The sequence below is a fragment of the Lissotriton vulgaris genome, chromosome 2_1, assembly GCF_964263255.1.
Source record: "Lissotriton vulgaris chromosome 2_1, aLisVul1.2, whole genome shotgun sequence".
NCBI classification, from domain to species: domain Eukaryota; kingdom Metazoa; phylum Chordata; class Amphibia; order Caudata; family Salamandridae; genus Lissotriton; species Lissotriton vulgaris.
The window spans coordinates 1,829,326,305-1,829,470,483 of NC_141687.1; positions in this window are offsets into that span (position 1 = coordinate 1,829,326,305).

The window sequence follows — 144,179 nt, forward strand, 5'->3', positions numbered from 1 at the left end:
TTTAACAATGCCAATAGCTTGAACCCTAGCAAAGGTGACACCTATTGCATTGCAAATGCTTGTCGTGCATGCTTCCTGGTGCACACTGGTGGCACACATTCTGATGTTCGTTTCTCACATTGCTGGTTTTTGTACGTAGATACAGGTGCATGCTCATGTCTCAGGTTACACAGCACACATTCTGGGACTAATTCCCTTACTGCCTTTGTTCGTACACGGATCCTGGTTCATGCTGGTGGCTCATGACATACATTCTGGTGCCAGCTTCCTACGTGGCAGGTTTTTGTACAGGAATTCTGGTTCACGCTCATGTCACTCACTGCACAGCACACTCTAATGCTAGTTTTCCACATAGCAGGGCAGATTTTCCTACACAAATCCTGGTGCACGCTTGTGTCGCATGCTGCACAGCACACTCTAATGCTACTTTTGCACATGTCTGGTTTTTATGCACAGTTTCTGGTGCACGCTCATGTCTCATGCTGCACAGTACACACTAATGCTGTTTTTTTACAGAGGTATTTTTCATGCACTTATCCTGGTGTACGCTTGTGTCTCACGTAGCACTGCACACACGGAACCTGGTGCACGCTTATGCCTCATTCTGCACATCACAATCTAATGCTGGTTTTCAAATCAGTTTCTCCTACTGCAGCCAGAACAGGCTTTCCTGCAACATTCACTGTGCCATAGGTGCTTTCAATTTCCAAGCAGCCCGGGACAATGGCGGCTGCTTCTTTTCAAGGACATAGGTCTAGTATTTACAAGAGTTTGAGCAATTAGCATTGTAAATGACAATGGGGCATATTAGCAAGGAATAGCGATATTTATCGCAAAATGCACTTAGCGCATTTTTTTATCGCTGCCTATCGCTGGATATGATAGCGGAGAAAACATGCTATTAGCAACGTTTTCTCCATTGTGCTAAATATCCAGCCTTAGTGGCAAAATGCTTGAATATCGCTGGAAATCCAGCGATATTCACACATTAACACCAATGGGGACTTAACCTGAAAATCCACCTCCAATTGGATAAACAGGAAAGTCATGTTTTTAGCATGCGTTAGATTATAGCGATAATCGCACTTAACGCAATTTTTTTTATCGCTATGCCTGCCTTGCTAATAGGCGATAGCTGTGTTAGCGACTGCTTTCGGTTGCTAACAGTTTGGGTACGTCCACTTTGCATGTCATTAGCGATAAATATCGCTGACATGCAATGCGGGCCCCAAACTGGTCGCTATCGCCTAAAAGCTGTCGCTAACTGCTGTTAGTGACAGCTTGCTAATAGGGCGATAAAAATATCACAGCTTTAGCGGCAAAAAGTGCTGCTAAAGCGGCAATATGGCCCTTGCTAATATGCCCCAATGTTTTTTATTTATGTGTTAATTACAAAACAGATAAATAAAAGGCATTGTAATTTACAATGCCTATAGCTTAAACTCTTGCAAATGCGAGACCTATTGCATTGCAAATGCCTATTATCACCTGTACGGAAGAAGTGAAACACACCTACACCTAGCCCTTATGCACACACGTCGACTACCACAACAGGCTGCAACAGGGCTTAGAAAATGCAATATGTGTTTAGAAAAATGACATCAACAATTTCTTTCTCTTTTCTCGCAATCATATTCTATCATTCAGTGAAGGAAATCCTTCATGGACACTGCCTTGGAGGAGAAACCTTGGAAGAGGTTTATCTAATATTTGCACATCCTTAAGAAAGAAAGACGCTTATCCCCTGGGTTTGGGCGCATTCATGATGGCAAACACCAGAAGCGACTGAGAAATAACATATCCCAGATACTCAACTTGCATTTTCAAATGAAAAAAACAGTTATTATGCTTTAATGATATGCATTTCTGCTCCTCTACAGACTGGCCGTATATTAAAAGCCGTCAGCCTCTTTACAGCCATAAAAAGCATTTGCATTTTATGTTGAAAAACTGCAGAGGACGTCGAGAACTTAAACAGCATCAAAAATCTTTCAAAGAACTAAAATCCTCTAGCTATTCCTCCCGCAGGTAAGCTGCTTTCGGATCGAAGGTGCAGAAATCTCATGAATAATTCACTTTCATCACTCACTCATAAATGTGCGTAAGTTTATGGCATTCAACTGGAGTGACCAGGTTGTATATAAAAAAAACTGGACATTCTACACACATAGAAGCAGGACTACTACTTTGCGTTGACAGAGAGACAATAAGGCACTAAGAGTAATTAAATACAACATTTCGACAGAGTATCATCGTATTAATTACATTTAATTCTGAGAGGGATGATAACTAATCCTGCACTAAAAGACATAAAAACGTGTCTGCCCCTGGGTTCAGTCTACCCTCCCTGCAAACCAGGATATGTGCTATATTTACTGACATTTGCCAAGACACAGAGTATAAAACCGCAGATAACCCAGTAACTCCAGGACGCGTGGTCTAGCGACACAAGTCAGAATTCAAACTGTGCAGGTAGACACTCATACTAAGTGTGCCCTGGCAATTACACACCCCCATCAAATTGACCGAGCTGAAACTGGTTGATTCTGAGAGGCCCAGTGTACCTGCACCTGGTAATGCTACTGGTGCCAATATAGTGCCCAGCTAATCCCCTCTTAAAGGAGCAGAAGAGTCAAGTCAAGTCAAGTCATAGGATTTATATAGCGCACTACATACCCGGAGGGTTTCAAGGCGCTTAGGAAGGGGAGAAGAATTACTTGTCAAATATCCACGTTTTAAGTTGCTTTCTGAATGCTAGGTGGTTCTGGGTAAGGCGGAGGTAAGCGGGGAGAGAGTTCCATGTTTTAGCAGCCAGGTATAAAAAGGATCTGCCTCCCATGGTGGTCTTGTTGATGCGAGGTACAGTGGCGAGGGCTTGGCTGGAAGAACGTAGTTGGCGGGAGGGGGTGTAGAAGGACAGTCGTGAGTTGAGGCATTCTGGACCGATGTCGTAGAGTGATTTGTGTGCGTGGGTAAGCAGTCGGAAAGTGATCCTCTTATTGACGGGTAGCCAGTGGAGGTCTTTAAGGTGACCAGAGATGTGATCGTTGCGTGGGATGTCTAATATGAGTCTGGCTGAGGCGTTTTGGATTCGTTGGAGTTTCTTCTGGAGTTTTGCGGTAGTACCTGCGTAGAGGGTGTTTCCGTAGTCCAGTCGGCTCGTGACCAGAGCGTGGGTGACTATTTTCCTTGTTTCGGAGGGGATCCAGCGAAATGTTTTTCTGAGCATGCGAAGAATGTTGAAGCAGGATGAGGATACGGCGCTGACTTGTCTGTTCATTGAGAGTGAAGAATCCAGGATGACGCCTAGGTTTCGTGCGTGGTCAGTCGGGGTGGGTGCTTTTCCGAGGGCTTCCGGCCACCAGGAGTCGTCCCATGCAGAGGGGGAAGTACCTAAGATGAGGACTTCTGTTTTGTCTGAGTTCAGTTTCAGACGGCTTTGTTTCATTCATTCGGCAACTTCTTTCATTCCTTCGTGTAGGTTGGTTTTGGCGGTGCTGGGGTCATTGGTGAGGGAAAGGATCAGTTGGGTGTCATCCGCGTACGAGATGATGTTGAGGTTGTGTTGGCGTGCGATGGCCGCGAGGGGGCTCATGTAAACGTTGAAGAGTGTGGGACTGAGTGAGGATCCTTGTGGTACGCCGCAGATGACTTCAGAGGCCTCGGACTTGAATGGTGGAAGGCGGACTCTCTGGGTTCTTCCGGTGAGGAACGAGGTGATCCATTTAAGTGCTTTTCCTTGGATTCCTATGTTATTGAGGCGTTGTAAAAGGGTGCTGTGGCAGACTGTGTCGAATGCTGCAGAGAGGTCGAGGAGGATGAGGGCGACTGTGTCTCCATTGTCCAGTAGAGTTCGGATTTCGTCTGTTGCTGCGATGAGGGCGGTCTCAGTGCTGTGTTTTGCTCGAAAGCCAGATTGTGAGGGGTCGAGGGATTTGTTGGCTTCGAGGAAGGCGGCGAGCTGGTTGTTGACAGCTTTCTCGATGACTTTGGCCGGGAATGGAAGAAGCGAGATGGGGCGGTAATTTTTGAGTTCGGTGGGGTCCGCTGTGGGTTTTTTCAGAAGGGCGGTGAGTTCGGCGTGTTTCCAGTCTTCCGGGAAGGTGGCGGAGTTGAAGGAGCAGTTGATGACGTCTCGGAGGTGCGGTGCTATGGCGGAGTCAGCTTTGTTGAAGATGTGGTGAGGGCATGGGTCTGTGGGGGATCCTGAGTGGATGGAATTCATCAGGCGGATGGTGTCCTCAGTGGAGATTGGGTTGAAATTAGGGGGGCGTGGCTTGCCCGGCTGCAAAATGGCCGCACTTTAGTGGGCTCTGTCGGCCAAGCTCATTTATCCGACAGAACCTGCCAGGCATCCACATATTTTCCACACTTTACGTTGATTTTCTGATTCAGTGCGACAAGGGGTTTCGCCTGCAGCGACTTTCATCTTCCTACCTGGTTCCTGGGCTCTGCTGTGCCGCTCGTGGCCGGTGCTGGGTTCACTCGTCAGATCCCAAGGGGGACGCTCCTTCTCTCCCCAGGGCTACGCGGGCCCTGAGCACCCCACGCTGCCTGCTGTTGACTCCGGGACCCTGAGCAACCATGTGCGGTAAGTGGCGCTGCCTCTGTGGGTTTTCCACTGGCGAGACTGGGGGCCGCTCGCTGTACATCTAGGCCCGGGGCGCCGCAGCCTGGCTGCCGCTTTGGTTCTGCATCCCCTCCCCTGCCCCCTACCCCCTTCCCCAGCCGTCTACGCCTAAGTCTGTTGGTGCCCGGAAATGGGATTGGCGGCCCCCGCATCTCCCTGCCGGCGTACCCCTCTGTTTGGTGCACGACAACCGCCCGCTCAGGTCTTCGCTCTGTTGGGCCTGTACTGAGAGAGCGGGCTGCCTCTGCACAGATACCCTCGGCCAGCCCACCTGCGTCTGCTTACTACCGGCGCTGGGCTCTGGGACATTGCTGCACATCGCTGTGATTGGACCACCGCGGCCCACCGGTTTGTAGCTCTCACTGCGACCTGCACCGCTGCCTGCTACTGTGAACCAGGGCCTCCGATCCCTGGGCCCCCGCAAGGAGATGCTTCCCCCTGCTGGTGGGGCCTTGTCTTCAACTTTACCGGGAAGCGCAGACGGCCCGGTGGACACAAATGATCACCCCACACTGGCCTGAGCCAGCCCCCCTGGTGTACTCTGAAGCCTGTGGTCAGGGGGAATCTCTCTGTGTCCTCCCCTCTCCCGTGCTCATGGCTCTTTCTGGCTCCTGGAGGGTCAAGTGCACGCTATCCTGAAGACGACCTCGGGGTGTAGACTCTCCCCCGCTTCCTCTCTGTGATGGTGCCCTCTTCATCGGGGTGAGACCCTCCTCTCCTTCTGGGCCCTCCACCAACCGGCCGCCTTTCTTGTGGTGATTGCTGCCCCGGTGTGGCTGGTGTCTACAGGTGCCTTGCTGACACTTGCTTGCTGCATGATCTTTTTGGGTGGTGGTGCTGGCCTGGGCCCCAGTCTATCTTCCAGAGTCGCCTGTTGTATCCGCGGGAGACGGCTGAGCAAGTGACATTGTGAGCGCACTTATTCTCCACCTCCGTTTGTCGGCCGCCTCCTCCTCTACTCAGTGGGCTCTTCCTATGGACTGTGGTGGCCTTCACTGGGGGGGCTCCTGTTTATTCCACTATTCACTTCCAGCCACCGGCTCAGATCCCGCCTTTCGCCTGTTGTCCTTCACATAACGCGGGACTCTTCCCGGCTGGCTGCGCCCTCCGTCATGGGGAAAACGGACCCAAAACAGCCTAAGATTGCCTTCAAGCTTCGCAGATCCTCCCAACAGGTTGGTACTGGATCTGAATGCGCTGACTCCGCTACCACAGCGGAGGCCCCCCCCCCGGCCGGGACGACTACCTTAAGGCAATCATGCTGGACGTCAAGTCGACAGTGACCGGAATCGCAACTCAGCTTGAGCAACTCTCAGCTTGTTTAGACTCGGTGAAGGTCCGAGTGGACTTCCACGACAATCGCTTGCTCCACGTCGAGTCCAGAGTGTCGGACGCCGAGGATGCTGCTACCCAGGACCATCAGAAATTACTTCAGATGGACAAGATCTTACCGGTCATCCGTGAGAAAAATTAGGACCTTGAGGCCCGTTCCAGTCGGAGCAACCTCTGCATTACAGGACTTCCGGAATCCACTAATATTCGTAAGATGGAGGACTTTGTCGAGCAACTAATTAAAGATTTTTTTGGGGATGTCCTCTCTCCGGTGTTCATTGTCGAGCATGCCCACTGTTCTCTTGGCCCGGGCCCCGGTCCTGGTTTGCCGCCCGGCACATTGTTGCTAAAATCTTGAACTACCGGGATCGGGACGCCATCCTTCGAGCGGCACAGGACAGGGGCACCATAAATCATCAGGGAAATACTCTCCTTTTTCTCGGACTAAACCCTCACTCCTTAGGCTGCCTGGTGAGAGTTCCTCCCGACCAAGGGCATCTACAGAAGCACAACGTCTCATATTACCTGGCCTACCCGGCGTAACTGAGGGTCCGTCAGGGCGCCAAGACACTCGTATTCTCGGGTCCAAGAGAGGCCCTGGCATTTGCCAAGAAACTTGAAAAAAAAGCTCGTCTTCCCCCCTCAAGTCTCAATCTGACTGCGCTGATGGCCTAAGCGACAATGACTGACTGTGTGGACATTGCTTCTCTCTAATGTCTTCTGTTGAACGATGCCTAATGCTCTCCTAGCTTGGCACCCTGGTTTCTGCAGGTGTGTACGCCTAGTCCTGCCATGCCCCCAAAGGTTGATTCCCAATGGCATTGCTGTTCTTTTCCTTCCCTGTTGTGGTTCCCTTCCCCTCTCCCAGTTGTGGGTTACTCGGGTGGGTGCGGGTGGTGTACTCAGCCTGTGTGGGGGGTTGGAGTGGGTGTGGGGTTCCTTTTGCTGGCATTGTGGGTTTTGGGTGGGATGGCGGGGTGTCCTGGGGGTTCTCGGCTCCACCATGGAGCTTCAGTTTTGCACCATATGTTTTTTTAGTATTGTTCTCACGAATTTTGACTGTGACACTGCATTATGGTCTCTGTTTCAAGTCAATGGTTATTTACTGTCTGTGATCATGTTGCTCTGCCGGTCCCTCTTTCCCCTCATCTGCTGTACTACCCGTGTTTGAGTATGTGGGGCACTATCTCTGCTTATAGGCGTACTCTGCTCTCAGTGCCACACCTGCCAGTTAGATGCCTGCGCGCTCCCCCTGTGCTGCTCTGTTTGTGGATGTCCCTTGCGAGCTGCTTCTATCTGCTTGCGAGGCCTCCTGCTTGTACTGCTGTTTGCCGACATTTGGATTGCTTCCTTTTCACTACCGCTGTGCCTGCCTGTGGTGTCTACCGCTTACACGGTGCAACGCTACACTCTGGACCACCCCCTAATGGCCGACATCGTCTGCTGGACCTGGAATGTCCGTGGTCTGAACGACCACCATAGGGCCCGATTGATTTATTCCCTCTTACAGCGGCGCAAGGTGGATTTATGTCTCTTACAGGAGACGCACCTGCTCCCCGCAACTACTTTGGCTAAGCTTGAAGAGGAAATTAAAGACCTGGATGCCGCTCAAGGCGGCACACCCCTGTCCCGAGACGCTGGCATTAATATGTCAAAAATATACTGAATTCTCGGAGGAAGCTGACCGCGAGGGTCGAGCTCGTCGTTTCGGTGAGGGGGACCGCCCGGGGCACACTCTTGCAAATCTTCTCCACCCTCCGCATACTGCTTCTTATATAATGGCCTTTAGTGACGGTGGCTCATGTAGGACTACCTCCCCGGAGGAAATTAAGTCTGGCTTTGTGGACTTTTATTCTCAGCTATACTCTGCCGGTGCTCCTCTGCCACAGGAGGCTTTTGATCAATATTTTGAGCCTATTGCTCTGGTTTGGCTCGAAGACTACCACCGTAAATTTCTTGATGAACCTTTCTCCAGGGAGGAAATACTCGCAGCCAATAGCAGCTTACCCGGGGACAAGGCCCCTGGCATGGATGGCTTACCAGCCTCATTTTACAAAATAAATGCCGATCTCTTAGAACCACGCTTGGCGGCGATGTATAATGACTCCTTCGACACTGGCCTCTTCCCGTTGTCATTAAGTGAGGCTATGTTAACTCTGCTCAAACCTGCCGACCGTCGTGACTCCTACCACACCCTCTCCCTAATCAACATTGATAAAAAAATGTTTGCCAAATTGATCGCTTCCTGTCTTCTATTACTAATGCCCCATATTGCCCTCCCCGACCAGTCCGGTCCGGTTTTATTCCCGTAAGGCAACTTTGCACAACCTCTGCACAATTTTCTCTATTTTGCATCAAATTAATCCTAACCTTCCGGCCGTGGCTGCCCTGCTGGATGCCAAAAAGGTGTTCGATATGCTAGAGTGGCTCTTTTTATTTTACCTCTTGCCCCGTATGGGTTTCAGCGACACCTTTATGCGCAAGGTTAAACTTCTTACACCAATCCCTCTGCATGTCTTCGTATCAATGGCCAGGTCTCCGATCCTATTAGTATTGCACATGGCACATGGTAGGGGTGCCCACTATTGCCCATGCTTTTTGCCATCGCTATGGAGCCTCTGGCCACCAAGCTCCGGCAGCACCATACTCACAGGGTATAGGCTTTTCGTCCCGCTCCCTACTAGTATCTATGTATGCGGACGATGTTGCTCTATAAGTCCGTCATCCTCAGGAAAACCTCAGCCCCCCAGGTCCGGGAAATCATACGCTTTGGCGGTCTTCATTCATGTGAACTGGAGCAAGTCTGTTCTGTTCCCTCTGACAGATGCACCCATGCCTTTCGCACCAGACATTCCGTTCATATGAGCTTCTGGCCCCACGTGATGTTTGGGCATCTGGCTGAGTAGGGATCTGGACGAACTGTGGAGATCTAACTTCAGGTGTGCGGTTGACTAGCTGGAATCTAGGATTCCATCGTGGAGCCGACTTTGGTTATATATATATACATACATATATATACATATATATATATTCACTGAAAAACCATAGGTTATAGACCATATATAGTTAGGAATTAGCATTTACAAAACCTTATTTTACTCACACAAAACCATTGAAATTCGCATATATAGTTAGTTGCACTAACTATATATCGCGCACCCGCAATCCACTGCTGATGATGTCACATATTACATCATTCATGACATGGTCAGTGACATCACTGAGGACATCACTGATGACATCTCAAATGACATCACTGATGACATCACTGATGACATCTCAAATGACATCACTGATGACAACACTCTGGGACATTCTGTCATTGGGCTATAGTTGGGCTACATCTGGCTGATATTTGGGCTACATTTGGGCTCTTTTGTCTCTGGTGGCCATCTTGGGAGACTGCATATCAGAATTTTTTTAATGAAATATAAGAGGATTTGAGAAGTCACTCTAATTTTTTCTTTCTTCAGCAATAATCATAATTTCTATGGCAAAATGAACCCCCTCATTTTGTTCCTTTTCAAATTAAATGTTTTAAGTGTTAACACTTTATTCCAATCAAGATGACTTCAGGTGTGCCATACTTTTGTCATAAGTAAGACTGTTAGCGCTCTAGTTGTTCTTTAGGACACTCTGGGACATTCTGTCATTGGGCTATAGTTGGGCTACATCTGGCTGATATTTGGGCTACATTTGGTTTTTTTTCTCTCTGGTGGCCATCTTTGGGCTACATTGGGCTACATTTGGGCTCTAACATATATATAGCCCAATGTAGCCCAATATATATTTTTCAAAGTTAATTTTTGGAAAAACCACTGGAGCATATATCTTGAGACATAGCAAAGGCACATTGGGGTACCAGTCCCTACAATTTTGCCAAGTTTGGTGGAAATCCATTCAGCCGTTCGGGCTAAAAGTGAGTCCAACCGCCCTATGGAAAACTCAATGTTAAAAACACGTTTTGGGACCCCCCTTTTTTCTCAGCCCCCGCTTGACGAAAACCCCCCAAACTTTAAGGGGACGCTCGGAAACAAAATGTGCCATTTTCCTGAAAATTTCAGCCAATTCCGTCCATCAACGCCAAAGTTATTCAACATAGAATTTTCAGAAATCCCTATAAAAAAAATCCTAACTATATATACCTACTGGCGACCGCCAGTAGGTAATATATATATATATATATATATATATATATATATATATATATATATATATATATATTTTTTTTTTTTTTAAACAAATAATGATTCTTTATTTTGTTATAAAACGGTTGATTTAAATACAAAAATGTATTTTACCAATATTTGTATATCAACTGATAGCCCAACTTGCACAAAACGCAGTATAGAAATGTATACAGTGTTTTGTCTATTTCTATAGTGAGATGAACTCACATGATTCACTAATTCATGCACTTTCACTTTAAAAATGCCTTCTGGGTAAATACAAACTGTCGAGTGAACAAGCGGCGTTCGCGCTGCGCAACGCGTCTGACACTTGGCAAATAAATATTTTTACGAGCACGAAACCTGGGTCCGTGTCCTGCTTTTACTGCATCGCGTGAATCAAGACGTGGCGGCTGTGCAGGATTTGATATATATATATATATATATTTAGTGCAGGTTTCCAGTTTTCTTTCTGTTTTTGCCGCAAGTATCCTGGCTCTGCATTTGGCTATACAGAAATTTAAATCTTTTATTTGGGGTCGTGAGTTTGAGATTTACACCGATCACACACCTCTTATGCACATGCTTTCTGATAGCGCTTCTAACAGGGCTTCTGCCAGACTTGTTAGTCTTTTATCAAAGCTTCATGAATTTCACTTTATTATCAAACATATTTCAGGGGGCAAAAATTTCAGAGCTGACTGTCTTTCTAGAATGTCTATGAATGATAATTCAGTGGTTACCAGACTTGTTCCAAACTTTCCCATTCTCCAGTACAACAACATGATCTCTCACTTCTTTGACTCTAGCAGGAGCAGAAAACCGAGAAAAACCCTTGCGAACAAGAACAGGTTTCTTAATCCTTACTTAGTCTCCTTGACACACTGGAGGCATTCTGGCACTTTTAGATGCATACTTGGCTTGAGCTGCAGCTCTGACACCAGCCACCTTGCCTATTTTTTTTAAATGTACTTCCTTCCTCGACATCCAGTCTTTATTAAGCTTGGAACCTGCTGCTCTACCTCTGAGCACAGTGAAAGGAGATATACCTGTACTATAGTGGGGAGTAACTCTCATTGCCCATAGCATGTCAGAGATGGCTTCCTTCCAGTGGAGACCGTTTATGGACGCCTGTACTTGATCTTTTACTACCCGGTATAGATGTTCAACTAGATCATTGCTACAAGGATGATAAAGGGAAGTGAGAACATGTTTGATGCCATGCCCTTTTAGGAAATTCTGCATCTCAACAGACACCAGCTGGGTGCGGTTGTCGGTTGCCAATTCCTTCAGGAATCCCTCACGAAGAAAAACATCTTTGAAAAAGTTGATAACAGTAACAGAATTAATTACTTCCACAAACCTAACTTCTGGCCATTTTGGTCAATTAAAACTAAGGCATATTTGGGAGAACAGCCCAGGCCAATAAATGGACCTTGCAAATGTGGCTGGCCAACAAAAGTTAGCACAGGCTCAGTTGCGCACAACTTTTTAAATTCTATTGATCAAACCTTATTTATGGACGTTTCAACATATTTTTATTCATATGATCTTTGTAGTTCAATCAAATGTTTTTATAACACAACCTTCTGTGTTTATACATTTTACACATGAGTGTTCATTTACAAAATAAAGACAATAAATTTATACATTTAAACAGCAACATGAAATTTCTTGAATGTATCAGAATCCGCCCAATGCATTTCGGGACAGAAGCAGGGTCCCTTCGTCAGGGGCAATGCTGAAAAATAACATGTACAGGCACATCAGTCTCTATGCATCTAATACATACATCTATATACTTCTGGTTCATCACATATCTTGTGTTTTTTCCACCACCAAAATTACACCCATAGTGCATAAACCAATAAATACACCTAAAAACCAAACAAGCATGTATGGACTACTTACATACACACACGAATAACTCTATTTCCTTCAAGCCGCGTTTCTCCTTGGTCCACAAAACAACTAAAAAAACAATATAAACCCTATTCAGGCTTATTCATAACCCTCGAGTGAAGACTTAAACCACAATTGTTTCACCACATGTTTGGTTGCATACCTGCATATGACTCAGTAATATGCGTGTCTTCAAACCTTCCTCGAATGTAACGTGATCATCATTCACAATCTATCTGTAATACACAAGGATAAACCACTAAATATTCTGATTGCTTCCGCATAGAACCACAACTAAGTATATCGCGCTCAACCCAACCTTACCATCAATGTTCCAAAAAACGCCGCTTTCCAAAACAATCCGTCAGGTCTTCACCCAAAGCTCGGGATCTCCCGCGTTTGCAATACCAGCGCCATTGCCTGGATAAATTGCCAAAACCTGCCTCCCTATTGGTTAAACTACAGAAACTCTACGCCAATCAGAAGCACAGAGCCAAACCCAGTCGTATACGTCACGCGTTGTCCAGGCGACCGAATACTGCAACCACCATGTTTATCCGCCTCGATATACTATAAGCTTCACTCGTTACATCAAAATATATAGTAGGTAACCAATATTTAGACAAGATTATTCAATGCCCGAAGACATGTGTAAAACAGCGCCGAAATGAGGAACACGTCTCATCACTAGAAAACTGCTGACATGTAACGCACGCGGAGCTAAACAACCATCAGTCACGTTGAGATCAAACGAAACTTTATTAAACCCAAGCCTGACACGCGATCATCACTCTCTATGATCAACACCTACAGAGCTCTAGCCAACATACCAAGTAAAAAGAAAATGAACAGTGAAGAAAGAAAGAAATGTGTAATGAAAAAACATGAACCAGCGCTGTGTGTATGTTTAGTAAACGAGACAATATCAGAGATAATTGTTGTTCATGTAACCAAAAGCATAGAACAATAATATATACATCCTTCTATTGATTCAATATGTGACATTAGCAATTCATTTATTATAATCATCACAAAAAGCTACTCAGCTCAATCCGGTCATTTAATCCCCCAGGAGTCAGTGTCCCCAACATTTTTATCCAAAATGATTCTCTCTGTAGTAGTTTCTTACTCCTATCACTACCCTCGCTAGATGTAACTTTTTCAAGGATAGTGAATCTGAGTTGGGCTATAGTGTGTTTTTTCTCCAACCAATGTGTTGCTAAGGATGAAGTCGTGGATTTATTACGTATTCTGCTTTTGTGTTCTGAAATACGAATTTTCAACTTCCGCTCAGTTTTCCCAACATATAAAAGTCCGCATGGACATTTGATGGTGTAGATGACCTGATTATTGTTGCAGTCTCCCTCGTATTTCAACTTGATGGTCCTTCCAGATTGAGGATGCGTGATCGCATTACCTACCATTACATTGTTACAATGCACACAGTTTGTACATCTCCTCATGCCTTTATAGTCCTTCTTTTTTTCGATCTCTGTGTATTTCAACAATTCTTTTAGGTTTTTGGACCGAGTATATGCAAACAGCGGCTTATCGCTAAAGCTGTTGTTGAAATCATTTTCTTGCTGGAGAAGTTCCCATCTTTTATGTATGATGTTTTTTAGTTTTTGTGAGTTGACTGAGTATTTTGAAACAAACACACTACGTCTCTGTGCTTCTTTTTGTTTTTGTACTAGTAAGTCAGTCCGGTTTTTTTTAATTGCCTTGCTTTGTGCTGTTTCCAATATATCCATGGGGTAGCCTCTTCTTATGTAGTTCTCCTTGTATTCCTTGATATACTCAATACAATCCGTTTGTTCTGTGACTATTCTCCTGATCCTCAAGAATTGTGAATATGGTAGATTCTTCAATAAATTCGGAGGGTGAAAGCTCTGAAAGAGCAACATGCTGTTCTTATCAGTTGGTTTACGGTACAGGGAGGTTTTAATCCTTTCTCCATCCACTTCTACCATTACATCTAGATATGCTATTTTGGATTTACTCATGGTGTGTGTCACTTGAATGCGTGGATTCCTAGATGTAATGGTAGAATATTGGAAACAGCACAAAGCAAGGCAATTAAAAAAAACATAAAAGATGGGAACTTCTCCAGCAAGAAAATGATTTCAACAACAGCTTTAGCGATAAGCCGCTGTTTGCATATACTCGGTCCAAAAACCTAAAAGAATTGTTGAAATACACAGAGATCGAAAAAAAGAAGGACTATAAAGGCATGAGGAGATGTACAAACTGTGTGCATTGTAACAATGTAATGGTAGGTAATGCGATCACGCATCCTCAATCTGGAAGGACCATCAAGTTGAAATACGAGGGAGACTGCAACAATAATCAGGTCATCTACACCATCAAATGTCCATGCGGACTTTTATATGTTGGGAAAACTGAGCGGAAGTTGAAAATTCGTATTTCAGAACACAAAAGCAGAATACGTAATAAATCCACGACTTCATCCTTAGCAACACATTGGTTGGAGAAAAAACACACTATAGCCCAACTCAGATTCACTATCCTTGAAAAAGTTACATCTAGCGAGGGTAGTGATAGGAGTAAGAAACTACTACAGAGAGAATCATTTTGGATAAAAATGTTGGGGACACTGACTCCTGGGGGATTAAATGACCGGATTGAGCTGAGTAGCTTTTTGTGATGATTATAATAAATGAATTGCTAATGTCACATATTGAATCAATAGAAGGATGTATATATTATTGTTCTATGCTTTTGGTTACATGAACAACAATTATCTCTGATATTGTCTCGTTTACTAAACATACACACAGCGCTGGTTCATGTTTTTTCATTACACATTTCTTTCTTTCTTCACTGTTCATTTTCTTTTTACTTGGTATGTTGGCTAGAGCTCTGTAGGTGTTGATCATAGAGAGTGATGATCGCGTGTCAGGCTTGGGTTTAATAAAATTTCGTTTGATCTCAACGTGACTGATGGTTGTTTAGCTCCGCGTGCGTTACATGTCAGCAGTTTTCTAGTGATGAGACGTGTTCCTCATTTCGGCGCTGTTTTACACATGTCTTCGGGCATTGAATAATCTTGTCTAAATATTGGTTACCTACTATATATTTTGATGTAACGAGTGAAGCTTATAGTATATCGAGGCGGATAAACATGGTGGTTGCAGTATTCGGTCGCCTGGACAACGCGTGACGTATACGACTGGGTTTGGCTCGGTGCTTCTGATTGGCGTAGAGTTTCTGTAGTTTAACCAATAGGGAGGCAGGTTTTGGCAATTTATCCAGGCAATGGCGCTGGTATTGCAAACGCGGGAGATCCCGAGCTTTGGGTGAAGACCTGACGGATTGTTTTGGAAAGCGGCGTTTTTTGGAACATTGATGGTAAGGTTGGGTTGAGCGCGATATACTTAGTTGTGGTTCTATGCGGAAGCAATCAGAATATTTAGTGGTTTATCCTTGTGTATTACAGATAGATTGTGAATGATGATCACGTTACATTCGAGGAAGGTTTGAAGACACGCATATTACTGAGTCATATGCAGGTATGCAACCAAACATGTGGTGAAACAATTGTGGTTTAAGTCTTCACTCGAGGGTTATGAATAAGCCTGAATAGGGTTTATATTGTTTTTTTAGTTGTTTTGTGGACCAAGGAGAAACGCGGCTTGAAGGAAATAGAGTTATTCGTGTGTGTATGTAAGTAGTCCATACATGCTTGTTTGGTTTTTAGGTGTATTTATTGGTTTATGCACTATGGGTGTAATTTTGGTGGTGGAAAAAACACAAGATATGTGATGAACCAGAAGTATATAGATGTATGTATTAGATGCATAGAGACTGATGTGCCTGTACATGTTATTTTTCAGCATTGCCCCTGACGAAGGGACCCTGCTTCTGTCCCGAAATGCATTGGGCGGATTCTGATACATTCAAGAAATTTCATGTTGCTGTTTAAATGTATAAATTTATTGTCTTTATTTTGTAAATGAACACTCATGTGTAAAATGTATAAACACAGAAGGTTGTGTTATAAAAACATTTGATTGAACTACAAAGATCATATGAATAAAAATATGTTGAAACGTCCATAAATAAGGTTTGATCAATAGAATTTAAAAAGTTGTGCGCAACTGAGCCTGTGCTAACTTTTGTTGGCCAGCCACATTTGCATGCTACTTAGTAGAGTACCTGGGTATACTCATTCAGTTGCTGCACACAGATCATAACATTAGGTTAGATTCAGTGAAAACATTGAAGAAAATAGGAGTGCTCGGTGCACAATTGTTCATTGCAATAAATGGACCTGCCACATCAAACGCCAGTTTGCACCAAGGTGATTCTTTGACTAGAATGGGAGTGATAGGAGATGGGCAAGTCACTTGGGTTTTGTCACTTAGAACACACGCACCACACTCACGAACACAGTGCTCAATGGACTTATCAACACCCGGCCACCAAAAATCCTCCCTAACGCTCCGTTTCATGGCACAAATACATAAATTACCTTCGTGAGCTAAGTCCAAAACTTTTTTACGTAGGGATAAAGGAACAACCAGTAATCCTCCCCTGTGCAAAATCCCATCCACCAGGGACAACTTATCACTGATCCTCCTAAAAGGAACTAACTCGGAAGGAAGGACAGTATCATTAGGCAGCCTTGAGTTACAAAGTCTATCACTTTACTAATCTCAACATACTCAGAGATGGCAAGTTTCCAATCAATTTCAGATAAGGCAGCTCCAGTACTGATTACAGTGCTGACAGCACACACCATTTCTAAATTATCATTTTCGGGTTCATACACATTCTCAGTAAGGGGGAACCTAGATAAGCAATCGGCCACACAATTTTTTACACCAGCCACTTACTCTAGACAGTAGTTAAATTCATTGAGTCTGTACTGCCATTTAGCAATGCAAGGTGTGACCCTTCCACCGCCCTTAGTAGTATAAAGATCCACAAAAGGTTTGTGGTCAGTTCTAAAATCAAAATCATTGCCCCACAAAAAATTTCGGAAATATTGCACACCCCACCATAAAGCTAATGCTTCCTTTTCAATTGTGGAATAAGTCCCTTCGGTACCCCGGAGTGTTCTATAGACAAAAGCAATGATCTATTCCCTATTGTCAGATCTTTTCTGCATCAGAACAGCGCCAAGACCCACATTGCTAGCTTCAGCGGTGACTATGCATCGATCATTTATGTTGAACAGTTTGAGTGGACGTGCTTGCACAATTGCCTCTTCCAACAATTTAAAATCTTTAGCACACTGGTCAGACCATACGTATTTCAAATCTTTTTAAGAAGGCCACGCAAACACACAGTTCTATCGGAAACGTTTGCTACAAATTTTGCATAGTACTCAAATAACGTAGTTGGTCCTTATTCTGAGGTTCGGGTGCATTTTGAATGGCACCTAAAAGCTTCATCTGGGGCTCAATTCCATTTGCAGAAATATGATGGCCCAGATAGTCTACCCCTTCTTCAAGAAATGTACATTTATCCTTTCTTAATCTTAGCCCACTGGATTTAACACTTTCTAACACTTACTTGATTCTGACATTGTGCTCATGTATAGTTTTTCCGTGAATAACAATGTCATCCTGAAAAAATATGACTCCCGCAGTGTTCTTAAATAAGTTTCCCACTGCAGAAGCTGATGCCAACCCAAACGGCATACGAAAATAACGGAATGCTCCTTCAGGAGTCACAAATGACGTGAGGTGTCTGGATTCATTGCACAATTCAATTTGATGGTAAGCGGAAGATATATCAAGTGAAGAAAAATACTTTGCAACCTCGAACGTTGACAAAATCTCATTGATGTTGGGCAGGGGTTGGCGGTCCACCCATATGCAAGCATTCAGATTGCGCGAGTCCACACACATTCTAAGTGATTTATCCACTTTGCACGCTAAAACAATGGGCGACAACCACTCAGACCCCTCAATAGGTTCAATTACTCCCATAGTGCACAATCGATCCAATTCTACTTTCAGTTCACCACGCATGCTTAGCGGTACCCTGCCGACCTTGTGTGCTTCTGCTCTAGCACCTTCTTTAAGATAGCTGCTGCTGATCCGGAGTTGGCTGTGTGCTCTGTGTAAAAGGAGAACTCTCGTCGCTGGAAGGACGCTGCTGTCATTGTAAAACGCTGCTCATCTGAAAGCGCTATTTGGCAGCGCTTGAATTCTACTGCTCGCGTTTCCCGCTTCGCGGAGCACCTCCCCGCCACGCCCCCCTCACCTGGCTCTACTTGCGCTGCAGGACCGCTGGGGAGCGGAGATAGCTGCTGCTGATCCGGAGTTGGCTGTGTGCTCTATGTATAAGGAGAACTCTCGTCGCTGGAAGGACGCTGCTGTCATTGTAAAACGCTGCTCATCTGAAAGCGCTATTTGGCAGCGCTTGAATTCTACTGCTCGTGTTTCCCGCTTTGCGGGACACACTCGTGAATCTGGGCTGGTAGGCGGACAAGGAGACCAGGAAACATCAAAGCCCACAAGCCATCTGGGCCTGGAGCTGCTCCCCGCCACGCCCCCCTCACCTGGCTCTAATTGCGCTGCAGGACCGCGCATCGCGGGACGCGCGCAGGCAGCGCCGGGCTAAGCCCGGGCAAAGGGCGGGCCCTCTGTGGCCCTCGGTGACTGAGGTAGGCTGGGCTGAGCCCGGTTATTTATATTTGCTCATAAATATACGTGTTGTGTTTAAAACGAAGTGCCGCCTTGTGAAGTTAAATAACAGTTTTTGCTCCATTGACACTGACTGGAGGGCAACCTCAGACTTTCCTCCATTATCAAATGTATTTTACGGTCTATTCATATTTTTAATCACACTCTTTGTGGAAGTACATCTTCTATAAACAACATCCTTTGAAAAATTATTGGAGAGGATGACAAAGAAACTTCGCTCTGGGAGATTAGTGGGGGGAAGGACCTGTGCCAAAACAAAATCCAACCCCCTAAGAAATAAATCAGTGAATAATCCTTTACTAAAGGGACAATGTCAGCTTTTTGAACTGTGGGAAAAACCAGTGGATAAGAAATTACCTGTTGTTGAAAATGAAGGCCTACTTTCAGTTGCACAGGTGGGGCCGACACAAGTGGTTGATAATTCGGTCCCCCTCTCCTTGATGACAGACCCATTCCAAATAGAAACCACTGCGAGGACCTGCCTTATACATTCCGAAGCTGATGGTGATACTAAGCTCCACGTTCAAACTATGGAGGGAAAACCAGCTAACAATTCACCAGCTCCACAAGCCTCTACTCCTTACGCTCGGTCAGGAGGAGATTCCTCATTGTCATCCATTGACCTAGAACTCTGTGGCCGCTACTTGGATGCAGGTAGTTTGAAATCTCCAGAAGCCATCAAGCCATCAGTGGGTGCCACTCCATCTGGGTTATTGTTATATAGCAGTACTCCCTCTATAAATGTGCAGGATATGTCCGCGTTGCTAAATGTCTCCAAGAGCCCTGAGCTCAATCTATCTGGAATTTGTCCTTCTGCTGCTGCTGGCGAAAAACCTATATCGGAATCTCTGATTGCCCTGGAACATTTGCTAGCCTCTATATTACTTCTTTTGGGCAAATTTGTGGGCAGCTCTGATTGCATCTTGGATTCTGTCACTCAAATATTGAATACGTTGCTGCAAAAGGCTCCTGAAATGAGGAGTGTCCCCCCTCCCGCAGCCGATATTAGCTTGGCAACGGGGAATATAAATGCGCCTGCAGAGAACTCTGGTATAAAGCCTTCAGTAATAGTTCAAGAAAACAATGCCACGGTCCTGCCAGTCACTGCGGCGACTAACTGTGTAAAGAACTCAGATCTTGAAATAGAGGAAGAAAATCTGTCTGTTTCAGTTTTAAAAGTGACACAAGAATTATTTCCAATATTCATGCCTGAAAAAAAAGGGCAACATGATGATGATCAAGAGATAAAGGAAAAAAGCGGCAAACATAGAAATAATAAAGGGGAAAAAAGGAAACCTGTGCGCAAATACAGTAAGAAAAGACAAAGGCGGATAATCTTTCAAGATCCAACTGTGTTAACTGATAATGAAGATAATGTCACTGACTCTAACCCGGTGACCACAAATTTGGCTAGTGAATCCTGCCGCACATATTGTGGTCTAGAGATCATTTGTAATACTCTTCCTATGACTGTGGAGGACCTACCTCAGAATGGTGGACATGGGTTGATTGCCCCTCCAATGGTAGAGATAAGGAGCACTATCCCGGTCGAACTTGGGGCTCTCAACCCTTTGGCGTCTTCTTTTTCTCCTACAGATGGGTTGGCGTACGCCCACACCTTTCTTCCCAGGCAAAAATATCAATGTCTTATGTGGACACTTTGGTTTTGGACTTCTTGCCTTTATTTGATGCTGATTTGCCCTTAAATAGATCATGGCTGCTTAAATGTTTCAGTGACTTGGAAAATCTTCACCTTATTCAATCAAGTGACATTGAGTTAGTTTCTTTGCTAGGCAGAGATAGCGTGCCACGTATAAGGGTCAAATTTTATTCTAAAATTATTGTAAATCTTATATTACAGCAAGCGGAGAATTTCCAATGCATAGGTATTGACGTTCTGCCTATTTTTAGTTTAGGTAATACCACTCATCCCCATAGGATGGCCCAAAAGGGTGATAAGCAAGATGGGGCTCTTTCACCATTTAAAGATTTAAAGATTTGGGTCTCTAAGGGGAAACGTTTGGTTTCCCAGGTATTGCCCCCTCCACTAATCCAGAACTCTCTTCCATCAGAGGATAATCATCGGTGGAATTGGCTGCCTAGTGCCCTATCAAATAAGAGCACAGATAACCCCAAAGTTCGAGGCATGTGGGCTGCTGAATTCATATCTGTGCATAGATCGCCGCCTAGTGTTGGGTCCGGATGATTGCACATTGTTGTCCTGGAAGAGTCTTCGTAGTATCACGAGATAGGTGGCTCCTCCCCTGGACTACAGTGCGCATGGGCATCGCCTCCATCCCCAGATTGTTTTTTTCCGCCATTGGGTTCGGATGTGTTCGGTTCCCTCTGTCGGGATCGATAGTTGTTTAACTTTCTAACTTGAGACCAAAAGGTCTTTAGGCTGGGCGTCGGTATTGTTTTCGTTCGGGTTTGTCTTCCTTCTCAGCTCCGAACGCTTCCTGCCCCTCCGCGTGCTGTCGGCGCGGACGGGCCTACTCGACGCTCCAAACTACTGAACATGGAACGGACTCCGTTCAAGAGGTGCCCGGTGTGCACCTCCAAGTATTCACACCTCGACGTGCACCCTGTGTGCAACAAGTGTTTGTCACCGGACCATGACGAGGCCAGGTGTATGGCCTGCTCAAAGTTCCGGTGTAAGAAGACCCTCAAGCATCGTCGGACTGTTCGACTCCAGGCCCAGTTGTCGGCACCCCCGGCGCCCCCGCCGGACAACATCTTCGAAGAATTTGTGGAAGACGACAATGTCTTTCAGGTTTCGGACTCTAGCCTTGCGTCGGAGGGAGATGACTACGACGCGGGAGATGAGGAGTTTGATGAAGCCGGCGACGAGGTAGGGGACGACGATGGGGCCATTGCCACCGTGGGGGATAGCTCGGAGGAAGAGCACCCTCAAACTGACTCAGGGGTCAACCCCCAACATACGGCCCAGGTCGAGGGATCGCCTTCGGGCCTTACCCAAGACCTTGTTACTAGTCCAGCAGCCCCGCCTCTCGGCCCGGCCACGGACATTTCTGATGCGCCACTCCCGTTGAAGAAAACGAAAGTGAGGCCATCGGGATCCACACCAACGGTTTCGAAACCGAAAGTGAAAGCTCCACTGGTGGGACAGAAGGCTCTAGAGGCGTCAACATCTAAGAAACTCAAAATGGCCGACTTGAAGAGCCACGCCAAGATGGCCGACCCCAAAGCCTCGGGGTCGACGCCGAAGGCAAAGGCGGCCGACGCGGCTGCGTCGGCGCCAAAGATGGTCGAGGTCGATGACCCGAAGAAAGCTTCGAAGAAGCGTCAAGGCGATTCCAAAGCTCTGGCTGCGCCGGCTCCGGCCGTCGGGGCCAAGGATGGCACTGTGTCGGCTCCAAAGACGGTGCCTCCAGCCGACCCGACTCCCGACTCGGGGAAATCGTTCGAGCCGGTCAAGCCCTCTCCAGCCTTGATGAAGAAGGTCGCGGAGTCCCTGCAACGGATTCGGAAGGACGCTGTGGTTCCCGAACCGGAGGGCGTGGTGCCGAAGACCGCATCGAAGCCGGCAAAGGTGCAAACGCCTATCCGCTTCACCCTGCCTCCAAAGTCGACGCCGAAAGCCTTCGCTCCGAAGCAGGGGGCGGACGTGCCCTCGAAGGGGATGTCGACATCCAAAGCGTCATTGGTGGTGTCGAAGCTTCGACTCCAGCCACTCGCGGAGGAAGAGCGTCGAGAGGTCATCATCGACGCCAATACTGGGAAATTGTCTCTCCTCAAACGGAAAATCACCACGGAGCCGGTGTTGGAACATTTTCGGATTCCTCTCAAAAACAAGAAGGACTCGGCGGGTACTTCGGCCCCTATGGAGCCTTCGTCTCCCAAACACGTAGAACGTTCTCCAACGCGTTCCAACGTGGGGGAAAGTGACGATGAGGAGGAGGTCGAGTACAACTATCTGGCGTACTCGGATCCGGAGGAGGAACATGAACCTTGGTCGGCCGGAGCCGACCCAGACGACCCGCAGTCGGGTCAGGAACCGCAGCTCTTTGCGGCAAAAACCTCACCGACGGAGGACTCTGCAGCCTTCAACGATTGAGAGGGCCGCAGCTAATCATGATGTTGTGCTCTACTCAGATCCTGTGGATGTGGATTTTTTGATTGACACTTTCTCGTGGCCGAGAAGTTAGTCAAGACATTGCCAATGCTCAAAGGAGTGCTAAAGCACGCGCCGGAGGTCTTCAAGGAGCCCACTCGGGCACGTGTCATCAATCCTCGAATTGACAAAAAGTATAAGGCAGCGCCCTCGGATCCAACATACATCAAGGGACACTTGCCACTGGACTCTTTGGTTGTATCCAACGCTCGGAAGAGGGCGAATTCACAGACCACTGGTGACGCTCCTCCCCCAGACAAAGAGTCGAAAATATTCGAGGCCTCAGGGAAACGGATTGCTGCGCAGGCAGCTAACATTTGGCGCATTTCAAACACGCAGGCCCTACTTGCACGCTATGATAGGGCTCACTATGACACCCTAGAAACACTGTTGCAGCACTTACCTGACCAGTACAAGGAGGCTGGGGAGATGTTAATTCAGGAGGGCAAGCTAATCACTAACGCTTCCATCAAATGTGCGCTAGATGTGGCTGATACAGCCTCCAGGGCAATCAACACTAGTGTGTTGCTAAGAAGACATGCATGGCTTCGGATATCAGGCTTTAAACCAGATATACAGACAACCATACTGAACCAAACAGTTAATCCTGACCACCTGTTTGGCCCCGAGGTGGATGCGACACTTGAAAAAATGAAGAAAGACACAGACACTGCTAAGTCTATGGGGGCCCTCCAATCTCAGCAGTTTCGGGGTGGTTCTTTTCGCCGCTCCAATACCAGAGGCACCTCAAGGGGACAGGCATCGCAATCCACACAGTACTATAAAAGCAATACCCAGACCTCATACACCAACAAGGGTAGAGGTGGCTACAGAGGCAACAACGTCAAGGGCAGGGGACGTGGAAACAACAGCTCCAGGTCCACCACCGCCAACAAGCAGTGACGTCTTGTCACTGCCCCCGACCACACAACACCGGTCGGGGGGAGACTCCAGCAGTTCCTGCCCGCGTGGAAATCCATCACCACGGACAGGTGGGTCAAATCTCTTATCCAGTACGGTTACTGTCTGGAACTTACTTCCACTCCACCAAACATACCTCCAAGAAGCCGTCCTATGTCCGGCGAGCACTTGCACTTGTTGCAGCAGGAGGTCAAAGTCATGCTGCAAAAAGGGGCAATAGAGCTCGTTCCACTGCAAGAAAGGGGAACAGGGGTTTACTCCCTGTATTTTCTAATCCCCAAAAAGGACGGATCCCTCAGGCCTATCCTGGACCTCAGGCCCCTCAACTGGTATATTCTCTCGGAGCACTTCCATATGCTCACGTTACAGCAGGTACTCCCTCTGCTTCAACAGGGGGACTTCCTGGCTACGTTGGATCTAAAGGATGCATACTTTCATATCCCCCTGCATCCTTCCCACAGGAAGTATCTCAGATTCACGATTCAAGACCAGCACTACCAGTTCAGGGTTCTGCCGTTCGGGGTCACCACAGCGCCAAGAGTCTTTACAAAGTGCCTGGCGACTGTGGCGGCGCATCTACGACGCCAGAACGTCCACGTCTATCCTTATCTGGACGACTGGCTCATTCAGGCAAAAACAGAGCAGCAGTGCGCCGACCACGTGTCCCGCACCATTCATCTCCTGCACGATCTGGGATTCTCGCTGAACTATCCAAAATCCCATCTCCAACCCGCCCATATACGGCAGTATCTGGGTGCGACAATAAACACCCTGGCAGCCACTGCGCAGCCAAACTCAGTGAGAATCGCCAGTATCCAAACGCTGATCCAACGATTCAGACCTCAGCACTCGCTTCCAGCGAAAGTGTTCATGCAGTTGATAGGCATGATGGCCTCCTGCATCTCCATCGTCCCGCACGCGAGACTACATATGCGCCCGCTTCAGGAGTGCCTGGCACGTCAGTGGACTCAGGCTCATGGGCAACTGACAGACCTAGTGTTGGTGAGCGGTCGGGCATACAACTCTCTGCATTGGTGGAATCCACAAAACCTTTGCAAGGGCCGACCGTTCCAGGAGCCTGTGCCACAGATTATCCTGACAACGGACGCTTCTCTCCAGGGATGGGGAGCGCATGTACTCCATTACACGGTGCAGGGACTATGGACACTACAGCAGAGGAAGATGCACATCAACGTTTTGGAACTGATGGCAATCTTCATGGCCTTGAAGGCATTCAAAGTACATCTGTGCAACAAGGTCGTGTTGATCCGGACGGACAACATGACGGCCATGTACTACATTCAGAAACAGGGGGGCACACACTCTCCGCAGCTGTCTCATCTGGCTCAGAGCATGTGGAAGTGGGCCATTCAGAGGAACATCTTCCTCATGGCAGAGCATCTCCCGGGCAAAGACAACCAGATGGCGGACCTGCTCAGCAGGCACAGCCACCAAATGCACGAGTGGGAGATACATCCATCAGTACTCCAACCGTACTTCCAAAAGTGGGGTCATCCAGAGATAGACCTGTTCGCCACAAAGGAGAACGCAAAATGCCAAAGCTTCGCCGCCAGGTTCCCACACCCGCAATCGCAGGGCAATGCGATGTGGATGAACTGGTCAGGCAGATTTGCGTACGCTTTTCCCCCAGCACCTCTAATACCGCTGGTGGCACGCAAACTCAGGCAGCACTCGATGACTCTCATCCTGGTTGCTCCAACGTGGGCTCGCCAACCATGGTACACCACGTTTCTGGAACTCTCCGTGGTACCGCATCAAAGGCTTCATCTCACCCCCAGCCTTCTGACGCAGAGCCATGGCGACATTCAGCACCCAGATCCGCAACAGCTCAACCTGGCGATCTGGCTCCTGAAGTCCTAGAGTTTGGCTACCTCAATCTTCCCCCCGATTGCATGGACATCATTCGGGAGGCAAGGAAGCCCACTACTCGAGCTTGTTACGCGGCCAAATGGAAGCGGTTTGTCATGTACTGTGTAAACCACGATATTGACCCACTGGATGCTTCCATTCAGAACATCATTTGCTACCTGTTCCACCTGTACCAATGCAATTTGGCGTACTCTTCCATCAGCATTCACTTGTCTGCGATGGCACCATACCTCCAGAATAGGCAACACCTATCACTTTTTAAGGTCCCTGCTATCAAGGCTTTTCTGGAAGGACTCAAAAGAGTCATTCCACCACGGACGCCACCAGCTCCGGAATGGAACCTCAATGTGGTTCTTACAAGGCTGATGGGTCCCCCCTTTGAGCCACTGCACTCTTGTGAGCTTCAGTTTCTGACTTGGAAGGTTGCTTTCTTAGTAGCAATTACATCGCTACGGAGGGTTAGCGAGTTGCAGGCGCTCACCATCCAAGAACCTTTCTTCCAAGTACACGCTAACAGGGTGGTGCTCCGCACTAACCCTAAATTCTTACCCAAGGTTGTATCTCAATTCCACATAAACCAGACAATTGAGTTACCAGTGTTTTTTCAAAACCCAGAGTCACTGGCGGAGCGGATGCTCCACACCCTTGATGTTAAGAGAGCCTTGATGTACTACATTGACAGGACAAAAGATTTTCGTAAGACCAAGCAACTTTTTGTTGCATTTGCCTCACACCACAAGGGAAACGCTATCTCCAAAGCTGGGATCGCTAGGTGGATCGTGAAATGCATTCAGATCTGTTACGCTAAAGCTAAACGCACTCTCACAATTCCACCAAGAGCCCACTCCACCAGAAAGTTGGGGGCCTCTATGGCTTTCCTAGGTAACATTCCCTTAGAAGATATTTGTAGAGCAGCCACATGGTCTACCACACATACTTTCACTAAACATTACTGTGTAGACGTGCACTCTAAACAGCAGGCAGCTGTTGGTCAGGCTGTTCTCAAAACACTTTTTCAAACGGCTGCAGCTGGCACGGGTGGCTGCCGCTAATGGAGGGACTGCTATGTATTCTATGCACAGATATGAATTCAGCAGCCCACATGCCTCGAACTGCAAATGCTACTTACCAGTATGCATCTGTTCTTGGCATGTAGGGCTGCTGACATTCATATCGCCCGCCCTCCTCCCCGGTGCCTGTAGCAGCTGCAGTATTCATTTACATATATTTATATGCTCTTAGCATGGGCATCACTCACATATTTCACTCCATCTCTGCCAATGGCTAAAAACAATCTGGGGATGGAGGCGATGCCCATGCGCACTGTAGTCCAGGGGAGGAGCCACCTACCTCGTGATACTTCGAAGACTCTTCCAGGACAACAATGTGCAATCATCCGGACCCAACACTAGGCGGCGATCTATGCACAGATATGAATGTCAGCAGCCCTACATGCCAAGAACAGATGCATACTGGTAAGTAGAATTTGCATTATTCCATCATCTTTAACAATAAACTGAAAATTATTTCTTGGAATGCAGCTGGGATACATAGTAGTCCAGAGAAACTAGAGTTTCTATTCTCGCTGGGAGCAAATGTGATTTGCATCCAAGAAACATGGTGTACTAATAATATTTATGCAGGGAAGGATTACTATGTGTTGGAAGCGCCGGCTGCCCCCTCCAAGAAAGGTCATGCCAAAGGGGGAATTGCTTGCTTGTTATCTAACAAACTGCACTGGAGATTCTCTCATTATATTGACCCAAGTAATCTCTTTCAAGCTATAACAATAGCAAATCTCCCTAGCTCTCCAAATAAGTCTGCTGTCGTAATTATTAATGTGTACATTCCTCCCGAAGAGCGTTTTAACATTTTATTGAAGCATGTATTTCAGTATATTGGACAGATTAAAAATGTTTATTCCCCACCTGAAGTTATCCTAGTAGGAGATTTGAACTGTAAAATTTCTAATGCTAGTTTACATCTATTTAGAAATAAACCCAAAGAAGAGGCCTATTTTATTCCACAATCCCTCTTTCCATATAAAATAATAACTAATAAAAGAGGGAAGATTCTGCTGGAAGAATTATCGGCAGTTGAGGGGCTCATTTTAAATGGGAGATTTCCCTCTGATGTGCCCGTGAAATTCACTCATAGGTCCCCTTTTAGTGCCTCAATTCTTGACTATGTGATCTCAGATTATGACATTTTCCCATGCATTCAGGATCTTACGGTATCCCCTACATCCTTGAGTGATCACAGCATAATCATTATAACTATTTCTTTAAAACCTCCCCCCACTGAGACTTGGTCCCTCAATAATAACGATGTTAATTTTCATGGATCTTCGGGTAGATGTTTTTGGAACCCAACTGCCATTATAGGTGTTAATGATATTCTATGCAAAACTATATTAGAATTAAACGATTGGTATGGTTCCGAAATTGTTAACTTTGAAAAATTTATGAGGAAGATCATCTTGGATGTGAAAAAGGTTAGTTGTTCTAGGAAAAAGGTAGTTTATCCTAGTGCATTGCGTATCCTGAATAAGGAAATAAATAAATTAGTGCGAGAGCAATTTTTAGGTAGATCTGGTGAACTAGCAAAAGAAATATCGAGGTTAAAAAGAAGGAGAACTAGATTAAAAGCGAAACTAAAAAAGGAGAAGGAAGATTCAGTATGGATAAATTTGCGGGAAGCAGTTGCGCATGGCAAGGCTAGAGAATTTTGGTCCATAGTTGGTAAGGGATGTGGTACTAGAACGAGCCCTCTCCCGATCCCCATATCTGAAGAAGTATGGTCCTCTTACATTCGGAAGCTGTATGCAGAGAATGATACATCGGCTGCAGATAGTGACCCTGATCTAACACCTGAGGGTCCGATTAATTTTCCTACAGAGAAAACAATAGAAATGGCCATAAAGAACATGCGCTCCTCCGGCGCAATGGGACCTGGCGAACTTCCTATGACGGTTCTGAAGCAGGAACCCTCACTATGGAGTAAGATCCTTTACCCATTGTTTAAATCCTGCTTTGTTACTAAAACGGTCCCTGCTTCTTGGAGGGGAAGTATATTGATCCCTATTTTTAAGAAGGGAGCTAGGGATAACCGCATGAACTACCGTCTGATAGCCCTCCTCGACTCAATCGGAAAGGTCTTTGCAAAATGTATCCTAATATTACTTAACGATTGGATCGAGGAGAATAATATCTTACCATTTGAACAAACTGGGTTCCGTAGGGGGCACGGTACATTAGATAATCTCACCGCCCTACATGTGATCTCTGATAAATACACACATGTGAGAGGGGGGGGGTGGTGTTCGCTGCTTTTATTGATTTCTCCAAAGCGTTCGATAAAGTTGATCGTCTAACGCTGTGGAGAAAATTAGCAGCCCTTGGTTTACCATCTTATTTATTGGATCTTGTACGTGCTCTCCATATGGATACTTGGTGCTGTGTTCTTCAAGGTGGAGAAAGGGGACTCTCGCACCAAATTCCATCTTTGAACGGCCTTAAACAAGGCTGTCTTCTGGCTCCATTATTGTTTTCCTTGTACACTGTAGACCTTCCTGCTTCCCTGACAGCTTGTGTGGGTATAGCTCCGGTGGTAGGGGGCCCCCTATCTCTTGTTTGATGTATGCCGATGATATTCTTGTCCTAGATTTAACACCTAAAGGTCTCGCTAATCGGCTGCAGGCTCTACATGCTTTTGCTGACTCTCATTTTATGAAGATTAATACATCTAAAAGTAAAATTATGTGTATTGCAGGGAAAAAGAAGTGCCGTTCTGAAAACTTTGGATGGTTTATTGGTGGCCAGAAATTAGAGGTTGTTAAATCCTATACCTTTTTGGGTAAAATAATTGCGGCCAATTTGAGTGAGAGGCCCCATATCGAGCATAGTTCACGTAAAGCCCTCGCTCATGGCAAAGGTTTAAATTCCCTCTATCTCGCCACCGGAAAAAGACACTTCGCCTGTTTACTTGAGGTGTATAGGGCAAAGATTCCTGCTACGATATTATATGGCATAGAACTCATAGAGCTGAAGCACTGGGGTTTCTGTCACAAAATTGAAGGGAAACTCTTAAGATCCCTATCCATCCTCAACACCGCGTGCTCTTTGGCCGCATGTAGGCTCGATTTTGGCCTTAGGAGCAGCTGGGTTCAGGGATTATGTGCTCTGGTAAGATGGGTGGTTTGCTTGGCTAGAGCTGAACCGGGTTCGATGAGAGCTCTCCTTAAAAGTGAACTGTTGGGCAACTTCAAAGAGTTCTCACGAATAGTAAGGAACTTTAGAAGAGCTGTGTCACTTTTAAAGTTAGACAAAAGTGTTTTGTTCCTTCACTCACCGACCCAGCTAAAAATCCTGCTAAAACAGGCATCGTGGGAACTCTGTTTTCAAACAGATAAGAATATAATACAAGAAAAAGGGGGTTGTGACCTCCTCCTTAATTCTTATTCTATGAAGTTGGCCCAACCCTATGCCACATGGTGTCCGCAGATTATGGTTTCTTTTACGATACGATTTACTGCCCCTAAATCTACTCTTATCCAAATGGTATGGATCCTCCCCTATGTGCAATTTTTGTAATTTGAGTATTCAGGATTGTACGCATGTCTTGTTGATTTGCCCTGCACTCCGCCTATTGCGGCTTAAATGGTTAAAACCAATATGTCTCCGACTAGGCATTTCTAATGTGAATATTTTTCTACAATTTCTATACTGTCCTCCAAATTAAATGTTTTGCTTCCATATTTTTAATTTTTTTAAAGGTTTTTTAGCCATTTATTAATGTGCTATGGAGAGGTCTGACGTTGTTTATTCTTGTCTATTTGTCAATGGATGCAATTTGTTTTGTGTTTGTTCACTGAATTTTTTCTTCTGTATGTAATTTGTATTGTGAATTTTATGTGGCGCTCGTTGAGAGCCAAAACATAATAAAATAAAATTGAAATTGAAATTAAGAACAACACTGTGTTGGAATCTTTGAGCTTGCCAAGCTTACCATTAAAGACTTCAGGATTTTGAATCCAATCACCCTCAACAGATAAATCAGTAGTAACAGAATGTACAGGAGAAACATCAGGAACACTGGCTGTAGGAAGGTGGATACCTGACTATGGTTACCCTAGATTTTTTGCCTAGTGTTTAGCTGGTTTTCGACTTAGTTGGCCTTGGATCCTGCTAATCAGGGCCCCAGGCTATCTTCTCTCACTGTAAAATGGACTCCATGTACTTTAGTTACATCTCCAATTGGATATTGGGTTACCTTATGAGCCCCTGTACAGTGTACTTTAGGTACCCAGGGCATAGGTGCATCCAATGCCTACCAGGGGCTGCAGCATATCTTTTGCCACCCCTGGCTGGCCATCCAAACTGACACAACTGGCTGATCACTCAGCTGGGGCAAGGTTGTGTAATCACCCCTTGCTTAGATATAGTATTCCTATATCTAACCTTATATCTAGACACATATACACCTATAGGTCACTCCTATGGCAGGCCTTAACAATCCTGGAGGCAGAGTGCTTGGTTTTATGTGAGATGGGGCTCTAGCATGAGCTGAGCCTGTCTGCAGCTTTCGCAACCATGTCCTTATAGCTGTTCTAGGATATAGCCATACCATATACTCTTAAGTGCATTATGAACCTCGCGGTTAAATGCTAACTCTGGTTTGGCTTTATCAAAACTTGTTGTGTGAGGTGTCATACGCTTTGGAATACTACCCCCTCGCCAGTTCTGGCGACGGGGGTAGCATTCCACCCTTCTAGAGGGAGAAGACATGTTGTTCCTACTAATCCCGGTTAAAGTTAACCAGAGCCTCAGCATCACAAAATGGATGCTGCTGCCACAGACACAAGTCTGTCCTCCTGCTGCTGGGAGTCCTTCCAGTGAGGGAGGCTTGGACAATAGGTTTCCTGTCTTGGGAGGTGCTAGCACCACCCCAGACAGGCTCTAGTGTATTGGGGCAGGGAGGGCTGAAAGAAACGAGACACTGCCCGGGGCACACAAGGTGTCCCATGTATAGTCCAGTTCAAACCGGTTCTGGGGCACTCCAGCCCCAGCTCTGGCGCGAAACTCGACAAAAGGAAAGGGGTGTAACCACCCCATTCCCTGGTCCCACCCATAGTAGTGACCTAGCAGGTAATCCAGCCCCTAAATTTGGTATATAGGTAGGAGCTGAGTCGCAAGACTTTAGATTAATCCTGACTGAAACTTGAAACGAAACTCAGGACCTTCGAAGTTCTACTCGAAGATAGAAGACTGAAGAATCTCCCTTGAAGTCAAAGAGTGACCACCCTGCACAAGCAGGCACCATCAAGCGATCAACGGTTTGCCGTGTCGTCGCTCCCGCCGGAGCCCAAACACAGAGCCTGACGAGACCCTGTCTTCCAGACTTCCTTCAGTCCGATCCACAGCCACAGCAAAGCTGAGACCCGTGGAGGCGACGCGAGACGTGGGACTGGCCATCTTGGAAAGCCAGCGAATTATTTCCGTGCAACTTCTCAGGCACCCTCGAAGTTGTGCATTGGGGATTGAGAAGCCCCAGCCCCAAGCATCATCTGCACCAAAGATCATCCATCCACACTCCACGAGTGCTGCGTGGGGCCCTTTTACATTTTCCTGCTCGGCGCGTCTGTCCGGTCACTTGCTTGTTGGCTAGCGGCCTCTGTGACAACGAAAACTTGAATCTACACTGCTGGTCTGGTTGCTCCAGACTGGCCCTTGCTCCCCTGAAAAGGAGCAGCCCACCAGACCTTGCTGGTCCAATTAAGAAGCCATCTTTGATTCCTGCATGGGTTGCCTTAGCCAAGGCTTGTTGACTCCAATCCGGAAGCCGACACCGCCGATAGTGAGAGCCTTAGTGGGACAGTCCGTGCCTGACTCCTAGTTGTGGTCGACGCCTCCTGGTCCACGTGGCTGTAGAGACAAGCTTCACGGCATCACCTGATTGCTTCACGACATCGTCTGGTTCCTTCCTGGTTCCTTTCTGGTCACTGGCTAGTGACCCAGACTCTGTCCCCTCTGCTTTCAGGTACTCTTCATCCTCGATCGGCCCTTGGATCCAACCGGACACTTCTCTCCTGGTCGCCTGCAGCATCTTTCTCCAAGGCTCCATAGGATTCAGCGACGAAACCCGACACACTTTGACACCTATGCACATGCTTCCTGTGGGTGAGGTAACGCGAGTACTCTAGTGCTCCTGTGGGCATTAACTATCCTAGTGTCTAACTTTCAAGTAGCTTTTTCCTAGTCCATCTGGTAGTGACCTAAAAGAACTAGTTTGCAATTCTTTCGTTCCCATTCTAACTCTATGGTAACTTGCGTGTGTGTAAAGACACTGCACACGCCTCCCGTGGGCCTCCTACTTCCTATCCTTTGGTAGTACAGTGTAGCCCAGGAATTCCCTAGGCCCTAGGCCTATCCTTTGTTCGTGACGTGGTTCTTATACTACTATTTTAGTAAATGGTTTGACGTGCCCCTAGGGTGCTACTGTATATTGTGCAACTTATTGTATGATAATTAAGTATCTTGTTATGTGATTGTGCCTCTGACCTCATAAAGAGTTCAGAGGGGTTGTGTTAGAAATGAATACATATATATTTTATATATAACCTGTGTGGTGTCCTTTCATTTGGTATTAAAGGGGTTACATATGGTAAAACAGCTGGCTTCACATGCCCTCTTGAGTTTAGCCTAAGACTGCTTTGTCCATGCTACCACTAGGATAGCTGGTATGTAAGGTTGACTTTACAACCATCACCATAAGGGTTGTTTGGACTGATACAGGGTGCCCACTAGAATAGTGGACATCACATATCAGGCCAACTTCTCACACTGGCATAATATTGTTTAGCTTCACGATTAGATAAAACCATATCAGTATGATTGGGATCAAGAATGATTCCGAGCTCACCTTGTTCCTGCCATCCCAATAAATTGGCACCTTCCTTCACAATATATACAGTGCCCTGTGTACAATCACCTTTGAATTAGAATTTTCCCCTAAATTTGTCCAAAACCTCTACTCTTTTACCACCATAAGCAAAGTTTTTATGCTTGAATGGGCTACAGAAATATCACCTAGACTCTCAAAATCTTTGACATTAATTAGAGCAAAAGGAGAACCTGAATTAGCATGAAACTTAGGGTGTCATTAGGATGGCGGGTAAACTTTGTCCCCCCGCCACCCTATCGGGAAATGGGACCGCCCCCATAAAGACAGGGGTCCCGTGTGGGCAATTAGGATGCGCCCGCCACAGTGGGCGGGCGCATCCTGCATTCCTGTCATTGTGGAGGGCGGTGCTGAGTGCACCACCCATCACAATGCCAGGAAGGCATGTTGTGCACTTCCATGCACAACATGGCAGGCATCGCGCGGTACCTGCCATGTTGTGCATGGAACTTCTGGGGGGTACCATAGGTACCCCCACCCCCCAGAGTGCCTGGGGGCCCGCAACGGGCCCCCCATGTCAAATACTACATGCCTCTCCGTGGCTGCGTTGCCACCACAGAAAGGCATGTCCCCGCCTGCATAGAAATATGGATGGCGGTGTCTAAGAGACACCACCACCTTATTAAACACTTTTCCGCCCAGTCAATTCGTTGACCGGGCGGAAAAGCGGCGGACGGTCTTTCCATCCGCCGCGGTCCCCTCACTATAGTAATATGGCAGGGAGAATTGGGTGTTATAAAGAACAGTGGTCCCTATTCAGGGAGAATACAGTGTGATAGATAACCATACACTAGAATAGAATGCATGTCTTTTGTCCAGCCGGACAAGAATTTATTTTCATAATATTTTTCAAAAGTAGTATCAAATAAAACATTCAGATGACAAGTGGCACAGCCGTGACCCACAGAACACAAGACAGAACAACGAACACAGAGTTGGCCAAAAGGCAAGCCAAAATGGGTCTGTACACTTGTACTCAGTAGAGACAGACACAAATTAATCATTTAACATCATTGCACAATGTGTTATAGCTTGAGTCTGGTGCATAGGGTGTTTGGGTGTCGACGACGTTTCGATGCCAACATTAAATATAGGGCATCATCTTCAGGACAAACAAATAATGCATTGCTGTATTGATAATATATCACACCTTTTTTACAATTCTAAGGTGGCAGAGAATCAACGGTTCACTATAGATGCGAGGGCGTTCAGCATGTGGACTTTGGGGGTTGCTGGCACCAGCAGGATCAATTCTGTTTGCTTAATGGCAGAAAGTCCTGTTGGGTGCTGTGTGCCAGCTGTAGGAAAATGCACGATCGCATTACTTCAGTGAGTGTGGGTAGTATCGCCGCATCTGCTTCGGAGTTTCAATGGAGAATTGGGTGGTGGGCGGGGTCGGATCACGGACGGAACGCCACCGCCATGCGGGCGGTGGCGATCCACCAGTGATCCTAATGGGCCACTTAGTATTTTTGCCATTCAAACTTATAGTACACACAGGATATTTCCTTCTTTGAGGCTCTTAAATCGAAGCAATTTCTACCACACCCTCAGATTCAATAGAGGAAGCAGATAGCATCACTAATTCATAACTAGTATTATCTTCTTCATATTCCACACCGTCTTCTTCAATGGTTTTCACAGTGCGTGACGGTCCTTTGTGTACCTTGGAGGTAAGAGGTGACACAGTCATCTATCTACGGCTCACAAGTGTTGTAGGGCACATATAAGTTAGCCTCATTAGCCATGGCCCGTAAGGTGCGGCGGAATGAGAAGTGGTTACGTACGGACGTTATGCTGGAGTCTTTAATGCAGCAAGTCCAAGCAATGGGGCAGACCCTTAACAGGTTACAAGATAAAGTGGAGGGTCCAAAGGCGCCAGAAGGGAGGCCAGGCGGCCTATGGTGCCGCCAAAGACCTATTCCCCGCCCCACCAAAACGGAGCAGGCACAGGCCCTGTGGTAAAGGGGCTGGGGGGAGAGTAGGGGTGGCACCGAGAGATATCCCACAGGGGCCGCCTGCACCAACACCTAGCCCAAGTGACACAGTGGCAGTAGTGCCATCAGAGGGCTAAGCTATTCTCCCCATGCTCCCCCAAGGGGAAGGGCCCGTAGGGCAAACAGGGGGCCAAGCTGTTACCCCCCCCAAGGGGGTGGGGCAGCGGAAGCCACACCTGTCCAGCCTGACATAGCGGTCAGTCTGGCAGCAGTACTCCCATGGCTGGAGACAGTGGGGAACTGGTCCCATGCAGCGGGGGCAACCTCCGGGTGGGCCGATGCAATTGAAAGGCCAAAGAAATTGATGGCCGAGTTGGGTAAAGGGAAGCCAAAGGAGGTGCCGGCAGTGCCGGCAATACCAGCGGTGGGTGCAACATCCACTGCCACAATACCGGTCCCCAGTGGCGAAGTAGTCCCGGTAATAAGCAGCAACGCGAAGAACCCTGATGCGCACAAGACGGCTGATGTGGCAGCACCAGCAGGTACGAGTGCAACATTAGCTCCACTGGGTTTGGGGTAGATGCGCTCCGGGCAACGTTTGGGGCGGCATCTGTCTAAAGAGGTTAAGGAAACAATCTGGAGGGGGAATACGTCAGCATGTTTTCCCCTTTGATAGACGAGGCAGCGAGGGAGGAGGCCAGAAAGAACAAGGAATGGACACATCACAAAGAATGGTCAAACATTATTCTGAAGTACAGAGAAGAGGAGAGCTTGGCCAATTGGATACAGGGCTTCACTATTTACATGGCTGTCATGTTGGAGCGTTTCCCAGAGGTGGGGTCTGAAATGGCATGTTACCAAAATAGGATCACCGTCGCACATGCAACGAAAGGTGGTGATGAGTGGAAGGAATATGACAGAGTTTAGGAGGGCAAAAGCCCAGGATCCAACTCTAAGATGGAACCAGACTGACATGTTTATCCATTTGAGACATATGGTGCAGGGCCCAACAGATAATGGGCGGGGACAGGTGCCTGACAACGTGCGGTTTCAGCCCTTTAAAGCAGGCCCCGCTGGTAATATGGGGAGTCACGGGCAAAACAGGGAACACCCCGAAAAAAGGCACCTGTTTTGATTTTAACAAAAGATCCTGCAGTAGGGCACCAGGTCCATGTAGGTTCAAACATGCCTGTGGTTACTGTGGTAATGCATCCCACCCAGAGTCCAAGTGTCACCAAAAATTCTGGGAAAAGGGTGGCAAAAACAAGAATAGTGAGGATCTTTTAGGAAAGGCTGGGTCCCCGGTTAATGTTAGCACCATGATACTGAGGTTAGAACTATACAACTGCCCTGAAGCAGCCAGGATAATTAGGGAAGAATTTGTTGAAGGTTTCAGGATACCAGCCCAGGGATACAACGGGGTGGCACATTGCAGGAATCAGCTATCAGGTAGGTCCAATATGGGCACTGCAACAGCAAAAATCCAGAAGAAATTAAGCCTGGGTGGGGAGGGAAGGACCTTTTTAGGACGTCCCAATGAAGGATTTTGTATGTTCCCCCCTATGGGTTGTACCTAAGAAAACCTTGGTGCTGTCGCTTGATCTGACTGGCTCACGTCAGCCAGTCAGATCAAGCGACAGCACCAAGGTTACAAATAGGAAGAATTGTACACAGAATAGAGCACTAGATTCTCATTTGGTGTGCAGAGTGTCAATCTTTGTCAGTATTTTGTACCTAAGAAAACGCCAGGCGAATTCAGACTGATCAACAACCTTTCAGCACCTAGGAGCAGTTCTGTGAACGATGCCATTGTAGACACACTGTGTAGTGTGAAATATGCATCTTTTGACCAGGCAGTTGACATGCTCAGTTTGCTAGGTCGGGGGACTTTGCTGGCAAAATCCGACATTGAGTCCGCTTTGAGGCTACTGACGGTCCACCCCTCATATTTTCACTTGCTGGGCTTCCAATTTCAGGGAATGTACTACGTGGACAAGTGTATGCCAATGGGTTGCTCAGTGTCCTGCGCCTATTTTGAAAAATACAGCTCCTTCTTAGAGTGGGCATTCAGGAGAGACTCTGGGCATCAATGGGTGCTCCATTACTTGGATGACTTTCTTTTTCTAGCGGCATCAGGCTCAGGGGAATGCGGGCAGCTTTGAAAAGATTTTGTACCCTCACGCAGGATTTCGGGGTGCCTTTGGCACCCGGTAAGAAAGTGGTCCAAGCACCACAATTGAATTCCGGGGAATTAAGCTAGATTCTGTGCAAGGCGTGTCTAGATTACCAGCAGACAAGTGAAAGACTTTGGGGTTGCGTTGCAACTCTGCCTCAACAAAGAGAAGGTTACTCTCCAACAGTTACAGCAGGTGGTAGGGCAGTTGAATTTTGCACTGCGCATTATCCCAATGGCTCACCCATTTCCCCGCACCATCGCACACGCCATGTCAGGTCTCAAGGAAAAGCATCGTCACATCAGGCTGTCCGGCGATGTCAGGCAGGACATCACTGTCACTACTCTTGCTTTGCCTGCCCCCGCTCACACCTCTAACTCCTTATCTTTGGACCATTTTTCCCCTCTGGATGTTCCAGCTTTAACAGCCTTATTGAATAGGGTAAAATCAGGTTCTCCCCGTGACTGCTGTCCCCCTTATATACTAAAGATGGTATTTTCCGCTTTTCCAACTCCGGCTTTAACTCTTCTCAATACCTCCTTGCTCCAAGGGACAGTACCCAAATCTTTTAAGGAGGCAGTTTTGTTGCCCCTCTTAAAAAAGCCGGGAGTGGATCCGACCACTATTTCGAACTATAGGCCTATATCTTTGCTCCCGTACCTGGCCAAGGTACTGGAAGCTCATGTTACCTCCCATCTTTCAAATTTTATCGAACAGTCTGATGTTTCACACTCTTCTCAGGCCGGCTTTCGTCCAGCCCACACGACCGAGTCAGTCCTCGTAGCGGTCCTAGACTCTCTGTGTCTTAATGCAGATTTGGGAATCCCTCAGGCGCTGGTTTTGCTTGATCTATCGGCCGCGTTTGACCCGGTCGACCACAACATTCTGCTCGACCGTGTCAGATCCGCGGGCATTTGCGGCCTGGCCCATGATTGGATTAGATCACAGGTACTCATAGTACGGCCCGTGGGCCGTCAGCGGCCCGGCAAGCCTTCCCTGGCTGCCCGCGGACCTTGCAGACATGTACCCGTGTTAAAATAATTAATTTTTACAGAGTGTCAGCAAACACCCCTGCGGCAGCGCGACTCAGACCTTGGAACTAATGTAACTATATAAAGATGAATAACTATCTTTTGCCTTAAAAAACAAGTATTCTCCTTCTTTCTTGCTATGCTATGTATGCTATTTATAATTGTCTACCGACTCCCACCTTTCAGGACACTGTGTTCTTGTTGCATCTTACCTACCCAGTCCTGAACTGGTCTACGGGTTACAATCCTGTTACTCATACAATGAAGCTAGGAAGAGACGCATCTGGGAAGGCATACAAGCCAAAGTAAATGCCCTTGGAGTGACACACAGGACTGTAGAAGTTTTGCGCAAGCGATGGTACGACCTGCGCCAGCGCTCCAAGGAGAAATTGGCTGCAAGGCTGGAGCAGTCCCAGCTCACTGGTGGGGGAACCTCCAATGTCTCAGACTCAACACCACTTGAAGAACTGGTAGAGGGCACACTGCCTCCTCAGAGTGTTGCGGGTGTGTCCGTGCTAGACAGCTCAGCCCAACCAGCTGCAAGACCAGGTAAGAAGCATGCTTTCCCACCCTAAACCACCCCCAGCAACCCCCTGCAGTGACCTAGGGATAAGGGGAACCACATGTCAGCCTAGATCAAGTACACAGGCAGTCACAGCAATGCAGTATGGGAGATGGAGTCACAATAGTCAGTAATGTTGGAAGTAGCATCCATCTCATGCAATTTTCACATGTGCAGGTCAGGAAAGGTGAATGCCACAAGTAAAGTCAGGGAACACTGTGAAATTATTAATTTGATCATCATATGACAGGAAAATAAATTAATGCGTGCTGTTCTATCCACAGCACCTGCAACTACAAAGGCAACAACCAGTGCAAGTGACACAGGACCCCAAACCACTGGAGAAGCTAGCCAGAGCCAGGACACAGATGGGGAGGACAGTCCTTTCATCCCACCACAGGGACACAGAAGGAGGATCGTGAGGCCATTGAGAATCATGGAAGAAGAGGATGAGGACAACAATGAGATAGTGCAGTCTGATGCACCAGTTTCCCAGCAGCAGGAGGTAAGACCACAGGGCACAGGCAGGCGTAGACCCCGCACGGGCTTCAGCTCCAGTGAGCATCATGATGATTCTGTTTTTGCTAGGCTCGAAATGCACATGCTCCAGGTACACCGCCTACAAGCAAAACATATGAAGGCAATTCAGCGAGAGATTAGGGCAGGGAACAGGGGAATGCGCCAAGAAATCAGGGGGATGTGCAGTAGCTAACTGCCGAGTTGCGTGCAGAACGCGCAGCCAGGTGCAAAGAGATGGCCCGCATGGACCACTACACTCGCGCAATAAACCGGCTGGCCTCATCTACCAATATGCTGGCAAGGCGTACCATAGAGACCCAGCGTGAGTTCTCTCACGGAATTCAGGATATCGCCACTGTGGTAGTGCAGTCAACTTCTGCCCTGGATGAACTGCGTGCCCTGCGTACTGCTGGTCCAGGGGTGCTGACCCCCATGATCTCATCACGCCTCTGTCGCCCAGCTGCAGCAAAAGCTACGCCAGCTTCCATGTGTAGGATTCTGAGTCACTGAACTCCATTGGTGTCCCTTTCCTGGTTGCAATGTTGTGCAGCATGGCACAAGCTTCTACAATTTTGCAGCACTTTTCAGGGCTGTATTGGAGGGCTCCTCCACTTTTATGAATGCATCTGAATCTGCTCTTCAATATGCCAAACGTTCTCTCGATGGTGCCTCTTGTTGAAATGTGTGCCCAGTTGTAGCGCCGCTCCCCAGCAGTGGCAGGATTTAGGTAGGGTGTCAGGATGAAATCCCGGACTGCATAGGCACTGTCCCCTGTGGGTGGAAATGTTTAAAGGTCAGTCACTGTAATGCACATGCTAGTCATTGGAAATGTGGCCTGTCATTTGTGTGCTTTTACCAAGTAGGTATCCTTCTCCAAATTCACCTCTTGAGAGTCTACAGTATAGCCCACTGTGACGGAATATAAAGGCGTCATGTGTGCTTCCAGGATACTTAGCCACTATGTCTGTGATGATGTTTTTGGCATCACACACCATCTGTATGTTAAGTGAGTGGTAGCATTTCCTGTTCCGGAATACATACTCTACGTTTGAGGGGGGTGTCCCATCTATACATCCTATGACGTGGGGGAATTGGGCAATGTTGTAAAAGTCCTGCTTGGTCTGTGCTAGTTCCTGTGGGATGCTGGGGAAGTGTATGTGGTGTTGCATCCTATGTGTCATGGCGTCGAGGAACGCATGAAAGAAGCGCAACAGGGCACTTTGTGACACCCCTCCTGCTGAGGCTATGACCCCCTGAAAACTACCTGAGGCCAGCAGGTGTAGTGAACACAGGACCTGGATGTGTGTGGGTATGGCTTGTGTCCTGCGGGTGGGGTGTTCTAGGTGGGGCCTGAGTTCCTCAATTAAATCAAGTATGCTCTCTTCCTCCAGTCTGTAATGGGTGTAGATGTCCTCCTCAGTGCGCTGGAAGATGGTGGTGCGCAAACGGAATATCCTCTCCTGCCGTCTCCTCCTCTGCGCCACAGCTCTCAGTCTTCGCCTCCTCACTATCATGTAGATCCCAGACATTGTGGGAAAGAGTGTGTTACATTCTGGGCCTCTTTTTATACTTTGCACCTGGTTACCACCTGCTCCCACTTGATGGTAATTGCGATTCCTTAATTTGCGATTTTCCTTAAATAGCTATTTGCGAATGGTTGATACATACCATTGCGAATTCTTAATTGCAATTTCCAGATTAGCGATTTTCGCTAACCGGTTTCAGCGCAAATTAGGAATTCGCAATGGAAATCGCAATTTAACACTTTCGCAAGGTTTGGAACTCGCTAATTAGTTCCTTCTTTTGCATGCATTTTCGCCTTCATACATTGGGATTAGCGATTTTTTTGTCAAACGCTATTTTTAGTGATTCGCAGCTTTTGCAACAGGATTTTCGCTTCATACATATGGCCCTCAGTGCTGATTTCCATTCTAAAGTAAAAAACTGATCAGGAAGGTTGGGGGTAGAGCTTAGTAGTACACAGGGCAGGGAACACTTCATGCTGTCCTGTCTACAGGCTGGAGGCTTTTATGGCCCAAAGTGCACAAGGCACGAGAGGACCTCTCTTGATACATGGGGACGGGTCACCACTCACGGTATTCCAGTTCAAGAGAGTCATGCTTCAGGCATTGGAGAAGGCCGGGCTAGACACTGCCGACTTTGGGACCCATTCTTTCAGGATTGGGGCAGCCACTGAAGCAGCAGCAAGAGGGCTGGGGGACGAGCGTCTCAAGAGGATCGGTAGGTGGTCCTCTAACTGTTACAAGAGATATGTGCAGCTGCACATGCTCTAACTCGGTGTGACTGTCCGTTTTTTAAGTGCAAATTGCATTTTTCTCTTCTTGCTGTGACTCTGAGAGGGGGGCGTAGTTCACTACCAGATAGTGCTATGTGCAGTTTTGTACTTGTGTCCTGCATGCCGGCGTGGCAAAGCTTTTACCTTGGCTCTATTGTTCCCACATTATTTGCAGTTTCTTCATCCTGTGACTCAGGGGAGAAGCCTGCACTCGTTCGCACTCACAAGCCACAGGAGCAGCCAGAAGAGTGTTGAACGATGAACTCCGGGCAAACAACAGAAGTGGTGGCACAAGTTCACTCTTCGCACAAAGAAGATCAAGATATTTGGGTGGTAGGGCATTTATATGTTCATCGTTTAAAGAATTTCTTTTCAGGGTCTGACAGGACTAAGGTCCATCAGCTGGGGGGTAAGGTTATCATTTATTGGACAGGGTGGCTTGTGCGTAGGTCAATTCAGGGATCTGGTGAACCGCGCTTTGAAAGCAAGTAAGAGACCACCGGCGATTTGGATCCTGCACCTAGGGGATAATTACTTGGCCCGATTAGGCAGGAGGGAACTAGTAGAAGATCTGCTCACAGAGGTGGGGTGGCTAGCGAAGCAGTGTCCTCAGTCCATAATAGCATGGTCTCACATAATCCCCAGGTTCCAGTGGAGGGGGGGGCGAGTCAGTTAGAGCTTTGAATCATGCGGTAAAGCGGATCAACAACAAATTTGCTACGTTATTCAGGACACCTAGATTAAGGTCCATAGGACACAAATATATCAGGGGGGGACAGTTTGTTCTGCAGTACGGGGTGCACCTCTTGCATAAAGGAAATAAGGCTTTCAAGGATGACATCCTAGCTTGGGTGAGAGTATGAAGCGCAGTACATGACCTTCCTAGTGAGTTAGGGGGAGGCCAGGTAGTTGGGCAACTATGCTGGCCTGTGGCGGTAAGGTCATGATTGGTAAGCATAGTCTTCGGTCCTTAGTGGTCAGCACCATGTAACTCCAGGGGTAGTGATAGCTGGTAAATAGGCTGTCAGGGGCGGGGGTGGGGGGAGTCATCCTTCCCAGTGGGCCTCGGGCCACCCCAGCACATGCATGCGCATCAATGCACCAATATGTAGAGGTCTGCAGCCTCCGAAATGGAGTTTAAGGCACAGGGCGTGGGGGGGGCCCGGGGGAAAGCATCTGTCTGATAAGCTGTACTCCCTGCGCAACCTTACTCTGGGAGAAGCATTGGTAGTATACTGGGACCGGGGGAGCTCCCAGTCATTGACTTAGCCGTATGCTCTAGATGGGACACGCAGAAATTAAATACATGCATTGTTAGATGTACGGTAGGAGTGTCTTCTGTATTAGACTGTGTTAAGGTTAGTCCTGGAACAACATCTGTCTATCAATGTACCTGTACTTTCTGCTTCAATTGTTTGCATTGAATGTTTTTTAAAATTTGTTTTGTTAATTTTAATAAATACGGCCGGGGGGGTTACACCCCCCTAATCCAAAAATATAACACTTTGGTGTGGTTTCAGTACTGTTAGACTAGGGGGAGGGAGGTGTCATCCATAACCCCAGTGTCCGTAGTTGGAGTAGAAGACCTAGGTAAGTACCAGACCATATGGAAAAGGCGAGGGCTAGCATAGAGCGTGCTGCCATTATGGCGGTCGCACTAATCGCCGGCTAGGAGAGGGGGGGGGGCCGCTCCCTCCGCATCACAACCAATAGTAAGAGCCTGTCCCCCTTTTGAACCGGAAGCACTTTGGTGCTTCTGGCCCAAAACGTCCAGCATGCGCCCAGGTAGACTGGTCTGATCTGGTCAGCCTGGGTGCCTTCCTTATAAGGGGGAAGTGGGGAGCAGAACAGTCTCTTGTTCTTGCTCCCCACAGGAACATCACCGGGCCGGCTGCAGGCCCGTAATCTTTTTCTTTCCCACCCACCATCCCCTAAGGCAGAGATTTGTTATAAGGTTCTGTTTTGTATGCTATGGATAATTGTCTTTTGTTTCCCTTTGAACATCTTATTTTCAGGTAACAAAGTATTAAATGTGTAAAATTTTGCCTTAAATGTATAAATAAAAGTATGTTTGAATCTCTTTAAGGTAAATATTGTCGTATTTAGTGGATTCTCTGGTCAGGCGGTAAGGTCATGATTGGTAAGCATAGTCTGCGGTCCTTAGCGGTCAGCACCATGTAACTCCAAGAGTAGTGACAGCTGGTAAGTAAGTTGTCAGGGTGCGGGGGCCGGGAGAGTCATCCTTCCCAGCGGGCCAGGGGCCACCTCCGCACGCGCATGAGCATCAAGACGCCAATATGCAAAAGCCTACAGCCCCCGTAATGGAGTTTAAGGCACATGGTGTAGGGGGGGCCCGTGGGAAAGTATCCGTCCGATAAGCTGTACCCCCTGCTTAACCTTACTCCGGGGGAGCTGCCAGTCATTGACTTTGCCGTATGCTCTAGATGGGACACGCAGAAAGTAAATACATGCATTGTTAGATGTACGGTAGGAGTGTCTTCTGTTTTAGACTGTGTTAAGGTTAGTCCTGGAACATCTGTCTATCAATGTATCTGTATTTTCTGCTTCAATTGTTTATATCGAATGTTTTTTGTAATTTGTTTTGTTAATTTTAATAAATACGGCCAGGTGGGTTAAACCCCTCTAATCCAAAAATATAACACTTTGGTGTGGTTTCAATACTGTTAGACTGGGGGAAGGGAGGTGTTGTGTTGGAGTTTCAGTGTTCGCGCTACGTCACCACGTAGCGTGAACGCGGCGGCCATTTTTGGGTCGCCTGCGAAGTGCGCCAGTTCGGGTGCCAGAGCGGAGTTGAGTGGTAGCAGCTCGGCGCTCTCCGTGGAATGAGAACTTTATATTAATAAACCCCCAGTTTATATGACAGTGTCCTGTCATCATTGGAGGAATTACACTTCTACAGTGGCGACGAGGCTGGGACTTGTGGGACACTCACCACAGGAAATAACCCACAGGAGCAACAGGACAGGACAGCCGGACAGAAGCATTCCGGCAGGCCCCACTCAGAGAGACCAGAGAAACACGGAGAGCGCGGCAGAAGTGAAAGAATCCACCAGAGCTAAGGAAAAAAAAAAGGGGGAACAAGGAACCAGGTACGGGGGCATTGCTCACCTCTGAGCCACAGGTTAGAACCACGCGAACCTAGAAGAGTGGAGGGGGCAAGAGGATAGCTACCCACGACCACTGCATGCCCAGCAGAGCACACAGGGGCGCCACTAGGTACAGAGAGGCCCCAACTGAGGAGGAGCACAGGCGGAATCAAGGGACAGGGAGGAAGGCGACACAGAGAGCCCCCACCTCCAAATAGAACAGGGAGGGGAGACCAGCGCACCAGGCAGTCCCAGGAGCCAGAACACAGGGCTGGAAAAGCGCGGTACCATGTGCGGGCAGGCGACTTCAGCGACAGCCCCGATACCATTCCTACCCAAACCATGTGAACCCCTGATGAAGTGGGATGACTGGAGAGAATACATCTTAAATTACATAGAGGTCCTGGAAGAGAAAAATGAGGAAGCGTTCACGAGCAAAAGGAAAAGAGGAATCTTGCTGCACAACCTAGGCCCGGAAGGAATTAGGGTATTCAAGAACTTAGTACCAAAACCCCGGCTGGACACAGACGACGACGACGTCTTCGCCCATGCGATTGAAGAACTCAACGAGCACTACCGGCCGGCAGTGTGCGTATCGATAGATCGCTACAACTTTCAGCAGCGGAAACAAGAACCCGGATAATCGATTGATGAGTATGTGGCGGCGTTAAAAAAGTTAGCGACAACATGTAAATATGGAGCACTCCATGATGAGTTCATCAAGGACCAAATAGTGATGCACACAACAAATAAGTCGGTGCAGGACAAACTATGGGCCAGCGGAGATGCCTCACTGAAAGAAGTGATCGCAATTGTGACGAAGGCAGAGTTGGCACGGAAATGCGCAGATGCAGCAAAAAGGGAACCAGTGGCAAGGCAAATGGTAAATAAAATAGATGAAGAGGAGCCAAAAGGAGGAAACAGGAACATGGGCGTGACATACAGAGGACCCAACAGATGGCCGGGGAAGCCGGGATCACAAGGAAAGCAGACGAAAGGAGTCAAGAATCCCTGCTACCGTTGTGGCAGTGTGGCCCACGAAGCACATGACCAGAAATGCCCAGCATTCCGCGCCAAGTGCATGTTCTGTGGCATAATAGGGCATTACGAAAAGGTATGCCAAAGGAAAGCAGCCCGCAACACTGTTAAATATATAGACCAAGACCATGAGAGCAGGGAAGGAAGAGGTCAGGAGGAAGTGGACGAGGTGCTGTGCATAGAGGATCAAGTCCTCAGCGTGGGCACCAGGAGGTCAAACAAACCATTATTGGACACGCTAATAGGTGGAGTGATGATAAGCATCATGGCGAACTCAGGATCACCAAACACGATAGTCCAGAGAACGGTATGGGCCGAGAAGTTCACACCCACACTGGGTCCGCAGTTGGAACCACCAGACATAAGACCAGTCACGTACCCCAGAGACCGCATCCCAATAGTGAGTTATAGACCGTTGAAATTTGAATTCAGGGGACGCAGCGCTGCTTGTAAATTATACGTAGCGGAAAAGGGCCTGTCAGTCCTAGGATGGATGGATCAGGGAGACCTGGGCATCAAGAGCAGTACAGGTGCTGATGACAGCGCCGGTACAATGGCCAGACCTGGAGAAATGGAAAGGTGACTTCCCGAAGGTGTTTGGCGGAAAGGTCGGGAGATTGGAGAAATTCTCCCACAAGATCATCCTCAAGAGGGATGCCAAGCTGGTATCACACAAGGTGAGGAATGTACCGATCGCAGTGAGGGAAGCGGTGCAACTGGAACTATGTGAACTGGAGAGGAATGGGATAATAGAACCCATCACATGTGCAGAGTGGCTTGCACCCCTAGTGGTCATCATAAAACCCAATGGCAAGGTCCGGTTGTATGTGGATCTGCTGGAACTAAATAAATGCATAGTAGTGGAGAAGTTCCCGCTGCCCCGCATCGAAGAAATGATGGCGATGACGAAAGGAAAAAAATGGTACTCTACCATTGATCGAACGTCGGCGTACCACCAGATAGCATTACACCCGGAGAGTAGGAAGTTGACGTCATTCATAACTCCCTTTGGGTGTTACCAATTTTGCAGAATACCGTACGGCCTCGCGTCCGCAGCGGCCGTCTTCCAGAAACTCATGCACCACCTCTTCAAAGATGTGGAAGGGATCCAATACTTCCAAGATGACTTCCTCGTGATGGGCAAGGACCAACGAGACCACGACACCAAGTTGGCCAAAGTATTGAATGTGCTAGAAGATAAATGATTGTCTGCGGAGTGGGAGAAGTGTCGCCTAGGTATGGCTTCTGTCACCTACCTGGGACACGAAATCAGCGAACTCTGCATCACCTCAGAAAGAGAACGTAAGAGCAATATGCGATGCGCCACCCCCCTCCAACAAGGAAGAAGTATGTTCCTTCTTAGGGATGGCGGAGTACTACAGCAAGTTCGTGCAACATTTCGCCACCAAGACTCACCACATGAGGCAGCTGACGAGAGAGAAAACAGCATTTGCATGGACGGAGAAGACGGAGGAGACACAGAAGGAGTTTGATTGTATCAATGGAGACGTGGTACAGGCCATACCCCTTCAAGGATATGATCCACAGGGTCATACGGTGCTAAAGACGGATGCCAGCGACAAAGGGCTGGGAGCAGTCCTTATGCAAGACAGGGGCGGAGGAGTAATGGAGACACTAAGCTTCGCATCCAGAGCCCTGACAGACACGGAAAAGAAATTTAGTGTTTTCGAAAAGGAAATGCTTGCGGTAGTATGGGCCATGGGCAGATTCCGTCAGTTCTTGTGGGGCACGAGTTTCCAACTCAGAACGGACCATAAACCTTGGTAAGAGTTCTCACATCCACTGGACACGCGAATGCAACGCCCAGAATTGCAAAGATCACCCTCAAATTGTTGGATTATCGCTATGACGTGGAATACATCCCGGGCAGCAGGAACAAAGCGGCTGACTACCTGAGCAGGGCTGCAGCAATGGAGAACGCAGGTGATGAAAAGGAAGTGAGTGAAGAAATGGTGGCATTAATGGAAGACCCAGAGAAGGTGATAAGAAATCAAGAGTGGAAAGATGCGTACCGGGCGGACAGGAACATCCAAGAAGTGGTCGAACATATTGTGGGAGGTTGGCCCGAAAAAAGATATCTAAATGGGAACCCGAGGAAATATTATGAGGTGAGAGAGGAGCTATCCCTGGATGACAAAGGTGTGTTTGTATACCGAGGGGATAAGGTGGTACCCCGCGCGGGACTAATCCCGAGGCTATTGGCGATACTGCATGAAGGGCATCTGGGTATTGGAAAAACCAAACTGAGGGCCAAACAAGGATACTGGTGGCCTGGCATGGACATACAGACTGAACGCCATGTGAGAGAGTGTGACCAATGCTAGCATGCTGACAAAACTATGACACCACTGAGGCCGGCTTTAGGAAGTTTCGCTACCCCGAAGAACCCTTGGGAGGAACAATCCATTGATATACTTGGACCAATATTGGATGAGCAAGGTACTCCAAAATACTTCTGCGTCCTACTAGACCGATACTCTAAGTGGCCTGAAGTTCAGGTCCAAAAGGAGATGGATACTGAAACCATACTTAGGTTCCTCACGGCAACTTTTGAGTGATGGCAATGTGTGGTCCCAGGATCGCATGGCTCGATGCAACAAGATTTTACAATGGACTCCAGAAGAGCGGGAACAAGGAGAGACAGATCAGAGTACCTCAGCGAACGAGGCCGTTGCCCTGGAAGGAGACACAGAAGGTGCGGATCCGGTGTTGGAGCAAGGAGGCAGTGATACCCCCAGAGCAGAGACAAAGACGAGAAAGGGGAGATCTGAGGTGGAGAGATAGTCCGGGTACGCAAGAAGGTAGAGAAAATGGGTACGTGACGGCCAGCGGGAGAAAAGCAATGTCCATTCCGGTAAGATGCACGAGGGGGGGACGAATGATTGTGAGACCGTCCAGGTTCTGGGACTTTGAGATGGGGGATGGACAATAAACCCCAAGACTGCTTTATTCATGTGATACAAAAAGGGGGAGATATGTAGTGTTGGCGTTTCAGTGTTCGCGCTACGTCACCACGTAGCATCAACGCGGCGGCCAATTTTGGGTCGCCCGCGAAGGGCGCCAGTTTGGGCGCCGGAGCGGAGCTGAGTGGAAGCAGCTCGGCTCTCTCGGTTAAATGAGAATTTTACATTAAAAAAAACCCCAGTTTATAAGACACAGTGTCCTGTCATCATTAGAGGAATTACACCTCTACAGGAGGTGCCATCCATAACCCCAGAGTCTGTAGTTGGAGTAGGGGACCTAGGTAAGTACCAGACCATAAGCTTCCTGGCACACATACAGATAGTTTTTGAGCTTGTCACAGTACTTCACATGTCTTTAAAAGACCATTTACGTGTTAACGAGGCTTTATTGCTTTTTTACCCCTCCATCTCCACTCTGCCTATTGCTGGAAGAATTTACCCTCCCCGAAATTTGGCTCCAGTTGAGCCTCTGGTCTTATGTGCACAGAGAGGGTGCATTGATGCAAAGGCCTCCTGTGTTGGTAGAACAGACCATGTGTGCTCAGAAAGTACAGGTCCTGTTGGTGCAGCAAAAATAGGCCCTGTGTGATGTAGAACAAGCCATGTGTACATGCAGAGGTCTTGTGTGCATGTAGCACAGGCCCTGTGTGAGCAGGAAGGACTGACCTGACGGTGAGGCCCTGCTTGCTCAGCCAGTTAAATTGCCCATCCTGCTCTCCGCTACCCTGGCTGGTATGTATCCGTTGCCTTGGAGCCCACCTGTGCTTTGATTGTCTGAAGGTGAAACGCCAGCCCTGGCACCGAGGTGAGACCAGTGAACCGGGGCACACAGCAACCAGGCCGAGTGCTGCGACGCCTTCCAGCAACCCTACCACGGCCTGCCCACAGCTCCGGAAAGTGTTTTACCACCCACAGCCCTTCTCGCTTTAGGACTAATGCACAGCCACCACGGATGTCACTGAAGAACACCAGGTTACGGCACATAACGCTTGGCAGTAAAGTCTAATTGCGATAACGCCTTTCAATAAGAATTCGCGCTTTAGCAGTGACGTCATTTGTGTTTCAGTGTAAAGCGACTTCCTAGCGTCCTGGATCCGACAAAGACCGTCAAGATAAGTAAGTAAAACAGGACAAGGCAGCCAGACAGTGGTCGAAGTGGGGGAAAAAAAGTAGGGGAACTGTGGGTGGAGAATCAGGAGGCAGAAATAACCGAAGATTCAGTCAGTGGGCGGAGTCAGGGGTGTGGCTAGAAAAAGCAAAACATACCAATTTTTAGCACGTTTAGCATTTCACTGGCCAGTTACAGCTTATAACGTTATTTAATTAAAACAATGGATAAACATGTTTATTTGAGGTTTAATTCAGGAAAAAGCAAACACTCATAGGGAATACAGGTTTATGTAAAGCGTGTGAAATAGAAGCAGGAACAAAATGTTACCTTAATGCTTTTACTCTCATTGTTCAGAAATCCATGAGTATTTTTTGTCTCAAACATCGAGGACATGAATACAGGGCTCCTCCTGTACACATGTGTTAAGCAGGGCTCAGAAGAAAAAGGGACTCTTCAGGAGAATCTAGGCTCACGGAAACCCACAAAGGCTCCTTCATATTCATGTCAGCCAGCTAGCAGCTCAATCATAATATAGCAAAAAAAGAACAACTGGTGGACAGAATGCAGAACAATGTCATACATTCACCCCAGTACAGAGATCTGGGCCTAAATCCATAGTGTTTTTTGCTCACTGTGTCATTCCAGTTTGGACCCAGCCATATGCAAATCAGTCTTGATCCTGAGCCCAATGGGAACATTCCAGCCCGAACTGCCAAGCCAGGTCCTCCCTGGACTGGAAACAAGCCTCCTCGGACCGGTTTCGGTCTTTCAGCCCTCTTCAGCCAGGACAGCTTGATTCCAGTGGCATGGAGAGCACGGGACTCATGTCTGAGCATACCTGACCCACTCGGGGTGACAAATGCAAAAAGAACAATTGATGGACAGAATGCAGAACAATGTCATACATTCACCCCAGTTTAGAGATCTGGGTTTAAATCTATCGTTTTTTGCTCACCATGCCATTCCAGTTTGGACCCAGCCATATGCAAATCAGTCTAGATTCTGCGACCAATGGGAACAGTCCAGCCCGAACTGCCAGGCCATATTTAGTTCAAGTGTCCTTTCATTCGGGAAGTGAACACAAAGCAGTACCCACTGAACTATGCATATAACATATTGCTCTTTGATATGCATGGTACATGTTCTTTGCAGCAGGCATATTACCCCTCTGCACTACCTTAGATGAGTAAAACAGCCATTAGACAAAACATGCTCCCATCTCTCTCCAGCAGGTACATTGATCACCAAAGTTATCTTGGCACCTGTATTGTTGACCGAAACCTGCTGAATATACAAAGAACTTTGCAGTGTTTTTAAAACTCCTGCACTTGTACAAAACCGGTCCCCCCAAACTAAACTGGCCCCCTACCCTTCCAGTCACCCTGCTCCTGCCCTTACACTGCTCCTGTCCAGTCAGTACTCCTGCTCATGCTCCATCAACACTCCTGCTTCATCAATTCCCCGGCCCCCTCCCTTATCCTGGCCCGTCACTTCTACTGGCCCGTCACTTCTCCTGACCGTTGCTGCTCCTGCCCTGTTCACTGCTCCTGCCCTGTTCACTGCTCCTGCCCTGTTAACCGCTCCTGCCCTGTTCACCGCTCCTGCCCTGTTCACCGCTCCTGCCCTGTTCACCGCTCCTGCCCTGTTCACCGCTTCTGCCCTGTTCACCGCTTCTGCCCTGTTCACCGCTTCTGCCCTGTTCACCGCTTCTGCCCTGTTCACCGCTCCTGTCCGGTTCACCGCTCCTGCCCTGTTCACCGCTCCTGCCCTGTTCACCGCTTCTGCCCCGTTCACCGCTCCTGTCCGTTCACCGCTCCTGTCCGGTCACTGCTCCTGCCCGGTCACTGCTCCTGCTCATGCCTTATCACTGCTTCTGCCCCGTTACCTCTCCTGCCCCATCACCTCTCCTGCCCATCACCTCTCTGCCCCGTCATGTCACCTGCCCCGTCACGTCACCTGCCCGTTCACCTCTCCTCTCCTGCCCTGTCACGTCACCTGCCCGTCACGTCACCTGCCCATCACGTCACTTTTTCTGCCCGGTCACTTCTCCTGCCCGGTTGACTCTCTTGCCCTGTTACCTCTACTGCCCTGTTGCCTCTCCTGTCCCAGTCACTTCTCCTGTCCCGTCACTTCTCCTGTCCTGTCACTTCTCCTGTCCTGTCACTTCTCCTGTCCCGTCACTATTCCTGCACCATCACTTCTGCCCCGTTCACTGCTCCTGCCCGTTCACTGCTCCTGCCCCGTTCACTGCTCCTTCCCCGTTCACTGCTCCTGCCCGTTCACTGCTCCTGCCCCGTTCACTGCTCCTGCCCGTTCACTGTTCCTGCCCGTTCACTGCTCCTGCCCCGTTCACTGCTCCTGCCCCGTTCACTGCTCCTGCCCCGTTCACTGCTCCTGCCCCGTTCACTGCTTCTGCCCCGTTCACTGCTTCTGCCCCGTTCACTGCTCCTGCCCCGTTCACTGCTTCTGCCCCGTTCACTGCTCCTGCCCTGTTCACTGCTTCTGCCCCGTTCACTGCTCCTGCCCGTTCACTGCTCCTGCCCCGTTCACTGCTCCTTCCCCGTTCACTGCTCCTGCCCGTTCACTGCTCCTGCCCCGTTCACTGCTCCTGCCCGTTCACTGCTCCTGCCCGTTCACTGCTCCTGCCCCGTTCACTGCTCCTGCCCGGTTCACTGCTCCTGCCCCGTTCACTGCTTCTGCCCCGTTCACTGCTCCTGTCCGTTCACTGCTTCTGCCCCGTTCACTGCTCCTGCCCTGTTCACTGCTTCTGCCCCGTTCACTGCTTCTGCCCCGTTCACTGCTTCTGCCCCGTTCACTGCTTCTGCCCCGTTCACTGCTCCTGCCCGTTCACTGCTCCTGTCCGGTCAGCACTCCTGCCCGATCACCGCTCCTGTCCCATCACTTCTCCTGCCCCGTTCACTGCTCTTATCTGTTCAGTGCCCCTATCCGTTCACTGCTCCTGCTGGTTACCGCTCTTGCCTATGCCTAATCACCGCACCTGCCTCTTCACTTCTCCTGCCCATCACTTCTCCTTCCCCGTCACATCTCCTTTCCTGTCACCTCTCCTGTCCCGTCACTGCTCCTGACACGTTAACTCCCCTGCCCCGTCACTTCTCCTGCGCCCCCCTGCTCTGGGAGGGGCTGCTGCAGCCCCTGGAATCTAATGAAAAAAGTTATCGTTTTTAAACCAGACTATTCTTACCGTCCCGGGATGCTTTTTTTAAAGTAAGAAGTAGGGGAACGGACTGGAATAATTTTTAGAAGTAGGGGCACGCCGTGCCCTTCCGTCCCCGCACACTTCTACCACTGCAGCCAGATTGGTTTTATTCATATCCAAACACATCAGCGCCACTTTACAGAGTTTGCCAGTGACGCACTACTCTCCTTTTCTCATCTTTCTTTCAACAACTTTGTGATGCGGCTGGAGGAAGCAGGAAGCTCTTACGGGCTATACAGCAGCACGCAATGACGTGCGCGCCTCAAAATGTAACCATTGTTTTGAGCTGTCCACTGGAGAGCTTTTTTTGCCAAAACGATACATTTTGCAGTCATCGAGCTAGTCAGCTTATTTCTGATTTCGCGATTATTTCGCATCTCACGAAATGCTAGAGGGCCTGTTTTAAGTGTGATCAGAGATATATGGTAATCTTATTTTTTCCTACAGTGGTTGCAGTATTCATACTCAGGAAATTATTTTTCCATTACTTTATTGGTAATTATACTCTGTGTGTTTTTAACACGGTGTCTTGAGTGCCATTACACTGATTAATAGTAAAACCGGTCGGTTTTACAGTTTGCAACAGTACAGATTCTGTATGTACGCATGTAGCTGGTGCAAATGTGCGCTAGTTAATGGAAAACATTAATACTAGAGGTGAATTTGTGCCAATTTACAGAACAACATGATACACAGTGTAGAATCTGCTATTTAGCCAACTAGCTGGCTAAATAATACTGGATTTGAGATGTTTCACAGGGAATCCGGATAAATAATGTCGTGTATCTTTGGCATTTCACCCAACACACCACTAATTTTGAATCTATACTGTTTCAGGGGACATTGGAACAAATACTATATAACCTGTGCTATTTAACGGAACGTCCGGATGCATAGTGCAGAATATGTGCTACTTAACAGCCCCCCTCGACGAATAAGGCACAAACCGTTACTCATTTTAATGACTCAGAGAGCAGGATACATTGTGTTTTTGTGGATTTTTTTTACTCTGGGCTGTGCATATATAAGATGGACACGCATCTGCTCCTTGTCTCAGTTTGAATGGACAAGCGCCCTTTCTCTGATGTTTAGAACGAGTTTATGGGTTTTAAAGGCCTTCTCTCCCTAGACATTTAGCTGCATATAAAGATTTTCTGGACTAGCTGGAAGTGCACCTCATTTGTGTGATCATGTCTTTTGCTCCAACAACATTTCGTTTACAGCCAAAGAAATGTAAATTATCCGTGCACTGAAGTGGAAAAATTATGCAAATTATGATCACCCAAGTAGAAAAATACAGCCACAGCCAACAGAAACGCACACAAACCATTTAAACAGCAGTACACAACAGTGCCCACAGCAACATGGACATATGGTAGACAGTATTGGCTTGAAACACCCATTATTGAGTGCCTCATATTGCAGAGTAGCTTCTAGGTGCTACACGTAATAGACTACTGCTGTGGTCTCAAGCAGGGCCGGACTGGCCATAGCGGGTACCAGGCGTTTCCCCGTAGGTCGCTAGGGTGGGGGTCGGTTTTGAGCCCCTTTGGGGCTGGTTTTGTTACGGGGTTGGCAATATCGGCCCCCGGTAACAAAATCGTCCGAAACCGGCCCTCGCAAACTGCTCGGCTGCACTCCCCCTCACCCCAGGGGGGGCAGTTGCTCAGCTTGCCAGGGCCAGTTTCTGTTCCCAGTCCTACTATGCTCTCAAGCCAGACCTAATGAGGACGGAAGAGGTGTCCTGTACTGATGAGGCTAGCAAGGGGATAATCTTTCCCTGCATTCAAAACCATGTTTACAAGTGTTTTTGCCTTTGTTATATCCCCGGGTTTAATCACTGGTTGACGTCCTGCTCATGCAACAATGAATTACTTGAGACAGAAGTAATGAGCAGGTAAGCAGCTGCACCGGACACCACGCCTTTACCCGGTATGTCTAGAGGAGGAAGAAAAAAGGCAGAATTTAGAGAGAACACTTTTTGAAGAGGCGGGTTTCTGCAACATATGGCACAACATATTGCACGCTCTTTGTTTTTCATTGCAGAAACCCCGCAATTCTGAATGTTTACATTCTAAAGAAGTATGCTTGTCGAGGCTTGGAAAAATAGGAGACAAGTGAAATTACGAAAAAGTAGACCCCACGCGATTTGAGAACAATAATATGGACATTAGGTACCTCGTTTGTGCTAACCGCCATGTTCCCTTCATTAGACCATGTCTGTTGTAGATCCGATGAAGAGGTTTTTGAGGAGAAATTCTGGACTTTGCCTCCAAAACTGGTCGAACATATATATACAAAGTATTGAAGTAAAAATCGAAATGTAAGAGTGCACAGGGAAGCAGTGCAGTGGGCTCTAAAGCAGCTCTGCTGACCTGGTTCTCTCCCTCTAAAGCAGCTCTGCTGACCTGGTTCTCTCCCTCTAAAGCAGCTCTGCTGACCTGGTTCTCTCCCTCTAAAGCAGCTCTGCAGATCTGCTTTCTCTGGCTCTACAGCAGCTCTGCTGACCTGGTTCTCTGGCTCTAGAGCAGCTGTGCTGACCTGGTTCTCTCCCTCTAAAGCAGCTCTGCGGATCTGCTTTGTCTGGCTCTAGAGCAGCTCTGCTGACCTGGTTCTCTCCCTCTAAAGCAGCTCTGCGGATCTGCTTTCTCTGGCTCTACAGCAGCTCTGCTGACCTGGTTCTCTGGCTCTAGAGCAGCTGTGCTGACCTGGTTCTCTCCCTCTAAAGCAGCTCTGCGGATCTGCTTTGTCTGGCTCTAAAGCAGCTCTGCTGACCTGGTTCTGTCCCTCTAAAGCAGCTCTGCAGATCTGCTTTCTCTGGCTCTACAGCAGCTCTTCTGACCTGGTTCTCTGGCTCTACAGCAGCTCAGCTGACCTGGCTCTATGGCTCTAAAGCAGCTCTGCTGACCTGGTTCTCTCCCTCTAAAGCTGCTCTGCGGATCTGCTTTCTCTAGCTCAACAGCAGCTCTGCTGACCTGGTTTTTCTGGCTCTACAGCAGCTCTGCTGACCTGGCTCTATGGCTCTAAAGCAGCCCTGCTGACCTGGCTCTATGGCTCTAAAGCAGCTCTGCTGACCTGGTTCTCTCCCTCTAAAGCAGCTCTGCGGATCTGCTTTCTCTGGCTCTACAGCTGCTCTTCTGACCTGGTTCTCTGGCTCTACAGCAGCTCTGCTGACCTGGTTCTGTCTTTCTAAAGCAGCTCTACAGATCTGCTTTCTCTGGCTCTACAGCAGCTCTTCTGACCTGGTTCTCTGGCTCTACAGCAGCTCAGCTGACCTGGCTCTATGGCTCTAAAGCAGCTCTGCTGACCTGGTTCTCTCCCTCTAAAGCAGCTCTGCGGATCTGCTTTCTCTAGCTCAACAGCAGTTCTGCTGACCTGGTTTTTCTGGCTCTACAGCAGCCCTGCTGACCTGGTTCTCTGCCTCTCCTGGGTATGAGGATAGAAATTTGAGTATAAGTAGATGCTGACCTCTGTCACAGAAGTGCATTACCCTTGTGCACTCAATGACAATGTATACAATATAAACAGTGTCTCTGACAATTTGTTCAGAAAGTCTTAAATGTTTTTCATTTTTCAATCTCGCTTGATTATTTCCATCCGTTAAATTTGATCGTATGTTATTACATCATAACATTCATCATCATCAATAATGCAAGATCTATTCTTGGAAACACTTGTGGAAATAATTTATGACCTTGTTGTGTAACAAATGTGTATGTCACCCTACAAAGAAAGGTGTTCAACTGTTTGATATGATTTGTAATTTTTCTATTAAAAAGATGAAAAATAAATAATCAATGAAAAAACTGCTAGTGATTTTGATTCATATATTTATTTATAACGTTTTATATAGCGCAAACTTGACCCAAGAGGGTATCAGAGCGCTTTACATTTAGGATCGTTGTGTTAGAAGTTACATCAGTTACAAGAGCATAGTAAGGTACAGTACACAAATAATGTTGCAAGTATTCGTAGGAGGGAGGGGAAGAAGGACTAATAATGGGGAGACGAGGAGGAACTGTGCTCAATGACCAGCTGGGTAGGTTACAGTCAAGGGGGAAACCAGGGCTAATCTCCTCATTAGCTGTCTAGCAGCTCCACCGGACATCAGCCATGTTGCCCAGGTTTATTGGATTTCAAAGACTATACACTTATATTAATATATGGATATCTTTTTATTAGAATCCCAGCATTGAGTATGCCTCTGACCATTTGCTATTTCGTATTATTCTGTTTGGTTTTTGATTGTGATTGAGGCAGTCACCCAGCAGGCAATTTTGCTTCCTGGAGCTGGCAGGCATTCCCGGGCAGCTGGAATCTTGCTAAGTACAGGATTCCTTAGCTTTTGGATCCTGAAGCTTAACTCAAGGCTAGCCAATTAGCACTTGGAGTCACTTCCTCCGTCTTTGTGGGGCCCTTGGGTGCAGCAAGTGCAGTTCAGTTTTTGTTGCAGCCTCTCTTTGCTGGGTCTAGGGAGCAGAATGACACTCCTTCTTCTATCTTCTTTCCCATCCAGAAGTGATCTCAGGACTATGTGTCTGAGGTGCTACTTTAATGCCATCTTCTTGTTTGTTGGAGAGTAGGTGTTACTATCCAATGGTCATAGTACCCACGAGGCAACATCCTACATCATTTCCTGATGGCTCGTCCACCAAACAATCCTAGATTACCCCACTCTACCTCAATCCTAGATGGCACAAACCTTTTCCCCTGTGAGGAGCCCAGACACGCCCCTGGTGTGTATTCAGCTTAATCAGCCACTCCTCCTGGAAAACTGGTTCTGCAATGGGTTTTCCCATCTGAGGGATATGCCAGCCTGCCTGCTTACACAAAAGAGCGGGCAGGCGAAAGTGTGATAGCTATGAACTTCACTGAGGTGGGGGCCTCTTTGAATCTGGGCTATTTATGGCCACCGCTGGGTAGAAGGTCAGACCTTCTCCTTCCAGCAATTCTCTCTGTTCTTTGTTCCTGGGAGCGCTTCAGCATGGATACATAAATAAAATCATGTTGTCTCAGGTGACAACTGCTAAGGATAGGCAGGAAAGGCTACCAGAGGTTTGGGCAATAAAATGGTGACTTTCTAAAGTCACATTTCAATGAAAAGTTACCTTAAATCTGATCTCTGCAATGAGCAGCGATTAATTTGATTCCTTGGAGTAATATATTTGGTGGTCACTGTTGGACTTGGACCTTTTTGCAGCATCATCCCTGAACCTTTTGCCTTCCTCCTGTATTTTGTCTGCCCTGTTTTTGTTGGTTTTATGACTCTGGGCACTTTACCACTGCTGATCAGTGCTAAAGTGCATATGTTCTCCCTATTGTAAATTGATGCATGGATTAGTGACTCCATGATTGGCTTATTTGATTTATTGTCAGACCCTAGTACAGTGCACTGCGGGTGCCCAGGGCTGGTAAATCAAAAGTTGACGTGGGCTTGCAGCACTGGTTGTGCCACCCACAGAAGCAGCCTTTAAAGTGTGTCTCAGGTCTGCCATTGCAGAGCCTGTGTGCAGTCTGGTACAGCCATGTTGACTGGGCAAGTACATCCACTCGCCAGTCCCTAAAACGTCTCTTTCTGCATATTAGTCACCCCTATGGTAGGCCCAAGGGCTGGGTGCATTGTAGGTAAAAAATAGGACATGCCCTGGTGTGTGTCCTAATAGTGAATTACAGCCATTTTTGTTTTTCACTATTGCAAGGCTACCTGATCCCCGTAGGCCAGAATGGGCAGTTTTATTATAACATCATAATCCTAACTGACTCAGGGAACTAGGTAGAAATTCGAGTTTAGTATGTCTGAACTCAGAATGATAAAATACACCTTTTAGTGGAGTTGGTTTTAACATTCTGTGTCTCAAAATACCACTTTTGGAAAGTAGGTGTTTTCTTGCCTAACTATCCAAACCTGCCTCTGCTAGGTTGTGTATTCCTTGTCTGGAGTTTGAGTCACAGAGGCTGGGGGATTCCAGGAGAAAGGATGAGTCAGCACAGGGCTGAATAGAGCTATCTGCATGTAGCTGGGTGGGAGGAGTTGCACCTGTGACCTGAATAGGGCTGGGCCTGCCTTCCACAATGCTGGCTCCACCTCCTGTGGTGGTTCTGATGTCCCTGGCCCAGCCATACTGTCAAAGGAAAGAAGGAGTCTTGTCTTGTCAACAAAGAGCTCCAGGATGTACCAGAATTGGTTTGCACTAGGTACAGACACTCTCTGCCTCCAGAGACAAAGGATTTTGGTGTATAAAAGAGGGGACCCAGATCCCAGAGAATTATATCACTTTTGGGGAAACAAGAAGAACCTTTGCTGAGGAGAGGAACCAGAGAAACAGAGGAGAGAGACTATCCCTAAGCTGAGTGCTGTTTGGGGGATTGGCCTGCAGTGGTTACCTGACTGCCAAAGAAAGTAGAAAGGACTTTGTGCTACTTTCAAATCAACTTGTAAAGGATCTCCAAGAGCTTGCGATAGAGCTTGCCTCCTGCTGAAGTCTCAGGGACAACAGACTTCACCAACCAGCTCCCCTGCCTTCCCTTGCTGGGAATTGAAGTGCCTGCTGTTGAGCTGGGCCTTCTGAGAGACTGCGTGTTGCCTGGAGCTGGAAGCACGACTCAAGATGAAGAAGCGTGACACCGCTGCAGCCGTTGTTGTCGCATCACTGGTGAAGACTGTTGCCACTGCCACTGTCGCCATCGAATCACCCGAAGCGCCTCGCATCACACAGAGCAGAGTGTCGCTGTCGCAGAAAACGCCGTTGCATCACCTGTCGCGGCTCAGAAGAATCGTTGAGAGGCGCACAGCTGTGACGCATCCCCTACGCAGCAGTAGGGACCCGACGCATCACCGTTCTTGCATGTAAGGAACACACTCATCACCTTCCCTGCAACACTTTCGTTGTATAGCGTTACGCATCCAAAGGTACATTGAACTTAAAGTGTTGCATTTGACATCTAAAGATAACTAAGCTTTTTCCATTTTTTAAGCACAGTATTGTGGATTTTTGTCGTTTGTGGTCTTGTGTTAAGTCTATATAAAATACTTTTTTTTATACTACAACTTGTGTGGTGTCAGGGGGGCGGATCTAGCCAGCGACAGAGATGGCCGCCTGAGACGTTCGCTCCACCGCCATACACACGATCCGAACAATTATCCTGCCGATAGCGGTCTCCTCCGCACACTGGAAAGCCGATTTATAGCTCCAGTGCGGTAGTGGCACATCTTGGCTGAACTACACCCGCGGGCGAGAGCGGTACGAAGGACGGCGCAGCGGCTTCCGGAGCACTGCTGCCCTGGATGAGCCTCGCCGCCGAGGGCGATCTGGAGTGACGGAAGTGTGGAGATCCTAAGAAGTAGCCGCATGAAGCGCTGGAAAGCCCCGTTACAGCGAGAGGCGTGTGCGGGGGAACGCGCTGGGAGAGTCAAGCCGCTCTGGTGAGCTGCGGCGCCTCACGAGTGCCCGGTCTCGATTGGGCCTCTGGGCTTACCACCTCCATAGGCACCTACGGGCAGGAGAACCCGGGTAGTGCAAGAGACCTAAGCTGCCTGAGGCCTCACAGCCCCCACTACACCCTCGAGGGACCCACATCTGCCTTACCTGCTTAGCGCAGAGGAGACAACACCAGTGGATGAGAGCCTGAGACACCTCCCCCGCCCTTCCCTTATCTTTGACTGGGATCCAAGGATAAGGCCCGGGAGCAGCAGACCCAGAGCACGTTGAACCCTTGTGGGGCATTAGGCGCTCATCTACCCTCCCCCCTGCCCCCTATCATTGGCCTGGAGGGCTGGCGCAATCGGACTGCGGAAACTGGCGATAGCTGCAATCGAAGCCGCAGGGAACCTGGGGGCCTGATGGGATATCCTGATCAGGTAACGAGCGGAGGACACGCTTGGAACTGCATGCCATAACGCGGTACGGGGCTTGACCCCCTGGTCTGAGGGTCACGATCTTGGCAAGACATCTTATGCAGGCGAACTGCACCCCTTAGGTCTTCCCCGGCATAGCTGCAGAAAACGCTGCCCATCGCGGGCCCTGCGACTAACGTACGGTGTGAGTCGGCAGGAGGCCCACGATTCCCAGACTGTGAAATTGAAGTTACAGCCCCGTATGCCGAGAATGGGCTTCCGGAAGATACTGGTTTAAACCCTGCTATAGGAACTGTGTTGCCTGCGCAATCTCTACCTTCCCCCACTTTTGGTTTTGGAGGCCCCATGACACTTTAGGGAAACGGACCTGGCCGCGCCGAGAGTTGCTTGCGCCGCCGTAAGGAGTTTCCTACTGCCTGCAGCCAAGGATTGGAATCGACTCCCACTGGACATCAAGAATAGTACCTCCTTACTGGCTTTTAGGAAAGCAGTGAAAACCTGGCTATTTAAGTCTTGTTAAAATTTGAACACACCAACAGCACATATTAAGTTCTTCTGCAGCGCTAAGATGCCCAAGGGCAAAAGTGCGCTTTACAAAACTACAAATCAAATCAAATCATGGGCCGCCTGGATCGCTCGCAGCCCAAATTGACATTTGATAATAACAAAAAGCCCAAAAATACTGATCCTATGCCTCGTGAAGTGAATGACTGAGCAGGGAACGCGACAGATGGAGATGCGACTGAGCCAGATATTCGCGGCATCTTACTAGCTATGGAAAAGAACTTGCAGGGCGGCATCACTTCCTTAGGGACCAAGATGGACGCCCTCACATGCCGCATGGATCGGATGACGGAATGACTCGACAAACACGCCGAAAGCCTAGATATGTCGGAGCGTCGAATAGGAGAAGTAGAGGAGGCACAGACGACCTTGGACTCTGAACATAAACAACTTGGCAAGGTGATCCAACTCTTACAAGACAAGGCAGAAGACTTGGAGAAGCGGTCACGCAGATGCAACATACGCATTGCGGCCCTGCCGGAAAGCACTCAGACGGGTAACATGGAACTTTTCGTAGAATCCCTCTTGAAGAGGCTGTTGGGCGAGACTGCCTTTTCGGAAATGTTTGTCATTGAAAGAGCACACCGTACCCTAGGCCCGAGACCTAAACCGTGGGCCCCCACCCACGACCCATTGTGGCCAAGCTTCTTAATTATAGAGACCGGGAGAAACAAGCGTTAACCTACGAGGGCAGCACGCTATCTTTGTTCCCGAATTTTACAGCCAGAGTGCAGGAGGCGCGACGCCAGTTTGTCCCGATGAAGCGACAATTCCGAGATCTCGGAGTCGATTATGCCATGTTATATCCTGCTAAATTAAGGGTCAACAGACAGGGGAGGTCAACTATCTTCACGGACCGAGAGCACTGCAGAAAGCCATGAAGAACTGGCGCAGGGAAACAGCAGGATTAGGACTGAGAATGAGACCTGCTACTGGGTGAGGTACTTGTCCTATAGAGAACTGAGAATTTGAGAGGCTCTCCGTATTGCTCCTGACATTGCTGCCGTGGGAAGGAGCTGAAGACTCTGCTGGGCCCATATTACACCAAGGTTTGCCGTGTTGACACAGGTAAACAGTGAGTCAAGATATGTGGAGAGGGGGAGAGCGCTTTCCTATTGGGGATACATTTACTGTACCACGTTACTTGATCCTCACCCTCTAATGTACTGTATATACAATGTTTGAAGCCCTGCGGATAACATGCGGGGACGCAGCTACGACAGATGAGGTGTAATGATGTTAGCCCTCCATATAGAACGGGCTAAATAAGATAGTGTTGATGGTAGAGTCAGCTGATGATGTAGGGTGATGATATGATATGATATGATATATGATAGAAGGGATTTATAAAGCGCTCGTACACCGACGGTTTCTTGGCGCTAGGGTAAGGAGCATATCGGATGAGAGGGGAGTGGGAGTTATTGGTCATAAGCCTGGGAAAACAGTCAAGTTTTGAGAGATCTCCTGAACATGGGGTAAGACTCCGTTTGACGTAACGTCGAGGGAAGGGAATTCCAGAAATGGGGGGCGATTGACGCAAATCTCAAACCCCTGAGTTTCTTGTGCTTGAAGGCAGGGGGAGTCAGCAGATTAGCGTTGGCCGAGCGGAGGGTCCGTCGGGGGATGTAACGCTGGATTCTATCGGCGATTAATATTGGTCCGTGAGAGGAAAGAGCTCTGTGGGTTAGGCAGCCGATCTTAAAGAGGCAGCGCTGCGCCACGGGGAGCTAATGGAGGCCCCTAAGGAGAGGTTTAACTCAATGTGATTTAGGCAGGCCATGGACCAGTCTGGCTGCCTGGTTCTTGACCAACTGAAGCCTCTGGAGCTGGTAGGCCGGAATCCCAGCATACAGAGAGTTGGAGTAGTCAATACGTGACATTATTAAGGCCAATGTGACCTGAACCAAGGCTTCAGGGGAGAGAAATTTACTAATCTTTTGAATCCTGCGCAAGTGAAAGAAGCAGGAGGATACCACAGAGTTAATTTGAGTCTTAAGGGTAAGGTCACTACTGATGTAGACACCAAGACTTTTGACAGCTTCGGCAGGGATAGGTGAGGGACTAAGCCTGAGTGGCCAAAAGTTGGGGTTCCAAGGATTAGATGTGGACCTGGTGAGAACGAGCTCCGTCTTGTCTGGGTTTAATTTGAGTTGATTTGTATTCATCCATGATTGAATGAAGGTTGGAGTGGACTGAAAGGATTCAATTGCAGGGGGAGAGGTGTCGATGGTAAAAACTGGATGTCATCAGCGTAGTTGAAAATATCTACATCCCTCTTTCGCAGGTCTGATATTAGTGGACGGATGTAAAGGTTGAATAAAAGCAGGGAGAAGAAGGAGGAGCCCTGAGGGACCCCACAGGTGAGTACTTTCCCTTTGGACATAAAGTCGGATAGACGTACAGCTTGGTGACAATTACAAAGGAAGGAGGATATCCATTTGAGGGGGGTACCCTGAATGCCGGCGCTTTCGACACGTTCGACCAAAAATTTGTGGTCGACAGTTATTAAGGAGAGACAGGGGGATTTCAGGGAACTGACTAAAAATATCACGAGCGATGGGGGGGGGGAAGGGCAGCTATCCATGGGGGAACCAGAACAAACCTTGTTGAGGAGGGAGAAAAAAGTGTCTTGTGTGATGGGGGGAATGAGTCAAATGCAGAAAAATCCTGTAAATTACCGCCTGATAGCGCTCATTGACGCTGAGGCAAAGTATTACGCCTCACTGGTATTAACCGACCTAACAAAATGATCTGATGACAACAACAAAATACCTGTAAACCAGTCAGGGTTTTGCCGTGGCATAGGTACCATGGCAAACGCCATAGCAATAAGCCTGATTGCTGAAAAAAGCCTCCAAAATCATCAAGCAGTACACTTATGCTTCGTGGATTTCAAGGCGGCTTTTGACCGTGTTGGCCGACAATTACTTTGGGCCAAATTAAAGCAGCAGGGCCGGCCGGATGCGATCTTAAATCCAATAATGGACCTATATACCAACACCTGGATGCAGGTAAAGATTGATAACGGCAATCGGCTCACGCAGAAGATCAGAACCTGTGAAGGACTAAAACAAGGCTGCATCTTGGCCCCCCATCTGTTTAACTTATTTATGGCCGACCTGACACCAAGGCTGGATGGGATCAACGCACATCCACCACGGTTAGGAATAATGCCTCTTACGCATCTCTCCTACGCCGATGACGTTGTTCTCCTGAGTCAGACGAAAATAGGACTGCAACGTCTCATGAATGAACTGGCCGAATACACCAAACAGAACCTTTTGGAAATAAACAGTAAGAAAACAAAGGTCATGATAATAACCCATCGCCGTATAAAACTGCTGAACTATACAATTGACAATAAGAACTTGGAAGTAGTGGAAAGCTACAAGTATCTGGCAATACATCTTTACAGACGGTTCACCTTTTCCGCGCATTTTGATGCCATCGAGAAGAAAGGAACAGCCTTACTCCACGCATTCAGCAGTTTATCTAAGCCGCTTAAGGGCCCATTGTTCACCCCCCTCTTAACAGTCATCAAAGCCAAGCTACTTCCAACAATAGCTTATGGCAGTGTGGTGCATTGTGGAAAGAGTGCACCACTCTTGGACAAAATTCAAACAAGAGTGTATAAACGCATATTCAGCTTGCCATGCGACGCCTCACCCGCCCAGGTTCGGCTCGAATTTGGATTAAAGTGCCAAACATTGCACAAAAAATATGACAGTCAAATTTTGGTATAACGTCTGGTTGAACCGCGAAACACAAATCAACTTCGCCATCTGGGAAGCCATGCAAAGCAATCCAAACTCCCAGCACGCAAAGTATCTAAACTCCTCCCTTGAAATCATGGAGTTGCCGTTACTGTGCAAAAAGAAGCTACCAGTATCTTTATTCAAGCAGGCTGTAAAAAAGGCAGCTAACATGCACTAGTTGATTGATGACAAAACAATCCTGAGACAACGCTCACACGCTTGGATGATAATACAATCCTATAAGAAGCTGGCTATCTAGGGCTAGCCTTTCCTTCACATCTTAAATTAAAATACCTAACCCTACGAATGGGCAAACTGCCTACAAACGCAGACCAACCCGGCTGGAGGACACCAGGCCCAAAGGAGTGTAACTTATGTGGAGCTGTCGTACAAGACATTATTCACTTGATCTGCATTTGCCTTCTATTGGATAGTGAACGCCGGCGCCTACTCAAGGCAAAATTTAATGAAAAAGGAATTCGCACATGCCGCTCAGCCATTGTCCAAGCGTTGGACTCAGCGGACCCACAATTTATCTGTCGAACAATTAAATATGTTATTAATTTTGAAAAAAAACAGAAATTGTGCAGCGAGTTACAACAAACTTGACCCTCTTGAACTTTTTATTTGTACTTTCCAAACATTGAAACAGCACTTTGAATCATTAGGTTATTAACAAAATCATGTTCACCATTTTTATTAAATTAACGGTTGTTTTAACATTGTACAAGAAAGTCTTTTCCAATACATTTTAAAACAATGCTGTATTTTATATTGTAACGGTTTTCATTAACTACACGATAAAGAATTGTATTATTATTTATTACTAACCTGGGTGAATCCTAAGGCCTCTCTGACATTAACCCCAGTTGCCACGGATGCTGATGGAAGGTATGTTATCACAAAATGCGCCGGTAAAGGCATGACCTTTCACGTGGTTAACTCATATAGCCATAATTTTGACCCTCCTTCTACTTAACATTGGCCAATAGGATTAGGGATCTTGGCAGGGGACATGTCTTATGGGTGGGCGACTTTAACATGACTCGACAGCCTGCACTTGATTGGTTAGATGGTCCCGACAGACGCCCCTCGACCTCTGCTCGAGTTCTTGAGGCCGAGATGACTCGACTGGAATTGCAAGACGTGTGGAGAACCAGATACCTAACACAAGGGGGATACACACACTATTCGACAACATGATATTCACACCCATATCGATTATTGGCTACTCTCCACGCCCCTCCTTTCTATGGTGCAGTCGTGTGTGACACTGCCCCGTACCTACTCGGATCATTCTACGGTGCGTGTTACCCTTAGAGCCCCGACACGTCAACCTCCTCCATTTTCCTGGCGTCTACCGCCATACGCACTGTTGGATGATGCCTTTCGTGAGGAATTGGCGACTGCCATTGAGGAATTCTTTGACGGAACGTGGGCTCGGTAGACTCTTTCCTAACTGTTTGGGATGCCTTCAAGGCTTATCTACGCGGAATTCCTATATCTAAACATCTGGGAGTCCTTAAATCTATTTGTGGCCGCCTGTCCCTCCTGGAAAATAGACTAAAGGATATTGAAACGCAGCGCCTTCAGGACCCCAGTGTAGAGTTGACACAGGAGCTTGCGCAGACGATTCGCGAATATAATGACGAGGCAGATGCCGAGGTGAAACACCTGGGGAAATATGCCATTGCCAGATCATATGGAGAGGGAGAGCGCCCGGGAGCGGTTTTGGCAAGAATCACTAAGCAGCGTAAGCACTACGCGATGTTGCCCGTACTGAGATCCCCGCAAACTGGGGAGGAGCTGTCTGATGAGCAGTTGGCTGCCCGCTGTAGGGATTATTATGCAGCTTTATATGCCTCTAGAGGACCGATCCCGGAGGAACGTATTCTCGATTACCTAACACATATTCAGTTACCCTGGCTAACCAATACTCATCGCGAGTTCTTGGTCCACCCATTTGAGAGGGAGGAGGTGGTCTGGGCATTGTCATCCATGAAGGCAGGCAGTGCTCCGGGTAGCGAAGGTTTCCCGGCCTCATTTTTAAAAAAACGTATTCTGACTTACTGATTCCCAAATTATTGACGCTCATCGAGCAGATGGCGGAGGCAATGCCCCTGACGATGCAGGAAGCTATTATAGTAGCAATCCTTAAACCCGGTAAGCCCCCTGAAGACTGCGCCTCCTACTGGCAGCTATCGCTACTCTATGTAGACGCAAAGATATTCGCGAAGATCATCGCAAACCGACTCAGTCCGCTGATTCCCACACTAGTGGCTCCCGAACAGGCGGGCTTTGTCCCCAACCGTAACCTGACCTATAACCTACGCACTGTGTTTGCGGCATTCCAACACACGCGACAGGAGGTGCCCGCAGTAGCAATATTCCTGGATATGGAAAAGACCTTCGACTCTGTCGAGTGGCCTTTTCTTCGCTTGGTGCTGCAGCGCATTGGGGGTCGGGGATCTTTTCATCCAGCTACTGAATACACTCTATGCCTCCCCAACGGCGCGGGTTCGCATGGGATGACTCACGCCCGAGTCTTTCTCTCTTGGCCGTGGTACCAGGCAGGGCTGTGCCCTCTCTCCCCTCCTATATGCCCTAGTTGCGGAGCCTCTAGCATGCTCTTTGCACGAATACCATAGTCACCGCGGTATTCGCTTCCCCGGATACAACTTGATAGTGTCCACGTACGCGGATGACACTCTGCTATATGTACGGAAACCGGAGGACAACCTCTCAAGGGTGTTGAGAGAAGTGGTCCTGTTCAGCTCGCTTTCCAGGATCCACGAGACTTGGAGCAAGACCATAATGTTTCCGCTCACCCCTGCCACCAGGAGAGTAGATTCGGATGACCCCATTCAGTGGACTACTGATTCGGTACGCTACTTGGGTATCCGGCAACATACGGACTCGGAGGTGGTCCTCCGGGAAAATTACGGAGTAGCGATTTCCAAGCTGGAAGAGGATGTGAATACGTGGATAGGCCTCCCCCTTTCTAAATTGGGCCTCATATATCATTGCTGAAAATGATAGTCCTTCCCCGTTTTCTATTTCTTTTCAGTAACATCTCTATGATATTATCGGGAACATTCTTCAGACAACTTAACGCTCTGGTGCCGAGACTGGTTTGGGCTGGTAAGCAGCCCAGGATAGCATGGGATATCCTCATCCGCCATTACGAGGAAGGCGGCCTACATGCCCCGGACTCCGAGCTGTATTATCGTGCTGCTTAGGGCGCACATGCGTATGGCTGGATGCATGGCCCAGCTGATGCGCCGCAACTAAGGATTGAAGAAATAGTGGCCGCTCCGACTCCGCTGCCGGCGCTGATGGCCCGATCTAGAGATCGGCGAACGGGCGTTTAGACTCGTTACACGTCGTGCCGCATGCCTGGTATCACCTTATGGATGCCCAGGCCTGCTCGCTGTTGTATACCCCGGGAGCGAAATTGGCTTGGTGCTCGTGGCTTAGTCCCTGTATGGACAAAGGTGTCTTGTCTCCCCTTGCTAAATTGAACCTCACCACCATGGGCGACCTCTTCGCTAATAGTGCGGCTTGTACCTGGGAAGATTTAGATACAAGAGACGATTCAGGCGCCCTGCTTCTCCCTCGCTTCCAGTTCCATAGGGTTAGACATGCCCTGAGGGAGCTGCTGGGAGAGGATATGACAGAACCACAAGCGGTCTTGGCGTATGACTTTTTAGTCTCTGCTAAGACACCGACTCAACTAATAACGTGCCTTTATTGTGTCACGCTGGCGGAGCGAACAGCGCATAACGCTAAACTGCGCTTAGCGTGGCAGATGGACTTGGACACTGACCTTCCTGAGGACAAATGGAGATATTGTTGTGCTAATGTTAAAAGAGTGTCACTCAATGGCTGCCACAGTCTATTGCACTTTAAATTTCTCAATAGGGTCTATTACACCCCGGAGCGCTTGTTCCGATACGGCTTACTGGAGAACCCTGGTTGCGATAGGTGCAGGGCACAGTCTCCAGATTTTTGCATCTGGTCTGGCTCTGCCCGAAGGTTGCTGACTTCTGGCGGGCAGTTTATGAAGAGGTGAATAAAGTCACTGGTTTGTCGCTGGCCCCCTCCCCACTGTTGGCTCTATTGGGGTACTCTAAAGATATTGCGCCGGCACGACGGAGGCTTGTAGATATGGCCTTCTTAGTTGCCAAACGATGCGTTGCACTCACTTGGATGCGGGGACCGACCCCGACATTAGCTAGATGGTCCCATGACATGCTATATTGCTGCATACAAACAGGACTGTACAGTGAGCTGCTCCCTCCCCGTAATGGACCTAAGAACTACTGGGCGCTATACCTGGAGAGGAGGCCTGTATTGGGTGATATTGATTCGAGCGACACACACTCAGTTTCAGAGGCAGGGACCCAAGAGAGGATGCACCACCACATGCTGACATAGAGACTCTGGTTTGAAGTACTTGGACTGAGATTTTGCTACTGCTGACGGAGCGGGAGTGAGGAGCACCGAAAACACTACAGCAGTTTGAATTGAGGCTGTGCCTTGTATATATGACAGCATCACTGACCAAGTTGGGGGTAATGCCGTTGCCTTTGAATAATGTGTACATGTCCAAAAGTTATCGTGAAATTATTGTCCTACACGTGCCTATTTTGTGATATTTGACTGTAAATTGTTCAAATGCCAATAAATAAAATTAAAAATAAAATAAAAACTTGTGTGGTGTGCATCTGTAGTGTTGTCACTGGGTTACTGTATGTGCTCACAAATGCTTTACACACTGCCTCTGAGATAAGCCTGCCTGCTCGTGCCAAGCTACCAAGGTGGTGATCAGAGGGTATTTTAGGAGTTTACCCCCTTACCCTGAACGAATTTCGTTGCGCGCACTGCATCGCTTTTGGTGATGCAGTGCAAGCAACGAAATTAGTTTTATTTATTTTTATGTTTACTTACCTGTTAAAGTCCATAATCCATACATTACTACCGCTCAACCTGCCCCTCCCCCTCCCCACGTCATTGCCCGGCCGGTACTCCCACTACCGACCGCGGCTGCCTATTTGGAGAAAGGTACCTACCTCTGCCAACAAGAGACACCCAAATCTAACAGTTCCAAATGGAAGTTAGCACTTAGTGCATGGCTAGTAAAACTCCCTGTTAGCCAATGGGACCACTCTTAGAGCATGTTAAATACGAAAGCAACATTCCTTCCTTTTTTAATAACAAGCACCCTGCCTGCTGAGCTATCAAGGCCTTCCATCGGGGTGGCTTATTAATATTGAAAGGTAGTATTTGACCCAGCATAAGGGTTTATTATGCCATGTTGAGTTGGCAATTTTAAAGCTGCCCGACCAGGATGCAGCAGCAATTAAGTGCTACAGTCCACTATTGATATTTAATTTACTATCCCTGGGCACCTCTTGAACCAAATTTTAGGAACTTATAGGTAATTTAAATAAGCCAATTAGGTATTAGCCAATTGTACACGCATTTTGGGGGTCTGAGCAGACACACTGGGGCTTGTATAGCAGTTTCCAGTGCACTAGAGACAAAAAACCAGCAACACCAGAGCAAAAACTTGGGAGGGGGTGATCAATCAATCAGTGGGTTTATTAAGCACGCTACTCATCCGTGAGGGTCTCAAGGCGCTAGGTGGGGAGGGGTGCGTCTCCAGATCAGTCAAATAGCCAGGACTTGAGGCACTTCTTGAAGGTGTGCAGAGTGGGGCAGCGTCTGATGTGGACTTGGAGCTCGTTCCAAGTCTTTACTGCAATGTAGGAGAAGGCTCTTCCGTCTGCTTTGGATCTGCAGATGCGTGGGATGTCTGCAAGGGCGAGGTCGGCGAAGCGCATGTTCCTTTTGGGTTAGTGGAAGGTGCCTCGTTCTTTGAGGTATTTGGGTCCAATGTTGTGGAGGGATTTGTAGGCATAGGTGAGTAGCTTGAAGGTCACTCTCTTCTCGATGGGGAACCAGTGAAGGTCTCGTAGGTGCTGGGTAATGTGCTTGTGTCGTCGGGTTCCGAGGACAAGTCTGGCTACGGTGTTCTGTATGGTTTGGAGCTTGTGTTGCAGGGTTTTGTTAATTCCGGCATAGAGTGCGTTGTCGTAGTCCAGTCTGCTGGTTATGAGTGAGTAGGCGACGGTCTCCCTGCACTCGGGGGGATCCACTTTAAAGTCTTCCGGAGGATGCAGATGGAGTTGAAACATGTGGAGGCGACGGCATTGATCTGGTGGGTCAAAGTGAAGGAGGAGTCTAGGATGATGCCGAGGTTTCGGGCGTGCTACGTCGGGCTGGGTGGGTGTCCGAGGGCAGGGGGTCACCAGGAGCTGTCCCACGCAATGAGGGAGGGTCCGAGGACAAGGACCTTTGTCTTCTCAGAGTTCAGTTTTAGGCAGCTGTTGCTCATTCAGGCCGCAACATCTTTCATTCCTTCTTGAAAGCTGAGTCTGGTGTCTTCAGGGTTCTTCATGAGAGAGAGGATGAGTTGGGTGTCATCGGCGTAGGATACGATGCTGAGCCCATGCTGTCTGACAATGGCGGTGAAGGGTCAATGTTGATGTTGAAGAGAGTGGGGCTGAGCGAGGATCCTTGGGGTACTCTGCAGTTGATCTCAGTAGGTTCGGAGAGGAAGGGAGGGAGTCTGATCCTTTGGGTTCTGCCAGAGAGAAAGGAGCGGATCCAGTCGAGGGCGTTTCCCTGTATACCGGCGCCCCACTTCAATCTGCCCCAATCTACCCTACTCCAATCTGCCCCGCCTACCTCACTCCTATTTAGACCATCTAACCCACTCAATCCACCCCACCCCACTACAATTTACCTCAACCTGCCCCACCGATCCTACCGCAATCTGCCCTACCGGAATCTAACCCTACCTAACCCACTCCAATCTACCCTAATATATCCACCATCATCTATCCCACCCAATCTTCCCCACCTCAATGTACCACACTCTGATCCACCTCACTCCAATCTATCCAAACACAATCTACCTCAACCTACCGCACTCCAATCTAGCTCACTCCAGCCAACCTTCATCTACCCCACTCCAGTTTATCCCAAACTACCCCACTCCAATCCACCCCAACTTAATAAACCTCACTACAACCAACACCCATTTACCCCACTCCTATTTACCCCAATCGATTCCCTCCAATCTTTCCCAGTCTAATGCATACCAATCTACTCCAACCGAACCCACTCCGACTACTTCAATCTATCCAATTTACTCCACCTTGATCTACATCACTACAATCTACCTCAACCAACCCCACTACAATCTACCCAATCTGCCCAAACCTACCCCACTTCAGTCTACCCCAGTCTACCACACCCCAACCTACCCCACCTCACCCAACCTACTCCAATCTGTTCCACCCAATCCACCCCACTACAAAGAACCCAATACAATTTGCACCAACCTACCCCACTCCAATCCACCATACTCCAATCTATGACAATCTACCACACTTCAATCTACCCCGATCTACACCAATCCAATTTACCCCAGTCTACCCCACTCCAATCCACCCCACTCCGACTCAAATCTATCCCACTCCAATCTACCTTAACATACCCTACTACAATCTACCCCAATCTACCCTCCGCAATCTACGCCATTCTAATGTACCCCACTCTTATCTACCCCACCCCAATCTACCCAACCTACCGCAATGTACCATATTACAGTCTATCCACCCCAATGTACAGCGCCTCACTCTACCCCAGCCTCTCCCAATCTACTCACCCCAATCTTCCCACCTACAATGCCCAGGCCCAAATGTGTCCACCCCAATCTACACCAACCCAACCTACCCCATCACAATCTACCCCATTCTACCACACTCCAATACACCCACCCCAATCTTTCCTAATCTACACTACCCCACCGTACTCACTTTTAAGCCATGCTGAGCAGCAGCCAGACTGGTGTACAACATGGCTAAAACACATTGTCAATGGCAATAGTTTTTGCATAGGCGAGACCTATTAGCTTTGCCAATGCTTGTATTTCAAGAGACCTTCTAGGACAGGCTTCAGGCTCATCACTACCACACCAGGAGCAGGGTTACCTCAGCGTTGCACAATGGCCGGGTAGATCCCCAGCTGCTGCACCATGGGTAGTACCAGGCAGGATGGACTGACCAGGCTATGCAAATCAAGCCTGGCCCACTCAGCGACTCCCACACCAGCAAACTTGGGCCAAACCAGTGCCTGCTGCAGTCATCAATCATAGGTTAAGCCCTGCTTCCTGGGGCAGTAGCAGGCAAGCCAGCGACTGCACCAACTCGCACCATCCAAAACGGCCCCTTTCCAAGACACCAAATTAGGACTGAGCACCCAGATTTTCTGCCAGCGGTGCATGGTGGATAGTGGCTCTCAGCCTCTTTTGTGAGGCGTTCCTGCGCTGGAACGCCCCCCGCGCCAGAACGCCCACGTGGCACAGGCCTTTACAACGTGATGCATCTCCCTAGATGCGTCACGTTGTAAATAACCCGCAGCATGGTATTGGTTTTGCGCCGCCGCTGCGTCACAAAAGTGACGCAGCAGCGGCGCAAATGTGGCATGAGGGGCTTGTAAATCTGCCCCAAGGTGTTCACGTGACAACTGTGTTGCCTGAAGTCACTAATGATACTGTCGCCAGGAAGGGGACGGGGCAGGAATGGTTCTAAGCTCCTGTTTAAAAACAAGCATTTGCAATGCCATAGGTCTCGTATTAGGAAAGTTTGAGGTATTGGTATTGTAAATGACAATTTTTGTATTTATGTGTTGGTTTTGAAAATAGCGAAACTAATAGCTTTGTCATTTACAATGCCAATTGTTTTAAATTTCGCAAACGTGACACCTATAGCATTTGTAATGCAATATGTGTTGTATTTACATGACTTAGATGTATTAATATTACAAATAACAATGGCTTTTATTTGTTTTAATAATTAATACTTAAATAAAAGTTATTGTAATTTATAATGGCAATAGCTTAAACTTTTGTAAATAACTTTTGGGAAGATTATGTTCAGTGTATTTTATTGTGATGAAAATCCAAGAACAGAAGTGAAATATTAACATCTTTTTGTGACATTTGTAATAAAGCTTGAAACATTGAGAGAACATATTTGAGCCAGTTGTTGTTGAATGGTTGCACAGATTGATGCTGTGATGGCGCGGAGTGATGTTGTGGTGGTGCTGAGTGATGCTGTGGTGGTGCTGAGTGATGCTGTGGTGGTGCTGAGTGATGCTGTGGTGGTGCTGAGTGATGTTGTGGTGGTGCTGAGTGATGTTGTGGTGGTGCTGAGTGATTCTGTGGTCGTGCTGAGTGATTCTGTGGTCGTGCTGAGGGATTCTGTGGTCGTGCTGAGGGATTCTGTGGTGGTGCTGAGTGATGCTGTGGTGGTGCTGAGTGATGCTGTGGTGGTGCTGAGTGATGCTGTGGTGGTGCTGAATGATGCTGTGGTGGTGCTGAGTGGTGCTGTTGTGGTGCTGAGTGATAATGTGGTGGTGCTGTGGTGGTGCTGAGTGATGCTGTGGCGGTGCTGTGGTGGTGCTGAGTGGGGCTGAGTGGTGCTGTGGTGGTGCTGAGTGGTGCTGTGGTGGTGCTGTGGTGGTGCTGAGTGGTGCTGTGGTGGTGCTGAGTGGTGCTGTGGCATTCTGAGTGATAATGTGATGGTGCTGTGGTGGTGCTGAGTGATAATGTGGTGGTGCTGAGTGATAATGTGGTAGTGGTGCTGTGGTGGTGCTGTGGTGGTGCTGAGTGGTGCTGTGGTGGCCCCGAGTGGTGCTGTGGTGGTGGCGCTGAGTGGTGCTGTGGTGGTGCTGAGTGGTGATGTGGTGGTGCTGTGGTGGTGCTGAGTGGTGCTATGGTGTTGCTGAGTGGTGCTGTGGTGGTGCTGAGTGGTGCTGTGGTGGTGCTGAGTGATAATGTGGTGGTGCTGAGTGATAATGTGGTGGTGCTGAGTGATAATGTGGTGGTGCTGAGTGATAATGTGGTGGTGCTGAGTGATAATGTGGTAGTGGTGCTGTGGTGGCCCTGAGTGGTGCTGTGGTGGTGCTGAGTGGTGCTGAGTGGTGCTGTGCTGGTGCTGTGCTGGTGCTGAGCGGTGCTGTGGTGGTGCTGTGGTGGTGCTGAGTGATGCTGTGGTGGTGCTGTGGTGGTGATGTGATGGTGCTGACTGATGCTGTGGTGGTGCAGAGTGGTGGTGCTGAGTGATAATGTGGTGGTGCTGAGTGATAATGTGGTGGTGCTGAGTGATAATGTGGTGGTGCTGAGTGATAATGTGGTGGTGTTGAGTGATAATGTGGTGGTGCTGAGTGATAATGTGGTGGTGCTGAGTGGTGCTGTGGTGGTGCTGAGGTGGCCCTGAGTGGTGCTGTGGTGGTGCTGAGTGGTGGTGCTGAGTGGTGCTGTGGTGGTGCTGAGTGGTGCTGAGTGGTGCTGTGGTGGTGCTGAGTGATGATGTGGTGGTGCTGAGTGATGCTGTGGTGGTGCTGAGTGGTGCTGGGGTGGCGCTGAGTGATGCTGGGGTGGCACAGAGTGATGCTGGGGTGGTGCTTGGTGGTGCTGTGGTGGGGCTGAGTGATAATGTGGTGGTGCTGAGTGATAATGTGGTGGTGCTAAGTGATATTGTGGTGGTGCTAAGTGATAATGTGGTGGTGCTGAGTGATAATGTGGTAGCGGTGCTGTGGTGGTGCTGAGTGGTGCTGTGGTGGTGCTCAGTGATAATGTGATGGTGCTGTGGTGGTGCTGAGTGATAATGTGGTGGTGCTGAGTGATAATGTGGTGGTGCTGAGTGATGCTGGGGTAACGCTGAGAGATGATGTGGTGATGAAGAGGGCAGAAAGGCACAAAAAACGAGTCTAGGAGGGCAGAAAAACAAGGGAAAATGAGTCGAACAGAGGGTAGAAGGGCACAAAAAACGAGTCTAACAGGGGGCAGAAAGGCTCAAAAAACGAGTCTAACAGAGGGCAGAAAGGCACAAAAAACAAGTCGGGCAGAAAGGCACAAAAAAACAAGTCTAACAGAGGGCACAAAGGCACAAAAAACGAGTCTAACAGAGGGCATAAAGATTCCGCTATCCAATCATTATCTTCCATAGCTCACCCTCCCCTAACGTATGGAGTTTAAGTAAAGCTAAATATCGTAAGACAATGGTTTTTGCTGGTGTTTGAGCCAAACCACATCACTATCTAACGATTCCCCTAGCACACCAAGTTACAGTCCACATACCACCAGCAAATAGGTTCTTCACTGCCAACCAAGAAACGCCGACAACAAGCAGAAGTAAGATGATTCAGAAAAGGGGGTGGTGATGGACAGAGTATCTGAATTAAGCAGAACACTCGTACCCAGTCAACAGATCAGGGGTTGATCCATCACCGTTTTTTAGCTCACTGCACCATCCCAGCTCAGAACCTGGCTACATGCAAATTAGACTGTCCCTGGCCCAGTGCATCATGGGAACAGGGCAGACCAAACTACCAAGCCAATTCTTTTACTGGGAAGGAAAGAATTGTTTGTCCACCACAAGCGTGGAAGGGTATGCTCAGATGTGAGTCCCTTGCTCACTGCACCATCAGGATTCTAGCAAGCCGGGCCGAAGACGGCTGTAATGCCAGAAACCGGTCCCCGGAAGCTTGTTTCCTTTCCAGTAAAAGAATTGGCTTGGTAGTTTGGTGTAATTTGCATGTAGCCAGGTTCTGAGCTGGGATGGTGCAGTGAGCTTAAAAACGGTGATGGATCAAGCCCTGATCTTTGGACTGGGTAGGAGTGATCTGCTTAATTCAGATACTCTGTCCATCACCACCCCCTTTTCTGAATCGAACAAGCAGAAGTGGCATAAACAAAGCAATTAGACATGATATTTGAGCTGAGACAATGCAAATGCAGAGGAACCCGGTACATGGCTGAGAGGCCATAAAGATTGTACATGGACTGTTAATCTGGATTACCCAGTGCATCCACGATTTAAGCAACACATTAGGATCATTCAAGTATGCCAAGATGGCAAATAAACTGCAAGCACAGGCAAAGAACAAAGCGGAGGGGGGGGCGAGGGGGAGAAGAAGCGTCTTACCCTCTTAAATACGGTGGCTGAACACCACCACAGAAACAATACTAGGGTTAATTTATACGACGGATAGGTAAGAAAGTCTAAAAACACGCATGTGCCAAATAGAAACACCATGGATAGGACCAAGCTTCAGGACACTTCATGAACTGGTGTGAATAGACTAGTATTGTTGAAAAGCCCCTTACACCGTGTAAATGAATAAAGCTATTAAACACCGCTAGGTAAAAAACAAAAACAAATGGCTGCTAGGTGACAAAGACTCGTTATTGTCTTTCGCCAGCGGGAATAGGTAGATTAACTAATATGTGCTGACATCCAGGATTACGTAGAAGATATTGTGTGGTAAAAAAAACAACTAAAAAAAAACCCACAAAATGTACGTTAAGGGACAAATCGGAATGGGGAAAGTTAAAAAAAATACATATATACTCAGCATTTTTAGAGATAGATTTCTATAAGAATAGTTTGTTTCCCGCCTTGATTAGCAACGACTGCAAGCTCGTTCGTGTATAATTAGATTTCACTCTATTCTAACACACACGGTAAAAAGCACTATTTGAGGGTGTTTACCTTCAGTAGTTACACCGTGGTTTTAAAACGTGCTCATAACCGCTTTAAAGAACAGAAAACAACACTGGACCATTACTCTCAAAACAAGCAGGTTTCTGAGTGAAATAGGGGCGGGCGAGAGCAGCCGGCTTACCTGGAGTGGGTGCGCTGAAGCGAGGCACATTGTTACTGAGAGGGAAGGGGTCCCAGTGAGAAATGACTAATTACCACAAGTTAAATAAAAATAGTAAAACACTTAATGAGTCTACAATGTTTTATTCACACTATAGACAAAACCAGGATTTAGTATCCAACATTACTCATTTGAAAAGGTTGAATAGTGCCCCTGGGAGTAAGGAAGAAGTGATAAGGTGAGGGTAGTGCAGGTAGGGAATAGTGACAATAAAATCAGACATGTATCTGACGCATTTATAAATCAATTCAAATGTACAAAACGATCATGAATCCAAATGTATCACTTGAACAAGCACATGCCCCACGTAATACATTATATGTAACAATTTCAAATGGGGGGCTGGAGCAAGGAGGACAGTTGTCGACGTTTCGACCCACAGACGGTGCAGGAATTAGTAGAACCCTTGCGGCGGGGTCTTCATCAGGACAGGTAGGGGACTAGCAACCTAATTTATCAGTGCTCATCGTCGTTTATTATTTTGGAAAACCTCAGTGTGAAGAACATGAATTCATCTTAATTGTAGACACTAGCGTTAGGGCGGGAGTCGAAAACAGGCCCGGGGACGCTGGGCCCTGGAAATCCGACGATTTATCAGGGAGTTTAGAATGAATTTCGGTCGTCCCCACGTAAGCGAGGCACAGGCACTTAGTGTAATGTCTTAAGTATTATGTATATGCATTTATGTGTTGTTCCCCTTTAACTGTGCATAGAATGTGCAATGTTGATGGCATAGCCTCAGATGACAGTTGCCAAGTCTGTGTGTTGGATGGGGTCTTTATTACTGCTATCCTAATAAATTGGATTCTACAACTTCATCAGTCTCCCTGAAGTATTTTATGTGGATCCTACATTTGGCGACGAGGATGGGATTCGAACCCACGCGTGCAAAGCACAATGGATTAGCAATCTAACGGCCAGGAAGTTTTTGAACATCTTACTGACCTTTCAGATACTGGCTCTACTGGTTTAAATGAGTTTGATATAGCAATAAAAAGAATTAGATTTACACTATTTACCTAAAATCTGTACTGTTCTTGAAAGATTTCATTTTGGAAGAAGAATGCAGAGGGAGGATGAGTCAGTTGAACAATATGTCACAGAACTGCGCAAACTTGCGGCAACATGTAATTTTGCTGCTTCCCTAGAAGAAAGGCTCCGAGATCAATTTATGTTAGGTTGCTCTATAGATAAAGCTTGTGATAGTATGTGGCAAAAGGACAATCCTTCGCTACATGAAGTCATAACTATTGCTAAGACTCATGAACACTCGAAACCTCGTTAATCTAAACCTTTTTTGTGTAAATGTTTCAGATGTGGCAATCCAGGTCACTTGGCCAATTCAAAGACGTGTCCTGCTCTAAAATCTTTATGTAAGGTCTGTGGCAAGAAAGGTCATTTCACGAAGTGCTGCAAATCAAGTAAAGGTCTAAAGAAAGTAAGGGAAATAGACCTTTATGAAAGTGAGTCTGATTCTGCTGGGGCCAAAATTTGTCAAGTGAAATCTATTGATGGTGAGGGTCCTTTTGAAACTGTTCTGATAAATGATGCTCCAGTCAAGATGTTATTACTTTAATTCCTAAGTCATTTTTTGATCAGAATCTAAAAGGGAAGGTTAATCTTTTCAAGCCTGATATTAGACCAAGAGGGTATGGTGGTAAATTCATCGATCTAGTGGGTAGGTTTGAAGGTACTATTGATTTCAAAGGTAGAATCATTCCTGGTATGGTGTATGTGTCAACTAAGGGTGATTCACTGATTAGTTGGTTTCACCAAAGAGATTTACACATAATCTTAGATCCTAACAAAAGTCCTTCTGTTTGTCTAAAAGACTTACCCGCCGTAAGCCAAGTTGGGAATAATTGTACTTCATGGGTAGGGGAATTTCCAGAAGTGTTTGAATCCAAGCTGGGTTGTCTCAAGAATTATTTCCATCATATTAAAATAAAAAAAAGAATGTGCTTCTTCAGGCAAATGAGTGTATGAAAATTGAACTTGACAAACTGATCGCTAATGGAGTCATACAAGAGGTAGAAGCTACTGAATGGCTTTCTCCCATTGTGATGGCTCGTAAGGCCAATGGAGAGGCCAGACTCTGTGTGGATTTGAGGAAGCTGAATAAGGCTGTTATCGTTGATCACTACCCTCTCCCAAACATAAGTGAGATGATGTGCTGCTTAGATGGTGCTAAGCACTTTTCTTCTCTCGATCTCACATCCACGTACCATCAGGTTAGGCTACATCCTTTATCCCAAGACCTCACTGCGTTTGTAACGCCATTAGGCACATTCAAATTTGTGAGGATGCCTTTTGGTCTCATCTCAGCAGCCTCTGTCTTTCAGAGGGTAATGAAACATATACTAAAAGGCATAGGAGGGGTACGTGTCTACCACGATGATGTGCTTGTTGTCGGTAAGAATATAGATGAACATGATTGATTAAGGGCAGTATTGAAAGGGCTTTGTGATGCTGGTCTGACTTTAAGAGCTGATAAGTGTTGCTTTAACGTTGCACAAATTGAGTATCTAGGACATCTAGTCTCTTCTAAGGGGATTGAACCAAAACCATCCTTGGTCAACACTATTTCGAACTTGAGATCTCCACAAGATAAAGATGAATTTGTGAAATTTTTGGGAATGGTAGAGTTTTATCACAAGTTTATTCCCAACTTCGCAAATGTAACGGAACATTTAAGACTTCTCTTGAAAAAGGGGTGCGAGTTTGTTTGGAATAAAGAGTGTGAAAGGGAGTTTCAATACTTGAAACTTCAGTTGAACAAAGCTCCTGCCCTAGGGAGTTTTGATCCTAGGAAACCTTCTTTTCTTATGACAGATGCCAGCTCAAAAGGGATTGGAGCCATATTAATGCAGAAAGGTGAAACAGAGGATAAGACAATATTATTTCTGTCTAGACCTTTGAGGGATGCTGAATTCAATTATTCGGTCATAGAGAGGGAGGCCCTCGCCAATTATTGGTCGATACGAAAGCTTCGTAAGTTTCTGTGGGGTTGTTCTTTTTCTGTACTGACTGATCACAAACCATTGAAGGAAGTTCTATCAAGAAAAGGCATTGATTTGGTTTCTCACCGCATAAGAAAGTGGGTTGTGGCGTTGCAGGAGTTTGAATTTGATGTACATTATCTTCCTGGTGTTAACAATAAATTAGCGGATTGCTTGTCTAGATTGTGTGATGTGGTAAAGGAAGATGCAGAGTCCACTGTATAGATATAGGTTCCTTTAATGTAAGTTCCTTCCAAGATTACAGGTACAGAAGTAAGACAGATAAAACCCCACCAGGAGCCAGCTCTCATCAGCTCAGCCTGAGTAGATCAACTGACGTTAAGAGCCAGAGAGTCACCCCAGGCATTCTATGATGTCATCAACATTCTAATCAATAGAGCACCACAGAGAAGTAGTTTACTACACATCCTCTCTCCTTAGAGAATGAGAAAAGAAAGAAGAAAACATAGACAAAGATACCTCAAGTGTGACATTTGCATAAAAGTACAAAAATGAAGTACACAAATAAATAATGTGCAACAATTACAGCATGAGGTATGATTAGCATGAACAGAAATACTATAATCATAAGTATGAGCAGAAATAGAATAACATGCTAAATTTTGGATGAAAAGAAACCACTAAATGCTACTATATGCCACATCCCCTTCCCTTAGAGTAAAAGCATTGCATAGATGAATAAAGAGCAGAGTAGCAAAGAAAAATGGTCACGCTGCCAACTGGGTACACCAGAGAGAAAACCCCCTGAAAAACAAAGGCAAGCGTAGACACAGACCCTTTACAAGCTCCCCTAACAAAACAATCTGACAGAGAAAAATAAAAACTCCTCACCCAAAGTCCCACCAACATGAAACCCTTGGCCACGAATCTCAGGCAGGTAGACTTTGACGGAAGCAGAGTGTCAAAAAGCAACGATGTTAAACAATCTCCACCAAAAATAGGGAACACAGGGTCAACCTCCCCAAAGTAGGGTACACCACAGGAAAGACAACCTGGAACTGAAATAGGGCATTTACTACCCACAAATCAACAACCTCCCCTCAAAAGGGTACACCGCAGGGTAGTGAACCTGGGAAATGGGGCATGGGCTACACGCACACACCACTACCACAAAAAGCTAAAAGAAATGGGCTTTGACTACCCACAGACACAACCTCCCCTAAGTAGGGTACACCGCAGGACAATACCTGGGAATCAAAATGAGACATGGACTACCCACACAGACAACTTTCCCTAAGTAGAATACACCACAGGATAATACCTGGGAACCAAAATGGGGCATGGACTACCCACACCGACAACCTCCCCTATGTAGGGTACACCACAGGACAATACCTGGGAACCAAAATGGGGCATGGACTACCCACACAGACTACCTCCCTTATGTAGGGTACACAACAGAATAGAAAACCTGGGGACCAAAATTGGGCATGGACGCACAGACCACTACCTCAACAAACTAAAAGAAATGGGCATTGACTACCCACTCACAGACACAACAACACAACCTCCCCTATGTAGGGTACACCGTAGGACCATATTCCTAGGAACAAAAATGGGGCATGGACTACCACCAAACAAATGAAGCAAACTCAAAGAGACATTGGGGCACTGACTACCCACACACACACCTACTCAGCAACATCCAACCAGGACATGACCAACACACCATACAGAATTTAAATTAGAGCAAGACAAGTTTGCCACACACCCCTTTCAAAAAAATAATGAATATGAATAATGTGCATAAATAAATGAATAAATAAATAAATCTTGCTCCGGTGAGCGACCTCTCACCCGGGATCCAAACGTCCAGACGAAAAACCAAACAGAACATACATAAGGTCAACTTGGTGTGTCCCAGCAGAAGGCTTGCAGATCGAAGTGAGATCAGTATTGGTGTCCACAGTCAAAGTTGAAACTTGCCACACAAACAAGGTATTAGGTTGTTTACTGAATGCCATAACCGAAGAAAAGTCAAGGGATGAAAAGATGTGCTCCACCTTCCACAGAAACATTTCCGAAAATAACTGCATCGTAAAGAAAATGAAGAAAACACTTGCCCTCAGAACCTTTCCCTTGCCGGTAATTGCAGGCACCAGAGCTTGATAAACACCTTCGAAAACGACGATTTGTGTGGAATGTAAAAGATGCGCTCCGACTTCTATAGTTAAATTTGCCCACTTAACTGCGTTGTGAAGAAAACAAACAGCTGCCCTCAGACACGGGAAACGGAGCAAGCTGTTGTCCTGGCAACCAAACAGACACAAAAGGGCCGCCACGTCAGTCATAGAGGCGTAAGGAGCGTGAGGGACGTCTCTCCAAGCAAGGCGTCACAGGAGCAAAGAATGCGGCTTCACCAATACCCCGAAGCATTCTAGAGACGTCATCAGATGGACGGCAGGCAGGAAGCAGGGAAGATCGCCTGTGACCAACGGTCGACGATGGAGACAGCACAAGACAGGTAAGACTGTGCGCATGAGAAAAGCAGCGGTTGAACTGCTATTTAGCACAAAAATCTTCAGTTTAAAAAAACCAGCAAAAATAGTACCTCCCCACTCGCCGGCAAAACACCGTGTGCGCCCAGCCTCCTCAAACACGCACATCGGCTCACCTTAAATGACGTCCATGCGTAGTTCAAATCCTTTAGTTACATTGGCGCTTGAAAAGAAGGCAATCTGGGCACAATAACACTAACAAAAAAAAATTAGTACAGGTTACGACTCCCAAGAAAATCTGCAGGTACCTCCACTAGATGCCACCACTAGCGTTAGTGAATGAGAGAGTAATGGCTCGAAGAAAGTTTTTTTTTTAAAGTTTGGTGCTGATACTTAAAGAGTGCTCCCAGTTGTGCACATCCTCATATGTGACTCATGAAGTAGATAGAACCAACTGTGAGACCAAAACTCTTCCCAATCAGAATGAAGGCCAGATAAAACAGGCCTCAGGGAAGAGCGTTGCTGGAAAGACTTTATCCAGACAGCAGCAGGGTGACAGCAGGCTCATCAAGTAACTTACGCCCAGATTGTAGGCTGTCCAGATGGTACAGGACACTGGTGGGGTTAGCTGGGACGTTACCTTTGGGTTACCATTTGACATTTGAAAGTCCAAAAAGTCTTTAGTACCTTGTCTTTTAGTTCCTTAGTTGTCCTTTCTCCTTAGTTCACACGTAGGTTCACCCTTTTGAGAAACGTCGCCAAAATGTGGTAAAGGAAGATGCAGAGTCCACTGTATAGATATAGGTTCCTTTAACACCTTGGCTGCTAGGCGTTTTCCCCCCCTGTGCTGGAAATTGCTCTTACTATGTATTCATGACGAGCTCAGCTCGTCATCAGCACAGCTCAACTGTGCATCATGACGAGCTGAGCTCGTCATCAGCATTGAAAGGGTTAATGTAAGTTCCTTCCAAGATTACAGGTACAGAAGTAAGACAGATAAAACCCCACCAGGAGCCAGCTCTCATCAGCTCAGCCTGAGTAGATCAACTGACGTTAAGAGCCAGAGAGTCACCCCAGGCATTCTATGATGTCATCAACATTCTAATCAGTAGAGCACCACATGTGACACCAACATTGATGTTGTAACTTCTGTTGGCAGTGAAGACGATTGGTTTGCAGGGGAAGAATTCAGTGAAGAGCTCAATGTCTGTGTTATTAGTGATGGTATTATCTCTGAGGACTGGAAAGATTCACTTCTAAAAAATAAAGTGTTACAGGACGTAATTTCATTGGTTCATGTACAGTGGGGTGATAAGAAAGATTTTAGTGACTAGATTAAAGGGTTTTGGCAAGTCAAAGATGAGTTGTCTGTTGTAGATGGTATGCTTTTAAGAGATAGTAAGTTAGTTCCACCTCAGGATTTAAGGAAATCTTTGTTAGAACGGGCACACTCAAGCCATATGGGCATTGTGAAAACCAAAGAAAGAATCAGAGAGGCCTATTGGTGGCCTTGTGTGGATTCGCATGTAGAGAGAGTGGTTAGAGATTGCCATGAATGTTCCAGTAGTGATAACATACTAAAGTGTAGGACGCAACCCATGGTTAAAACGGAGTCCTCTGCTGGCCCTTGGAGTGACATTTCGATTGATATTTTGGGTCCGGTGAGGAGGAATTCCTCTGAGAGGTATGTAATCGTGTGTATGGACATGTTTTCACGTTGGCCAGAAATTAAATTTGTGAATTCCATAGAAACAAAAGTTGTCATTGATTTTTTAGATGAATTATTTGAAAGGTAAGGTTTTCCTTTGCCTTTGTTGTCAGGCAATGGAGTTCAGTTTACTTCTAAGGTTTTTGAGGAGTTTCTTTCTTCAAGAGGTATAAGACATAAGAGAGCGGCTCTCTATCACCCTGAATGCAATTGACTTGTTGAAAGGTTTGTCAAGGAGTTAAAAGAAAGTCTGCAGTTGGCCTCTGCTTCGGGTAAGAACTGGGAACTGGCAATGAGAAAGAAAGTAAGGGAGTATAGATTCACTCCACACTCTTCCACAGGTGTATCACCTTTCAGACTCTTTAGGAAAAGAATGCCTAACGTAGAGGTATGTCCTTCTTGGGTGTTGACAAAAAGATGGATGGTGGATGGAAATGTTGACAAGGTAGAGGAGTGGAAAGAGAAACAGCTGGAGGTTGTGAATAAGCGCAAAGTATGGTTTGACAATCGCAAGGCCACAAAGAAAACTTTAGTTTCTGTTGGAGATTGGGTTAAGATCAGGTCTCCTCGCCTTGACACAGGTATTTCAAAATTCAGTAAACCCTTCAAAGTCATCAAGGTTTTTAGGAATGCCATTAAGACAAATGATCATAGAGTTTGGAATCTAAATAGGGTGGCTAAATGTCTCCCACCGGAAGTACCTTACCCAGAATCTTCTCAAGATTCCATGGCTCCAAAGTCTTGTTCTCTTACTGATGGTTTGTCACCTTCCTTGTGTGATAGACCAAAAAGAATGGTTAGACGCCCTTCAAGACTACATGACTTTGTTTGATGTTAACCGCTTTTTGCCTTTGAGCTGTTATTTATTTACCTACCTTTTGTTTTTTCTATTTTTCTGTTCTTATTATTATCATTTATAATATTATTAGGGGGAAGGTAGTGTAATGTCTTAAGTAATATGTATATGCATTTATGTGTTGTTCCCCTTTAACTGTGCACAGAATCTGCAATGTTGATGACACTGTGATGCGCTTTGCATAGCCTCGGATGACAGTTGCCAAGTCTGTGTGTTGGATGGGGTCTTTATTACTGCTATCCTAATAAATTGGATTCTACAACTTCATCAGTCTACCTGAAGTATTTTATGTGGATCCTACACTGGGTCACCTCTGTACCGGAAGTGAACAGAGGATAGGGGGAGGAGAAATGCGAGACATGGTCTGTTGGCCGTGAAAGTGAAAGTACGGCCGGCCAAGGGGAGGTTATGAGGGAATCTACTGGAAGCACAAATGGGCAGAGGAACAAGAGCTACACGAGTGCGAGATAGCGCCGAAAATCACCAGATTACTGCAAAAAACAAGGGAAAAACGAGTCTAACTGCGGGCAGAAGGGCACAAAAAACGAGTCTAACAGGGGGCATAAAGGCACAATAAAATAACAAGCATTAACGCCTCGCGGCTGTAAAAGTGACGCTGCGCGGCAATAAAACAAGCTGGCATTGCTGTGGGGGCGCGGGCGAGAGCGCATTGTTGGGGGAGCGGCAGCCTTTGATGAGCGAGTGGGAGGGAATGCATGTGAGGTACTCAAGCACGCGCTGGGGAAGCGTCGCGCTTGAGTACCTCACATGCATTGGGGACAATCCTCACTGGTTTCAAGAGCTGTTTTGCCCACTATAATCTCGCAGAACAACGCATGCGCGTTGGTTCAGCGAGACCTAACTATCACTTTGTTAAGTACTTCTCTGTACAGTGCTATATTATGATATTAACGTCAACGCATCCAAATGTAAAAGATGTACACTTTTTTTATGTTAAAGAGGCTACTTTATGTGATGTTGGTTGCATGATTTATGTTTTCAGGGCTTGGCTCAAGCACAGGCTATAAAAGTCAAGCCAGATCATTGGCTCGGCTCACGCTCTTAATTTGTGGACTCAGCCACCCCTATTTCTTCCAACAGCAGCCATGTGCTCACCATCTTTCAGCGCAGGCAAATGGGAAGCAGCAGGCAATTTCTTGGAGCGATACTAGTCCCAGGAGAACGAACATGCTAATGCAGGTGAACCCCAGCACAAGGAGCCTCAAATAAATGTGGCCATCTTGAAGCCAGGCAACTTGGCATCCCCTGCAGCTGGCAGGTTGATTAGAAGACGACAACTGTAAGGAACAATTTAAAGACCCCGGTGATGATACTTGGTATCAAGATTCGACTGATGAAAGGCTAAGGTTTTGACTTTAAAATGTGAAACACGGTCTTGCACTGAAGCCACAGTGAGGTGTTGAACCGCATTCTAGTGCCTTTTGTTAGCTGCACCCAGCTACCATGGAAGATCTGAACACTTTGGTACAATTTTTATAGCCGTTATGTCAAAAAGGGCTCGGCAGTTGCTTAAGAGCGCAGACTGTGACCTGAGACACCCCTTTCTATCCTGCCAGTTGCCTCATTACCAAAGCAACAGCGGTCCATAAAATCCTGCCACGCATTCTGTGAACTTGATCCACCAGACCCATCTTATCCCCACACAGAATGAAGGTAGCTCTTGTTGGTTTCTAGGCAAAGTTGTGATTTTGGCAATAACTAGTGCATCACCAATCTTGTCCTCTTACACTTGGCGAGCTTGTGCTAAGCAGGCAGGATGGCCTCTGCCCACGGGCAGTGGACATCATGCTCTTGGGAGATCAAGAAGAATCTAGACAGAAAGGCGTCCTCAACTTGTTATCAAGGGGTCCCCGTGGGCCTTTGACAGCACCTGGTATCATTGAGAGATCTCATCTTCATTCCTTTATAACCTGAGGCCATTTGTGAAAGGGGACATGTTCTCCTGGTAACATTAACTGTACTTCGAGGCTAAAACAGCTAGAACCCCGTTTTTAGAGGCTGAAGCTTGATTTGGCTCCACTGTTCATCCTATTTGTGTATTATTTTTCCTGCATCAGGTGAGCCCTTTCTCTTCCCCTGCTGCTGGTTCCCAGCCCAGCCCTGCACTATCATTTGAAGCATCAGCCTGTCACATGCTGCGTGCAGCAGCAGGCCTCAGGTAGGCATTTCTGCCATGTCCACATGGATGGAGATTTATGACTTCTTGGAATTCATAAAACTTTCCAGAAATATGTCTTTGAAGCTGCGAGAGCCACAGGACTCCAGGCGCCCTCCTGGACATTTTGCAGAAATTTCTTTTTTTGTGCTGGCTTGATTATATGCATGGTGAATAAAATGCTATAGCCATTTTGAAATGCATATTTTTCTTTTTTCTCCCCCGGGAATTTATATTTCCTCAAGGAGAAGCCCTTTCTCCTACATCCTCACTGACTTTTGGGGGTGTTCCCTTCCCCATTAAAACCTGGATTTGATTTTAGAGTGCAGGGTCACCTTTTTGTGGAATATGTTGCATACATCACGTGATTTGCCTTTTAAAGCAAGATAATATGATTAAATGGCTCAGTGAGCGGATGTACATCGTGCAAAACCATACCCACATTTTAATTTGCTCTCTGCCGCGCGGTATGGAGCGCGTTCCAGGTAGGAATCACAATGCGCGAGGAATTTTTAAGGCAGCAGTGTCTGTGCAGATTGGTAACTGTGTGAGGGTGAAAACCCAAGTCACGAAGTGTTAAAATGGCACTTAGAGGTGCACATACGTCTGAGGCTTCCAATGCCAACATTATTTGCAATTGCATTGAAAAAGAGTCAAATACATTTTTTTTAACTTCATTCTTGTATTTTGCAAAGATATGGATCATTGCTTGCAGGGGATTGGTGTCACTACAACGCATGCTTTTACATCGCATGCCTTTACAACACAGTTTTTACCACGCAGTCCATTACAACGCATAATGCTTTTAGGCGCTGGATAGTGAATTATTTAATTTACTATTCCAACTCCAGTCCCCGTGGATAGCAGGGAAGGTGTTGGATAGTAAATTAAATATATTCCCTATCCTAGAGCGCCCCCCAGCGCAATGCGTTGTAATGGTATGCGTTGTAATGGTTGCGATGTAATGGTAGTGCGTTGTAAAAAATGCGTTGTAAGTGATGTTCCCCCTTGCGGGACGCTCGTGTTGTGGGGTGCAGAGCACTGAAAGGTCACCCGACGTCCCTGTCTGTTGTAAAAACATTCTCGCATAGAACCAGTAACACTGCTGGTGAGCCCCAGTGCAAAGAAGAAAATTGGCCCTGGCTGCTGTTTGAATCATAAAATACATCAATAATCAGGCCTATGGGTCTCAGGGCCCTCTGCTGCAGGTGAACTCATGACACACAATTAGACTCTGCTAAACAAATTACAAGCACCTTCGCACATAGCCCAGTATTGTTCTTCCCCCAAATTGGCACATAGAGCACTAGAATATTTAATGTGTCCCTTTTCAATGCATTACTAATTTTAGCTAATTTATTCCAAAATGTTGCTTTAAATGCAATTTTGATTTCATCTTTTTCAAAATGTTCGCGGGGCGGGTTACCTCCTATCAAAACCTTACTTGAAGGCTCCCTTGTTGAAATTCATATTGGGTATTACATCTGGCTTTCAACAGTGCCATTTGAGGGAGTGGGTGGACCCAGTGAAGGAAGTGGGTAGATCTGCAGAAAGTGGGCGTGGCCCCGACAAACATTTGAGCACCTGGATTCCATATTTTACAAATTAAGCACTAGCTAGGAGTTAGATGTGTGCCTGAAATCCACAGTGCAGGAGGTGTTGGATAAGTTTAGACTCTAGTGGACCCTAGTGCGTGAATACGTGAATGAAAAAGTACACTGTTCCCACTCCCCTACAATCTCTCCAAGACAAAAAGCCTGCGACGAGGGATCTCTGAGCACTCTTTTACCTCCCTCCTTTAGCAGCAGACCAGAAGAGAGGGTAACCCACTCTTTCCTTTCTTACCTTTCTACACCATCATCTCCACAGAGCTGCAGTGCAAGGCCGGCAAACAACTAAATGAATAGTAGGTTGTGATTAAGGAAGTATGGGGCAAGTGGGACTCTGACCATGTGATGTACTAACAGTATGGTAAAGAAGTGTGAGCACTTGAATAATCTTTGTTTGTTTTTTTTAAACTTGTTTTTATTAGCATTTTCCATAGTAATACACAAAACGCCAATACAACTAAACATAGCTGCAGAAATGGATACAAAGGAAATTTGCCGAAACATGATGCAGATGATACACTTCAGGTAACCCCCACCCGATGGAAGTCTGCCACCCGAAAAGACAATAAGAATGATCACTCTAATCAAGACTCAGACAGTCCAGCCCACTACGCACCTAAATCACCAATGTGCACCCCACAAGAGCAACACCACACTCGTTGATCCCCTTTATCTATAGCAAAGTAGGTCCCTGTGACAGCGCTTGGGCTGCCCGTGGGGTACCATCTTGCACCTCAGTCACTTCACCCAACCGCTCCACCATCTCACCCCAAAGTTCTAGATCTTGCTCCCTGTTCTTGTCCATCCGCACTCGTTTCAGTCGACATTCCTCAGCTATAGACCAATTATTCAAATATGAGAACCATTTGCACCACAGTGGGGGCACCAGCGATGTCCAGTCTGTCTCCGTGCAAACACCAGCCCAACGAATGATTTTTGCAGCAAATAGATATCCCTTTTCTGTCCCCGTCTAAAGGAACAGCAAAAGCCCAAGTAGGCAGTGATGCACCGCCCTGTCAAGTCTATTGCATGTGATCTTTTATTTATTTATTTTTATTTATTTAGTGTTTACTATAGCGCGAACATGACCCAGTGTAGGGTGTCAGAGTGCTTTACAGAGGAGTTTAAACAGTCGTTAATGTTTCATACTTCAGTTTAGCATATAGACATATATACATTCAATAATACAGTTGTCAGGCGCAGTTCAAATTACATGATCATCTTTGTTCATGATCCAGTGTGGAGTGACATAGCTTTTCAAACAGTGTTTCATCCGTCATAATGTTTTACACTTCGGTATAGCATATAGACATATGTACATTCAGAATAACTTTGGGCAGTTTACGGATAGCAGGCCTCCCCTATGGTCCTAATGGAAGAAATTTGCTCATATAGTACGATTTTGCTTCCCTTTTGAAGGTTGCAGTGGATGCAATTCTTCTGATGTTTGGTGGGAGTGCATTCCAAATTCTCGGTGCTGCTCCAGAGAATGCTCGGTCATACGTCTTTTTCTTGCAGAAGCGAGCCGGTTTCAAAAGAAAGTCTGATTTGCTCCTGGAAGGTCTGTTACCTCCTGATGGTGTAAGTTTCTGGGCCAGGTAACCTGGAGTTTTGTGGTGAATTGCATTGTGAGTGATACATGCCAATTTGAATTGAATTGAATTCGTGCTTCTAATGGCAGCCAGTTTAGCATTCTCAGGTGAGTTGAGATGTGGTCGAACTTTTTTTGATCCCGCTATCAGTCTTGTGGCTGCATTAAGACAAGCTTTCAATGCATCCGCAGCACTCAGACCTAGTAAGCCTCTAACTTTAAACAACTCCACGTCATATGAAGATAATGTGCCAGGGACGCATTACATCGAGGACAATCATCGGCTTGATCAGTGAAAATCCTGTGCAACTGCTGTGGCGTATGATATGCCCAAAGTGCGTCATAAAATGTGTTTCAAACAAGCATTACTAGTGGGATCCTTCACGCTTCCATTCAGCTTCTGTAAGACGCTCCTCTAGATCCACCGACCAACCAGTATGAACAGACCCTAAGTCAATACTTCTATCGTCCTTCAGTGTGGCGTACAACCTGTAAATGAGACGCCCTATCGCTCCCAGATCCAGCATGCCACAAAGTGTTTAAGACTCCTCAACTCCTCTGGAAAAATATACCAGATCTCTAGGGATGCTGAGGATAGTTTGGCATATTGTAAATACTGACCGGAGCTACACTGAATACCATGGTTGCGTAAGAAAGACCCCATTCAAGTATAAGTCACCCGCTGCCCAACAGCCACTATCCATCAAGGACTATGTTTGTCAGAAAGGCTTCAACCATCGCAGGGGGAGAAGCCGAGCATACAGTGCCCTAAGCAAAACTCAACGCACTGCCTGCTCACAGGCTACAGCCACCTGTTTCACTATGTGGATGCAATCCGACGGTGCCCCAACATCCCATATCAACAGCTTGGGGAGCTCATTGTCATCCACCAAGCCAGCTAACAGGCGTTTATCAATATTGGTGCGGTTGCCTCATCACAGGGTCACATACTGCGGAAGGCATGCCAGATAATAAAGCTGCAGGTTCAAGAGTCCCAGTCCAGCTTCCTTCTTCAAATTCAAAATATCCAGTTTCACCCGCTCCTCTTGCCAGCCCACACCAACGGCACCAGCAGACTGTTGAGCTTCGTGAATATAGTCTTTGGAAAGACGCATAAAGAATTCTGCATTGTATATAGGCAGTGGTGCAACAGGACCATTTTGCTCAGGGCGACCCTGCCCATAACTGAAACCAGTGATGTGTTCCACAACTGTACCGATGATTGTAGACCCTCTAATCACTTTTCCCATTTTCAGGGTATTTTGGGTCCTGAGCCGTGCACAATCTGCATGCCCAAGTACCGAAAGTTCTCTGTCCCCCAAGGCAGACCCACCTTGGGAAGCTGCTTTCCTCGTACACTCTACCAGGCCTGCTAGCGGGGAGAGCACCGCCTTGAGTCTATTGACCCAGAAACTGGATGCTCTACCAAAATCCACCACCAGCAATACCGGAATCGAATGCACAGATACAGAAGAGTATCGTGAGCATCCATTTACACCGTGTGCACCACGGTCCCAACTCATACCGCATTCCGACAATTCCTAGCTTAGTCATACAGCGAAGGCCTCCATTGCCAGGGAAAAATAGGTTGGTGTCAGGGGGCATCCTTCCTTGTACCCCTCTTCACATGAAAGGCTTCGGATACCACTCCACCCGTCAGTACATACGCTTTGGGTGCAGAAAAGAGAAGGCGCAACCAGGATAAGAACTCCTTGCCCACTCCCATACATAGAAAAACCTCCCACACGTACACCCAACCCAGGGTGTCAAAGGCCTTCTCAATGTCCTGAGCCACCAGTGCCGCTTGGTACCCCATCCCCTAAGTCAAGTGCATCATGTGGGACAAACGTCTAAGATTCATTTGGGTTACCCTCCCCGGCATAAACCCACACTGACCCCCCTCTCCCCACCAGTGTAAACACTACCAGCCGCAGCCGCAGCCGCATGGCTAGTTCTTTGGAAAGGGTTTTTGTCTCCATATTCAACATGGAGATGGCTGATAACAGCCTTGGTCACTTGGGTCTTTACCTGGTATAGGAAGCATCACAATGAGCGCTTTGCGCACAGGTGCTGGCAGAGAGCTTTGGCAAGTTTCTTCAAGGAGCGTCTCCAGGAGTTTGGGGATCAGTGAAGCAGAAGAAGTCTGGTAATACCCCACCGGCTTCCCATCAGGAACTTGGCTCTTACCATGAGCGATGTCTTGCGGGGCTGCTCTGTGTTCCTCCAACCAGAAATTCCCCTCCAGGTCCTCCCTCTGATCACCCAGGAGGTGGAAACAGCAATCTGTCCAAGAAGGTATCTACCGCCCGGTTCCCATCCATCAGAGATGTCTGATACACACCGGCAATAGAGAGTTTATACCCTGATGACCGACCACTGTTGTTTTGTCTGACCTAGACAAGGACAGAATCAATGCATGGGGCCTTTCCCATTTAAGGAGCCATTTCAGTAGGCCCCCGGATTTGTCCTCCTCCACCCAGATGTAGCTGCTGTCGTAGTATTTTCAGGTATAACGAGCTAATCTATTCCAGATAGTCACCAAAGGGCATTTAGCAGCCAACAGAGTACCGCCCACATGTCCCGGCCGACCAGCCTGCTGCAGCAGACTGGTCAGTTCCTTCTCCGCCTGCAGCAGACCCTCTCCAGCATCTGCCAAGTGTTGCACAGCAGAGAAAGGTTTTCACCCCTCACAACCACCTTCAAAGTATCCCATTCCATGCACATCAGTTGGGTAGGATTCCAGTTGGCGTCAAAATATTTCTATAGGAGCAACTGGATCTCCTCTCTGTAAATCTGGTCACCCAGCACCTCAGGGTGGAGTCGCCATAAGGGGATCCTTGAGTGGTACTGCCTATCCCATATTCCAGCAGTAATGGCGTGTGATGCGACAGGAATCACACCAAGTACCAGGTCACCAACACAACTGGTGGCGTAGTCGCCCGATACAAAAAATCTGTCTGAACATCTGTATTATTGTGGGCTGGGTGAAACAAGAGAACTCCTCCACACCTGGGTGGCGCTTCGGTCAGATTACTGTGCTGTGCCATCGACTACCTAAACCCCGCTGGATCCAATACGGGTGGGGCATCTATCCAACTGCCCATCAAGCATGCAATTAAAATCCCCATCCCAAATAAAGGGCATCCCCACATACAGAATGAGCTCCACCTCAAATTTTCCCAAAACGTCATCATTATCCACATTTGGAGCATACACATTCAAAAAACACATCCCGGCTCCATTCAACAACAATCATGCCACAGAACATAATTGCCCTCAATGCAAGCCAAGACCCCAGGGGGGCAGAAAAATAGCTGTGGGGCAATCCATATCTAACCCCGCGGGCATAACTTGGGGAGCGGATGTAGCCTTACAGCTAGAGCGGTCGACCTCGAAGCTGGGGAACTGGGTTCGAGTCTTGGCAATGACGCTCAACATCCTGTGATTCTGGGCAAATCACTTAATCTCCCCGTGCCTAACAAAAACAAATGTGTCCATCTGTAACAAAACTGGTGCTCATGTAAAGTGCTCTGATACCCGATGTCTCGGGTCTAGTTCGCGCTATGTAAATCTCTTGAAATAAGATTATAAATAACTGGAATAAACCGAGAACAACTGGCTCCTCCATTCTTTCGGTAAATTCTGTGCCTCCTCATCACCAAGCGTTTTTCCTGAAGCATCCCTATTTGCACCCCACACATCTCAGAGAGGTGTTTACTCTAGGACTTAACAAAAGTCTTCAGGCCCTGCAAATTCCACGTGAGCATATGTATGTGTCTTGCCATTACTTCAAGTGATTTACACACCGCCCATCATTCCGAGCCAGGCTCCCAAGGAAAGTGGTGCTAGAGACATCTCACACCATAAGCCCTCTCCTTTCAGAGTCCCCATGCATCCATATGCTGCAAAAACAAAACAGAAACAATCTTCTCCAATCCCTTTACCTGGTGGTTAGACCTGGCCCTTTTGACAAGTTTATCCCCAAACTTTTTGCTATTGTCTCCTATTTTTCTGACCCTGTTTGGCTGGCTACAGGATTTTGGGCACTTTACCACTGCTGATCAGTGCTAAAGGGCATATGCTCTCTGTATAAATCATGACAATGATTGGTTCTCCCTGATTGCCATATTTGTTTTACCAGTAGGTCCCCTAGTAAAGGGCACTGACGGTGCCAGGGCTTCTAAATCAAATGCTACCAGTGGACCTACAGTACTGGTTGTGCCACCCACATGAGAAGCTCTGAAAGGATGTCTCAGGCCTGCCATGCGGTGCCTGCGTGCAGTTTTATTTACTGCCATGTGTCTTGGCAAGTGCACACACTCGCTGGCCAAAAAACCTTCCCTTTCCTTATCCACATCGCTGCTTGAGAGATTCCTCTGCTGTGCTGGACAGCAATAAAAACGAGTGTGGTCATGACGAGCTCAGCTCGTCATGAGCACAGGAGCACTGTACTGCATGACGAGCTGAGCTCGTCATGAGCATGGAAGGGGTTAAATATAGGGCACCCCAATGGTAGGACCCAGGTACCCCCTGGGCAGGGTGCAGTGTATGTGAAAGGTAGGACATGTACTGGTGTGTGTAACATGTCCTGATAGTGAAATACTGCCAATTTCGTATTTCACTATGGAAAGGCTATATTCCCCCATAGGACAGAATGGGGAATGCTTTGTAACATTTTACAAGCATTTCTTCCCATAGGGACAAAATAGAAAAGTGGAGTTTGGTATCCCTAAACTCAGAATTTCATAACACATCTTTTAGTAAAGATGGTTTTTAAATTGTGTGTTTGAAAATAGCACTTTCAGAAAGTGGCTATTTTCTTGTCCCACTATCCTCTGTGCCTCTGCCTGGCTTGTGGATTGACTTTTTGGTTTCAGTGCGACAGAGACAGAGGATATGCAATACCTGTAGACAGCTTCGGGGGGGTTGAGGTGTGCCTGGCCCTTCCTGGACGACCCAGCCATGAGCTGAATAGGCGCGGACTGCATTTAGAGTGGTGGGAGGAGATGTACCTTTCACCTGAATGGAGCCTGTCTCCCTTGCACAATGCTGTCTCTCCGAATCATGAATCAAGAGGAACCTTTGCCAAGGAGAAGAGCTGAAGAGACTGAAGGTGAAGCGCTCGCCCTTTGCTGAGTGCTGTCTGGGGTTGTCCTGCAGTGGCTGATTCTACCAAGGAAAGGAAAGGGACTTTGCTGTTTGCTGTCTCCCCCTGCTTGAGAGGAGTCTCCATGGGCATGAGCGTGCTGGCCTCCTGTTGTGGAAGACTCAGGGACATCAAAGTCTTCCAGGCGATGTACTTTACTTTTGGGAATTCCTGGTGCTTCCCCTGTGGACAGTTCCTTTGTACTCTTTAATTTCACAGAGCTTTTGGTGCTGTTCCCTACCAGCGCTCGATGTGCTCTGCTTCTACACCAGCCCCGTGTGTTCTGCCCCACTTCGTTTTATTCAGCATTGAGGAGCCCGGAGCACAGGAGCGCTGTTTGTATTGCAACAAATACGGGGCCGCCCTTGCCGTGTGATGAAGGGGGTAGAGAGCCGAGGTGCAGAAGTGCTCGCCCTCTCCCACGTGGCCTGCCGTCTAAATTCCCTCATCGGCAGATGGGGCTCTGCCGAGCGGAATCAGGCTGCTACTGGACATCCCATGTGAGGAAGAGTTAGGCCCAACCGCCAGGAGGACGCTGGAGCCTTGCGGGCTCCCATCCGCTGTCTCGGGCCGTAGACAGGAAGGGATCCCTGTCAGGGGTTCCCTTCCTCCCTGGCAGCATGACATCAAGGTGGGCGGGGTCAGCCGCCCAGAATGAGCGACGTTGGAGAACTTGACCAGGAGCCTTGCCAGTCCAAGGGAGACCAACAGGAGCCAGCGAGAGGGCTTGCAGCGAGCGGAGTCTGTGCAGCTCCATTGGTCAGATACAGCAGCTGCCCCATGTGGTAGTGGGTAGCTGCCTTGATCCAGAGTGTGATTTTGGAACCACGCGGGGACCCTGTTAGATCGCCCCACTAGGGTGACGAACCGTCCGTAAATTTCACGGACCGTCTGTATTTTGGACCTCACGTCCATTATCCGTGAGGATCCTTTTTACGGATGCCTTTTGTCCGTAATTTTGGCCATGCAGGGAGCAGAGCTGTTCCCCTTCCAGAGGTCTCAGCTCCCTGATGGGGCCGCCTCACACTCATTCTCCAGCACAAGAGCAGCCCCACCTCCCCATTGTCATTCTGTATGGAGCTGATTGCCACATACAGAATGACAATGGGCACAGTTTGGGCTGCTAACATCACATTCCATTCCTGCTGAGTTCAAAGCTGTCCGCAGGATCTCAAAGTCCACCAAAGTCTTCTTATTATCATGAAAGTTAAGCAGAGAGTTAGCCTGCAGGCCCATTTAAAGCATTTAGAAACAAACAAACGGAGGCATTTCCACTTCTGAAAGGACCATGAGTGGGCTTGGGGGATCTCCTGCCTCGCCCACTCTCGGAACTCGGCCTGATTATGGAAATGAGAAATCAGAGGCTTTCAAAAACGCATTTAAACTGTGAGTAAATAAAACCCATAAGTGCTCAATTTGTTCAAAAAACCAAAATGAGTTCCAGGGCTCTCTTCGGGAGGCGTCTGCAGCTTACACCCCACATTGCCCCTGCTATGCTGCCGGTAATAATACAACGTATTTACTATCCATCACACTCCTACAATTGTGAGAATTTTGATATTTTAGCCCCCCAAAGGTATAAGAATGGCTTGAGCGGCAGGTAATAGCCGATTTTAATGTATATTGCATTAATAATTAACTGTTGTTGAGCTAATCTCCAGGTTAACTAGACAGCACCACCTTGTGGCAGACTGTCACAAAGCGCTGGTGTTGACAAGTGCGGAGCCCTGCACTGACTGGAAACCACCGGATCAAATTATGCACTGCATCAAGTACACCGACAGTTTCTTTAATAATTAATAATTGTGTTACTCTTGCAGATACTTGGTCCAAAGTAGCACTGGATTACAGGGTTAAGGTAGTTCACCAGTCTCTCAAGATTCGCTATGAGACTCCAATCCAAACAAGAAGACCTCCACCCCTTTACAACTCTTTGTTTTTTAGGGAGGAAGTGCATTGAGCACATTGGGCCCGATTACAAATCACTCAGAGAGTTATCGTGAGGGATTGGAGGGAGGGATTGACATTGCCCAATCACGTTATGTCTTATATTAAAGCTTCAGCAGTTCACCAGAGACCCTGAAGGTGCTAGAAGAAGTTTATTGCTACCTGGACACAGGGAACACGCCATTTTTTTCTGAGCCTCTTTTCGTTCTTCGATCTGATCATTTTGCATTGATGTGTTGACATGGAGATTTCATATAGACATCGTTTTATTGATTGTTTTCTAGTCTTTACCAACAGGTGAGAATGGATGCAGCCAAATAATTTCCCTCCCCATGACCTTTTATGTACCCCAATTTTCGATCCTATCTGTAAATCTTGTTATTTGATATAGTTACGAAAAGGGGGCAATGTTGTTTCAAAATACGGGACCTTATACCTGACAAATGCTGTAAGCTTTTTCATTGCATTTATCAATCAGACCCTGGACAACCATTTTGCATCGAAGGTGCGGTTGGGGTTGGTAAGTTATAGTCAGTCAGGAGGCTAGAAGCAAATGGGCGCTGAGCTTTCCGCCCAGGGAGGTCAAAGGGTATTCAGAACATGGCGACCTTCACGACCTCCCGTAATTTGGACCTCACACCCGTTGTCTGTGAAGATCCTCTTACGGACACCTTTTGTCAATAATTTTGGGCCTTGCAGCTCCCTGATGGGGCCCACTCACACTCATCCTCTGAGCACAAGGGCAGCCCCACCCCGCCCATTGTCATTCTGTCTGCGGCTGATTGCCCCATACAGAACGACAAGCTGATTGCCCCATACAGAACGACAATGGGCCAGTCTGGGCTCTTATAGAATGTGGTTGGCCTCTTCCTGCCTCGGTCTAGGGCAGTACATTCTGTTACATGGAAGAAATATACAGAACAAATGTACAAAAATGCCCATGCTGCTATGTGCCAGTTCATGAAAAGAAGCTGGATAAAGAAGAGGTTATGTTCTTAGAGTCTCATCATTTCAGAGCTGAAGCATTTTTAATATTATATACAATGAAGCCATAGTTGCCGCTTTTTTATTTCTTTTATGCAACTAACACCCATTGACAAAACCAATAGTCATGGCTTGTTGTAGATCTAATGTTACTGGATGCAATGATATAAACAGCAAAATACCAGTCGGGCGGCACCTTATGCTCAGCACATATTTTTAGCTTGAGTGTTTTAAGCCATGCCCTTCATTACATTAGACACGGCCCTTGGAGAGACCCCCAGTTTTTTCATCCCACTTAAAGCGCTGGAAACAACCCCATGTCACAGTCGTCTCACGTCCTGGTACTGTGCCTAATGCATGACTCATGACTTCCAAGTTTTCAGATTGTCTATGTGCAGGGGCATAGTGAACCCTCCTCCTTCCCACCACACCTATTGCTTTAGGAACTACAGGAGTGGTGAATTTCTCCATGGGCCTCTTCTGTCTGCAACTCTGCAGACAAAGGCTCAGCGAGTGGAAGGGGTAAATAGATGTATGTATGGGTGGAAGGGTAGATGGATGGGTAAAAGGATGGATGGATGGGTAAAGGGGTGGATGGATGGGTAAAGGGGTGGATGGATGGGTAAAAGGATGGATGGGTCAGTGAAAGGATAGATGGATGAGGGAAAGGATGGATGTTGGGTGAGTGAATGGGTAGATGGTTGAGAGAAATGATGGATGAATTGATAAGTGAAAAGCCGAATGGATGGATGGCTGAGTGAAGGGTGAATAGGATGGATGAGTGAGTGAAAGGGAGGGTAGATGGACAAAAGGAAGGATAGATGATTGAACGGATGGATGGATAAACGGATGGATGAGTGAAAGGATGGATGAGTGATAGGGTCAGTGGATGGATTGATGGATGGATGAGTCAATGGATGGGTGAAGGGTGGATGGAAGGATGGGTGGCTAAGTGAAAGGGGAATGGAGAGAGAATGGGAGAATGGATGGATGGATGAGTAAAAGCCTTGGTAAAAGATTGGCAGAATGGAGTGGCAAATTGGTGCATGGATGAGTGAAAAGAAGAATGTAAAGATTGATGAGTGAAAGAATGTACACATGAGTGAAAGGTAGGGTGAAGAGCTTGAAGAAAGGATGGATGAGTGAAAGGATGAATGGGTGGACGGATGAATGACTGGTTGGATGAATGAGTAAGTGAAAGGATGGCTGGATGGGTGAAAGGGTAAATGGTTGGATGGATGAGTGAATGGATGGATGGGTAGAAGAGTGGATGGATGAGTGAAAGGATGGATTCGGTGAAAAGGTGGATGGATGATGGATGGATGAGTCAATGGATGGGTGAAGGGAGGATGGAAGGATAGATGATGGATAGGTTTGCAAATCATTGAAAGGTTTGATATTATTGGGCACACAGACAAAAGGGCAGAATAAAGACCGAATGATTTATGAAAGAATTAATAAATGACAGAATGTACATTTGAAATGGTGGATATCAGGGGTTTGATGGAAGGATGAATGGCTAGATCCTTGGAGTAGAGAGCTCTTCTGGGGAGGGTGGGGATGACTTACTTTGCTTTCTTGGTGCCATAAGAGCTTTAGTTCAAAGTGGAAGGTATTTGCATTTTCTGGTTACTCCCTTTCCTATGTGTTCCTATTCTGTATTTGCTTTGTGCTTACGTGTGGGATCTATACATCATGCATTTGACATTTTGAGTGACACCCAACTGCTACTTGAATGTTACACTCGTAATTGTAAATGTTTGCATGCTATGTTTTAGGTGTAAGGTTTTAGGGAGAGCCTCATAGTGCCATGAGCTGTGCTTGAGATATATATTGTGTTTGTAACAATAGGCAAGGCGTCAAAAATAAACTATGTAATAGTGTATCGACAGTGACATCTTTAAGAAAGCTGCAGGGAAAAGCACCTTTGTGACTTCCATCAGCTAGTGCAACTCTCTGCGAAGCCCCCATAAGTCAGATTTCATATTTTAAGTTCCACTTGATGAAACACCCATAATGCGTTCCCTATAGTGGGTTCATCACAGCAATCCTCCCTTTAGTTCATCTATGCGTGCCGCTTTACATCTCACAATGGCAGGCAGATATGAGATGCTAGCAACAAGGTGTATCCGAGCAGATCTTCCTGACCGCTTCTCTCACCAAACATGCCCGCTGGACCAGGAGTTGTAAACAAAATATCAGACTGGACAACCCAGTTCATTAACCATATAAATAGATTATCATCATATGAAATACCACAAAAAGACCTGCACAGTTGCTCAAAGCTGCGCACATACCGAAAAACCAGGAAATGCACGATTGTCTCAACTTAATATAATCTTTTTTTGACTTGTACTTAAGTGGTTGTCTATTTACACACTTTTATACTATCGCACAGCTTTCTCTGTCTGTAAAGCTTGCATTTTGTCCTGAATTTTTACCTTTTGTCCTGAATTTTTGTCCTGAATTTTGCCCCTTTGTCTTGAAATTTTACACTTACCGTCCTGAATTTGCACCCATGCCAGTTGGTCACCCTACACCCCACTGAAGGAGGGATCTGCCCCTCCCTGTACTACCCTTCCTCCAGAAGAGTGCAGAACACGGTCCCAGGTGGTACGGGACACTTAAGGGGGCCATAGCTGCCCAGGGTGTTAACGGGCAACAGCCGTGTTGATGCCTACCCCCTTTCTCTGGCGCCATAGTTCTGGGGCATTCTTTCCTGGTAGTTGCAGAGGGCACCCTCAACGGAGAATACCCCAGTTGCAGGGTGAGGCGTGGGGCCTCATGGTGAACAAGGTGTATTTTTGGGTATTGTTTAAGAGTTGTAAAGTGATTTATATGGTAAATGTGCTATAACAAGTTGACTTATGGCACAGTGAGTAGGTGAGTTTATGTGGTCCCTGGGGGTACATAACATGGAAAGTGAGTTATGATCCATGTGATGTTTATGACAAGTGCCTAGTGGTACATTAATTCTGATAATTGCAGTTTTAAGTGTTTATATGTGCCTTCATTATGACAAGCACCATGTGGTGCAGTAATTTAGCCTGTGTGTGTCATAAGCCCTGAATGACAAGCGCCTAGTAGCGCACTCATTTATGTTATGCCTATGGTCTTGTAGGAGGTGGGCAGGAGGAATGTGTGACATGTGCCCACTAATTAGGTTTGTTACATGTCGTTCTGTTGGTACTGATGCTATCCTGTACGGGGTGATTGCTTCATGTGTGCCCAGCTATAATTGGGTGCTTTAGTATACTGCTGATGAGGGGTTATGCCTGATGTGTGCACTCCACCAGTGTAATGTACAGCAATAATGTTTATGCCTAAGAGCGGCATGATGTGTTTGGGAATAATGCATTGCTGTCTATGATGTATGCCGAATGTGTTCATGCTGAGTACAGTGTTTTACCAGTAGTTACTGGCTGTTTTGCTGACTGTGCTTTCTAATGGTTACAACAGGGACCTGATTGGCCCTGTACTGTATATAAACCCCTGTAAAGTAATACCTAGTACCAGGTGGCACAGAGTATATATGTGATTGCGTTACAGTGTGTTTTATGAGTAATACAAAGGCTATTTTTTTTATATAACCTTGTGTGGAGTTTTTGTGGTGTGCCTAGTGTGTTGCGGCTATCTGTGTGTTGCGCAAACGCTTTACACATTGCCTCTGGAAAAGCCTGACTGCTCTGCCAAGCTACCAAGGGGGTGAGCAGGGGTTATCTTCGGTGTGTAACTCCCCTGACTAGAGTGGTGGTTTCTGCCTGACTTAGGCGCTAGCCCAAGCCAACCAGAAACCTCATTTCTAACACCGGGTAAAATGTAAAAATGTAAATGTAAATGTACTGGCATTTATAGAGCGCACAGCTACTTCCCTGAGGTAGTGTCCCGGCGCTGTACGTATACCGCTTAGGAACCCTTCCTGGTTTTCCCTGTGAGTGTCCACTCCTGGGCACCCCCAGGGTGAAACCAGGCATTCCAGCGCTTTTGGGGCCGTTGTGGAGATTAAGCAAGCTATGGCCCAGAGTCGCAGAGTGGGACCCATGATTAGAATAGGCACCGAGGCGAGAATTATCAGGTCCGAGGAAATTGAGCCCAAGACCCCACCAAGACCAGCCGAGGCGGGTATTGAACCCTGGTCCCGGGCCAGACCTCTGCATCAGGGTCTGCCGCTCTAACCATTTGAGCCACACTTCTCCTGTAAACACATAGCTTCCCACCGATAAAGGAACATCAGCCCCGCCCTGAACCCTCTAACTCAGGTGTTAAGTGTTATCGTAGTAGGACGTGAAAAAACTCAAACTAAACCCTCAAACACTATCGTGGTGGCTAGTCGTGCTACTGGGTCAGTCGCATCTGAACCACAACCGACCTCCCCCAAACAAAATCCCTACCACACTGCTCCATGTCCACCTGCAATAATACAATCACACCCACTTCTGTCTGGGCACTGGCACTGCCCAACTCATCTCACAGCAGACCCTCAAAGCACCAATAAAAAAGTAACAATTTGCAAAACAACAAAGGCAGAAGAAAGAAAGAGAGGGGTAATTACATTGATGCCCTCTGTTGCCCTTCACAGTGTGCCACTATACTGTTCCGCCTACAATGTGAAGGCACATGGAAAACTCAGTGAGGTCCCCGGGAGCACAACAGGAGAAGTCCTGACACCCACGCCACGGTAAAAACTATTTTAGTAGCAATCAAGTCTCCTCAGCAGCAGCCCTCAGACTACACGCCTTAACCAGGCACCCCACCAGGCCCCAGCAGCGGAAACCAATGCCACATCTTCCACTCAGCCCGAAGGCTCCATCGGCCAGACAGATCTTGAGTTTCCTCAACCACCTCCAATCCACGGTCTGCAGAAGTCACCGATGTGACCCCTTCCACCAGTGCCTTTGCCTCCTCCTTCTCCAGACTGTGTTGTTCGACACCCTGAGTGCCGTCGTTCCTGACCACAACATGGGTGCTCGAGCGAGCGTCTCTCCTGCAAGACTGCCTGGCCGTCTCCCAGCTGCTCCCCTCCAACAAGAGCAAAATGACCAGCCAGAGGCCTCCCAGCTCCAGGCACTGGGATTCAGTCATCCCCACGAATGTCCAATCAGTCCCACACTTTCTCTGGTGTCACAAAGAAGTGTGAGCCACCCTCATGAATGACTTTCAGCTTTGTTGGGAACAGCCATAAGCACTTCAATCCCATAGCTCTCAGTTTTTGTTTCACTACACCAAACGTTTAATGCATCTGTTGCACATGCTTGGTGTAATCCGTGAAGATCCAAATAATGTGGTCATCAAAAGAAGGAGCCCCCTTCCAGCATACTGTCTGCAATATAACATCCCGGTCCCAGTAATTAAGGATGTTGACTAGGATTGTTCTTTGCAGTCCCCTCAGGAGGAGGCCGAGGCGATAGGGCCCTGTGAGCCCGTTCTATCAAAAAGACCGGTGAGAGCGCTGTATCTGACAGCGTCTTCCGGAGTAACTGTTTGAGAAAGAGTTCAGGGGTTGTTCCCTTCACTCCAGCACTTAATTTGCAAACTAATAAGTCCATGTTGTAGGAAAGTAGGATCTTCTTGCATGGTCACCCCCACTTTTTGCTGTTGTCATTTTGTTTGTCTGACTAGTCTGACTGGGATCCTGCTAATCAGGACCCCAGTATCTGTGCTTCTTCCCTAAATTGGATATGGTGAGTACGTGGGTACACTCCAGATTGGCTACTGATGTACTCTTGTAAGTCCCTAGTATATGCTACTAATGTACCCAGGGCATAGGTACACCAGGGGTCCCCCATGGGCTGAAGCATGTATAATGCCACCCATGGGAGACCACTCAAATTGTGACTACAGGCCAGACATTGCAGGGTAAGCTGGTGCTAGCACCACTTACAACAGTTATACGTGTCCTTATATCCGAGGACATCACTTAAAACCTATAAGTTACCCCTAAGGTAGACCTTTCAATTCTGAAGGCAGGGTGTTTAGTTATAGGTGTGAGGGTGTCCCTGCATGGACAGGGCACCTCTACAATCTGAAGTCCATTCTCCCGGGTTGTAAGTGTATAAGTCATTACAATATATAGAGTGGCCATGCGTCACTACGCAATGGCTAACTCTAAAATGGCTGTAACGAACCATGTTGAGATTGGTATCATACATGTTGTAATCATACCACAACACCATAAACTGTGTTTGAGGTATGATTCCTTGCACTGTAAAGCTCCTCTGGGAGGCTCTCAGTGCTCCAGGGACCAGTCTTTTAGACCCAAACAACAAACCCTGGTACCAGTCCTTTAGACCTGTAAAGCAAACTATGGCTTCTGCCGACCTGTGACACAATTCCGCCCTCCTGCTGCTGAGCCAAGCTCAACCAGGTGAAGGCAGGACAATAGGTTTCCTGTGACAGGGATGTGTGACCACCTCCCAGACAGGACTCAGTGTATTGCGACAGAGTGGGGGCGCCTGCCAGCATCACTCAACTGCTTTGAAGAGCATATTTGGTGCCCTTCTTTCATACTCCAGTTGGAACCAGTTTAGGGAGCATCTTCTCCACTGTCCAGCCCCTCCTGTGGGAGGGTCCCCTGAATCGTCCCAAGCCTTGCCTTAAGGTACTTAAGGGTTTAACTGTGGGTGGTTCCATAGATTCGTCGTGGGACAAGAATCAGTTCATCTTCAACTGACTGGGCACTTTGGACTGCACTGGACTTTGTTTTGGTGACAGAGACTGCAACTGGGAAGGCTCCTGCTGCTGCTAGTCTTGTTGTCCTGCCAGTCTGCATCATCTGTGCCTGTGCTCCATACAGGTTCTTCTTCAGGCCTGTGGACATTGAAGACACCCAAACTAATCTTCCTTGAAGTGAAGGAGTCTCTTCCCTGCATCCGCAGGCACCACAATGAGGCTGATCAGTCTGCTCTTTCCAAGCTCCTACGGACTCCAAAAGGTTCAGCAACACAAGTGGTGGTTTGGTAACTCTCTTAAGGCCTAGGCTGTTTTCACAGCAAGTTTGACAACAGTATCCCTCGTTGGTACTGCTAGAGCAGTACCCCTGTGCACCGCGTTGACTTGCGTTTCCAAGGCTTGTTGACTCTTCACCAAAGCTCTTTGGGCTCCAAGAAGCTCCAGCTTCAAGCATCTCCTGCAGCCAAAATCTTTGCCTGCCCCACATCCTCTACAATGTGGGCCTCATCCTTTAGTGAGCTGCTTGAGGTACTCTTGCGACTCCTGTGCCTTCAGGCTGTGGTTCCTCTTGAGGGTCTTCTTTGGCTCCACTGGTCTCCCCAGCTTGCTCGGGCCTGCTCTGACTTGCATGCTCGTGGTGAGTCACTTTGACCTTGCTCATCCCGACACTGCACCTTTTTCGACAAGTACATTGGATGCCATTGCCAAGGCTTGTTGGTGCCCCTGACGGACACTGACCCCCAGGTTCTTGACATCTGGCGTGGCACAGTTCATGAACAGCTCCTGGTCTTACACAGCACTGCCTAGTCCGCACAGCAGCAACTTCAAGGGCACAAACCAACTCACCTGCAGCTCCGCTATCAATAAGCATTTGGCTTCCGGGCCTTCAGGTCACTCCTGAGTGGCATAAACTATGTCCCCTCTGCTTGCAGGTACATTTCATCTTGAAATCACCTTTGGGTTCCACCAGACTCTTTCACCTTCATCACCTGCAGCATCTTCACTGAAATCCTCCATTGTGGTCTTCGGCGGTTTCCGACGTCATTTTGCACTTTTGCACCCCGCTTTCCTGGTGTACTTATCCTGGTTCCCGGGTTATCCACGGGTGGGGTGACTCTCCAACCTTCCGTATTCCACAGGGTTTTCTCAGGCTCTGCTGGGAAGAGTCCATCTTTTTAAAAACTGCATCAGAGACGTAACCATTGAGTTTTATTTAGTCCGCGGTCGTGTTCCCATGTTAGGTGGTTCCTTGTGTCCCTGACTCTTCTACGTCTTCTGGGTCTAGTCTCAACTTAGGTTGTGGTTCTCATTTCACTATTTTAATATATGGTTTGGTCTTTCCCTGGAGATCACTGTGTGTTTGTGCTGCCTACGTGTTCAATTATCAAGGTATTGTGTGTATTGTAGTTATAGCTCCGGGTATGAGATATTGCAATGTGTTAGTGGGCGTTTATAATTAATACATATTTTTCTAATTGCACTGTGTGGTTCTTTTTCAATTAAACTACACTATAAGATGAAGTAGTGGTAAAAAAAAGTTGCTTAACATTCCTTCTGGACTAAGCCTGAAGGCGGCTCTCCACAGCTACCACTTAGAGAGCTTCCTAAGCAGTGGCGGCTCCTCTGCTATGGCAGAGGAGCGTCGCCCGACTGCTTTTAGGCAGTGCAAAGAAGAAGCATAAAATGATCATAACTTTAGGTTATGATCATTTTATGCTTCCTGCTGCTTTGCTAGCGGGCAGGAATGCTCTGCTCTTGGAGCAGGGCTGTGGAGGAGTGGTTTGCCCACTCCTAAGTGCACAATGGCTCTTTGGTCGGCCCTCTCGGGCCGCCCAAACTAGTCATGTGCACTTTCCCCATTCTCCAGGCTCCCATGCCCTGGTTGAGCATCCAACCAGAACGCTAAATACCAATCACAACGCTGCATTGCATCGTTGTGATTGGTCAGTGGGGCATGGCTGTACTTCTGTCCGAGACAGAGAAGAGCAGGAGTGGAGACGCAGGACTCAGCTCAAAGGTAAGTTAATTTTATTTTGTTAACTTTTAAAATATGTGCGACTCCCCCGCTCCACCCGCCTGCCCTGCCACCCACGAATTATGCCGGCCGCCGCTGTTTCTAAAGTAGTCTAAGACCACTAAAATCACCATAAGAGTTGTCTGGATTAGTGCAGGGTGCAACACTTAGATAAGTTAGCACCATATACTAAGCCAGCCTCCTACACAGGTGCTCACATTTTTGTAGGAGGCCACACCCACTTACCCATCTCCACCCACTTCCTTCACTGGCTCCACCCATCTGAAAGCCAGATGTAATACCCGATCTGAATTTCAACAACCCCTGAATTGGCAAAACACACACCACACCAGAATCAGAAACTTAAACAACACACATGCACACCGACACCGCACACCCAGAATCAGCAAGGGCCGAAACACCTCCACTTAACCATAGATGCAAGTTTTCATTTTTATTATGAATGACATTGACATGTCTTCAGACTGACTATGTATCACATTTTGAGTGACACTTCATCATGAGAAGAACAAAGCATGATGTCCACAAAAAAGGATGCATCTCAGAAATAACCCCCTTTTTTGGATTGTAACGATCTGGACTATGCTTCAATGAAGCCACAATTCTCATGTTCTGTATGTAATGTCAAAGTTTACTTTCCTTTTGTAATATGATCATCATGGATTCAATTTTAAAAGGACAGATAAGAAGGCAAAGTTAAACAACCTTTGACAGTGCTTCATAGGCAAAAGCACTGCCTCTGACTACAAGGAGAAAGGTTTCTCCACCCCCCCCCCCCCTCCACCCCAACTGTGACTCACATCTCCTGACGGAGAGCTATTGGAGAAAGCTGGACAGTGATCAGTGTGCTGCAGAATTTTCAGGATGGGGCCCTGATCTCATCAGACAAAAGCCCACTACCCTTCCCCAAGGTTAACAACTTAATACCCAACACTACCTTCTCACTAGGAGTAGAAAAGAGATTAAGGGACCCACCAATCCTGAAAGATACTTTCAGAAGCAATATTATGACAATGTATAATAATATAGTACTGCTTTAGATCCTCTCGGTCTACATCTCACGCACCTCACAATGTTTGCCACTGTAGAAATGTGCCTCTTCTGATTCTGTCCTGCACATAGATTTATATGTGCATGGCGGCACAGAATAGAGCAGTGCACTGTATCCTTAATGCAGACCATGGGCTGTATAATCCACATGGAGAAGGCATTACTTTTACTTTACATGGGCACATCCTTAACTCAGTCATTATCCCCATGGAAAAATTCAGTGATGTAGAGAAAAAATTTGCAGAAGCCCACAAGCAGACCTATCCCACCCCCTTCCTTATATTAAGAATAACTAAATCCCCTCCCCAGATCATGGGTAAAGTCATTGAGGTATCATTGTACAAAATCCCAATTAAAGATATAAAACCCCTGTCAAGCCCCAACTATTCTATATTTTGACGACATATGTTCTGAGTCACAGAATCGAAAGCCTTGGCAAGCGCAAAGAACGCTACATAAAGATGTTGTTTTGCTGATCTTATTTGGTACAGAATCCCTCTCAAAAGCCAGCTGGATTAAACTGAAGAACTCAATTTTCAACAATCTGTTTCTGCGCCTTGCCCAAGATTCATGAGTAATACATTTTAACACATATCATGAGCATTTTTGGGCCTATATGCATTCAGGTCACCCGTCTTCTTTTTTACATGATAGGGACTAATCTGGTATCAATGAGCCACTCTGTAATCCATCTTCTGATATTTAGAAAAAGTAACATACGCCCCTAAAGAGGTCTAGTAGTGTTATGCAAGCCATCATGCTGGCTAAACAAAAGCTGGGGTGATGCCCCATAGTGAATCAAGCATCTTGAACACTAAAGACAGATACTCCTCATTTTTCGTCCTCAAGCTTTAAAAGACCCGAAGGAACCTCTTAGCACCACAAACCTTGTGATACTAAAAGTCGCCCACAGTGCAGCACATTTATATCACTGTGGCAAAGTAAGACTATAATCTGAACTCAATACTCAATGCTACTGCCAAATGCAATGCTCTTCTCAAGACTGTCATGTACTCCCTAAAGGCCCTAGTAGTAAAAATTCCTCACTATATATATATAAACTGACTAACATCCGTATTTTATGGACATAACCACTGCAAGTCTCAACGTCAGCAAACACATAAAACTCACACGTCAAACAATAACACAGTCTTACCTCACAGTATTACCTCAATACTTTAAAAATATCACTTCAGGAAAGTAAATCTAAATTATTTCTTCAAACAATAACTACTAATATTAATAGCGCCTATGAAGTGATTTGTGAGTAAATCTGCCCATTTATTTGCAGTTTTATATAGCGCGAACTCAAACCAAAGGTATTGAAGCGCTTTACATGAGCACCAGTTAGACTACACAAGGACACATTCATTTTTGATAGACAGGGGGAGATTAAGTGATTTGCCCAGAATCACATGATGGTGAGCCGTCGGCCAGACTCGAACCTGGTTCTCCAGTTCCAAAATAGGCAGTACTGGCTGTTATGCCACACACCCTCGTCTAACCTGGGGGAGAAGCCTGGCAAGTGGACGTCCAATGCAAGAGTGCCTTGCAAATTATGTGAAGCCCCACAAACTTGCAAGTTTGCAATCATTCACAAAAGTACATTGATTTGTTCTTGTTGAGGGAAAGTAAATTGTTTTTCCAAGGACGCACTACCTAGGAAATAATCCGAAAATTAATAAAGTGTAGTAGAAGGGGATTGTTTGCGGAAAAATTAACACCCCCCCAGAGAGAAAGAAAAGGTTATGTGTGAGCCCCCTTTTTAGGTCTCGCAGACGTAAAAAGCAGGCGTAAGCCTGCTGTCTGCGAGACATCTGTTGCTGGCGTGTTAGAAGGAATCTGAGACGGAGCTCACGCACGAGCGTCGCAGTCTCAGATTCCTCTTCGGGGGCGCGCACGGCACCACACACGCATGCGCATACACAGACTCAATCACACACAGTCACGCATGCGCTCACACATTCCCACATGCACACACTCACCCCCTTCCCCCTCAGGCATACACACAGGCAGGCAGGCACGCACACACACACACACGCACCCCCCTCCCCCACCACCACCACCACTCCTCACGGGGCTCACACGCACGCGCGCACACACACATATATACACATATCCCCCCTCCACTCACCGTACTCGAGTCGCCTCGCTGAGCTCCTTTTCTCCACACGCGGGGCACTTCTGTGGATCTTCACGCTACCTCGGCGCTCTCCCTCCATGATGGGAGCCCGCATCAACGCGCAACACCGGCCTCTTCCGGCCGCGTCACAGGCCCCGCCCATGTCACAGGCAAGGATGCCTGACTTCCTGGTTTCGCCCCCGCCAGCAACTCTGCTTCCTGAAAGCGTGCAGCAACCTAGACCGGTAACTTGGGATTGCGGGCAAATTACTTGTTTTTCTTGTGTTTGTTGTTTCAAGAGTTATGTTTCAAGAGGAAAAATACTTAAATTCCTTTCTCAAGTTTTCTAATGGCATGGACATAAATAAGCAGGCAAGGTTGATAAAATACTAGCCGGGTGGCAAGTGTACGGCTGGCCCGGGCTGCTTTCACCACAAGAAGGGCTCCCACGACCTAAATATGTACTCCTAGCCGCATTCTGTCTCGGGTTAGCTCATAGGTTGTAGAAAGGATTCACATTTTCTCACAGATGTGACTTCCCATCCCTTCTCAGATGCCCTCGGCAGGCGACTCTTCATTGTAAATATAATCCATCGCTATACTGTATTTCAGAATATTAATGAAAACAGATTGAAAAACAAGCACGAAGTCCGATCGAGAACCGAGAGCAACGCAGATTTTGCTATGACCGACTTCTCGCTGCCGTGAAAAAGATACCCCCTACTTTATTTTCTTTAATTTGCAAATGGCGCCTCTCCCTGAGCCAGCTGGGGTTTTGATCTGTGAACAAGTTTGCGCTGAGGTGTTTGCTGCTTCAGGATTTTATTCATCAGGGCGTGGGGACCATCCCTGCCTTCGGGCAGCAGGCAGGCAGTTTCTAGGCAGGGTGTCATCGTTGCAGTTTCACTCTTCGCGTGGTTGCTGCCTCAGCTCTTTCCGAGGGGCGTGACCAAGATCCTGTCAGTGGTGCATAAACTTGTCATTTTGGTCCCGCCCTTTAATGCGGTTTACCGCAACTAAATGATCACCAACTGTCCACTCTTGAGAGCGCTTTAATGTATTGTACCTTAAAAGGAAAGATGATTGGAAACAAAAGAGGGTCTACTGTGCCTTTTAGACGGACTTGTTATGGGAGTCTGGGCCTCGCTTGAAGTGGAGGGCGTCAGGCTGGTGGTTGATTGGCTCCATCACGGGTGACGTAGCTATCAGAAAGTGTGGAAGCTGCAGTGAGCGGCACATGGGCCATGGGCATGTGTGACACACTTTCCCCTATTTAGTGGCTGTTTTTACTACGAAACTAGGGTAAAGGGACCCAGTTTTTTCTTGCTTTAGGGTCCCAGGCGCATTGTCTACACTACTGACATTTGAGTGAAAACACAGGTATATGCCACAGACTAAAAATTAATTTTATAAAGCAACTGATGTTTATCATTTATCAATGATATGTTGAAAGAATTAGATTATCATTTGTCAATAAGGTTCATTATCTGTCATGCGTCAGTTTCACGCACCAAAGTTTTTCGTGCTTCAGTAGGTTGAGCACCTCACGCCAGGTCCTTATAGACAATGTCTCCAGTCCTGAATGTGTCACCTACAAATCATTGATTTCAATGATTAAAGTACTTACATATGTAGAAGTTAAACACGACTTCAACACCCAGCATGCTTTAGGTGTCACACAAAAGTCCAGCACTGGAAACAGTGTTCGTAATAACCTGGAGCTAGGTGCTTACCCTCAGGGTTGGATGAGCCTGTCAGCCTCTTGTAAATCTGACAATCCTGAACCACCACATCCACCACCACATCCACCACCACTTTCACCACACCCACCACATCCACCACACCCACCACCACTACATCCACCACCCCATCCACCACCACCACCCCATCCACCACATCCACCACCACCACCACATCCACCACCACCACCACATCCACCACCACATCCACCATCACCTCCACATCCACTGCCACATCCACCGCCACATCCACCGCCACATCCACCACCATTTTCACCACATCCACCACCACTTTCACCACATCTAACACGTCCACCACCACTTCCACCACCACTACATCCACCACCGCATCCACCACCAACACCACATCCACCACCACCACTGCATCCACCACCACCACATCCACCAACACTTTAACCACACCCACCACCACCTTTGCATCCACCACCGCATCCACCACCACCACCGCATCCACCACCACATCCACCACTACCACCGCATCCACCACCACCGCATCCACCACCACCGCATCCACCACCACCGCATCCACCACCACCGCATCCACCACCACCGCATCCACCAACACCACATCCACCACCACCACCACCACCACCACCGCATCCACCACCACATCCACCACCACCATATCCCCCAGATCCACCACCACCACATCTATATGTGTGTGTGTGTGGCTGTGTGTGTGTGTGTAGGTGCACATGCAATGTTCTTGGATTTTCATCACAATAAAATTCACTGAACATAATCTTCACAAAAGTTATTTACAAACGTTTAAGGTATTGCCATTATAAATTACAATAACTTTTATTTAAGTATTAATTATTTACAAAATTAAAAGCCATTGTTATTTGTAATATCAATACATCTAAGTCACGTAAATACAACGCACATTGCATTACAAATGCTATAGGTGTCACATTTGCGAAAGTTAAAACTATTGACATTGTAACTGACAAAGCTATTAATTTTGCTATTTTCAAAACCAACACATAAATAAAAAAAGTGTCATTTACAATACCAATCGCTCAAACTTTCCTAATGCGAGACCTATTGCATTTCCAATGCTTGTTATAAGTGTTAACCAATGTGTAACTGTGCAACATGCACACTGATAAATGTGTGTCTATTCCTCGAAAGCTACTGTAGATAATCGGTGCTTTAAATAGGTTGGTGCTTTCAGGGACCAAGTACATGCACTTCGTTCATTTTCATGTGAGAGTACCTGCACTTCTCAGCAGAAGTCCAATAATTCTCTGTGGCACGAACGTACTCTGGAATAGTAAATAACCACACTTTCCCTTTTCTATTTCACACATGGGTCTTACTGTCCCTGGAGTGCTTTTGGATGTTGAATTACAAATTGTGTGTCATCTGCCCTGAACTAAGTGGAAGCCTAAAGGAGTAGATGTACGATTTACATCTGAGCATTTAGTAGATCACAATTTGTGCACTAAAAAGAAATAATGTTGTTGGTCAAAATGCATTTTTAAATAGTGCAAGATGTAATAGTGGCATTGCTTTTAGGGAAATATGCAAGGCCGGACTAGCCATAGTGGGCACCAGGCGTTTTCCCGTGAGTCGTAAGGTTTTTGGACTAGTGTGGGCCGTTTTTAGGTCTCGACTAGCGACGCATGCACTATCTATTGTCGTCGCTTTTCCTTTGAAAGTGAGGTTGATGCCCGCCCTGTTTCCCTTAGTCCCCGCCCACCCAGACTAGATATTTTGCTTGCGCACTGCACCAGTCATTGCATGCACGAGCAGTGGCTCTCTCTCTCGCCTGGAGCATCAGCGCAACACAGGACCTTCAGTCAGTCTCGTAACATGGTCCACCATCACGCCCGCAGCCTGCCAAGGCCGCCACATACTCACCGCAGTGTACTGCGTGTGCAGCCAAGTCCTCCGGCAGTGCAGCAGGTCAGCCGCTGATGCCCTGGAGCAGTGCTTCCGCCTCAACGTATTCGCGTGTCACGGCCCACCAGGTGCACTCAGCTGTCTGCTGCCTCAGTCGCTCGCACAGCTTCGCCGTTCGCGGGACAGCATTGACCTGCATTCACAGCCGCATTAATTTCGGGGCAATGTGCGTGTCCACGTCCCAGGGCACACCACCGGCGTCGGGTCACTCCAACACCCAGGCCACGCAGGTCACCTCGCTCCAACACCCTAGGCCTCACCACTAATTACAGGTCACATAGCTCGATTTCTTCACCTTATTGTGTAGCGCATTGTTGGGGCAGTCAATTCCTCCATAGTTACAGCAACATCGACCCCAGATCTGTAGGATACGTACAGGATAGTTTAGATGGCTATCAGGCTCATCTAAATATCGGCCATCTTGGTGTCAGGCAAACTCCGCCCCTCCAGATCCTTGTAATTTTAAAAAAGTTTAACAAGGCTTTTCTCCAATGTAATGCCTTCCAAGAATAACAGTACCTTGCCTTTAAAAAGTCAATGTTCTGTCCTTTTAGAGAAATTAGCATTGTTTTCATATTAGGGCTTCTTGAAAGTTTATGAAGTTGTAGTTTCGAGATTTTCCCCTCAAATTCATGTAGTCCTCCAATTGTAGATCCGCATTTTATAACATTGTTCTCTTTCACAGAGACAGGCAAACTGGTACTTCCTTTTGTGCAGCAGCCCAGGCTTTTCACAGGCCAGCCAGAACTAGGTTCCAACGTGTACGGTGCCTGTGTGAAGTCACGTAGAGTTTGTTTCTTGGTCATGCTTGTCTGGGATCAAGGTAGGTCTTTTTGCATTACTAACCAGCTGACCACCATATATGAAGCTTCTGGCCTTTTACCAAGGGGAAGTGTGATTAAAAAATTAAAATAGCCCTTAATATAAATAGAATCCACATTCTCACACGAAAACCCTTGTCCCAACCAAACTGCAGTGCCTGTCTCACCTTTACATCCAAGAACTGAGCCCCATAACCATGGCCAAGTTGCACTGCTGCCCCCAAAACATTTCCAAAGTAGCAGAGGCCTCATATATTCTTTCTAAAATAATAGCGAAACCCAAATACTGACCAAAGCAAAAGTGATCGTTAAAGATAGACCAAGCGTGCTAAAAGCAGTACAAATGCTAATACACTCAATCAAGCAACAATAAGCACCGAACATTGCCCAAAGCAGAAGTAATCCCAAAAGACAGCCGAAAAATGCAAAAAGCAGTGCAAACCCTCATACTCTTCATCAAGCAACACTAAGCAAACATTGCCCAAACAGAACTCCCAAAGACACACTAAGCCAACTAATGCAGTGAGGATCCAAAATAGTCCATTTAGCAAATCTTAGCATTTGCAACGCCAATAGCTCAAAGTTTCACTAATGCGAGACCTATTGTATTGCAAATGCTTGTTGTTCCTGGGGGTTGGTTTTGCAGCAATGCTGCAATATCGGTCCCCTGTAACAAGCACAGCAGCAGTGTTTCCCACCAGTTTTTAGGTCTCGTAGAGAGACCTATTGCTGTTAAACTAAAAGGCGGATTTTACCGAGTGCATGTGTGTTCGTGCACTCGCTCTCCATTTGCTTCCGAGCCGCCTGCCTGCTTCACACAAAGCCATCAGCCTCCCTCCCACCTCTCCCCTAATTGCTTTCCCTTATCACGGCCCGCGAGGCCATGAGCTACTTTCAAAGGTTGCTGCTCCCCCGCCAATGCGCTCCCGCCCCGCCCCACCCCACAGCAATGCCAAAAGCTTGTTTTATTGCAGCGCGGCGTAACTTTTACAGCTGCGCGGCGCCAATGCTTGTTTTACTTATGTCCGTAACAAAAGCCATGCCGACACTTTACAGCAGACTCAGACAAACTCACAACGTGTATCCTCAAGTCACTGTTTTCAGTGGCCTAATATCTGAAATTAGTGCCCAACATATCACCTGTACCCTCAGATCTGTATGTCTCATCCTGCAATAAGGTCTTATATGGGTTTTGTCAAAACTGCTTCCGCGCGCACCCTCAGATCCGTATTTCTAATGATGTAATGTCTTGCAAGCCGTAGAAAAGCACGCGTGTAATAGAGCCCATGATAATTCAGGCGGAGTAAGCAAAACGTACACATAGGCACGTTAATGCAAATATCTTGCATGCATTACTATTACTTTTCGAGAATGCGTTACCGGATATACAATAACAGGGCATCTTTCCAAGAGTATCTTAGTGCCCATATACTTTCTTCACGGTGTGCGCCGACTGATGCATGTGAACATGAAGGCGCGTTTCAGCGATACAAGAACTACGGCTGGCCCCTGCATGAGCGCCGCACGGTCCCTGCATACGCTTTGTGCAGTTGTGCATGAGCTCCGTGTGGTGCGTGCACTAGCTCTGCACATCTCTGCGCGAGCTCTTTACATCCATGCGCGACCTTTGTGGTGTTCATGTTTGAGCACCATGTAGTCCCTGCATGAGGTCTGTGCGAGCATGTGGCCCCTGCATGAGCGCCGCACGGTCCCTGCATACGCTTTGTGCAGTCCCTGAATGAGCTCCGTGTGGTTCCTAATGGTGTGTACAAGACCTGAGTGCACGTGCCACACATACTCAAGTGTAGCTGAGCGCACCTGCATTCCTGCTTGGATGACTTCCCATGCGTATAATTTACGTGCACCAATGTCACTTTCTGACCCTAAATATTTGAATTATCTCTTAAAAACATGGAGGGGTGCTTTTTTTTAACATTATATCCCGGGCTCCATTTTTTCTAACGTCAAACAGTCCTGGCCGAGTAAACGTGAAAGTGAAACTATGAATAAACAGCGTGAAGCTCTAAGAAATCATTAGTAATATGTCGTAAGAACAGATGGACATAGTACAGCAAGGGGAAACAGCCTTAAAAATGTACGACATCTTTCTATGATAAAATGCGTTATTTAGGCTCCAGCACGGCTCGGTTACACTTAAAGCCATCTGGAATAGGGGCGTGGATATCAATAGTGCAGCAGGTGCAGTGGCACTGGGGCCCAGTGACCTCAGAGCCCAGGAACCCAGGTTATTGCTGCAATTTACTAGTAATCGAGGGGTGGGGCCATTTGCCTTGTTTTTTTAATCCTTTTTGGAGGGAAAAAACGATAACTCTCTCCCCTCCCCTCTTCCCTCTACCCTCTCTCCTCAACCTCCCCCCTCCCACAATCTCTAGTTTTAAACAGGAAGCAGTGAAGAGGCGCCACCGGGCAAGAAGGCAGACTGAGCCACCCTTCTTGATTAATGGTTTTAGCATTTCACGTGTTACCAGTAAACATGCCCGAGGCGACAGCCGAGGAGAAGCCACATGGAGACATCCTCCTAAATTGTTTTTACCCTTTAACCTGAATCACTTTTATGCGTAACTCCAATAAAAGAGAACTTTAAGAGAAAGACAGTATTTTCCTTCACAAAAGATCTTAAACCTTGTTTGCGCGGTCAATAATTGAAAGACATTATAGTGGCCTCATCTCCGCATTTTTTTCGATTAGCATTTACTTACTATTTAAAGCCGATCTCATAGTTCTTTTATATTTTAAAAACAACATTAATTGTTACTTACTCATAACGGTGATTTTTAGAATTTGTTTTTTTTAACTTTTGTTACGGGTTTCAAACATTACACACTACACTAGCTAATTGTCTCTCTCATTCTCTGTTTTCCCTATCTAATTCTGGCAATACTTACATAACTTTATTTATAAGTTTTAAAATGAAGGCAGATTCGACAGTCCACTCCTACCAGCCCTTTTCAAGAATTATTTACAAAGAGTCACACTATCACAAAAGCTTCTTTGGAGCGCTTCTTTACAGTGCATTAATGCGTCCTGTAGTGTGTGATACATTTTTTTAAAGAATTGGACTCAAATCCCAAACATGTGCTTTCATGGTATTTCATGCTGCTGAAGTCGAGAAGATGGGAGGGTGACCAGGCCAACAGATTTCGAACGGCTGCTGCTGCATTTTCTACTTCTGCCCGGGGAACCAAAACAAAGGAAATACTTACGCCTGTCCTGGTTTTTAGAAATGTGCAAATAAAAAAAGTTGCGTTTTTTTAAAGGCTTTTTGAAAAGTGGAAAATAACTCTTCCCCTGTACCATCTTCCCTCTCTCCTCAACATCCCCTCCACCCTCTCTTCTCACTCTCCCCTCACTCTCTCCCCTTTATCCCTTCTCCTCTCTCTCTCCCCTCCCTCTACACCCTCCCATTCTTCTCTCATTCCTGACCTCTCCCCTCACTCCCATCTCCTCCCACTCTCCTCACTCCACTCTCACCTCTCTATACTCACTCTCTCCCCTTTCTCCACTCTCCTCTCTCTCCTCCCTCTATCCTGTCCCCTCTCTCATCTCTCCCCTCACTCTCCTCACTCTCCCCCTTTCTCCCCTCCCTCTACCCTCTCCCCAGACTCCCCTCTTCCCAGTCTACCCTCTCCTCACTCTCCCCGGTCCTCACTCTCCCCTCTCCTCACAATCTATTCGAATAACCTGCCCTAAGTCCTTTAAAACGAAAGCACATTTGTCAGACCATTCCTAGCAGCCATTTCCAGAAATTATTTTTAAAAAGTCACACTAGTCCAAGAGCTACTTTTGCCACCTTCCTCCGAGTTAATTAATACGTCCTGTAGCGGATGATAATTTATTTTTTACAATCAAGATCAAATACAAAACATGTGCACTGCTGGCATTTCATGTTGCTGAGGTCGATAATAGTATAGTGACAAGACATACTGAATTTTTCCGGTTCGGGCTGGTTTCTTTTACCTTCTGGCCGACCTACTTCAATGGAATATTTGCTCCAGTAACACACACAACACCACACACACACAGACACCAACACAACAACCACACACACACACAACACCACACACAACAAACACACAACTACAACCACACACAACAACACACGACAACGACACACACAACAATCTATCTATCGCCCTTACTCTATCGATCTATTGCCGTCACTATCGCCCTCACCCTATCTATCTATTGCCCTCACCCTATCTATCTATTGCCCTCACTCTATCTAGTTATCTATCGCCCTCACTCTATCAGACTCACTCTATATATCGCAAAAGAACAGCATCACTCAGCAACACCACAGCATCACTCAGGGACACCACAACATCACTCACCACCACCACAGTATCACTCAGCGCAACCCCAACATCACTCAGCACCACCACAGCATCACTCAGCGCCACCACAGCATCACTCAGCGCCACCACATCATCACTCAGCGCCACCACATCATCACTCAGCGCCACCACATCATCACTCCGCGCCACCACATCATCACTCAGCGCAACCCCAACATCACTCAGCGCCACCACAGCATCACTCAGCGCCACCACAGCATCACTCAGCGCCACCACATCACTCAGCGCCACCACATCATCACTCAGCGCCACCACATCATCACTCCGCGCCACCACAACATCACTCCGCGCCACCACAACATCACTCCGCGCCACCATTCAACAACAACTGGTTCTAATATGTTCTCTCAATGTTTCAAGCTTTATTACAAATGTCACAAAAAGATGTTAATATTTCATTTCTGTTCTTGGATTTTCGTCACAATAAAATACACTGAACATAATCTTCACAGAAGTTATTTACAAAAGTTTAAGCTATTGCCATTATAAATTACAATCACTTTTATTTAAGTATTAATTATTTAAAAAAATTAAAAGCCATTGTTATTTGTAATATCAATTCATCTAAGTCACGTAAATACAAAAAATGTTGCATTACAAATGCTATAGGTGTCACATTTGCGAAAGTTATAACTATTGGCATTGTAAATGACAAAGCTATTAATTTACCTATTTTCAAAACCAACATATAAATAAAGAAATTGTCATTTACAAGACCAATAATTCAAACTTTCATAATGCGAGACCTATTGCATTGCAAATGCTTGTTGTTACTGGGGGGCCGATTTTGCATCAGTGCTGCAATATCGCCCCCCTTTAACAAGAGAGCAGCAGCAGTGTTTCCCACCAGCAGTCCCCCTGCTTCCCCATGTCCCGCAACCCCCCCAATGGCCAGTCCGACGTAATTGCCAGGGCTGGTTTGCGTTTCCAGTCCGATAATGGAAATACAAAGCTGCCTTCTTTGCAAAAATATTCTTTAAATGTATTTGCATCTCGAATATCTTGCAGAGTTGTGTATTTGTTCTTTCCTCTGGTAATGAAACATTTGTATGCAAGTCGTGTTTTTTAACCTTTTGAAGACTGATATGGTAAGTTCAGTATTCATTACTTTTTCTACGTCAGACTGAATCTTACATTTTGCAAATTATCTCAGTGAAGTTGCACTCAGCAGAACTTCTGTCATGAAGTGTGCCGCGCAGTATATGGATGTCTCTTTAATGGCGCCATTTAAAACTGATTTGTTTTCTATACAGGACAGGTAATATTTCCCTTTCTAGTTGAATTAATGTGCTTAGAAATAAACACATTTTTTGTTATCACCGTGACTCAGCTCGGGTAGCCCGGCAATCAGGATTGTGCAGCAGTAGGGCGTCATCTGCACTGGAATTTGCAAACAAACCCTGACCTATGACCAGACCATGGTGGTTGGACTTTTCCAGCCATGTGGCGTACCTCAACCCTTAAAGTACAAGACAGTAGAACATTTTACGAAGCACAAATTAAATACATACTAATTACTTACTGCCTTTTGTTTTTTTTTTAAATCATGGGCCAGCTGCTGCGCTGGGTGGGCGAAAAGTCAGGACCCTGATCTGCATTGGTCAGTCCAACTCGTGAGGAAACACAAACACTTGACGAATCGACATCAAGGAGGGACAATTCGAGCAGGGACCCGGGCTAATAATTTATCATCATCTCAAGCAGGACTGCAGCAGTGGACTGGTAGCGGTCTCGGCGCACTAGTGGTACTATGGTTTAATTGTTGCCGGTGTTAGACTGTTAGTTAATTACGCGGAGCTGAGGGAAAGATTCTCTCAGTGAGAAATAGAGCCTTGGAACCTTCCTGCTGGTCTTTCTTCTCTTAGGGATTAGAAACATTCAAAGTCCTGGAAAAATTGATATTTCCAAAATATTTTTCTTATAAACCAATGCTGTTTGTGCATTCATGTAATGGGAATCGGTCAGCTACATTGTGTCCTGTTTCGGGGTCACATTGAACGGTAAATTGCCCCATCTTCTGTTCAGGCTGATCGTTGGCCTCAGCCTCCAACATTTTATTGCTCTCAGCTTTACGAGGCTGTTTAGGAGAGTCTTGCAGTTTGAGGCTGAAAGTCCTTTCAGTACAGCAGGTGTTAGTTACCTCAGGGGCAGGGTAGTTCCCATTACTGTAACTGAAAATCCCAAGACCTCTTAACAGCTCAAGGGGTCCATGAGCTGTTTCCAGGCTTCAGCTCCTAAAACCGAGATGGAACCATCTAATTTAGTGATTATTCTGAATTTTGGTCTGCGCAAAAGATTTGTGTTAGTGAATCTTAAAGTTCTCTGGGTGACATAGGGGGTAATTGTCAGTACGTTACTTTGGACGATGAGTTTGATGAAAAGCTCTAAAGATTTGACCAAAGAGTGGAACATGCTTGTATTTCTGCACAGGGACGAGACTGGTTTGCATATGGCTGGGTCCAAACTGGGGTGGCGTGGTGAGCAAAAGAACGATGGATTAAACCCAGATCTTTGTGACTGGGGGGTGAATGTTTGTGTTGTTCAGTGAATTTGCCTCAGATAGACTGATACTGAATCCTGACGAGCTAGTTTGAGCACCAGTCTTGCAGCTATATTTTGACCGACCTGCAGTTTGTTTATTAGGTGTTTAAGTAAACCTAAATAGACGCTGTTGCTGTAGAAAATTCTTGAGGTTATCTGTGCATCTATCACTGTCTTCCGATCATCAAAAGGAAGAAAGTCCAGGAACTTCAATGTTCTGATAAGCAAGTTCCTGACACCGGTAACATATGTGGTCAGATGACTAGGTTTCTGCCAAAATTGACCACCAAGCACCTTGCTTCCGAGGAGGGCGGAAGTGTTTAGCAAGTCCATCAGGCCACCAGCCTGAGGTGGAAAAGGTGTTATTTCTATCAAACAGAAGACTTTCTATTTTTTCGGCATTTTACTTTAAATGCTTATGTTCCATCCAGCAAATGAATGCCTGGGTCCAACCTGGGGTGGCGGGGTGAGCATTAAACCCAGACCTTTGTGACTGAGGGGTGAATGTTTACATTGTTCAGCATTCCGTCCATCATTAGTTCCTTTTGCTAATGTTTTTTCAGAGCATACCCTTTTATTTAGGTTTGAACCTTCATGTAACCTTACATTCAACCCTCCTCCCCAAAGTACAGTGATAAGGTAAAGTGATAGCCCAAGGACTTAATCTTGTAATCAACTTTATTTAGGGTCTATAGAGAACCACTGTGTGATTGATATGAGGCTGCTCAGGGGCATCTCCACCAGAATGGCGATTCTCCCAGCAGAGTGGAATAAGGATTAGGTTTTCATTAAAGACATGAAGGCTAACATTATGGGGCAGATGTATCGAGCATTTTTGTGTTTGCAAACAGGCAGATTCGCCCAATCTGCCCATCTGTGAATGCAAACATTGCTTTTCCGATGCAGCAAACCTAAGTTGACAATTCGGTAACTTGTTACCGAATCATAATATGGGTTTGTAATTCGGTATTAGGAAGGGCTGTGTTTCGGGCGCCCCTTCCTAATGCCAAATCGTATCAGTATGTATAAATGTTTTGTGACCGCAATTGAAATTGCAAAACATTTATATTTTACCACCTACTTCAAGTAGGTGGTAACCCATTTACAAATGTGAATGTTTGTCAAACTATTTTCAAGAGCAGGCAGTTTTGTTTTCCTTTAAGGAAAAAAGATTGCTTTATTGAAAAGCAATCACTGACATGGTAGTCTGTGGAGTCGTAAAATGCAATCTTGATACATCTGGCCCTATATCTTTTAATGCTAGTCATGCAGCACCTTTAAAGAACATTATAGCACCCAAAAACACTAGAACCAGAACACTCCAGTCCATAAATATCCCTTTCACTAAACATTCTTCCTCTTTTAAATCGTGTGAACATCTTTTCTCCTTCCCAACGACATCTTATCCACCAAGAATCACTGCAAAACGTATTCCTCACTTGTTAGTCTGCCGAAAGAAAAAACAATGAACCCATCAACATTCCTTTCTTTCTTCCAGATATATCTTGCAATTGCAAAACAGTTAATATATTACTCATACAACTTTTTGATAAGCATTAATACATTTATGCATTTCCCTCTCCTCCTTCCTTCCCCTTATCTTTTTTTTTTTATTTCAGTGGGTGTTAGAGGGTGGGATATTAGCCTCGGTGTCTAATGAAATCTTGATTCTCATTTTACTTCGCTTGGAGAATCGCCATTTCATTTGAAGACCAGAGGCTACCATTATGCATGTTGAAAACCCTTCAGCACTATATTTTAAACAAGCTTTATCTGTTTGAAATAATGTTTTGCAAAAACATCCACATTAGACCAATCAGATGCTTTCCAAATTTCCTCCAACCAACACTAGACAGATATAACACACTCGCCATTGCCCCTCGCAAAGAATGCGATTTTGACCTGTTCACATCAATGCCACTTTCTTTCATAACTTTTTTCACCTACCTAGAAATAGATGCAGTGCTCACTCCACCATATGGTTTCACATATGATATCAATAAATTAATTTTCCCCATGCTATCTGAATTCCAAAACTCTATTCCCATATTCTTTAATAAAATTCTCTACACAATACTTCCTTTCCTCTGGCAACCTTGCATAATAAATTGACTCTAACATTGTGTTTGTCCTCTTTGAAATCTCAAAATACACTCCATCTGGACCTAATATTTTGTTACTTAACTTTAACGCTTTTACATCTGAAACTCTCCTGCATGACAGCAAACTCAGCAAAGTTGACAATTTCTCTGCAAGTCTCTTTAAAAACCAACATCTATTTGCAAGCCATCACAAAAACAGTGACAACACAGCTTTAACATCCCACAACATACTGTAATCTGCCATCGGTCTTTTCAACCTCATACTCTTAAAAACTCTACACATCATAACGTTTCTGCCCACCGTCCTGTCATCGACAAGTACATGTCCTGCTGATATTGCTGACCTGTAACAATTAATAGTATGATACCCTAATCCTGCCTCAAACTTCTCCGGCAACAAAAGTATCACCTGAACTATAGGAGCCTCCACAGGATACACATTCCTTTCTATGTACCAAGTAGACCATATTCTCCAATTTCATTTATACCTTCTACTGGTTAGAGGAGCCCATGATTCCTCCAGTAATTCTGCAGCCCTACTCGAAAGTCCTTTGAAACAACTAGATCCCCCGATATCCTCCAGACAAGAAGGTTCAGCACCTTGTTCTGAACTAAAGCATGTTCTTCTGCTTCTGCATTCCCAAGAAGATCTTCTATCGCTGGTATCAAAAAAGATTCTGCACATGCTAACTCATTACTGACGGGAACCAGACCTGAGACACCTAAAATGGCGTCACTAACACTACCTGGTGTGGCTCATTGGTTAGAGGCGGCAGACACGGAAGCAGAGGACGGCCCGGGACCAGGGTTCAATTACCGAAGCGGCAGGGTCGTGAACCAGGGTCAGCGGACTCGATAATTCTCGCCTCAGTGCCTACTCTAACCAGGGATTACACTCGGCAACTCTGGGCATTAGCTTGCCTCATCTCCACAACGGCCCCCCACAAACGCCGGGGATGCCTGGTTTCACCTTGGAGATACCCAGGAGGGTACTTCTCACAGGGAAAGCCAGGATGGGTTCCCCAGCGGTCTATAGCGCCAGGACGCCTCCGGGTAGCAGTGCGCTTCACAAGACACACACATTTACATTACCACCCCCTTTTGTACCGCTTTTGGCCGCCATAAGTGTGGCAGGGTATGCTCAGACGTGAGTCCCTTGCTCACTTTGCCACTGGATTCAAGAAGCCGGGCTGAAGACGGCTGGAATGCCAGAAACCGGTCCTTGGAAGCTTGTTTCCGGTCCAGGGAAGGCATGGCTTGGCAGTTCGGGCTGGACTGTTCCCATGAGGCACAGGAGCAATGTCTGAACTGGGGTGGCAGAGTGGGCTAAAGAACGGTAATGGATTAAACCCAGATCTTTTGACTGGGTGTGAGTGTTTGATTGGTTCAGATGCTCCGTCCATTACCACCCCCTTTTGTACCACTAACACTAACTGACATCTCTCCTGTCTCACCTTCAAAAGCACACTCTGTATCATTGCAAATGGAGGAAAATCATATGCCCTTCTTCCTCCCTAAACCTGCTGGAATGCGTCTACTGATGATGCCAAAGGATCCGTCCTCCAGCTTAAAAAATGTTCTACCTGGTAGGCAAAACAACTTGCAAATAGGTCCACTGTTATACCTGCTGCTCATCCAGCATGAGTGTGCTCTGGGGAATGCTGGTGCATGGTGGTGCATTGGAATGTTGGGTGCCTTTGAGAGTCAGTTGGAGTATGGGCTGAGCAGCAGGGAGGCTGTTTTGTTCTGTAAAAAGGGCAGATGTGTTCTACCTGCTGCTCAACCAGTATGAGTGCTCTGTGGAATGTTGGTGCATGGTGATGCATTGCAATGTTGGGTTCCTGTGAGAACCAGTTGGAGTATGGGCTGAGCAGGAGAGAGGCTGCTCCTAGTGGGGCTCTTCATTGAAGCTACGTAATAAACCATCATATCTTAATCCACACCTAAATTTCCAGTCATCTTTTTATTACAACATCCACCTCTAGAGGACCCCATAAGTTGTTCAATCTGCAAAAACCATTAATATCCAATTTCCAATCCCTGTAGTCTCTCAAATATCGAATGTCAATCTGCAGTCTGATTCAAATCCCCTGGGAGGTATTCTGCCTTCATCGCAATTTGGTGCTCCAAAAATACAATTGCAAAACTCCTTTGCTAAATCGACAATCCTCTCAATCTTGTTCCCCCCAAATGTGTTGATATATGCCACAGCTGACACATTGTCCATCCTTATCAATACAGTCTAACCCCATAGACTCCTCCTGAAACTTTTCATTGCATTCAACCCTGCAGTTAACTCCAAACAATTTATATTTTCTGATTTCTCCTCCTTTGGCCTAACACCGCCTGTCTGATGGTCCTAACCGTGCTCCCCATCCACACAAACTTGCATCTGTCTCTGAAACAAAATCTGGTGAACTTCCAAAAATTGCTTGTCCATTCCATGCCTCTACATCCTTTAGCCACCATGCTAAGTCTTCCTTCTCCTCTGTGCTCAAAGAAATTTGGTCTTCATACCATAATCCTTTCCTCAACGCCTCCAATTTCAACCTCTGTAAACATCGGTCATGGAGGGGGCCTGGAAAAAGTGCTTGAATTGAAGAGGATAACAAACCTACTATCCTCGGCAATTCCCTCAATGTCAAAAACTCTTTACTCGTACTCCGACGGATCTCTTTATCATCATCACCTTGGTAGCAGCAATAAACTTTCCACTGTATCTACTTGAAAACCCCAACATTCCATCCTATGAGATGGTTTTAAAACTGATTTTTGTTCGTTAACCAAATAAGCTAAGTCCTTCAACTACCCCAAAACCTGTTTGAACTCTTTTCTCAACTCCTCCTGATCTTGTGACATGAACTGCATGTTTGTCCAAATAAACAATCAAACACAATCCCTTCTGTCAGAAATAAGACCGGACTCCCCTCATCACCTTCATGAAACACTAAGGTGCTGAAGATTAGCCAAAAAGAAGTCACTGAAATTGGTAAAGAATCCTCCTCCATCTGAATTGTAGAAATCTCTGGCTGTCCTTTTCCTTTGTATTGTGAAATAGGTGTCCTTCAGATCCAATTTTACTAACCAATACTTTTTCATCAATATATCGTGCAAATAATGGAGGCCCTTCGCGATCACGGTGGGGAGGACCTCCCACATTTTAAGTTTCCCACTGCAACATGACCGGTGGAGAAGGAGAAGTGGTGGTCATGTTTAAATCGCCCTACACGTAGGGAAGAAGTGTATCGGAGGATGCTACGATGGTGGTGAGCATCATCCTCCTGGCCCCCTGGAGGTTCCCCTGCTTTGGAAGTTGGGAAACACACTTGGCAGAGTTTCCTGGCCTTGGGGCACTCTACATGGAGTTTCAACCAGGACGTTTGACACTCTGGTTCCTGTCCCTGGCTGGTGTACTTGTTCGTGAATGCAGAGAATCATTGAGTTGTTGGAATCCCGTTGGGGATACTGGGTCGCCGTGGCAAAGTGGTCGGCCACTGACGCTGGACTATGAGGATTCTGAATTGTATTACTCCAAAAACTGGGTGCTCGTGTGGCGCCCATTCATTTTCCCCTGAGGCACTGAAGGGCACAGTGTGTTTAAGCTGGATCATTGTGCTTCTGATGGGAGACCTCAAAGGCCATTAGATTTCACTCCCAAATTTTGGGGCAGCTCTCAGCTTACTACAGTCTACCCCCGCTCCACTAGTCTATTATCTAAAGCAGGCTTGAGAAGATATTTGAGAGTCTTTTTTTTACTGTGTTATTCCACGGTTATATCATCAATCCTCCTGAGTAAGGACAAAACTGTGTCTACACAACTATAACTCAGTACACCAATCCAAAACAGCCTCTACATAGACTAGACAGTCGGGGACTCTGGATGCAGGTGTTGCAGGGGAGGATGCCACTGAACCCTCTTGAGCATGACACTGAGGGTTGCTCCTGCAGCAATAACATCAGAGTGCTGGGTTTCCCTGAAAAGGCAGAGGGAGCTTTCACTGAAGGCTTTATAGAGGGCTGGATTAGGTCATAACTGAAGCCACGCGGCTGTTCTGATTGGTCATAGAAACAGCACACCGAGCCTTAGTTTTGCCGCTGCAATCTGGTGCCCCTCCCAGGGCCATCATTGCTAAAGTACTTAATTATCGAGCTAGAGATTGTATTTTAAAGGGGTTGAGGGAGCACAGTCTCCTGTTATCGCCATTTATCTGGATTATACAAAGCTAGTTCAGGAGCAGCCCAAGTCTTTCATAACCGCCACACAAAAATTGAGAGCAATGGGATTGAAATATAGGTTACTATATCTGGCTAAGCAGAAAGTTCTCCACCATGGCAAAGACAATTTTTTTTGATAAACCTGAAGATATCTGGGAGTGGCTTGAGGTTAGAGATTTCGCCACCACTGAGACTGGTGGTACTAACTGTCACGTAACTTGGGAAATTCATCTCCGCGATCCCCTTCAGAGAAATTGCAGAACCAACCCGAACTTGTCTCCCATAGGATCTGACAGCGTATTAATAGAGGGAAGATAGTGTAATTCCTTCACTAACCCAGCATCTTCTGAACACAGTAAAACAACAACAGAGAGAATATCAACGGAAAACACACCACTGGGGACCCGAGCCCCGCATCTTGTATGATCCTAGACACTTATTATGGAAGGCAGGGGGAGGGGGCTTGTAGGATTGAAACTACCTGGCCTTAAAGTTGACTTTCTGAAAGTCAATGTGGGGAATTTCTCTCAGGGAAACATACATTGTACATTGATAACGTTCTTAATGATACTGTGACCAAGGTTTCAATCCCTTTCTTTCTCTTACAGCAGACCATTCTCATAAATACTGTACCTGTTTCAATTATTAATATCTGTAGACAAATATGTCCAGGAAGCTTTTATAGGTTTACAAGTGTGTTTACTCCTATTGTAATTTATTGTAAGGATGCTGGTCGGGGTTCCTGGCTAGGATGAGGGTGAACCTTATTTCCTTTTTACTTTCCTTGTTTATTATTTACGTCTTTGGTATTGCAATTATTGGGTCCCAGTTGGAACCATTGGGGAGCTGTGCTAGTCCAGGCGCGGCAGTGGTGGACTCCTGAGACGAAATTATGGTGAGGAGGTTGTTAAGGGGAGGGAAGGGGGGGGAAGTTATTTAATTCGGTTTCAATTTAGGACTGTTTATATGTTAAATCGAGTGACCGAGTATCATCTTGACATGCGCGTACTCTCACAGGAGGGACATGAATACATATCATACATGTAGGTACCGATTATAATCTGATCTCCTGGAAGGTCAAAGGCCTCAGCACTTGTAAGCGCTACTGTGTACTACTGCTGCCCAAAAAAGATAGAATTAGTATACTGTGTCTCTAAGAGACCCACCCAACTGAGGCCAAAGCGAAAAAACTGGCAAAAAATGGAGGGGGCAGCCTTACTATGCCACTTATTCATCATTCGCTAGGGGAGTATTAGTTTGGATAGCCCCAGGGTACAGTTTGCCCTCACATATATGGAGGCTGATCTGGAGGGCTGATATATACTGATTCAGGGTACATGTGATGGCCAAGACAGTGATTGTTAACACATATGAACCAAACATTGATGATGATACATTTTTACCTTAACATCATGGATGTTATGTCCTCCACTGCTGGGGTAGACATCTTTTGAGGTGGCGATTTTAATTGCGTGATGAATGGTGACCTCGACCGCCACCCCAACAAAACACTAAGCCTATAATGACCGCAATATTGGGTGAAGTTATGCCTCAATTGGGGTTCAGTACTGTCGTAAGGGACACCTACCCTGAACACCAACAATACGCCTGTCATTGACTCACACACAGTACTTTTAGTAGGTTAGATCGAATACTGATAACACAACAGACTGATGTGAGGTGGGGCATCTTTAATGTTATTTATCAGGCCATGCCATGTCGTGGACTCCTTCCGAAGGAGGAAGTGTGAACTGCATTGCAGAGAAAAACAGACAAGGAAGAGGGCGAGCAACATACTGAATTGGAGCAGCTGAGGCGACTGCTGGAAACCAGAGACAGGCTATCCAGTTACACTTTAAAATCATAAAGACAACTGCTCCACTGGGAGGGGGATAGCTCAGGTAGACTACTAGCCTGGATTCTTCGACCCAAATTGCCCCATGGGCCAGGGCTCCGCCTAGTTGACCGACCCCTTCTGTGGTGACACAGAGCGACATTTTAGAAGTGTTCCGAGAACACTTGGAACCCGAGTACACTAACTCAGGAGACTTGAACTATAATCGTTTTTTAGATTTCTTGAATGGAATACAAATCCCACAGCTCGATGACGTGACACACCAGGAACTTCATGCTAATATTACCTTAGAGGAGGTACAGACCGCTGTCACCTGTCTTCCCACCGAAAAGATGCCTGGGACTGACTGCTTCATAGCAGAATTCTACTGGGCACACTGCTGCGGAGACTCCCCGTTTGCTGGAGGTTTATATGGAAGCACAAACTAGGAAGGACCTTCTGGCCTTTAATGTGTGAGTAAACTAATGCTATGCTCTTGAAACCTGGTACAGAACCAACTGATCCCTCCTCCTACTGCCTGATCATCATGATAAACATTAATATAAAGATCCTCTGTAAAGTCCTTGTAACATGACTGAGCTCGGAAATTACCAGACTTGTCCACCAGTACTGGCTTCATTTCTGGTAGGAATACCACCATGAACATTAGACGCCTAACACATTATGCACGAAGTAGAACATGCTCAGGAAGACCTGGTCCTGGTGACCATTACCACTGCCAAGACATTTGACACTGTGAACAGGCAATACTTAATCTGTGATAAGGAAGAGATGGGTTGGACCCAAAATGTATTAACTGGCTCAATTTACTGTACACAGAACCCACAGCTAAAATTTGCTTAGGTAGCCATTGTTCTGCTCTGTTGAAAATTGAGAGGGGCATGAGACAGGGGTGTCCTATATCACCGCTGAAGTTTGCCTTTGCACACGAAACCCTGGCCCTGTGACTCGGAAGTAAGATGGTTGGGTGGGGAATCTCTCTGAGGAAAGACTCAATTTCACTCTACGCGGATGACACACTATCTAAAGGCCCCCAGGGAGTCACTCCTGTTGCTTTTGCAATACTTTGAGGCCTTTGGGGACATATCCCGACTGTTTATTATTAGGAATACATTCCTGCTTTTCCCATTGGGCCAACTGGCAATGCAGGACACAGACTCTCCCTCTTCGCTGGGAAACTGATCACTTTAGATATCTCAGAATAATGATTGCACACACCCCACAGAAGCGGAATCAATGCAATATAAACCGTGTGGCTGAAGCCCTGACCGTTCCTGTGCGCTTTGGATTACGTTTCTCTTATCCCTCATGGAACATGTCATGATGGCGAAAATGGTGTTCCTGTCATGCCGCCTCTACACTTTTCAGCGTTCCCTAGATTCTTTACCCAGGTCAGTGTTTAGGCACTTACGCTCCCAGCAGTTCCAGTATCTTCTGACCTATTCAGGACAATACTGGAATTCGGTGGAGACAGACATCTAGTGTCTCATATACAGAGCAATGGAAGCGGATCAACTAAGGGCCTCGTTTCCAGCTGGGGCTGAGTGGGAATAGGATCTAGGGGCCACGCTTGGGGACACACAATGGAAAAGTACTGCACCCTAGTAAAACAGGGGTCATGTAATGCAGTTTAAATGAGTACATTTTAATTATATACATTGCACATATACCACCCCGGTGTTTCTTTACCAGTTAGACCCAACCAAAAGTGATAAGTGCCATGGGTGCCAGGTTGGCTCTGCTGGAATCCTTCATTTGGCTGGGCACTGCCCTCGGGTTCATTCTTATTGGGAATTAGTGGTACAGAGATTGCAGATCACTGAAGGGGTCAGTGGAATTGGCCCCAGCTACTTGTATTTTGGGGAATCTCAAGAAGTGTAAGTGCAGGAAAATGGAATAGAAATTTGTGCAACTGGCCCTCCTACTAGCAGAACTACGGGTGGCCATCTGGTGGAGCCGGGGAATAGGGCTGGATTAACGAAGTTACAGAGTGGGTGGTTGCTAAAGAAGTGCGAGTTTGGCAATGTGGGCGAGATGAACGTGCTCAGGAAGACATATACACATGGCAGGTGAAACTTCAGTTTCAGGGAAATAGACAGGACCGTAAAAGAAGATCCACAGGGTTCTGAGGATTGAAACTCACAGATAGCCAAGGGGTTGATACACAGGGGAAGAAGGGTGATAGGTAATGATTACTGTTGCAATGTATTGCTTATATCAGTCGATTTATGTCATTGGATTACTACTCTATGATTTTCCCGAGATGTAGTCATGTCCCTACGGAACTGTTTATAGTATACTGTGTTTATACTGTATTCATTTACTAAAATAAAGATTTTTGGGGGATTAATTTCAATGTTTAAGCACCTTTTATTTCAAGACTGGACACTGGAAATTATCTTAACATTCTTCCAAAATCTTGCCCCACAGAATTATACTCCACATCAGTCTGGTGTGAGGTGCAAGTAAATCTGAACACCTTAACTCAATTTTGTTTAAGGTGCATTTGTTTAATTTACACTTTGGGGTCCAATTAAAATAACTACATTGCCATCAAAGTCCTTACCCACCTTTGACATCTATAGGAGAACGTAAATGTCTTGTGGCTTTTAAGTTAGTAGAATCAATTATCTTCTACAACTAGTTTTGTGGGGCCAAGTATAAAATCAGAAACCCCTAAGCCATTGGAGGCATTTGGTTTTAGATTTGTACTTTTCCCTTTATTTTTTTTCCATAAAACTGTAAAATGTACTTAATTAAACAGACTTTTCCACAGTTGCTAAGATTTAGCATTACAGTATCACAAGGTCAATGCTCTTCCGATTAGAACTTTATTCCATTCTTTATGTTTTATTTTACATTCGTATTATGTTGCATTTATTCTAGTGGGTTTGTATTCTGTGTTTTTAAACTTATAACTTTTTTAGTATCCTGCTGCTCTTCAACGTCAAAGTTGTACTTTAAGAATACTACATACTAAAGCACAGTATCGTTAATCATTTTAGCAGTGGCGCTATCGGAAGGGTGAGTTACTTACCTTCAAAAACTCTCTCATGTGGATCTTTAAATAACCGTAGACTTCGTACCTTGTGGATACCCAAAGGCATCAGACTAGATCTGGAAAAAACAAGTTCTTAGCAATTCACTTATATGTCGGTAAGCAACATTGTGCGGCTCCATGGCAGATCCATCCCACCTGTATCCCTCCCCAGATGTGATGTCCGGATCACTACAGCCTCCACCGCACACTGTCAGTTTTGTCAGATGTCTGTCCGTCTTGTTGAACACAAAGCATTAGAAATCAAATAATGCCAGTGTGCAAATCTCTAATTTGGAACCTTATTATCAACGACTGAATGGAATTGGATAGGGTCCCAAGGATGGATATGGTTGGAGATCTTTTGTATTCACAATTTGCATGGAGTTTATTTAAAAGACAGACATTCAGGCTTATTGTAAAATCAATGTGCCCACTATTAAACGTGATCCTGGCCTGCTAGCACGCTTACTTTGTCAAAAGGGTAAGTCCGTAATCACCTACTTGGCTCCATTGCATGCTCCGCATCTAAACTAAATTAGGGACTGCATTGAGTGGCAGCGATATAAGCATCATGACGCTGCATGACCAAGCTCATGAGAAAGTGAGTATGCGTTATGTTTCTATGCAGAGAGTACAGGTAGTGGTGTGGAACTTGCCCAAGCATTGTCTGAGTGTGTAACATGCAATTGAAAGCAGGTGACGAGAGTTTATATTTGCGTTTGTAAAGAGCATGGTCATTAATAAAAATTAAAAACCTTTGCCCCAAAAAGCTAACATGGCAGATGCTTGTATATTAACAACGCAGATCGCATATTAATTGAGAGTACATATTTCTGTGAGAGAGTGAGTGAGTGAGTGAGTGAGTGAGTGAGTGAGTGAGTGAGTGAGTGAGTGAGTGAGTGAGTGAGTGAGTGAGTGAGTGAGTGAGTGAGTGAGTGAGTGAGTGAGTGAGTGAGTGAGTGAGTGAGTGAGTGAGTGAGTGAGTGAGTGAGTGTGTGTGTGTGTGTGTGTGTGTGTGTGTGTGTGTGTGTGTGTGTGTGTGTGTGTGTGTGTGTGTGTGTGTGTGTGTGTGTGTGTGTGTGTGTGTGTGTGTGTGTGTGTGTGTGTGTGTGTGTGTGTGTGTGTGTGTGTGTGTGTGTGTGTGTGTGTGTGTGTGTGTGTGTGTGTGTGTGTGTGTGTGTGTGTGTGTGTGTGTGTGTGTGTGTGTGTGTGTGTGTGTGTGTGTGTGTGTGTGTGTGTGTGTGTGTGTGTGTTGATGTCCTCAAAGGAGGGCCCTTTGGGAAGAAGGTGGAAAGGATTAATGGTGACAGAGGGGAGCACACATGAACAGTGTGCCAATTATCCAACTTGTAGTTAAAGCATGTCGTCATTGACACGTTAACCCCATAAGCGCTGCAGTCGGCCAATGGTCGTCGCGAGCACAACCTTGCCAGTGCTGCGCACGACCGTTGGCCGACGGTCCAGCGCTCGTTATTCGAACGTTCAGCACTGGGTGCGGAACGTTCGACGCAGCAAAGAGGTTAATTAAAAAAAAAACTTTATTAACATTGCTTAATAATCCACATTAATTGACACAGAATTGAGGAGTATGAAGACCGTAAATCCATCCTGATCTTTGATCAATAATTTCAGGGTGATATCTAACAAATTGTTTTTTTTAAATAAAACCACCTATTGGAATGCTGGTGTTCTAAGTAAATATTTTAGTTGCTCTCCTCTTGCAACTGATGGTGCTGCGGTGCTTGTTGATTCTGCTTTGTATTTTGTTTGTTTCATACCCATGTATTGGAGCACTGAGAATCGAAAGTGCTCATGGCCTACCTGAAACCCCAGTAAAGTCTATAGGACTGCAGGACAGGAATGTGGAACTAGGTATCCTGCAGATCCAACACCACCATCCAGTCTCCTGGATCCAGGGCAGCCAGAACTTGGGCCAGGGAGAGCATTCTGAACATGTCCATTTGGAGGAAGAATTTCAGAGGGCAAAAGGTCAAGGATAGGAAGAAGGCTTCCATCCTTCTGCACCAGGAAGCAACAGGAATAGCAAACAGCCCGACCTCTGAAGCTAGCACCTTCTCGATGGCTCTTTTCTCCAACAGAGCCTGTACGTACTCTTGCAGAATTGACAAATGGTCCTACGGGAGGTGTTGTGGGGTAAGAGGCATTATCAGAGGGGTGGAGAGGAAGGCATATCCATTTTGGAGCATCCATCGGTCTGCTGTAATACTCTGCCACCTATAATGCTAAAAAATGTGTGCCACTGAGGTTAACTTAAAGAGGTTTGGCAGTGGCTGCAGAGAGAGGAGGTATTGGGTACTTGCCCTTGCAGTTCTGAAAGAACGAGGTCTAATGTTGCTGACACGATGTCTGGTGTGGCCTATGCTGGAACCCTCCTCCAATGCCTCAAAATTAGCAAAATTTTTGTGGGAAATGCTGCATAAGTGGTGCAAGTCCAAGGGATCATGTCTTTGAAGTGCTTCTAGGTTGTCTTCCTGGTTTCCGAAGAGACATGTAACATATGGAGTGTCCATCAGGGATTGTTCAACGCCACTAAAAAACCCAGTAGAACGTAAAACAGTCTACCGTAGCAGTTCTGGGTCTTCTCGCTATCTCCCTCTTCACTGGTGAATAAGACCCTGGTTTCATGCAAATGCCCCACAGTGTATCAGTGAGGCTCTCATTTAAGGGTAAAAAAGGTTCCTGGGACTTCTGCCCTGGCTGAAGAACCTCTGACAGGACATTTGTTTTTAAACTTCTTTGGTGGGTAGCTGTAGGCCGAGGACCTCTGCTGCTCTCCTTATGATCATAGCAAATGAGGCAGTTATTTCTGTGCCTATGCCATGAGCAGGTGAGCGTAGCCCAGTGTCTGGCAGATAGATATTACTAGCTCTTTGAAGGTACAAAAAGAGGTTTTAATCTTCGTAAACCTGCAGGTTATCATAATCATCAGGGTCAGGCAGATTATAATGAAGTTGAAGTATCTACAAATCAGAATCATGATATACAAGGGGGTGAGATGGAGCGACTTCAGTAGAGGCTGCAATGGATTTGCTTCCGACTCAGAGTCGGAAAGGACTATCAGCTCCTGCTCTGGTGTGGGTGGCATTAGTACTGGCATTAGTCGAGGCGCTGGGTAGGGCCTAGGTTAAGAAGTTCTCCTCGGAGTCAGGTTTGACTCCGGGGGCACAGTTAACAGCGGGGACGACTTCATCTGTGGTAGACCAACTGGAGGCCCCCCTTGGATTCTTGCGGCCTTAAGGCAAGAATCTGATCTGCTGCAGCGTTGCTGATGGACCCTGGAACTCTAGTATGATTGGCACGAAGGCCAGGATCAACTCTGTAGTTGGAGACTGAGAGGTATCCTGGGTGTAGCACGACTCCTCGTAGGTAGAGTGGTGACATGAGGTGGAGCTGTGCTTAGTATTCTTATGATTCTTCTTCGACTTACCTAATGACTTGGAATGAGAAGAGCGCTTGTGATATTGGCCACGGAACGAGAATGTGTCTGCACCCTCTACTTGAAGCAGACCAAACCATTCATGGCTCTTCAAAGAACAGCTTAGTCTCATGGTCCCAAATAGCCTTCGGATTCATCTAAGTATATGTCACATAATACTGACTTGAATCAGGAGCCCATACACCAGAGACAAAACTTGGGAAGGCCTGCCACTGAATTGTTTTTGGCAGTCCTCACAAGGTTTGAACCTTATTGTTTTGAGGGGAGACATGTCCCTTGCACACCAGTGATTTAGTCAGGTCTGACAGATTTTGAGGGAGCGAGCTTCGGGTCCATGTCGGAAGGCACAGAAGGATAATGTTACTTACCCAGTAAGCATCTGTTCTGGGCATGTCGAGCTGTAGATTCACATGCGTTGCATACTCCTGCCATCTAATGTTGGGTCCAGAGATGTTTGAGAGTTGTTTTTCTTCGAAGAAGTCTTTCCAGTCACGAGGTGTGAGAAAGTGGCTCTATATATACTGGACCAGAATAAGGTACAGTGTGTATAGAGTCCACAAACCCCAGAATATAACGGAGGTTAAAGCCAGGTGTGACCTTACTCTCTAAAGTGGTAGCTTGGTAGCTTGGTCGAGCAGTAAGGCAGTACCAGAGGACAGTGTAAAGCATTTGTTGTACACACTAAGTCAGCAAAAGGTTTCACACACTCAAAGACTGAACTCCAGGCCAATTGATTTTATATCAAAAGATATAGTTGTTTTATTTCTAGAACCAACAGGTATCAAAATATACTGTTCTCAATAGAAGAGGACTCAGATGAGTACTTTGCAGAAAGGCAATAAACTTTGTAAATACAATAGGCACAGAGGTTGCAGTGGGCAACACAATTTAGCATTGAGCTCAATGGATTTCCTTATATAAAACACAGTTGATTACTTTGTAGATTACTTTTGTAATTCCAGGACTGGCTCTTAGGTTCAGTCCTGGGGTCTAAGCTGAAAACAGTTTAGCAAAAACGTTTTAGGTATTGTAGTGATTTTTCAGGAATAAAAAGCTATTTTAAAAGTTCACACTTAGAAACTTTTCAACAGAAATCTGGCAATGTTATCCAATGGGAGAAAATTCAGGTTGCAGGTAAAGTACGATCTTGTTACTTTTGTAATCCAGTACTGGGCTCCGGGGCCAGCACTGGGGTCTCAACTTAAAACAGGTAAGTAATTACGTTTCAGTATTTCGTTTGATTTTTAAAGAATATTTCTAGTTTTCAAAAGTAGACACTTAGAAGAAATTTCATAGAAAAGCAGACAATGGATTCCTATGTAGAAAATAAAAGGTTACTAGTAAACCCGCTAGGGATTTCTTTTGCGGTTCAGTACTGGGCTACAGGGTACAGTACTGGCTCCTCTCCTGATCACAGGTGAGTATTTTGTAATTCGGATGATTTTATATGAATTTTACATTTTCAAAAGTAGACACTTAAAAGATTTTTTGAGTCAAACCAGTCAGTGTTATTCAATGGCAGGTAAGTGAGTGACCGGCTTCCTGGTGAGTACTCGACTGGGGAAGTTGTGGTTCTGGGTATAGACTCAGGGGTCTCACAGTGTCAGGTAGGTACAGTTGGTTCACCCATAGCGGCGCAGGGGCGGCTGGGTGCAGAGGTAGTTAGGCCCAATGTTATCTAATGGGGAACAGGGGACCTCCGGTTGGTGGCTGCTGGCTAGCAGGCCACGCGGCTGTGGGAGCTGGGCTTCTGGTCACTCGCTTAGGACAAAGGGGGAAGCAGGATAGGACAAAGGTGGCATAGCCAGCTGTACTCAGGCGGCTGGGTGCAGGGAGCTTTTGAGCCGTCGGGCGCTCCATGTTATCCAATGGAAAAGGTAAAAAGGGAACAAAGGCTGCAGGCTTCTGAGCGGTGACTCTCCAGGGGCGACCAGACAGTCGAGAGTTAAGTTTGGATCTTGGAGCACAGGTAGGTATCCCAAAGGGAGGCACAAGGGGCTGTAGGGCGCCGGGTGCAGGGGTGTCTTTAGGTGTCGAAAAAGCTTACCTCCGCTGGTCGTGGTTGGGGGGGGCCCTGGTTCTGATTCTGCATGCGTCATCTGGTTCATCGAGGAGGGTCTTTGGGCACTGGACCTTGGGTCCCAGTCGCCCGGGGGGGGGGGGGGGGGGGGAGGACACGTCCTCATGGTCTTGGATCACTCTGGCAAGGGTCGGTCTTGGCGGGTGCAGAGTGGGCTGGTCCGGAGCTTCCTGGCTGGCACCAGGGGGGTTGTTGCAGCACAGCCTCTGCTGATGGGAGTTCCAGGCTTTAAGAGGGTCAAGGCAGGTAGGTCCTCTGGGTGTCCCAAGATTGCTGTCCACAGGAGTCGCCGGCCTTTAGGCAGGAGCAGGTTCCAGGATCGATAGGCCAGTAGGGCTGGGGCCAAGTCAGTTGTTGTCGTCCTGTTAGCTGCACGGCATGTCCTCTTCCTCTTAGTCTTCTTTTCGGGATCTGAGGAAGGAAGGTTCAGGGGGCCCCTAAATACCGAATTTAGGGGCGTTACAGGTAGGGCAAGGGCAGGGACCAATAGGTCCCTGTCCTGGGGTGGGTAACCCCCTAGCCTGCTCCTCTCCTGTGGGAGGGGGGCGGGAGCCTAGCTGTGATTGGGCAGGGCTCCCCATCTTTAAGATTGCCAGAGCCCGGGGTCGTGCTTCACCTCGTCTCCCCCACCTGACAGGTGGGGTTGGCACAGGCTGGCACCCGCCCCCCCACCCCCCTTCCTGGTGCATTTTACATTAAATCCCACACTGGCATCAGTGAGGTTTAAGGTGCTGAGAAGTTTGGTACAAACTTGCCAGTCAGTGTAGCCATTATGGTGCTGTGGAGTTCGTAATGACAACCTCCGAGCACCATATACTCTTAATAGCATCACTGCACTTACAGTGCCCAGGAATGGCCCTGGGTAATGTAGGGGCACAGGGCTCATGCACCTGTGCCCACACCTCTGGCATAGGGCACCCAGCTAGAGGGGCGACTGAAGTATGCCAGGGCAGTGGGTTCTGTGGGCATGGCACACAGGGATGTGTGCCATGTCGACTCTTTGTTTAGTTTGGTACTTAGACACTCAGCCTGCAAAGGCAGTGTGTGGGTGTCCGGGTACAGGGCCCCTGAGGGTGGCACAAAAAGTGCTGCAGTCCTCAGGGGTCTTCTCTGGTCACCATGCCCTGGGTACCATTTACTAGGGGCTGATAGGTGGCCAGAGATGCCAATTCGGTTTTAGTTTCAACACAGTTTTTAGGGAAGGAACACCAGCCCTGGGTACCTGGTTGGCAGGAACCCAGGGCACACTCAGTCAAAGTACATCAGCAGTTCAGAAAAAAGTAGGGGCATTCCAGTGCAAGAAAGATGGCACTTTCTCACACAACCCCCCTCCCCCCAAACGAAAGGTGATGAGACTAACCTTGCCCTAGGGAGTCTTCATTGTCCAAGTGGAAGAACCTGGAAAGTCCATCTGCATTGGCATGGGCAGTCCCTGGTCTGTGTTCCACTTCAAAGTCCATACCCTGTAGCAAGATGGACCATCTCAATAGTTTTGGATTTCTCCCTTCATCTGCATTAGCCATCTGAGAGGTCTGTGGTTAGGTTGAACCAGGAAGTGAGTTTCAAACAAGTAGGGCCTCAGCTTCTTCAGGGAACAAACCACAACAAAGGCCTCCCTCTCAATGGCACTCCAACGCTGCTCTCTGGGGAGTAGCCTCCTGCTTATAACAGCAACAGGTTGGTCTTGGCCTTCCTCATTGATCTGGGAGAGGACTGCTCCTATCCCCAGCTCTGAGGCATCAGTCTGCACTATGAACTGTTGGAGTAGTCTGGTGCTTTTAGAATGGGTGCTGAGCACATTGCTTCTTTCAGGGTGTCAAAAGCCTTTTGGCAGCTAACAGTCCAGTTTACTTTCTTGGGCATTTTATTGCATGTGAGTTCTGTAAGGGGAGCCACAATTGACCCATATCCCTTCACAAGCTTCCTGTAGTATCCAGTCAAACCGAGGAATGCCCCGAATGGGTCTCGGTGGTTGGAGCTGCCCAGTCCATGATGCCCTGGATCTTGGGCTGTAAGGGTTGGACCTAGCCTCCACCAACAAGGTGACCCAATTATACCACAGTGCCCTGCCCTATCTGGCATGTGGATTCCTTGGTAGTCAGTCCTACAGATTGCAGGGCTTGTAGAACCTTCCCAAGGTGGATCAGGTGATAATGCCAGGTGGAGCTAAAGACCGCAATATCATCAAGATAAGCTGCACTAAAGGACTCCAATCCAGTAAGAACTTGGTTCACCAACCTCTGGAAGGTTGCAGGGGCATTCTTTAACCCAAAAGGAATTACAGTGAACTGATAGTGCCCATCAGGGGTGGAGAATGCGGTCTTTTCTTTGGCTCCTGGGTCCATGCCAATCTGCCAGTATCCTGCAGTTAGGTCAAATGTAGTGAGGAATTTGGCTGCCCCTAGCTTGTCTATCAACTCATCTGCTCTTGGAATGGGGTGAGCATCTGTCTTGGTGACAGAGTTGAGCCCTCTATGGTCCACTTTGAACCTCATCTCTCTCTTTCCATCCTGTTTATGAGGTTTGGGGACCAGAACCACTGGGCTAGCCCAGGGGCTCTCAGAGGGTTCAATCACCCCTAGCTCCAGCATCTTGCTGACTTCAGCTTTGATGGTTTTCTTGACTTGGTCCGATTGTCGATAGATTTTCTTTTTGACAGGGTTACTGTCACCAGTGTCTACATCATGGGTACACCAGCTGGTCAGACCAGGGGTCAAGGAAAAGATGCTGGCAAACTGTTGCAAGACTTGCTTGCAGTCAGTCTGCTGTTGGGGAGAGAGGGTGTCTGAAAAGACCACTCCTCCTCTCTTCCAGCCCAAAAGATGGGTCAGTGGATGATCAGGGAGAGGTTCACTCTCTGCTTCCTGTTCCTCATCAGTCACCATCCGCATGGTGAGGTCAGCCCGGTCATTGTAGAGTTTAAGGCGGTTCACATGGATAACCCTTTTCGGGTGTCCTGCTGGTGCCTACGTCCACTAAGTAAGTGACCTCACTCTTTTTCTCCAGGGTAGTGTAAGGGCCACTCTGTCTGGAGAGCCTTTGGTGCCACTGGCTCCAACACCCAAACCTGTTGTCCAGGTTGAAATTTAACCATGGCAGCTTTTTGGTCATACCAGTGCTTCTGCAGCTCCTGGCTGGCCTCAAGATTCTTGGATGCCTTGTCCATGTACTCAGCCATTCTGGATCTTAGGCCAAGCACATAGTCCACAATGTCTTGCTTGGGTTCTTGAAGAGGTCTCTCCCAACCCTCTTTCACCAGACAAAGTGTTCCCCTTACAGGATGACCAAACAGAGGTTCAAAGGGTGAAAACCCCAATCCCTTCTGTGGCACTTCCCTATAAGCGAAAAGCAGGCATGGCAACAGGACATCCCATCTCCTTTTGAGTTTTTCCAGGGAGTCCCATGATCGTACCTTTCAATGTCTTGTTGAACCTTTCCACAAGACCACTGGTTTGTGGGTGGTATGGGGTAGTACATTTGTACTGCACACCACACTCCTTCCACATGTGTTTCAGGTAAGCAGACATGAAGTTGGTACATCTGTCTGAAACCACCTCCTTAGGAAACCCTACCCTGGTGAAGACACCCAGGAGGGCCTTGGCTACTGCAGGAGCGGTAGTAACCCTAAGAGGAATTGCTTCAGGGTACCTAGTAGCATGATCTACTACTACTAGAATTAATTTGTTCCCTGAGGCTGTGGGAGGCTCCAGTGGACCCATAATTCCACACCTACCCTTTCAAAAGGGGACCCCCACCACTGGCAGTGATATCAGGGGGGCCTTTGGTTTGCCACCTGTCTTGCCACTGGCCTGCCAGGTAACACAGGAGCTCACAATCTCCTTCACCTTTTGGTTCATCTGGGGCCAGTAGAAGTGGCTAACTAGCCTTTTCCAAGTTTTGGTCTGCCCCAGATGTCCAGCTAGGGGGATGTCATGAGCTACAATTAGGAGGAACTCCCTGTACGTCTGTGGCACTACCATCCTCCTGGTAGCTCCAGGATTGGGGTTTCTTGCCTCAGCATACAGGAATCCCTCTTCCCAATAAGCTCTGTGGGTACCACTGACATCTCCCTGTGCTCCTGAAACAGCTTGCTGCCTCAGGCTTTC